We start from the raw sequence: 126368 nt of genomic DNA on the forward strand, positions 1-126368 counted from the left end.
CCTTTGTGGGAAAGTGGGTGTGGTTTATTTTAAAGGGGGAGTGGCTTTAATACAATGCCGTGTGCTGAAATTGCACCAAAATTTTGTTTTACAATGTTGGACCTGATGTTAAAAAATGATGTTCACATTAAAGTAGCCCATCTAACACAAGACAGCGAACCCTGAGATAAAACACCACGAAAATCAGTCTTTACAAAATCTCCAAACAGTAATTTATTTCAATTCGTTGTCTCAGTGAGTCCTGAAATATCCTACAACAAATTAACAAATGTGCATCTTTTATTGTTGTGAAACATGAATCTTTGCAGATATGCTGAAATAAATATATTGAGTATAAAGAGGATAAAAGCAAGCAATGACCAAATAGCAAGAAAAAGAATCAAAATACGTTTGTTGCCTAAACAGGATGGAAGCAAACATTTTGTGGGCCGCAGCAAAGTTACCCAAGAATGTAGTTTCATCGAGTACACAACAAGGAGTGCAGCCTGCTCATTTAGGAGTAGAGACATGACCAAGTGAAGAACGAGAGGGGAACCTGACCTTTACTATTATAGTGCAGCCCATGTATCCTCCAGTAACCAAGAGAATCATTGTGGGTGCAGCCTAACTATTCTCCAGTAACCAAGAGAATCATTGTGAGTGCAGCCTAACTATTCTCCAGTAACCAAGAGAATCATTGTGGGTGCAGCCTATCAGTTCTCCAGCAACCAAGAGAATCATTGTGGGTGCAACCTATCTGTTCTCCAGCAGCCAAGGGAATCATTGTGGGTACAGCCTATCTGTTCTCCAGCAACCACGAGAATCATTGTGGGTGCAACCTATCTGTTCTCCAGCACCCAAGGGAATCATTGTGGGTGCAGCCTATCTGCTCTCCAGCAATCAAGGGAATCACTGAGAGTGCAGCCTATCTGTTCTCCAGCAACCACGAGAATCATTGTGGGTGCAACCTATGTGTTCTCCAGCAGCCAAGGGAATCATTGTGGGTGCAGCCTATCTGCTCTCCAGCAATCAAGGGAATCATTGAGAGTGCAGCCTATCTGTTCCCTAGCAACAAAGAGAATCAGTGATAGAGTAGCCTATCTATTCTGCAACAGCTAAGGGGAATCATTGTGGGTGCAGACTATCCTCCAGCAACCAAGCAAATTATTGACAGAGCAGACTATTTGTTCCCCAGCAACCAAGAGAATTATTGAGCGAGCAACTTATCTATTCCCCAACAACTAAGGTAATCACTGAGAGAGCAGCCTATCTATTCTTCTGCAACCATGAGAATAATTGAGAGTGCAGCCTATCTGTTCTCCAGCATTCAAGGGAATCACTGAGAGCGCAGCCTATCTATTCTCCAGCAGCTAAAGGAATCACTGAGAGTGCAGCCTATATATTGTCCAGCAGCTAAAGGAATCACTGAGAGTGCAGCCTATCTATTCTCCAGCAGCTAATGGAATCACTGAGAGTGTAGCCTATCTATTCTCCAACAAGCAAGGCAATCACTGACAGAGCAGCAAATCTGTTCTCCGCAACCATGAGAACAACTGAGAGTGCAAGCTATGCATTCTCCAGCGATCATGAGAATCATTGAGAGTGCAGCCTATCTGTTCTCCAGCATCGATAGGAATAATTGAGTATGCAGCCTATCTATTCTGTAGCAACCCGGAAAATCATCAAGACTGCACCATATCTATTCCCCACTGATGTGTTTGAGAGTGCAGCTTATCTATTCTCAAGTCTGCATTAGAAATCAGCAACATAACCTACAGTGATACCTACCAATTCACTAGATGCTCCGCTGGAGGTACAACATCATTAGCTACAGTGAATCCCTGCTCTAGAAACTAGATAAAGTCTCTAGGTGCCATATATATATATAATTGAGAGAGCAGCTTATCTTGTAGAGCTCAGAGATAAGTCTATACTGAGATCCAAAGACCTTACAGGGAAGCATGAGCTGTCAGAAGCAGCGACATCCCTTAATGTACCGATGCAGAAGGAGAGCTACCACTAGAGCCGTCGTTGAGTTTAGCCTATACTTCTAATCAATGAGTAGGCTGCATTCTCACACGTATCACTTCAGCCCCCAAAATATCAACCGCCACCTTGTAGAGGCAACAGATACATCTTAAAAAAGCCACAGAGCTCTTCATAAAGCTTGCACAAATGATTAGTCTGCCAAAGTAGAAAATGCACAATTCACGTTCCTGAGCAAACAGTGAGACTGCGAGCAAGTCACACACCCTGAACACGACCTCCACCGACATGAATGAAAGATGCATGAAAGACCATATCAGTTCCTTCGTCACATGAGACGGTGACTGTAGCAGAACACGACCCATTGCAAGGCGTTAACCATGATACGGTGAAGTGATTCGGCAGTCCGGTAAATTATACATGGGCTTTTCATCTGCTCAGATCAGTTGCCAATAGCTTCAATGTTTCCGGCTCACGATGGACTACTAAAAGTGAGGAACCGAAGGGTAAAAGTCCAAGTACCGGCACTGCAGTCACTGTAGAGTTCGGATCCATATCTTTGTACAAGTCCCATACCATATTCCAAACACCTTCCAGACACATTCGACCCCATGAGGTCTGTCTGCTGAATAGGTATTATTTTTTATCATTTTCCCCAAAAAATATCCCTAAGAGGTTCCATATTATTGCTAAGGTTGTCACTCCTGTGACGTCGCATCTGAAAAATAGCAAGCGTCGGTACAAAAGTTGCTCCGGACTGTTGGGTGATGGTATGTAGAACATGAAATGTCTGTGATCGACCTCGGGTTAACAATATACCACTGGGACCGGTTTCAGTGTGATGGACCTTAATGTTTTAACGAGCTTACAAACTGATACTAGCTTACATCATTAGCCATCAGCTATAACCCAAAGAGACCTACAGATGGAGTGTACTTAAGTGTGAACTCAGAATTTGTACTAGCCCATATTTCGAAATAATCGGGATCATCGAGATACCTCCAAAGGAGCGACTCCAGAAAACAAAAATTGCTTCTCCATCTTTTTAACTTTTTTAGCAATTAATAAAGGGGTTGGCCAGTTTTAAATTATTAATGTCCTATCTGCAGGATGGGTCATCAGTAGTAGATCAGTATGAGTCTATACCAAGTGGAAGTCCTACTGATCAGCTGTTCGTCAGGCCAGTGTGCTCTTGTAATCTGAGCTGATTTCTGTAGGAAGCAGACAGCTCTGTTCTCACTGCAGTGGCCAGGTGTGGTATTACAGGCAAAGTTCTCATTGAAGTGAATGGGGCACAGCGTGTAATACCAGGGCTGGCCACTACAGTAGGAACACAGCTGTCTGCTTCCTGCAAAAATCAGCTCCATGTAGGAGCATGCCAGCCCGGCGAAGAGATGATCTGTGGGAATCCTCGGCAGTAGACCCTCACCGATCTTCTGTTGATAGTATATCCTAAATCTAGGCCATGAATAGTTTACAACTGGACAACCCCTTTAATATTCATTTCCAATAGCTTCATGTTTAGGGAAATCCCACTTATAGGGTAATCTTACAATGAGCCTGTCGGATGGCACTCATTAATAATGAACACACTGGTGGATTATAGCCAGTAAGGGAATGAACAATCATTACCATTGTTTGTCCCTATACAGAATTCATTCGTCAGCAGCACATCTTCCAGTTTAAAGGCCTTTTACGTAACTCGATGGTTGGGCAAGTAAGTTCATAGAAACATTAATCTACTCAATCACCGAAGCATATGAAGCTGCATCCGATCAGCTGACGAAAGAGCGAATGCTTGTTCACTGGCGGACCACATCTTCATCGTTATCAGCAGCATATCTCCCAATGTGAATGAGGGGTGTGCTGCCGATAATGATAAAACGGAATGGGGAAAGCCCCATCGTATGTTTGATCATGCTTCCACATTCTGATTCAGCCTATGTGAAGACCAGGTAAGCAAGCACTGATCTCGCAGATCAGAACTTGTCATCAGGATTATATCGGACAGTGTAAAAGGACCTTTAGGGTGTCACCTGGTATGGGAAAACCCCTTTCAAGACAGTGGCTGACTTTCATCAGATGATCACCCGTGGACGGATCCAAAAAGAAGGCAAATCATGGAATGCAAAGTATCTTCATACTGTTGACTGCTCACCATAGATGACCTTAAAGAACACCAATGCCCACCAATGCCAAGAAGGTTTATTGGGCTTCTGAATGAATTCCCTTTCCATCCAACTTTTAAAAAGGCCAATTCAAAAAGTTTGCTTCAGGCTTGGTTTGTGTTATCTCCATATACATACAATATCTTGTCGAAACTAGAGAAGATCCCAACTTTTCTATTTGGAACTAAATCTTTCTTTGCCCTTTTTGGCAAAAAAATAAAGGCACCCTTCATTTTTTTTTTCACCTCGACATCAGCTGATATTTTATGGTTGCGTTCCCTCGTACTTTCCTACTCTATGGTCTACTTGAGGAGCCATTTAGGGTTGTGGCCCGATGAAGGTGTCAATTCGACACCGAAATGCATTGCCCCGATAAATCTTATACCTCTTACAGCAGCACCGAAATCCTCTGTTTTCTTCCTTCATTGCTAAAATCTTCAGAAGGTCTCAACTTTTTCTTTCAGAACTAAATCCTTCTGTGCCCTTCTTGGCAGAAAAATTCCCCCTTGATTTTTTTTCAACCGAACGTCAGCCAATATCTCACACGAATGACCTTATAAAATGTGGCGGTGTTCTCTCATACTTTGCTAAGGTCTAAGACTAAGGTCTACTAGACACCAGAGGTTCTTGAGATCCACAAAGCTGATGACATAATAGAAAAATGTGTCAGGTTGTCACAGGCCCACCAAACATGACCAAAGACTTCCCATCTTCCATCACATGAAGGGACATAAGACTATAGGGAAGACATGGGCTGTCCACTTCACTTTGCTATGGGCTACTTGACCTTCTTTACTACAATGGAGGGTGGTGCAGTCCGTGGAGATCATTACAAGAGGTGACCCAAATCGAACTAGTCCTATTGCCCTATACAGGAACATAGAGGAGAAGAAAAATATGGTGAGTCACCCCAAGGAGGTCGACTAGCTCTAAACCCTATGATTGCATGAATCTGCACCAGCAGGGGGCACAATTTTGGTTTGGCTCTATTTGTTTCCTGGTGAGTAAATGGAAAGTTTCCTCCATAGGGTGCAGTAAGCCTGCATCGCCTTTCACCTGACGTACGTCATCATGGTCTGGACCTCATGTACTAGGGTTTTCTTATATTATGGATGAGGCTGGTAATTCTGCTCCACAAAGTTGTACTGAAGTGTAACTAGAGATTAACGTGCAAGAAAGGATGACTGACTGACAACAACATGGATTCTGTATAATCAGATTTGCCAAGATGAACCAAGTCAGAGCAGATACAGCAGGATACTTCTACGGAGATAGGAATGAGATAAGCGGCACATGAACGCTACAGACGCCGCTTATCTCATGGAAATTATAAAAAAAAAACCACAATGGCCGACTATTTAAGAAAGATGGGTGACAATGACAAGCAATAGATTTGACATTGAAGTCACCTAGATTTACAGGCTGCCCACCTACCATGATGTATGACCAGGCCTTGTTTATACCTTGAGGCCAGTGTCTTAAAGAGTAAATCCACCCAAAAAGCCAAGAACTAGCATATACGCATGATGTCACGTTGTACTGAGATTAGTGCACTCACATGACAGCCCATAGGCACCCTAAGAGTTAGTAACTAGAGATGAGCGAGCATACTCGCTAAGGACAATTACTCGATCGAGCATTGCCCTTAGCGAGTACCTGCCCGCTCGGAAGAAAAGGTTCGGCTGCTGGTGCGGGTGACAGGTGAGTTGCGGCCATGAGCAGGGGGGAGCGGTGGGGAGAGAGGGAGAGAGAGATCTCCCCTCCGTTCCTCCCCGCTCTCCCCCACCGCTCCCCGCCCCTCTCCCCCCCCCCCCCCCCCGCCGGCACCTGAATCTTTGCTTCCGAGTGGGCAGGTACTCGCTAAGGGCAATGCTTGATCGAGCAATTCCCTTAGCGAGTATGCTCGCTCATCTCTATTAGTAACGCGAACACTTCCACTTAACATCTCTGTTCATTTCAAGACGGCATTTGTCAGACAGAAAAAAGGCTAAAATACAAAAATATAAGACAATTACAAAAAAATACTCTTTTAATCGTGCCCACAACCCACCCCTCCCCTCTTCCAAAGGGACAAACACCGATGGGCTGCGTCCACCAGAGCACAAGCCACTTTCGGTTATGGCTCAGGGTCCCCCCTCTACAACACCTGCATCCTCTAATAGGGCATAAGATCAGGGGGTTGTCTCCTTTAAAAGGGTTATTTCCTTACTTTTATCACCTATCCATAGGATAGATAATGAAAGTCTGATTGGTGAGACCCCCACTGATCCCCCTCCTCACTATAGGTTCACTAAACCCTCCGAAGTGACTTGGAGATTGAATGCAGCGGTGGCCGACCATACGCAGCTACTACTCCATTTGTTTTAATGGGGCTGACGGAAATGCGGAGTACAAGCACTTGGCCATCTTTAGCAGTCCCATTGAAGATTAATGGAGTGGGGCCGTTCATACTCGGGCGCCGCTTCATTCAGTCTCCTCCTCGCTGTGAGGGGTGCAGCAAGCCCCGACAGCAAGACACGGGACCCGCCATTCTCAGCGGTGAAACCCCCACGGATCAGATTTTTATCACCTGTCCTGTGGATAGGTGATAAAAGTCAATTTTGGGAATACCCCTTTAGTTCAAGTTAAAAGGCCACTAACCCTATAATCCACCTCTTACATTAGTGCAGCTGATGATGATCAGACACAGCGATACACGTAAGGGCTTATTCACACGGATGATTTCAGTGTTCCAGTTCTATCCAAGTCTGAAACTGGCAGAACTTGAACCCATTAAGGTCGCTGTGTTACATTTACCTGCGCAATTTTTTTTTTACTGACAGATCGTCCATATAAAAAAACCGCAGCATGTCCCATTCTGGTGAGATTCCCGACCAAAATCCCTCATTCAAGTCAATTCGGTGTGTTAAAAAAAGGAATGCGCTTGCGTAGCATGTAAGTGCGTTCCGTTTTTTTTAACGTACCCATTGATGTGAATGGAGTTTTAAATCACATCATTCAGGCCACCTTCCGATTTTTTAATGTGCATGAAAAAAAAGATTGAACTCAGTTGACATTCGTGCGTTAAACGTAAAAACGGAACAAAAACTGATAAAAGCCGCACAAACGTGGAATTTAGTTTTACACTGACCCTCATCAGACTCGCCTGCATGAATAAGACCTAAATGTAAAGAGACTTTTACACGGGCGCAAATGTTCACCCAGATGTTACTTTGTCCTCTCATCGGGCCACTTAAAGGGTTTACCGATCTATAAACTACTGATGGCCTATTCTTGGGATAGGTCATCAATGATAGATCAGCAGGGGGTGTGCCTCTCGGGACCCCCACCAACCAGTTGTTCTCTAGTGCACTAAGCAGATTTCTACGGGAAGCAAACAGCTCCCTTCCCACTGCAGTGGCCAGGTTTGGTACTAGAGATAAAGTTCCCATTGAAATGAATGAAAACATGGCCTGCAATACCAAGCTTGGCCACTGAAGTAGGAATGGAGCTGTCTGCTTCCTGTAGAATTGCACCAATTCCTGTACAAATGCACCAGCCCAAACAGTTGATCGGCGGGAGTCCTAAGAGACAGACCCCTGCTGATCTACTATTGGTGACCTATCCTGAGGATAGGCCATGAGTAGTTTACAGATGCACAACCCCTTTAAGTGTGCCAACAATCAGCCGATGAACTAGCCTAATGCTCGTTGACCCGTGTCGAAGGGCTCAAACTGGAGGAGCTCGGCATAGTGATCCTCGGGGGCGGGGACTTTTTTTTTTTTTACTCCCTACCATTCATCCCATTGAGTTGTCAGATAGCAGAGAATAATAGAATGAAGTATCAGGTTATGATGACCACGAAGACAGCCGTAGATATTAATGACTTTTACAATTAGTACTGGTCCCGCTTACTAACTCACCCACTGTCAACCGGTTATATAGCAGACTATATTGCACAAGCTGTTCTTCAGCAGCTGAGGCCTCTTTATATGTCATGCTTATGAATGCTAATTAACCTTGTGTATACCACAACACAGAATCACACCTTACATGGCTCATAGAAATGTTCTTCCCATCATCCTTCAGAGTTTCTGACTCCCTCAACATCCTATTACAGTGTGGAATTCGTAATTAAGTATATACAGGGAATTCCTTCAATCCGACATCTGATAATCCGGAATCTGACAAAACCAGGAAAGCACAGGTAAAATGATAGCAGCATATTTTATGTTTTTGGCTGTCTCTACCCCTAGGGGTCATTTTATATTATTTTCTATGACCATCTGATAATCCAGAACATTTGATCATTCAGACTGCGGTCATTCCAGATTAAAGGAATTTCACTGTTTTTTTAAATTTGGAAAGATTATAAAAACACTCCAGTGTATAAATACTGTATAAGCTGAGTTGCATGTTATGGCTGGGAGGAGCCTTACGAAAATTTTTGTGCCGCCTCCCCTTTCTGTGCAAATATTCTTACGGTAATTCTACCTCTGCCCATTGCGTCCTCCCTACAGCTGGAGACTATTGCTCTTGAACCTTATCAAAAAAAATCATCTCCTTTTCCCCTGCCCATTGCATAAATATCCAATCACCAGTTTCCTTCTGGCGACCGCGTCTCAGTTGCGCCAAAAAAAAAACATCGTGAAAAAAATGTATTTAATACCAAGTCCCTTTTTGACGTGTAAAAAGTACAACACACAGCATGTCAATGGTTATAGGGTACAAATAAAGTTTCATCGAAAAAAAAAATTCAATAATCAACTGCGGCGGGAACCGCTATTTGTGCCGCCATTTTGTTTTTTTTTGCTTTGCCGTGCTATATTCTATATTCATGTCTGGTTTATTGTCTATAAATACATTCATGGTTAAAAAAAAACACAATGCCGATGATTCTCATTGGTCAAGAGATAAAGCATGAACTGGAAGGACTTTTTTTTTTGCACAAAATTGACCACAAGGGGGCGATAAAGTTTTCAAAAATTTTTCAGATATCCGGTGGTTTCAGAAAGAAAGAAAAAAAAAGGAAACAGATGGCGGTGATGATGACGTAAAGAGAGGTGGTACAGAGCAAAACCAAACATGCCGAGGACAGAAGAGGCGGCGGTAGCGCCACACCAGGAGATGGTGCGCCGCCGTTACACATCTGTGCTGATGCTGCGGCTTCGGGAAAAAGCCTCCCTCATGGCAGACAGGCGGTTGGGATTGAGCACCTGCAGATTGCTCAGATTAACCGGCAGTTCGATCTCTTCCTGGCTGATCGTCTTGTAGGTGATGCGTTCTCCGCCGTTTCGGATCTCGTCCGGTGGGTGGAGGAGGAAAGCTGGCGGTTCATTGTGCGAGCAGCCCTGGCACACGCTCCTGCAGTGCTGATGCTTCTTGTTGTAGGGGGAGGTGTAGATGGACGGGCCATTGGCTAGTACTACATTCCGGTTGCAATGTACCGGTGGGAAGCGGGAATGGACGGCAAAATCTGGTTCTTCCTCATCCTCTTCCGAGTCCTCCTTCTTGCAGCAGTAATACTGAGAGAATCAAATACAACATCATGAATAAATGTGCTAAAAGTCACCCTTATCTGTGTAATAACGGAACACTCCGGGCAAAACTGATGCGCTGTCCGGGCCTGAGAGGGCGGAGCATAACACAGCGATATAGCCAGAAACGGTATGGGAGAAATACTCTCTATAGTCTTCAATGAATCGCTGTGATACGCTCCGCACCCTCAGACCCCCACGAGACATCACACACGGAAGCAGCTTTACCTGGAGTGCTTCCTGAAAGGGGTCGTCTGTTCTAAACTACAACCCCAATTCCCCAAAAAGTTGTGTAAATGTAACAAAAAGGTAAAGAAACAAATTGGAAATCTCATATAACCATATTTTATCCACAACAGAACACTGAACACAAAACAGAAGGGGGAGGGGAGACATTTGTCCATTTGATTAAAAAAAAATGAAGTCATTTAGGAATTGATGGCAGCAACACATCTCACAAAAGTTGGGACAGGAGAAACAAAAGGCTGGTTACTAGCAGTACTAATGAAACACAGCTGGAGGGTCAATGTTCTACTAAGTCACATGACTGTGTATATGCTGAGCAGGTTAGAGAGGCCGAGTCTCTCAGAAGCAATGAGGTTCACCAATCTGTGAAAAACTGCATCTAAAATTTGTGGAACAATTTCCGAAAAAAGTTGTAAAATTGCAAAGACTTTGAATATTCCACCATTTATAGTATGTAATATCATCAAAAGATCCAGAGAGTCTGGAGAAATTCATGTGTACAAGGGACGAGGCTGATGGTCAATACTGGATGCTCGAGGTCTACAGGCCCTCAGGCGGCGCAACAAAAGATTCTGAGAATCTAAAGACATTCACATGCACAAGCGCAGCACGGTATTTACAGTTCATGCTGCCCTAGGCACTAAATTGAGGATTACGCCCCAATTAAAGGCACATTTACACATATCCACGTATCACACATACAAGCTGCGTAAGGGCTCATTCACATCAATAATCCCGTTATGGTGGAGGAAAACGGTACTCATTGCCTGAACGGAACGGTCATACGACAGAACCAATGGCCAGTAAACAGACCCCACTGACTATAATGAGGTCTATTTGATTTTGTCCGTCCATCCGGCATTTTACAGGATGGAGTAGCGCCGCGCGCCGCGGTATTTTGTCCTGTTTTTTTTAACGAAAATCAGTGATGAAAGTCTCAAAAGGAACCTCTGATGCACACGAGCCCTTACACCATCATACTTTGCCTTTTTCACACGCGCGACACCGATATTGGCGCTACACAATAGTGGCGATATCGCAGCTTTGTACACGCAATTTTGTAGTGTCAGTGATGCGTTTTTCGTGATGCGTCGATTCGCCTCAGCCAATTCATAAATCCCACCTCCACAATGTGATTGGTTCTTCAAACTCTGCTCAGCCAATCAATGCAGAGCTGGATGAACCAACCACTGCTCTCACATTGTCTCATTGAGCGCTGTATTGATTAGCTGAATAGCGCTGGATGAACCAATCAGAGCAATCGCTTCCTGGAAGCAGGAAGTGGTCTTCTGTGGGCAAACAAGGACTGCAGTATGCCCAGCGGAGCTCCAGAGAGCAGCGGGGGGGGGGGACCCGGGACGAGACTTTTAGGTAAGTATTTCCTTTTTTTTTCTCCAGTGAATTCAGCCAGGGCTTATTTTAGGGGGAGGGCTTAAATTTTTATCACTGGCAGCAGTGAACCAATGCGTGATTTTTCACAAGAAAAGCGCATCACTGACGCTACAGAATCGCGGGGACACAGCTGCGACATCACCGTGATTTTGTGGCGCCGATATCACTGTCGCCCGGTCTAACTACAGTAATTACAGATGACCCCCCGATGTGACCCCTCATAACTCACGTATAATGACACTCAGATACACAAATTTGACATCAGAAATGGAAGAAAATCAGACATGGAAACAGTAACTCAAAAAGTTTCAATTCTGACAATAAGACGTCCTTGTTGCCCCTAGCAACCAATCACAGCGCAGCTTTTATTTCTCAAGCTGCTGAGGTAAGATGAAAGCTGCGCTGTGACTGGTTGCTAGGGGCAACAAAGACGTCTTACAGTCAGACAGTTTTGTTAAAAGAAGCCCAAAAAATTTTTATTCTGCGTAGTTGTTGGTAGGGGGATATGAGACAAAATGGCTGCCAGCGAAGACAGGGGAGGGTTTTGTGCCCTTGACTTTCACGTCTACCAGTCTGTTATTAGTGTGCAACGCCATTTTCGCACAACGTTTGGTGAAGACCGCCCCCCAGTGGGCGCACCGACCGAAAGATATAGCACAGAAGCGCGGTATTTCAGCGAAATATAGAGGTCTTGCCCTATCCTTGGACTGAACAACGCTGGAGGCTCCATAGACTCCTATGGGAGCCGTCAGAAAAGGGAGGGAGTTCAGCAAATTCCCTGCAGCCGGCTGTGTAAATAATAGTCACGGCTATTCTTCGTTCACGCGTTTTTATGGTGCGAGCTGCGGAGCATAAAATCACAACGTGCGTGTGAAGGAGGCCTCAGTGTGGAAACAGTAGAGCGTGACCGCGCAAGTTTCACACAAAGTCCTCAGAAAGCCACCAGGCAAAGAACTGGACGTCCCGCGGCCAACTGTGGGGAAGGTTTGGCGCAAACATTGCGATTTTATCCCTATCTATTACCAACTCTGAAACCGGATGTGAAGGCGCCGAGATGTTCTTTTTGAGAGAGTCCGCAAATTGTAATGGAAACCTTCATGGAGTCTCTAGTGTTTAGTGATGAAGCCGCCTTCCACCTTTTGGGCAACAAGCGTAACGTCAGAATCTGGAGGAGGGAAACCCGCCCATCGATGTGAAGCGTACGAGAGCCGCCCCCGCGGGGAATGTGTTTTGCGCTACAACCTGCAGGGAAGTGTCCGACCGCTTCTTATTCCATGAGGAAACAATCCCGGGGATATCGTACCTGGACGCTACAGATATGGCTTCTGCTGCAGCGGGAACAGAAAATCCCAAGTTTCATCTTCCAACCGGATGGAGGCACCCCCCCCCCCCCCACCCCTGGGGGCACCCCACACACCCCCATTGTCACAATGATATCAGAAGTGACCCCAATAGGCCACTAGCAACAGATGGATGGGCCGTGCAGTTGTGACAACGGTGAACCTCCTCCTTCCCCCATGTTCACCGGACCTCATGCCTTGTTTTCCTTTGGGGGTGTTAGTCTAACCAGCCACGTGCCATTTATAGTACTGGTGTTTTGAGCCCCCTACTGCTCCAGGGTCCGGTAGTCACTGCTACCCCTGCAGCCCCTGGGTCTTAGGGTCATGCAGAAAGAATAGCCCTTTTGGATTAAACAGATGTTTTCTTGTAATGAAGCGACGGAGCGTAAGTAGGGACAGTCTCGGACCCGGAGAAGAAATCCCTGTAGAACAGAGCTGACACACCGCACTGAAAGACAATTCTGCATATGACATTTGTTACTGGTCCCTGTAGAGACTCAAGCCTGTAAATACCACAATACCAAAACCAAATCAAGGTAATATGGCGACAGGGTCCTACCAGCAAATTCCATCATTAATACAGGAAAATATAGCGCAAAATGATACATTCCGAGACGGAAACCCGACTGAACGCAGTCAATGGTTGGCGTTTACTGTTTCAGTGTTGGAATAGAATAACAGAAACAGTGATGGAGGTGTGGCCAGAACCGCTCGCAAATATAGCGAAATATATATAAATAGTATCATACAATATAGCATGCACACAACCCTGTATATCCAGCTTGCACACATGTCCACTTCATGCACGTAAGGCTCTATTCACGTCTGTGTTCGCGGCTCCGTTCAGAGCCTCTGAATGCCGGACAGTTTCAGGAACCGAACGGACCCCCTTATACTCAAAGGGGTCCGTGTGGCAACAGATTGGTTCTGTTATGAGATGGATCCGTTCATCCAGGGGATTCCGTTTTAGGGCTCCTAAATACGGGTGCATTTGCGTGCATATTTGCGCCCGTAAAATCTGCGCGTGAAATATGCAGCAAATAGAGCCCATTGATGTATATGGCTTCCTTCACACCGAGTTTTCCTCCACGCACATTTTGAGTGCGAGAAAAAAAAAACGTGCCATGCTCTATTTTGGTGCGCAATTGCACCTAAACCCCTGGGACTAAATAGGCGGGCCCGTCTACCTAGTCGGTGGGCTTGCTTACTCAAACGTGGCGCGGCTGGGACCGCGCCGATGTGAGCAGTCCTGGCAGTGCAAGAAAATACAGTAAAAAGCGACAATACAGGCGCAATAGTACATGGCTGCGGGTCCTGCATAGCGCATATACGTCACACTATCGCTAGTGTATATGCACTTACGCCTGTGTGCGGCTGACCCTACTGCTCCCATAACGGAGCAGGATAATGGAATCCCTAGTGCAGATGTGAATGTAGCCTAACACACATATACATATATACATGGTATGCACACATATTGTACACATATATATACATAGTATGCACACATATTGTACACATATATATACATATACATGGTATGCACACATATTGTACACATATATATACATATACATGTTATGCACACATATTGTACACATATATATACATAGTATGCACACATATTGTACACATATATATACATATACATAGTATGCACACATATTGTACACATATATATACATATACATGTTATGCACACATATTGTACACATATATATACATATACATAGTATGCACACATATTGTACACATATATATACATATACATGTTATGCACACATATTGTACACATATATATACATATACATAGTATGCACACATATTGTACACATATATATACATTTACATGGTATGCACACATATATTGTACACATCACACACATATAATCAAATACATTACACTCATTGTATGCAAATCCATAAAAACATATACCCATATACAAAATATATACATATATACTGAGTATATGAAGCTACTGTACGTTACACACTTATCATACCCGTTGCACATACTTACCTCTCCTGCAGATAGTTGGACATACCTCACCTGTCCCAATGTATGGGATCCATAACCTGGGGGGAGGGGGAGCATTGGACAGAGCCTTCTGGACTTCACTGTCCTGTTCTCTTCTGTATTTGGAGGCTCCCTTCCCCTCCGGTGGCAATCAGAGCGGACAGCAGGGTAGGGAGGGGAGGAATGGCCACCAGGGACACACAGGGTGAGGAAAGACAGCAGGGAGCCGGCATGGGCACTCTGGGTACTCACAGGAGACGTCATGGTGCAGTCCTTGCGGTTTGGCCACTGGTGGTTCAGAGTCTGAGGATCCAAAGAGGAGGAGCAGTCAGGAGCATCTACTAGTGAAAAGGCAGCACTAATTAGTGGAGTGAGCGGACTGCTGCTCCACCAAGTAGGACAGGAACTGGGGAATGTAGCTTGTTAAAAACATATAGAATTTTTTATTAACATCGGATGGGCTGTTCCCTTAGTAATGTGCTGCCCTAGGCACGTGCTATGCAGTGCCTAATGAGAAATATGGCCCTGCACAAGGGATGAGGCCGACGGTCAATACTGGATGCTCGAGGTCTACAGGCCCTCAGGCGGCGCTGCATTAAAAACAGGCGTGAGTCTGTAATGTTAATCACTGCAAACAAAAAGCCATATATCAACATAATCCAGAAACGCCAGCGTCTTCTCTGGGCCAAAGCTCATTTATAATGGGCAGGGGCAAAATGAAAAACTGTTCTGTGGCCAGATCAATCAAACTGTGAAATTATTTGTGAAGACCATGACCGCCTGCGGACTCAAGAGGAGAGGGACCATCCAGCTTGTTATCAGCGCACAGTCCTGCATCTCTGATGGTATGGGGTGGCATTAGTGCCTATGGCACGGGCAGCTTATACATTATGAAAGGCATCATCAATGCTGACAGTATTTAGAGATTGTAGAACAGCATACGCTCCATCCAGCATAGGGAAAGACCTTGTATATTACAGTAAGACAATGCTAAACCGCAATCTGCATCCATCACAACAGCATGGATTCACAGAAGAAGAGTCCGGGGTGAACCGTCCGCCGGCAGTCCGGGCCGTCCACCAATAGGAAACATTTGGCACATTATGAAATAAAAGATTCCGCAATGAGGACGGAGGACTGCGGAGCAGCGAGAGTCCTCCATCAGACAAGAAGGGACAACAATCCTGTCCACAAACTGCAGCAATCGGTCTCCTCACTCCCCAGAGGTTGTGCTGTAAAAAGTAGAGGGGGTGCTGCACAGCGGTGGACATGGCCCCCCCCAACTCTGGAAGATGTTCTGCCATCAATTTCTAAATAAGACTTTTTGTAATGTCATGGAATGTCTTCCCCCCTTCTGATGTGTTCTCTGTTCTGTTGTGAATGATATATGGTTAGATCAGTTTACCAAATCATCGCACTCTTTATTCATTTACATCACACAACGTCTCAACTTTTTTGGCATTGGGGTTGTATTAAGAAACATCAATACCTAAGAACAATCTACAGAGATACCCCAGAAAAATTCCCCACCTTTGGACCAATGCCCACGGACGGAATCACAGCGCAATTCCCACTGCGGGAAAACGCGTGTGAATTCCACCGAGGCAAAGTCTGATAGGAAGTAATAGCTTTCAATCTTTTATCAATGTCCAACTGCAGTTATCTACCACGGATTTCTGCAGCAAGAAATAAATTGTGGCATGTTGTATTTGCCGTGGATTTACGCTGCGGGAGGTCTCCATTAATATAATGTATGTACACAGTGACTCCACCAGCAGAATAGTGAGTGCAGCTCTGGAGTATAATACTGGATGTAACTCAGAATCAGTACAGGATAAGTAATGTATGCACACAGCGACTCCACCAGCAGAATAGTGAGTGCAGCTCTGGAGTATAATACAGGATGTAACTCAGGATTAGTACAGGATAAGTAATGTATGTACACAGTGACTCCAGAAGCAGAATAGTGAGTGCAGCTTCGGAGTATAATGCAGGATGTAACTCAGGATCAGTACAGGATAAGTAATGTATGTACACAGTGACTCCACTAGCAGAATAGTGAGTGCAGCTCTGGAGTATAATACAGGATGTAACTCAGGTGCAGTACAGGATAAGTAATGTATGTACACGGTGACTCCACCAGCTGAATAGTGAGTACAGCTCTGGAGTATAATACAGGATGTAACTCAGGATCAGTGCAGGATAAGTAATGTATGTACACAGTGACTCCACCAGCAGAATAGTGAGTGCAGCTCTGGGGTATAATCCAGGATGTAACTCAGGTGCAGTACCGGATAAGTAATGTATGTACACAGTGACTCCACCAGCTGAATAGTGAGTGCAGCTCTGGGGTATAATACAAGATGTAACTCAGGAGCAGTACAGGATAAGTAATGTATGTACACAGTGACTCTACCAGCAGAATAGTGAGCGCAGCTCTGGAGTATAATGCAGGATGTAACTCAGGATCAGTACAGGATAAGTAATGTATGTACACAGTGACTCCACCAGCAGAATAGTGAGTGCAGCTCTGGAGTATAATGCAGGATGTAACTCAGGATCAGTACAGGATAAGTAATATATGCACACAGTGACTCCAGAAGCAGAATAGTGAGTGCAGCTCTGGAGTATAATACAGGATGTAACTCAGGATCAGTACTGGATAAATAATGTATGCACACACTGGTGTAACTATAGGGTATGAAGGAGATGCGGTTGCACCCGGGCCCAGGGGCCCATAAGGCCTCTTTTCTCCATATATGGAGCCCAGTACTATGAATAAAGCATTATAGTTGGGTTACAGGTTTCGCATTGGGGCCCAGAAGCGTCAGGTTACGCCTCTGTATGTACACAGTGACTCCACTAGCAGAATAGTGGTGTAGAGTTCAAAAATAGGCATTTCTTTCTCTCTTTTGAACTTCGGCCTTCTCTACTCTTGTTCTCCATCTTGTTCTGTCTTCCACTATCTTACCTGTAGCCGGCAATAGCAGAGAACTGCGATAATACAGAGAAGGATAACAGTTGCTAATATTCCACCGGTGATGACCACAGTCCCGGCTGTCATTCGACCGTCTCTCCATTAACCACCTAAAAGATGGATAGAGACTGTTAAAATGGGTAAATCATGTGACACAAGTCTACACAGTATCCTGACATCATGTGAACATCGTGATGACATCATCATTTCTTGACCAAGTTAACTCTCTTTCTTCAGTTATTACTTCCAATGTCACAAGTTACTATTTGGTCATGGTGTTTGCCATTACTACCTCTTATAGTAGGCCTCTATGACATGTGCCAAGATCGCTATGCATGGTGAGAGGGGAAGGGGAGGAGCTTGTTAAGCTCAAAAAGTTGATGGATCACTGTTGATATGTTTCCTTTAAGAAGAGGCAATGAACATAATGTGAAGAGTCGAAAATAGGCTGAACTGGATGAACACAAATCTTTTTACAGCCTAAAATACTATGTTAAACAAATCTATCTATCTATCTATGTATCTCATATCTATCTATCTATCTATCTATCTATCTATCTATCTATCTATGTATCTCATATCTATCTATCTATCTATCTCATATCTATCTATCTATCTATCTCATATCTATCTATCTATCTATCCCATATCTATCTATCTATCTCATATCTATCTATCTATCTATCTATCTATCTATCTATCTATCTATCTATCTATCTATCTATCTATCTATCTATCTATCTATCTCATATCTATCTATCAATCTCATATCTATCTATCTATCTATCTCATATCTATCTATATATCTATCTATTGCATATAATATCTATCTATCTCATATCTATCTATTGCATATAATATCTATCTATTTCATATCTATCTATTGCATATAATATCTATCTATTTCATATCTATCTAGTTCATATCTATCTATCTATCTCTATCTATCTATCGATCTCATATCTATCTATCTGATATCCATCCCATATCTATCTATTGCATATCATATCTATCTGATATCTATTTCATATCTATCTATTTATCTCTCTATCTGTCTCATATATATTTCATATCTATCTATCCATCTCATATCTATCTATTGCATATCATATCTATCTAGTTCATATCTATCTATTTATCTATCTATCTCATATCTATCTATTTATCTATCTATCTATCGATCTCATATCTATCTATCTAATACCCATCCCATATCATATCTATCTATTTCATATCTTTTTGATATCTATTTCAAATCTATCTATCTATCTCATATCAATCTATTTCATATCATATCTATCTATCTATCTATCTATCTATCGATCTCATATCTATCTATCTAATATCCATCCCATATCTATCTATTGCATATCATATCTATTTCATATCTATTTATATATCCATCTATCTCATATCAATCTATTTCATATCATATCTATCTATCTATCTCATATCTATCTCATATCTATCTATCTATATCATATCTATCTATCTATCTATCTATCTATCTCACATCTATCTATCTATCTATCAATCTATCTCACTTCTATCTATCTATCTATCTATCTATCTATCTATCTATCTATCTATCTATCTATCTATCCCCATGGCCCCATCTCGTACCATAGCAGAGAGGGGCACCCCATACCCCCTTACATAGATGGGGATATTCCTTTATGATATGAACTCAGGGTCAGACCAGCCCACTAGGCATCCAGAGGGCCCAGGGTCTGACACAAAAGTGGACTTCAAAGATCCAGTAAACTATAGCTGCACTCGGAGGTGACTTTGGAGCTAATCACTTGTCACTAAGGTCTTTTTCTTACAGGTTGATGCACAAATATGATGGGTGGGCCTTCAGAATATATCTCCGGTGGGCCCCTACCGGGACAACCCATTGAATAATAGCCACATGCTAACAAAGTCTTAAGAAGAGACCCGGAGATATAGATATATAGATGATTTATCCGACTTCTCTTGATTATTTATGCCTTAGCACGAAGCACCGAGTTGGAGGCATCTCCTTGTACGAATTCGCAGGCAGATCTCTTCTGCACAATCCTTCACCGTAACGTCTTTAGCTTAAAACAAGACATCATCTCATCTGCCAGAAGAACATCCCCCGGGGGAAGCAACTGGATGATTCTCCTTATGATGAATGCTTTCCTGAGCGTCCGCTGTCTCCATCCATGCGTGATCTATAGACTCTCCTGCGTCATGGTGGTCCAAACCTGTTTACTTCTCTCCGTAACTCTCAGCTCCCACTTGCCAGGGCGCCTTCAGCTTGTAATATTGGCATCGCGTACGGAGAGAAAGACAAGATTAACCAAGCAGTCCTTGGCAAACGTAAGGGAAGGTCCACATCTGCTATTATGGGAGCAGACAATGGTCCCTGTGTGCAGCTTGACGTCCGCAGACCGTCTATAATTTCTCGACGCTATTTTTAATATTGGGTTTCTGTCTCTAACCTAAAAATGGATGAGAGTCTCCTGTTTGCAGCGGTTCCTTCATCTCGGGGCCGTCAAGAACACGGACTCAGAGTCGCACAGTCCAGGCCATGTAATGCTCAATTACTATCAAACTGCAGATAATTAAAGAAGACCTCCGATGGGAGGAGTGTCCTTTATACTCTGTGTAGACCACCAATGACTACTCCATTCAAAAGGCCTAATATGGGGTGCAGCCGTGGCCGGCCTCAGCCATGCACGAATCGCGCTGTCACACAGGGTGCTGGCTGCCAGTTTGTAGGGGGGCATCAATGGATTTATGATGGGGATGATCGCTTTCCCCCTTAGGTCCAACTGATGATCTTCCATGTAGCGTGCAGGAGCGTGTGGTGGAGCTACACAAATCATCCTCCTCCCTGCTCCATTTCCATCACTTCTGTGGCTTGGCACATCAGAGAGGAGGAGACAGAGACGGGAGGAGGATGATCCATGTAGCTCTACAAGACACTGCTACAAGGAGCATGTGTGTATATTTGATGTACTAACCACCACATTAATGTGGGACTTTTTGGGTGCATAGAGGGCACTACTGTATTGTGGGGGGAAGAAAGGGGGCACAATCACACTGTGGAGTCACAAAATGTTATGAGCTTGGTTTTGGTTTTGTATTTATGAACTTTTCTCTTCTGCTATATTTATGTTCTGAGCTTAGTTCTAACTTGGTTCTGGTGCTGTATTTATGTACAGAGCTTGGTTCTAGTCCTGTATTTATGTTATGAGACTGGCTCTGGTGCTGCATTTATGTACTGAGCTTGGTTCTGGATTTATATTATGAGCTTGGTTTTGGTGCTGTGTATATGTACTAAATTTGCTTCTGGTGCTGTATTTGTTGAGACTCCTTCTATACTTATGTGTTGAGCTTGGTTCTGCTGCTGTAATTGAGGTATGAGCTTGTTTCTGATTCTTTATTTATGTTAGAAGATTAGTTCTGGTGCTGTATGTATGTACTGGACTTGGTTCTGGTACTGTATTCTTGTTCTAAGCATTTTCTGGTGCTATATTTATATACCAAGCTTGGTTCTGGTGCTGTATTTATGTTATAAGCTTGGTTTTAGTGCTATACTTATGTAATCCGTTCGGTTCTGGTGCTGTATTTATGTATTGAGCTTGGTTCTGGTCCTGTATATATTTTACAAGCTTGGTTCAGGTGCTACATTCATGTTTTGAGCTTGATGTGGTACAATATTTATTTACTGAGCTGTTCTGGTGTGGGTTTGCTAATATCTAGCAGCTTTCTGCCGTGCTATATATGTACTGTATATATGTGTGTGTATATATATATATATATATATATATATATATATATATATATATATATATATATAAAAAATTTCCTATGACTGGAAGGGAAGGGGGCACCAAAAAATTCTGTATAGGGTGCCATCTAACTTAAGGCCACCACTAGGTGCAGCGGTGACAGTCGCACCCAGGACTTGGTACCTCAGAAAGGTTGAGGCGCTGCCAACTTGCAGCCCGCAAGCTACAAGTTCTATTTCTGCCCTGTTTGGTGTAGAGTTGGCCCCTGTCTTCTCCGGCCCATGGACAGATAAGGCTCCCCCCCATGGGTTTGAGAGAACTAAATGTATTTCATGTCTGGAGATGACCTGGAGATGTAATTGCTGCCTGTTGTGTGTCCAGTGAGAGAAGACATTGTCATGTAGCTACAACCAAGCAGCGGCTCTGAACGGCTCATCCTTCCCCGGAGCCCTGACTTCTTCTACTGCTGATGAACTCATTTTGTCAGACGCGGTGCTGAGAGGGTGACATATCCACCTGCCGGGACCCGCTGCAGTGACCTAATAGTGATACCACCCGTCAGCCTAATGCAAAGTGACAGCGGTGCTGCCGGGAAGCCTCTGAAAGCTGTTAGAGCTCTCCTCGCTCCCTGGTGACACCAGATCCCCGCTGCTCTTACTGGAAATTACCCTGGAGTCTACACAGGAATTACGCCTAGTCGGTGCCTGCTGGTGGAGCTCTAAAGGGTTGTATGAGATAAGATTAAAAAGGCTTTTTTTTACAGAAACAAACAGCGCCACTCCTGTCTGCAGGTTGCATCTGGTATTGCAGCTCAGCCTCATTCACTTGAATGAAGCTGAGCTGCAATCAATATCAGACACAGGCAAGGGATAAAGCCGGAGAACCCAGTTTGCTAATCCGTTACAACCCTGACACAATGAACAGTGAGAAAGGCTGGCAAATATATTGAGCAACTTTCCCTTTAAATCTGCGGCACTCATAATATGGAAATGGATGGAAAATTACACCAAATCATTTAATGATCTCATTTAATTTCTATTATGTCTTTCTAGTAAAATCTGTCTCTGAAATAAAAGTAGTAATTCACGGTTGGCGTTTAATTTACTAATTTAGGAGAAACAGAGCTCTGCCTCCCTCTAGTGTTCGGTATTGAGAATGCATGTCACATATGATGTGTGAAGTATTGGATGTATATACATTCAGCGTCTTGGGCCCTTCATTATCAATCACATAGTAATATCCTGCAGTGTTGGGGTTCAGTCTGTGATGTGCGGACGCATGAGAGCTAAGAAACTGAGAGAAGTACCATCCAGATGTGACGATCGCATCTAACATGCAGCTCGGGGTTTTGTAGATTCACTGCTGCAGTTTTTCACTTGCCATCTTTTCACACAGAGATACAATACTAACCACAGTGCCCCCATAGTTGTGAAAGCAGACATAGTGCTCCCATTAGAGGAACAAGAGCCACGGTATCCCCGCAACAGTAATAACAGCCACAGTGTCCCTATATCTGTGATAGCAGCACCGTGCCCCCATAATAATAGCCACAGTGCCCCCATAATAATAGTTACAGCCACACTGCCCCCATAATAATAGTTACAGCCACAGTGCCCCCATAATAATAGCCACAGTGCCCCATAATAATAGTTACAGCCACAGTGCCCCCATAATAATAGTTACAGCCACACTGCCCCCATAATAATAGTTACAGCCACAGTGCCCCCATAATAATAGTTACAGCCACAGTGCCCCCATAATAATAGTTACAGCCACAGTGCCCCCATAATAAAAGTTACAGCCACAGTGCCCCCATAATAACAGCCACAGTGCCCCCATAATAATAGTTACAGCCACAGTGCCCCCATAATAATAGTTACAGCCACAGTGCCCCCATAATAACAGCCACAGTGCCCCCATAATAATAGTTACAGCCACAGTGCCCCCATAATAATAGTTACAGCCACACTGCCCCCATAATAACAGCCACAGTGCCCCCATAATAATAGTAACAGCCACAGTGCCCCCATAATAATAGTTACAGCCACAGTGCCCCCATAATAATAGTTACAGCCACACTGCCCCCATAATAACAGCCACAGTGCCCCCATAATAATAGTAACAGCCACAGTGCCCCCATAATAATAGTAACAGCCACAGTGCCCCCATAATAAAAGTTACAGCCACAGTGCCCCCATAATAATAGTTACAGCCACAGTGCCCCCATAATAATAGTTACAGCCACAGTGCCCCCATAATAATAGTTACAGCCACAGTGCCCCCATAATAATAGTTACAGCCACACTGCCCCCATAATAACAGCCACAGTGCCCCCATAATAATAGTTACAGCCACAGTGCCCCCATAATAATAGTTACAGCCACAGTGCCCCCATAATAATATTTACAGCCACAGTGCCCCCATAATAATAGTAACAGCCACACTGCCCCCATAATAACAGCCACAGTGCCCCCATAATAATAGTTACAGCCACAGTGCCCCCATAATAATAACAGCCACAGTGCCCCCATAATAATAGTTACAGCCACAGTGCCCCCATAATAATAGTAACAGCCACAGTGCCCCCATAATAATAGTTACAGCCACAGTGCCCCCATAATAATAGTTACAGCCACAGTGCCCCCATAATAATAATAATAATCTTTATTTGTATAGCGCCAACTTATTCCGCAGCGCTTTCAGGCATGGATAAATGCAAAACAATACAACAATTACAATATAAGGTACATTGGGTTAGACACAAATGGGTTGGGAGTGGTACAGGAGGTGCAGGGGGTGGGGAACACAGGCAGTAGGAAATTTTATGTAATAATAGTTACAGCCACAGTGCCCCATAATAATAGTTACAGCCACAGTGCCCCCATAATAATAGTAACAGCCACAGTGCCCCCATAATAACAGCCACAGTGCCCCATAATAATAGTTACAGCCACAGTGCCCCCATAATAATAGTAACAGCCACAGTGCCCCCATAATAACAGCCACAGTGCCCCCATAATAATAGTTACAGCCACAGTGCCCCCATAATAACAGCCACAGTGCCCCCATAATAATAGTTACAGCCACAGTGCCCCCATAATAACAGCCACAGTGCCCCCATAATAATAGTAACAGCCACAGTGCCCCCATAATAATAGTTACAGCCACACTGCCCCCATAATAATAGTAACAGCCACAGTGCCCCCATAATAATAGTAACAGCCACAGTGCCCCCATAATAATAGTTACAGCCACAGTGCCCCCATAATAATAGTAACAGCCACAGTGCCCCCATAATAATAGTTACAGCCACAGTGCCCCCATAATAATAGTTACAGCCACAGTGCCCCCATAATAATAGTTACAGCCACACTGCCCCCATAATAATAGTTACAGCCACAGTGCCCCCATAATAATAGCCACAGTGCCCCCATAATAATAATAATAACAACAGCCACAGTGCCCCCATAATAATAGTTACAGCCACAGTGCCCCCATAATAACAGCCACAGTGCCCCCATAATAATAGTAACAGCCACAGTGCCCCCATAATAATAGTTACAGCCACACTGCCCCCATAATAATAGTAACAGCCACAGTGCCCCCATAATAATAGTTACAGCCACACTGCCCCCATAATAATAGTAACAGCCACAGTGCCCCCATAATAATAGTAACAGCCACAGTGCCCCCATAATAATAGTTACAGCCACAGTGCCCCCATAATAATAGTAACAGCCACACTGCCCCCATAATAATAGTTACAGCCACAGTGCCCCCATAATAATAGTTACAGCCACAGTGCCCCCATAATAACAGCAGCACTGTTCACCTATTATAATAATTGCGGACACAGTGCCCCCATAATAATAGCAGCCACAGTACCCCAATACCAAAAGTCACAGTATCCCCATGAAAATAGCAGCAGTCCCAGTGCCAGCATTATGTCCACCTCCTCTCTGTGCCAGGGTGCATCCAGTGAGTGCCCGAGACCTGTGCCAGCCAAGAGCATTGGTCAGGACTCTGAATCCATCACCCATGAAACGGGACCTGCTAGATGACCCCAGAGCGCCCCCTTCTGCTCAGCACAGATTAGAAGGCCTAGTGTGGACCCTGCCAGGATATATATATATATATAGAGGGCTTAGGGCAAAAGGGATGTGTTTCTCCCCTTACACAGCCGTGTAATGAGGCACAACGACCGCCCTGATCCCTACGGATTTCATTGTTTTTTTTTTACTATTGTGATTTCTCGTCCGTGAATCCTGCGGCTGATAACAGATGGCAGTTGCGGCTGCGTACCGGTGAGCGCAGTCACGCCTGCGGCAATGTGTTTTCACCCTTAGGGCTTATTGGCATTGCCGTAGGAGCAGCATGGGGCGTAGTTGAACCTGAATGAGGGGATGATCTTCCCCTTCACCGGCGTCTCTCATCCACCCCTCTTACTATACGCAGGGCCCTCGTTTGTGGCCCCCCACATCCCTGCAGGAGCGCGCTCCCCCCTATAGAGAGAGCAGGAGGCTGCAGTCTATAGCAGAACAGCTGGAGAAGATGCAGCTGAATTCTTAATTCCTCCCTCCGGACCCCGAACAGTTTAAAAGCTTTATTACAAGCGGAGAGGGTCCTGGGAGAGAACTTCACACCCTCCTCCCCGCGCCATCCTGCAACCTGAGCGCGGTCCAGCACGTCCCGGCCCCCTCTCCCCACGATTCGCCATGCATCAGCGCGCAGCTTTCCACATTTCCCGCACTGTAATTCCGTTCTGAGAGCCCATATATCGACTCCCCAAGGCTACCTGCAATGCTAATGCCGCGCTGACCTGAAACACACACACGCATCCATCAATAGCATCTGCTCAGGCGCTGCCATCCGCGTCTTCATCACATCCGTACCTACAGACACAGGACCCTCGCAATGGGACCCCCAAGACGATCAAACATGACAGCTTATCCAAAGGACACAAAGTCGGCGGAGCTGTCAGCTGGATTCATTGATCGAGAGGTCTATGGTTATGGATATCATATTGGGCAGGAGAGGGGGGAAGGAAAAAGAGTCTTAGCCCCCGCTTCCTCCAAAATCAGATTCCTTACCCCCCGGGCCGTGGGATTCGTGCGGCATGAAGATTTCCAGTTTTGTATAAAGCTTACAAATGTATCTCTATGTTCTCAAGGTGTCTGCCTGGTGTCATTGGAGGAAAACCCGCCAGCATCATGTATCCATTGAATGAGTTGTGTAGGTGTTTTTAATCACTGACAACAAGCAGAGATCTTGAAAGTGCTGAGCAATGGAAGCATTGAATGGCCACATCTAGTAGCGCGCTGAACTCATTTCATCGTGGTATCGATTCTACTTCGTGGTAAAATTGTTCTGTAGGAATATCGGCCCCTGTGGACAGGAAGTGTCTTGTAGTCGCTACATAACAGATGGAAGTGCCGACCTGCTTTGATCAGGAAGGGGTCAATGATTCCTGCTGCTTCCACCAAGTTCTGACCTCCCATCGGCACAGTGCAATAGAAATCTGGATTCCTCTGACCAGGGGATGTTTTTCCGCTGCTCAGTGATTTTTGCACCCTTTTGCTACCTGGAGTCTCAACTTTCTGTTTCTCTTATGGTGGTCTGCCGTCATAGCCCATCCGTGCTAAGGAATGGCAAGCTGTGTGTTCGGACGTATTAGCTGGAGCCCCAGCGTTGTATTCAGCTGCTCCTGACTGTGCAGCGCCTGTTCATCAGAACGATTCCTGACGTCCTCCTCCGACCCCTTTTGGCAATGACTTGTTTAAATCCACAGGATTCCATTTTGCTGAATGCTTTTCCTCGATCGCGCCACTATATTCTCCATAAGGTTGGCAGTGAAGTCTGCTGCTTAGGTGGTGTGCCCTTGGACTGGTCACACGGTCCCCATACTTCCTGCGCTGCTTGGCACCTGGGCCATAAGGGTTAAGCCTCGCCTTCTCCTTCCTAGCTCAAAGGGTTTTTTTCCAGAAACAGCCCCATTCTTGTGCACTGGCACGTCTGGTGTTGCAGCAGTACCAGTCACGGCCATGGACAAGAGCGGCGCTCTTTCTAGAAAATAAATTGTGACCATTTCTTATAATCCCGGACATTTGCTTGTACGTTTCTCGATGCAACACCCCATTCAGGCTAATCTGATATATAGACTTCTGCTCATGAAGAGACGGGTGAGTCTACGAGTGCCTTCCCGCCTCGTGTCCTGACCCACTTTTGCTGTGCTACTGCTGATCTTCCATATGGTCTGCTCTCTGCATATTATATAACGCTGCGGCCCTCAGGCCCCTCCACTTTTTACATTTCCTCTCCGACTTATAAAAATGTTGCCTACAATTATGTAATAAGCAGCTCCAATCTGTTATCCTCTTCATCGCCGTGACAACCTCGGGAAAAGTGACCCCCGAAACGTCAGACAGTGAGAGAAATGAGAAAATTAAAGGGTAACTCTACCCAAAGTGCCCAGTTCTTCTATTGCTGTACGGCAATATTCTGGTGTGGTAGTGGCTCCCCTCCAGAATGTTCTATGTCTGTCTCGTGTCACTGTCTTGTCTTGTTTGTGGAGTGCATCAGGTTATGTGTATTGGATGTTTGCAGGACTGAAAGGGTTAATGCCTGGTATGTTCTGTCCTGTCTGGAAAATGTATCATTTTGTGTGTATTGTTTGTAAGCATGTGATGATGCTTGATATATGTGTTTGCAAGGAGTCAGTCCTTAAGGGCTCATGCCCACGAGCGTTGCGGATTTCCGCTGTCTCCATTATTACTACTAATGGAGACCTCCGGCTATGGAAATCCGCGGTGAAATAGAACATGTCGCGATTTTTTCCCACAGTGGAAATCCGCGGCAGAATTCCGTGGCATGTGAGCATTGGCAGCAGGAAAGCTATTAGGCTCAATAGAACCCAATAGCTGCAGAATTCCGCTACGGGAAATGCAGCAGAAATCCGTCCGTGGGCATTAGCCCTAACAGAGAGAGAGTCAACGGAGAGACACTACAAAGGGCCTGTCAGGTCGGTCCGTGCCTGGAGTGTGGAGGAGGCTGAACGATTGCCTGATGCTCAGCCTGGGCCCGCTCAACTCAGAGATCCTCTGTACCACTGCTGAGTACTGAGAGAAAGATACCGCTTATTAGCGAGAAGAGAAGAAAGCAGGAGTGAGTGTTGTAGCCGGTGGAGAAAGTGATTGCCAGGAGTTAAAGGGGTTGTCACGCGCCGAAACGTTTTTTTTTTTTTTCAATAGCCCCCCCGTTCGGCGCGAGACAAACCCGATGCAGGGGCTTAAAAAAAAACGCACAGTACTTACCCGAATCCCCACGCTCCTGTGACTTCATACTTACCTTGTGAAGATGGCCGCCGGGATCTTCACCCTCGGTGGACCGCAGGTCTTCTGTGCGGTCCATTGCCGATTCCAGCCTCCTGACTGGCTGGAATCGGCACGTGACGGGGCGGAGCTACAAGGAGTCGCTCTCCGGCACGAGCGGCCCCATTCAGAAAAGAAGAAGACCGGACTGCGCAAGCGCGTCTAATCCAGCGATTAGACGCTGAAAATTAGACGGCACCATGGAGACGGGGACGCTAGCAACGGAGCAGGTAAGTGAATAACTTCTGATAACTTCTGTATGGCTCATAATTAATGCACAATGTACATTACAAAGTGCATTAATATGGCCATACAGAAGTGTATAACCCCACTTGCTTTCGCGGGACAACCCCTTTAAAGGATCTACAGATAACTTGGCCTATGGAGTGTTCCAATACCCCGTGAGCTCCACCACGAAGTAATCCTGTATGCTGTTGTATGGAGACTGTTATATTACTTTAGGAAAAAGTTTAAGCAAATGGACAAGATCGACCGTTGCCGGTTTTGTTCCAAAATATACTCTTCTGGTGTTGGACTAGTTTATTCTTCTACAAGATCCATTCCAGAAGAAGGAACGGTGGCGTCACGAGTGACAATTGGACTTAAGATAACCCCCGGTTACTACCTCTGTGATCTCCTACAGCAGTAATGAGGTCGGGTCCCAAGCTACCCTTAGGGAGGAGATGGTAGAGCCCCATGACAAGGTTAATATCTCTATCCGCTGTCTCCTCGGCTGAGGGCCTGCTCTATGGACGCTGCAATGTGCTTGTGTCACTCTAATCAGCAAAGGTGACCATAAACTCTCTCCGGACGTCCCCATGTCTCCCAAATACTCTCCTCTCTTCTGCAATACCCTTTCAGTCACCGTCCGACAACCTCCTGACAATGGGCCAATGGTAGGACATTGTCTGCTGTGGTGCCTGGAGCGAAGAGGATTGCAGAAAGGAGGCGAGTATCTGCTAAATCTGGTCTAGGGTCTGTATTTCAGGGGTCTGGACTTTGTATTACTTTAAGAGGGTCTGGTACTTATTCTAGATTTGTATTAGTTTAGGGGGTCTGATATCTGTATTTAGATGGTCTAGTCTGGGTCTGGTCTGTATCTGCTTAGGGGGTTTGGTTTGTGATCTGTATTTAGCAAGGCTGGTGTGGGGTCTGTATGAGTATAGGGGATCTGGTTAAGGGATTGTATTTAGACGGTCCACTTTGAAATCTGTAGCTTTTTAGGGGATCTGGTCTCGGTTCTTTATTTCTGGGGTCTGGTTTGGGTGTCTGTATTATTTCAGGAGGTCTAGTCTGGGGTTTGGATATGTTTAAGGGGTCTGGTCTGCGGATCTGCATTTAGGAGGCTTGCTATGAGGTCTGTATCTTCTTACAGGGTCTGTTCTTGTGCCTGTATTTAGTTTAAGGTCTGTATATCTTTATGGGGTCTGGAGTCTATGTCTGCTTAGTGGGTCTGACCTGTATGACTTTAGGGGGTTTGGGATGTGTACCTAGTTAGGAGTTTGGTCTGCATTTATGGGCTCTGGTTGGGGTGATTATTACTTAAGGGGGCCTGTAATTAGAGGGTCTGGTCTGGGGTCTGTGTCCTCTCAGGGTGTATGTTCTTGGGTCTCTATTAGCTTAGGGGGCTTTTCAGTGTCCTGTAGGGTGACCCCAGACACAGGGCATACGTTGAGGAGCTGGGAGGGTAAGATGTGCGCTTGTCACTGCGGCACTTAGCAGGCTCCCTCCCGGAGGGACGCACGTAGCATCGGCCAGGGCAGCGCTGGGCCTCTTACAGACACCCCTAGGAGAGGGATGCCCAATAAACGTGCAAACAGGGATAGGGGTTGTTACAGGTGATGCCACCATTCCGTAACCCACCAGAATGACCCTTGGTGGTAAATAAAGGGAGCCGCAGACAAACGTAATGTACCTCATGTCCCTGGGAATGGTCAGGGCCTGGCAAAACTTTACTTAAACAAGTCTTAGACGTAAAGTACAATATATACAGGATTTGGCAGTGCAGGTAACGCCCCTTTTTTTCCCGAGCGCCGCGATTTCGAGTGCTTCCGTACTCGGGTGAAAAGATTCGGGGGGCGCCGTGGGTGAGTGGGGAGTTGCAGCGGGGAGTGGGGAGGAGAGGGAGAGAGGGCTCCCCCCTGTTCCCCGCTGCTACCCCCCGCTCTGCCACGCCTCCCCCCGGCCCGAATCTTTTCACCCGAGTACGGAAGTACTCGAAAATCGCGGTGCTCGATCGAGTATTTACTCAAAACGAGTATACTCGCTCATCTCTAGTTCCGACCTAACAGATGGTCTAGTGATCTGATGCTTTGGGTTTGGGTCAGTAGATCAGCGATCAGGCTGGAACACTCATCCATATTACAGATGCATACATGTAAAAGAGCCTCATGTTAGCCAGTGCTAAGGCAGCTCAAATGCAGTCACAACCTAAAGGTTGCGAGTTCAATCCCCACTTGGTTCAGGTAGCCAGCTAAAGGTTGACTGACTCATCCTTCTGTGGTCGGTAAAATGAGTACCCAGCTTGGTGGGGGGTAATAAGTAAAATACCTGAAAGTGCCACAGAATAAGTTGGCGCTATACAAATAACAAGAATTTTTTTTTGTACTTGTGATATGCTCATGTGAAATGTGACCTTAGGGTCACTTTGAATGATCCCCCTCTGGTCAATCACATGGTGGCGAGTCATCTTATGATGCAGCCAAGAGGCCTTCTGCCCCTACAACAATATACTATGGTTAAGAGGCACGACCAGACCTTCCTGGGCCGCAAACAAAAATTGGCAACCCAATGCCCACCTACCATGTACCATTTATAATACCCATGTTTCCCTGAAATTAAGATCTACCCTGAAAGTAAGCCCTAGCATGCTTTTTCAGGATCTTTGAGGATGCTTGAAGTATAAACCCTACTCCAAAATTAAGCCCTAGTTACAGTTAATTTTAAAAAGTCAATTTAAAGAGGTTGTCCCGCGCCGAAACGTTTTTTTTTTTTTCCAATAGGCCCCCCGTTCGGCGCGAGATAAACACAATGGATGGGTTAAAAAAAAAAACAGTTTAGTACTTACCCGAATCCCCGCTCTGCGGCGACTTCTTTCTTACCTTAGCAAGATGGCCACCGGGATCTTCACCCACGATGCACCGCGGGTCTTCTCCCATGGTGCACCGTGGGCTCTGTGCGGTCCATTGCCGATTCCAGCCTCCTGATTGGCTGGAATTGGCACACGTGACGGGGCGGAGCTATGAGGTCCAGCTCTCCGGCACGAGCGGCCCCATTCACCAGGGAGAAGACCGGACTGCGCAAGCGCGTCTAATCGGGCGATTAGACGCTGAAATTAGACGGCACCATGGCGACGGGGACGCTAGTAACGGAGCAGGTAAGTGAATAACTTCTGTATGGCTCATATTTAATGCACGATGTATATTACAAAGTGCATTAATATGGCCATACAGAAGTGTATACCCCCACTTGCTTTCGCGGGACAACCCCTTTAAATGGTGTTCAAGCAGCTATACATGTAAAAAAGTAAAATATTTTGGAGCAAAACTTAAGACCCTTTCTTATTTTTGTGGAAACAGGGTATGTACTCGTGCCTCCTTGGGCATTAGAGGGGGTTTTGGGCTTCCTCGGGCACAAGGGCTTGGTAGCCACTGCTCTGTGTACCTCCCGGCCCTCGTTCCTCCCGATGTCCCATTGTCTTTTCATTCAGTCGATGGAGGACTCGGCGGTCCTAGCATTTCAGATGTCAGTGCAGAGCAGGTGTCAGCCGGCAGACGTTCACCAGCCAAGCCGTACAGATTTAAAGAGATTATCACTAGTAACTAGACGGCTAAAATCAGGGTTTAGATTAGATTTTTCCCTGACACTGGACAGCTGCTGTATAAAGACATGGCCGCGGACCAGCAAACATCCTAATCTGATCAGCTGACAAGGTGCGGTATCTGGGAGGCAGAAGATCTCACCATGGCGCTTACACTGCTCTTGTCTAACAGACTGGGGCAAGAATGTTGGAGAGGCGCTCCTCATCCCTAACCCACCTGAGATAGAAGGTCCAGGCACTTCTTGTCTCAGCTCCCCGTCACTAGTTTGCAAACTCTGCATCAGGCACTGCAGTTGTGCCACCAAGGGCTTGTACAAGATTAGGAACAGCGCTCCTCTGGTGCACAGGCTGTGTCTGGTACTGCAATGTAGTGACCTGGACTGGCACTACAGGATAGAAGTACTTTACCTGCAAGTTAGGAGCAATGGTTCTAACTACCAGTGCATTTAACAAAGGGTAGTTATGCTGGACTTCATTTAATCTCTTAAGGACCAGGCTGTTTTGTACTTTAAGGACCAGACACTTTTTAGGGATTTTTAGGATTTGTGGTGGTTTAACTGCCGTATTTTTTTTCCTTCAGCTACCAAAATTATTTTTGCTGTGTTTTTTTCCCTGTGACTTATAGGGCTAATTTATTAATATTTTTTCAGTTTTTTAGTTTTATTAGGGGTAAAAAGCTAAAAAAATGTTTTTTTAACATTTATAGTTTATTTTTTAATTATAAAGTATGATAACGGGTTCCTTATTTTGTTTCGGATGTTTTGATATATAATCTGTATGGTTTTGGATTACAGGGCGCATATAGCGACAGTTTTGGTTGGCGTCGGCTTTGGGTTATTTTCTTTTTTATGTATATATTTTTATTTTATTCTGTAGTTTTGTTTTACTTATTTATGCAATTATTTTTTTTACTATCTATGATCCCCATGACATTATATAGGACCTTGGGGTGGGGGGGGGGACATTCACATTTTTTTTTTTATTTGACACTTTTCCACTGTAGCTGGAGCATCCATAGGAACCTCAGTTACAGGGGAAAACATCCCCTGTAGTGACAATAGTCACTGACAGAGCTGATTGGGGTCTGCTACAACCCTGCAGCTCTGCTATCCCAGGGAATCGTGGCGGTCACACGACTGTCGTCTCTTGTAGTGGAAGTTATACTTCCTCTTTCATTTCTTAGTACATAGCGCGCATTGAGTGCTTTGTACTAGGGAAAGGAGAAGGCACTCCTTCCTTCTCCTTCGGGGTCTCAGCCGTGATTAACAGCTGGCAACCCGTCCTGCTTCTGATTGATTGCAGAAGCAGCGGCTTTAATCTCCGCCGTAATTTTACTGAGCAGGTGCAGCTGAATTCAACGGGAGATGCACTGCAGTACCAATGTGGGTCGCTGCGCTGTAGTCAGTTTTTTCTGCTTCCTGTGCTAACCGAAGTGGCCGTGGCCCTGGGAATCAGCTGATCAGCGGCGATCCAAGCAGCGAGTTCCCTCCAATCATCTATTGAGGACCTATTGCTCATCAATAGCAAAAAAAAGTTTTGTAATACTCCTTTAAAAGAGACCGGACCGCGCCAATAGTGAGGATGGCTCAGTAAACATCATGGTCACCATGGTAGGCTGTGATCCCTATGCTCCAGCAGGCTGGCAGTACCAGAACGGCGCTTAAAAAGCTCTAGGGCTGAGGTTGCCCGTCAAGTGGACTGGGGATTGGAGACCGGAGTAAGCAAAGTAGGCGCAGTACAGCCAGGAATGGATATATCAGACATTATGCTCCTGGCTGTATTGTGCGTGTTGCGTCTTCTGCTTTGGCTGTGCAGATGCCTAAGGGGGAATATTTCCACCACCCCCTTAAATCCGCAGTGGTTGTATTTAATGTCTACACTAATGTAATTTAATGAGTGTCACCAAGATTAGAAAAACATAGTTGCTTTCTTACAAAAACAGCGCCACTCCTGTTCACCGCTCTTGCAGCTCAGCTCCATTCACTTCAATGGATCTGAGCTGCAATATCACAAATGACCTGTGAACAGGTATGGCGTTGTTCTTGGTTGAAAGTATCCATGTTTTTCTAATCCTGGACAACCCCACTTTTAAGTGAGACCTGGTATTGGGTCTAGTAAGGTAAAGACCCATCCTAGACCCTTGGTTACACCATAGGTTTCTCACTTGAGTTGCTGGTAAGTGCTTCTTCTTAGGTTTGATTTTTCCACTTTCTCAGATATCTCCATGGGTGATGACTTTTTGTAAGACATAAAATGCATTCCTCGACTGTCCTCAAATGCTTTTTACTCCTGATCTTCACATTCAAATCACGGAGGAAGAGAAAACAATATTTCAGGACCTTCACGGGACGCCTCATTCCATCTATTAGCGACACTACTTCCATCGCTTAGGCGGTAAATCTCAGCTTCTTCCATTTAACTTAATCAATGAGACACTGCTTAAAAGACAGAGAAGTGGCAGCACAGACGGGCACCCCGCCGGGCCACTTTATCATAACATAATTCTTAAGACCTTTCACTGCCGATGAATTCAATCCTATAGATCTAAGACTGAGGGAGTAAGAACAGCAGAAGCCGGCAGAATGCAGAAGCGTAAGACAAGACAGACTTTACCTCCTCCCGAATGTCACATGAGGTCAAGACAACCGAGGCTGGAGAGCCGCTATCACCTAATATACTTGTATCGGGTATAGGTGCCGCTGTAATCCTGGAAATCACCCGATGACGGATTGAGCGACTCTCTTTGACCTGTGAAAGTTGATCCAGTTTAGGAACAGTCTCTAGAAAGATTAGGGCAGACGGCCAAAGTAGGAGCTTTTTATAACCAGAGGACAGAAAAAGCAAAAGTCCATTTGAGAATCCCCAGTGGAGAAAAGGAAAATGGCATCATGGCAGGATAGATGGATTTCCGTCTGCTCAGTCATAGCAAACATGCGGCACTTGTGAGCTGGGAAAGCCCAATGTTCAAATATGGATTTTCTTTGAGGCAGAGGAAGAAAACGTAGAATATAAATTCTGGCTATTGTTTTTTAGGAAATGTCAGAAAACGCGGCCCAAAGCCCTCAGTATGACAAATTAGTTTCCTGGTCCTCAAGCCTTTGGTACGGCTCCTGAGTACCTGTTGTGTCGTTTGGATAATTCCCAATTAATGAGGTTGGTAGGAGGAAAAAAAAATGAAGAAAAGAAAGAACAAAAAGAAGAAAAGAAAGAACACAAAGAAGAAAAGAAAGAACACAAAGAAGAAAAGAAAGAACACAAAGAAGAAAAAATGAAAGAACAAAGAAGAAAAGAGATACGAGAAAGAAAGAAAGGAAGGAAGGAAAAGAAAGAAAGAAAGGAAAAGGAAGGAAGGAAGGAAGAGAAAGAAAGAAAGGAAGGAAGGAAAAGAAAGGAAAGAAGAGAAAGAAAGAGGAAGGAAGGAAATGAAAGAAAGAGGAAGGAAGGAAATGAAAGAAAGAAAAGAAAGAAAGAAAGAAAGAAGGGAAGGAAGGAAAAGAAAGAAAGGAAGGAAGGAAAAGAAAAAAGAAGAAGGAAGGAAAGAAAGGAAAGAAAGAAGGAAAGGAAGGAAGAGAAAGAAAAAAAGAAAGAAAAGGTTGAGAAAGCTTGATTATCTGGCAGCATAACTAGAACTTGCTATCATCTTTCTATTTCTGATTCTTCCCAGTGACTGGACATGAAGTGAACACTGATGCAGTGATGTGCATTGTGCTGGGCGCTCAGGCCTGGGATGATCTGACAATCCTTGCAGGGCGCTGCGCCCTCATCACACTAGACCCCACATTACCATGGTCCTGCCAGGCACTCAGATCATCTTAGTCATGCTTCTGGATCCTGGAAGGGTCGGCCCCTCATGCACAGTGACATGTGAGCTAGGAATTATCTTTAAAGGAGAAGCGACTGCTCCAGCGACTCTATTTTATAGCTTCATTAACTCTCCTCCATCCTCCAGAGCTTTCTCTGCCCATTATTATATCCTTCTGAAAGTACAAACCTCGGCTTACTAATCACTTTCAGACACAGTCCACACAAGACAGGCCTGTCCTTTTAATGTCACCTCATTATTTTTGCCTGGTGCCTATCTGTACTGGCATCCAGTAGCTGATTAACTGGTTCCTAGGGCCCCAGTGACCCAAGGTGGCCGCACCACTTCTTAGCCTAGCGATGCACACTGAACTCTGCATCGGTAGTCTAAGACATTACACCTTACTCTAATTGGCCAGTGCTGTTCATGTGAACACCCCTGGCCAATCAGAAGGCAGTATGCAGTGGCTAGTTATCGATGCATGGTGTGCACCAATTAGCAACAGGATTGCAGTAGTCATCTCGGATCGCCCAGGAACCAGTAGGTTGGTGGCTGTAGGAGATTAAAGAAGGGCAGCAAGCAAAATAACAACCCTCCCTTCGATCCCAGGATGGCTGGAGGGTCGCTTTAAAGAATTTCCAAAAATGTACCTTAAGGGGGTTGTTCGAGTTGTAATATCCCGGTACAACCTCTTCCCCATAACAAACGTGCATATAATGACCTCTCGCCATTGGTCCTCCGCTCTGGTCTGCGTTTACACCTGCAGTCCCACCCAGTTTATGGGCCGTAACAGGGACTGCAGCCAATAGCAGAGCTCAATAACCGATCACTCATCTCTATCATTAGCTGCAGCCCCTGCGACGAGCACTGGCGCGGGACACAGCGGGAGTGGGGAGAGGTGAGCAGACCGTTCCCCATGTACTAACATAGTACCAAGATATTACAACTCCTGTGGCAGCTATGGGGCAATAGAGGGGATTCCCTTCTTTCCAAATAGTAAACCTAAATTAGGCTCTACCCTTTCCAAAGGCATTGCACACTGGCCGATGACTCAATTCCTTCTCTTGTCCTTCCAGAGATGGGGATAACATCAAACCGTCCAACAGGCCCTCCTATTCCAGCATGGGAGGGCAATTTTTGTCCAATGGGTCATGTCATCCTTCTATTCGGGGAAGCGGGAGAGCTAGAACCAGTCCTTCCTGTTCCAAGATGAAGGGGTGCGTTGGCACCCCCATTTTGACTTTGGCTATATTGCCCCTCGTAACTATACAAATCTATAATTGGTGGTGAAAACTAGAAGGCTGACGGATCCATTGGTGTAAAGCAGAGTCCCTATGTTTTTTTGTGGCAACCCTTTTCTTATTCCCCACCCCAAATTCCTGCCTGGTGATAAAACCCATTCCGGGGTAAGTGCTCGTTACTGTAGTCTGTCCAGATTTTGTACACGGTAACGAGTAGTATTCCTCGGGCCTGCAGACCAAGATGCAGACTATCACTGGAGAGAAAAAAAATAATTAGAGCAAGGAAATGTAATTACGAGGGAGAGTAATATTTTCTCTCGCTGCGCTGCAGCTGTTATCAGGCATCCTAGCTCTTGATTACGTCTAATTCCTCCCAAATGGTCTGGATTCAAAGTACAAAGCGCTCGCCTGTGAAAGGAGCAGACATACAGCAGATTCGAGAGAGAAAGGAAGGTACCCGTCCTCACGGGGCTCAGACATTAAATCTTAGAAGGATTTCAGAAGACCCGTTCCAAATGTCTTTAGACGTCTCAACATCTTCTGTCCACCACCACTGGACACAACTGGTCTGGGTAAGGAGGTTTTTACACAAATCAAGAAATCGTTCACCCGAGCGAAGGAGCAAACGATGACACAGTTTGTTCGGGCGGTCAGTTTAAACACACAGATAAATTGTTTATTTTTTTTTAACAGGATCATTCAGTTTGCCGAACCAGTGAATGAGAACAACTGAACGAACAATTAGCAAACAAGCCAAGGAGGATTTTCATGCTTGCATAAAGTGAATGATGAACGATAGACGAATGAATTCAATCGTTGGCCGTGTTTACTCTGAATGATTATCGTTCAAATAATTGAGCGATGTTCCATGTAAAAGACCAATTCTAAATGTATTTAGACATCTCAAAATCTTCTGTCCACGAATGGACACAAGTAGTCCAGAGAAATCTTAGAAGGATTTTCAGAAGGCCAATTCCAAATTTCTCTAGACATCTCTAGGTCTTCTGTCTACTACTGGACACAAGTAGTCCAGGTAAGTCTTAAAAGAATTTCAGAAGACGAATTCCAAATGTCTTTAGACATCTCTATGTCTTCTGTCTACTACTGGACACAAGTAGTCCAGGTAAGTCTTAGAAGGATTTTCAGAAGGCCAATTCCAAATTTCTCTAGACATCTCTATGTCTTCTGTCTACTACTGGACACAAGTAGTCCAGGTAAGTCTTAAAAGAATTTCAGAAGACGAATTCCAAATGTCTTTAGACATTTCAACATCTTCCATCCACCACTGGGCAGAACTAGTTCTAAAGCTGGAGTTAAACGCTGAGACACTGGAACAATGCCCGAGTCCTATAGTGCAAAGTGAATGCATATTAGAATAAAGGGAGTGCTGTTGACCTTTAATGGGAGAGGCCACAACTACCGGGTAATCTCAGCTATGAGATCCAGGATGGTTGGGTCGTGAAACATGAATTGTATGATGCAGGAGTAATTTTAATTGTCAGTCAAGAAAAGTGAGGAGATCGACAGTCATGATTCCCATAGACTGTTCCAAGGTCGCAAACTCTAACCCGATGTTGCAGTTCTGGCATCATCGGCTACCACTGCCTAGACACGGGTAGAAAGAGTGAGAAGGCTGATGGAAATGATGAGACAGAAAGTTATTTAAAAGGAGTTCTTCAGTTGTTAACTATTGATGGCCTATCTTTATTTTACTATATAATGAGGAGGTCTGTAGGCACCTCAGGTACCTGGGCAAGGCTTAACGCCACCTTCCTCAACTAACACTCTTAAACACAAAACAATGCTCACAGAGGAGCTATATATGCTATAATGCACAGATATATGCAGATGATGACCACTTTGCTACCCGTGCGCCTTAATTTACATTTTAAAAATTATTGTAAAGCAACAGAATTTTTGAGTCTATGGGGAAGGTTGTGATGAGCTTTGTAGCCACGCTCCCTGGTGGGTGGTCTTCACCTGGTGCTGTCACTTTTATACATTATAATAAATGTCTGTGTTCATCTGGGGATGCAATAACCTGCAGTGGAGGGATTGGGGGTGAATGTTCATTACTGGAGCATGCACTTTATGGATGTTCCCTGAAGAAAGTCAGCTTTACCAGTAGCATTATATAAAATATGATGGTAAACAATTACGAAATTTGAGCAAAATAACCCGCCAAATGTTCATGAGGACACTGCCTTTGACTTCACTATGAACCAGTGACATCACTAAGACATCATAATCATGAAAAAGCAGTCTCAACCTGCATCCAGTGACATCACTCAGGAAGTGGTCTACCACGCAGATCCAATGACATCACTGAAAAAGAAGCCTACCACCAGGATCTGGTGAGGTGATTGAAACATTTCATATTCAGGAGGAGGCAACCTATCACTTGGATCTTATGACATCACTGAGACACTTCATATCCATGACGAAGCAGCCTACCACCTGGATCTAGTGACATCATTGAGACACTTCATATTTATGACAAAGCAACCTACCTCCACGGATCTGGTGACAACACTGAGACACTTCATATTCATGAGGAAGTAGCTTGCCAGTTGAATCTGGTGACCTCACTAAGATAGCAGTCTACTACCTGAATGTGGTGACATCACTGAGGAAGTAGCCTATCACATAGACCTGGTGACATCTCTGAAGAAGCAGTCTACCACCTGGATCCGGTGATATCACTGAGGAAACAACCTACCATGTGAATCTGGTGACATCACTAAGGAAGCAGTCTACTACCTAAATCCAGTGACATCTCTAAGGAAGCAGTCTACTACCTAAATCCAGTGACATCACTGGAACACTTCATATTCACAAGAAAGCAGCCTTCTACCTGAATCCGGTGGCATCACTGAAGAAGTAGCCTATCACATAGAGCTGGTGACATCTCTGAAGAAGCAATCTATCGCCTGGATCCGGTGATATCACTGAGAAAATGTACTACCACATGGATCCAGTGACATCACTAAGGAAGCAGTCTACTACCTGAATCCGGTGACATCACTGAAACATTTCATATTCATAACGAAGCAGCCTACTGGAACTACCTGGATCCAGTGTCATCACTGAGCAAATAGCCTACCACACAGACCTGGTGACATCTCTGAAGAAGCAGTCTACCACCTGGATCCGGTGATATCACTGAAGAAACAACCTACCATGTGGATCTGGTGACATCACTAAAGATGCAGTCTACTACCTGAATCCGGTGACATCACTGAAACAATTCATATTCATAAGGAAGCAGCCTACTGGAAATGCCTGGATCCAGTGGCATCACTAAGAAAGTAGCCTACCACACAGACCTGGTGACATCTCTGAAGAAGTAGTCTACCACCTGTATCCGTTGATATCACTGAGGAAACAGCCTGCCACGCGGATCCAGTGACGTCACTGAGGAAGCGGCCTACCACCTGGTTCCAGTGACATCACTGAGACACTTCTTATTAATTAGGAGACATTTTATCACCTAGATCTAATGACATTACTAAAAGACTTCATGTTCATGAGGACACATCCTTCCACTTGGCACCACATGCATCACCCACTCACTAAGAAACCTCTGAAGAAAAACATTGATAAAAAGACAAAATTTTCATTCCAAAGGATGTTTTTGATCCTCTATTTCTCAGCATTTACATCCTGGGTCTACGGAGGGGTTTAGCGCATGGTGGGGGCAAGAACAATGTTCACATCAATAGCAACTCACATCTTCACATCACCATTCTTAGGGCTGAATAGACTTATAATCCACAAGGCGCACATGAATACTACGCAGATCTCTTTCTGACTTATTTTTAGAAATTCCTAAGAAAAAAAATGTATGTAGGAGAATATAAAAAATGTACAAAAGAGAATATAAAAAAATAGGAGAACTTGGTTTGAAGGCTCAGAATAAAGATAAGAAAAACGTCAGCTTTCATAAAGGCATTGAGGAAACAAAGATTTATTTTAGTCCTGGTCAAGACGGTGGTGTACCCAGAGGGGGATCGGACGTGATGTACCGAAGGAATAGACCGTAAGAAGAGCTCCTGTAGACACCTTATATATTCATTGGAGGGATCCTGGTGGTTGGGTGGTCAGCCCCGTAGCCTTGCAGACCCAGTGTCCTCAAGGTGAATCCAACTGAGTTAAATGCATGGAGTTAGTATGTTCTCACCATGATTTAGATACAGAGTCTCAGCTGCAGAATCCCCACCAGGTCGTTAATTGTCAAACGAGGAGAAACCCATTAAATTTGGCCTAAGCTGGTTTACTAAAACATGGCACCCTTAGGCCTTCTTCACACGACCGTATGCATTTTTAAGCCAAGCGTGGCTAAAAATTGCATGAATGAAGAATAGCTGCAATCAAGTCCTTAGCTTTAGCTACGTTTTCTTGTCCATTCACACGGGCGGCTGCGGTGTACGGTGAAGAAATACGCCGCTGTGCGGAAATCCCTCGGTTGTCAGAAATCCTCGGAATGACTATTAATGCTAAAATAGAGCCAGCTGTCTTCTTTTCCCAGCGTTGGACACAGGTAAAGTCCCTCCTCTCCCTTTTTTGAGCTCCCATAGAAGCCTATGGGAGCCTGCAGGGTATCTGAGCAAAAGATAGGGCAAGACCTATCTTTTCACGCACCGTACAAAATCAGTCGCCGATGTACTATTACCCCCGATGCAATGTTTTTACGCAACTACAAATCACTTATCTGAATGAATACATTGGAATCCAATGCTTCAGATGGTCATGATATCTTAACGCGGTTAAATTGGCTGCGTATATACAGTCGTGTGAATAATGCCTTACCCTATGCTTGCTATTTTTAGACAAAGTTTTTAATTGCAATATCAGCTGACATGATACCGTTATATAGTGCTAGGATTATACTGCCATCTGCAGCCCACAAAATACTGCCATGTATTGCCAGGATTATACTGCCATCTGCAGCCCACAAAATACTGCCATATAGTGCTAGGATTATACTGCCATCTGCAGCCCACAAAATACTGCCATGTATTGCCAGGATTATACTGCCATCTACAGCCCACAAAATACTGCCATGTATTGCCAGGATTATACTGCCATCTGCAGCCCACAAAATACTGCCATATAGTGCTAGGATTATACTACCATCTGCAGCCCACAAAATACTGCCATGTATTGCCAGGATTATACTGCCATCTACAGCCCACAAAATACTGCCATATTGTGCCAGGATTATACTGCCATCTACAGCCCACAAAATACTGCCATGTAGTGCCAGGATTATACTGCCATCTACAGCCCACAAAATACTGCCATGTAGTGCCAGGATTATACTGCCATCTATAGCCCACAAAATACTGCCATGTAGTGCCAGGATTATACTGCCATCTATAGCCCACAAAATACTGCTATGCAGTGGCAGGATTATACTGCCATCTGCAGCCCACAAAATACTGCCATGTATTGCCAGGATTATACTGCCATCTGCAGCCCACAAAATACTGCCATATAGTGCTAGGATTATACTGCCATCTACAGCCCACAAAATACTGCCATGTATTGCCAGGATTATACTGCCATCTACAGCCCACAAAATACTACCATGTAGTGCCAGGATTATACTGCCATCTACAGCCCACAAAATACTGCTATGTATTGCCAGGATTATACTGCCATCTACAGCCAATAAAATACTGCCATGTAGTGCAAGGATATTACTTCTGTCATATACTGTCAAGATAATATTGCCATAAAGTTCACACATAATACTGCCATATAGTGCCAGGATAATACTGCTATATTGTTCCTACATAATAAAATATAATCAATTCTCAAATAATACAGTGACGTAATATGACAATCTCAAAGTCACTTCCTCCATTCTGGCACTGTCCTTCCATGTCTTTGCGGAGGTTGTGCAGTACCACTAGGCCTTCTGTGCCCATCACTGGGGTCTCAGCCAGAACGACACCATGTAATCCTGTAGGCATACTTTGCTAGTGCGCTATGGTCCACTATGGCTGTTCAATAGTTAACGCTTCCTGGTCTTTGAACTTTATTGCCACTGTGGTTCCTAATTGGCTCGTTAGCCTTCCTATTTAGCCTCTGGGACTTCATTTATGCCTTGCCTGAGAATAAATGCAGGTTGCTCCTAGTTGTGGTCCTGTGAACTGCCAAACTAGGTCAACCTTGTGATATTCAGCCCTGGCAAGCCATATTCTGCTCAGCTCTCTACGCCACTGCCAGTACCCAGCTCTGCTACACTATTGCCAAACCTTGCCTGCTTGTCGGTGTTGCCAAGTCATCTCATGATTGCCAGTCAGATTGTGGCTTTAAGGACCCACAAAACAGCACTTATGGTAGGTGTTTCAATCTAGGGGGCCTCCCAGTAAGCGTGGCCCTGGGCAATTTCTCAGTTGACTATCGCGTAAAACCAAACTGGAAAATGGCAACAGATGACCAGATCTGGCTATTTGCTCCGAGCTCTGATAGGGTTGAATACCTTTTTGGATCATTGAAGACTCCAGTAGTCCACCTTAGGGACCAACCTGTAGTCATCACCTAAAACCAATGTCAAGGAAGAGAATACTAGGTCGGCTGCCTGAAGTAGCGTTCACTGTTGTCTGTGAGTAAAGAACCAGAGACGAAACCTATAGAGGTTATCTGCTGAATGGCAAGTGGGGCAGGGGATCATTTGCCTTGAGAGGATTGGTCTGGTCTAGAGATGAGCGAACACCAAAATGTTCGGGTGTTCGTTATTCGGAACGAACTTCCCGTGATGCTCGAGGGTTCGTTTCGAACAACGAACCCCATTGAAGTCAATGGGCGACCAGAACATTTTTGTATTTCGCCGATGCTCGCTAAGGTTTTCATGTGTGAAAATCTGGGCAATTCAAGAAAGTGATGGGAATGACACAGAAACGGATAGGGCAGGCGAGGGGCTACGTGTTGGGCTGCATCTCAAGTTCACAGGTCCCACTATTAAGCCACAATACCGGCAAGAGTGGGCCCCCCCCCTCCCAACAACTTTTACTTCTGAAAAGCCCTCATTAGCATGGCATACCTTTGCTAAGCACCACACTACCTCCAACAAAGCACAATCACTGCCTGCATGACACTCCACTGACACTTCTCCTGGGTTACATGCTGCCCAACCGCCCCCCCTCCCCCCCCACAGCGCACACCAAAGTGTCCCTGGGCAGCCTTCAGCTGCCCTCATGCCACACCACGCTCATGTCTATTTAGAATTGCGTCTGCCATGACGAGGGACCGCAGGCACACACTGCAGAGGTTGGCACGGCTAGGCAGCGACCCTCTTTAAAAGTGGCGGAGCGATAGCCCACAATGCTGTACAGAAGCAATGAGAAATAGAATCCTGTGCCACCGCCATCAGGAGCTGCACACGTGGGCATAGCAATGGGGAACCTATGTGCCACACACTATTCATTCTGTCAAGGTGTCTGCATGCCCCAGTCAGACCGGGCTTTTTAATTCATAGACACAGGCAGGTACAACTCCCTATTGTGAAGTCCCTGTCGACCCACAGCATGGGTGGCTCCCTGGAACCCACCGGCGGTACACAGAAATATCCCATTGCATTGCCCATCACAGCTGAGGTAGTAATGTCGTGCTTAATGCAGGTGGGCTTCGGCCCACACTGCATGCCCCAGTCTGACTGGGGTTCTTTATAAGTGTACAGATGTAGTAAAAAGTCCGTGTGCACCTACAGCATGGGTGGGTGCCAGGAAGCCACCGGCGGTACATAGAAATATCCCATTGCATTGCCCAACACAGCTGAGGTAGTAATGTTGTGCTTAACCCTTTCCAATCCAATTTGTATATGGTTTTCCTAGGGGGCTTACTCTTTTTCTGCTGTTATACAACGGCGCTATATGCTGGATAAAGCCAGTACTGCATGAGCTGACACGTAGGATAGGCTCCGACAGCAGAGAGGCTGGCAATATACAGTAAGAGAACCCCGACGGACGTCTACCAACAACGGAGCTGTACAGCCTTAAACCCTAATGTCTTCACAGGTCACACAGTGGACTGGAAAGGGTTAATGCAGGTGGGTTTCGGCCCACACTTCATGCCCCAGTCAGACTGGGGTTCTTTACAAGTGGACACATGTAGGTTAAACTCCCTGTGGACCCACTGCCTGGGTGGGTGCCAGGAAGCCACCGGCGGTACATAGAAATATCCCATTGCATTGCCCAACACAGCTGAGGTAGTAATGTCGTGCGTAATACAGGTGGGCTTCGGCCCACACTGCATGGCCCAGTCAGACGGGTTCTTTAGAAGTGTACAGATGTATTAAAAACTCAGTGTGCACCTACAGCATGGGTGGCTCCCTGGAACCCACCGGCGGTACATAAAAATATCCCATTGCATTGCCCAACACAGCTGAGGTAGTAATGTCGTGCTTAATGCAGGTGGGCTTCGGCCCACACTGCATGCCCCAGTCTGACTGGGGTTCTTTACAAGTGGACACATGTAGGTTAAACTCCCTGTGGACCCACTGCCTGGGTGGGTGCCAGGAAGCCACCGGCGGTACATAGAAATATCCCATTGCATTGCCCAACACAGCTGAGGTAGTAATGTCGTGCGTAATACAGGTGGGCTTCGGCCCACACTGCATGCCCCAGTCAGACGGGTTCTTTAGAAGTGTACAGATGTATTAAAAACTCAGTGTGCACCTACAGCATGGGTGGCTCCCTGGAACCCACCGGCGGTACATAAAAATATCCCATTGCATTGCCCAACACAGCTGAGGTAACGTCAGCTGTAATGCAGGTGGGCTAAAAATTAATTTGATTACACTGTAGGCGAGGGCCCACAAAAATTGCTGTATCAACAGTACTAATGTACATCCCAAAAATTGGCCATGGCCAGCCAAGAGGGCAGGTGAAACCCATTAATCGCTTTGGTTAATGTGGCTTAAGTGGTAACTAGGCCTGGAGGCAGCCCAGTGTAACGAAAAATTGGTTCAAGTTAAAGTTCCAACGCTTTTAAGCGCATTGAAACTTATAAAAATTGTTCTGAAAAATTATTTGAGTGAGCCTTGTGGCCCTAAGAAAAATTGCCCGTTCAGCGTGATTACGTGAGGTTTCAGGAAGAGGAGCAGGAGGAGGAGGAGGAATATTAGACACAGATTGATGAAGCAGAAATGTCCCCGTTTTGGATGGTGAGAGAGAACGTAGCTTCCATCCGCGGGTGCAGCCTACGTATTGCTTACGTATCGCTGCTGTCCGCTGGTGGAGAACAGAAGTCTGGGGAAATCCAGCCTTTGTTCATCTTGATGAGTGTTAGCCTGTCGGCACTGTCGGTTGACAAGCGGCTACGCTTATCTGTGATGATTCCCCCAGCCGCACTAAACACCCTCTCCGACAAGACGCTAGCCGCAGGACAAGCAAGCACCTCCAGGGCATACAGCGCTAGTTCAGGCCACATGTCCAGCTTCGACACCCAGTAGTTGTAGGGGGCAGAGGCGTCACCAAGGATGGTCGTGCGATCCGCTACGTACTCCCTCACCATCCTTTTACAGTGCTCCCGCCGACTCAGCCGTGACTGGGGAGCGGTGACACAGTCTTGGTGGGGAGCCATAAAGCTGGCCAGGCCCTTAAAGACTGTTGCACTACCTGGGATGTACATGCTGCTCGATCTACGCACATCCCCTGCTACCTGGCCCTCGGTACTGCGCCTTCTGCCACTAGCGCTGTCGGCTGGGAATTTTACCATCAGCTTGTCCGCAAGGGTCCTGTGGTATAGCAACACTCTCGAACCCCTTTCCTCTTCGGGAATCAGAGTGGGCAGGTTCTCCTTATACCGTGGATCGAGCAGTGTGTACACCCAGTAATCCGTCGTGGCCAGAATGCGTGCAACGCGAGGGTCACGAGAAAGGCATCCTAACATGAAGTCAGCCATGTGTGCCAGGGTACCTGTACGCAACACATGGCTGTCTTCACTAGGAAGATCACTATCAGGATCCTCCTCCTCCTCCTCAGGCCATACACGCTGAAAGGATGACAGGCAATCAGCCGGTGTACCGTCAGCAGCGGCCCAAGCTGTCTCTTCCCCCTCCTCCTCATCCTCCTCATGCTCCTCCTCCTCCTCCTGTATGCGCTGAGAAATAGACAGGAGGGTGCCCTGACTATCCAGCGGCATACTGTCTTCCCCCGCCCCCGTTTCCGAGCGCAAAGCAGCTGCCTTTATGGTTTGCAGGGAATTTCTCAAGATGCATAGCAGAGGAATGGTGACGCTAATGATTGTAGCATCGCCGCTCACCACCTGGGTAGACTCCTCAAAATTACCAAGGACATGGCAGATGTCTGCCAACCAGGCCCACTCTTCTGTAAAGAATTGAGGAGGCTGACTCCCACTGCGCCGCCCATGTTGGAGTTGGTATTCGACTATAGCTCTACGTTGTTCATAGAGCCTGGCCAACATGTGGAGCGTAGAGTTCCACCGTGTGGGCACGTCGCACAGCAGTCGGTGCACTGGCAGCTTAAAGTGATGTTGCAGGGTGCGCAGGGTGGCAGCGTCCGTGTGGGACTTGCGGAAATGTGCGCAGAGCCGGCGCGCCTTTACGAGCAGGTCTGACAAGCGTGGGTAGCTTTTCAGAAAGCGCTGAACCACCAAATTAAAGACATGGGCCAGGCATGGCACGTGCGTGAGGCTGCCGAGCTGCAGAGCCGCCACCAGGTTACGGCCGTTGTCACACACGACCATGCCCGGTTGGAGGCTCAGCGGCGCAAGCCAGCGGTCGGTCTGCTGTGTCAGACCCTGCAGCAGTTCGTGGGCCGTGTGCCTCTTATCTCCTAAGCTGAGTAGTTTCAGCACGGCCTGCTGACGCTTGCCCACCGCTGTGCTGCCACACCGCGCGACACCGACTGCTGGCGACATGCTGCTGCTAACACATCTTGATTGCGAGACAGAGGAGGAGGAGGAGGAGGGTGCTTTAGTGGAGGAAGCATACACCTCCGCAGATACCAGCACCGAGCTGGGGCCCGCAATTCTGGGGGTGGGTAGGACGTGAGCGGTCCCAGGCTCTGACTCTGTCCCAGCCTCCACTAAATTCACCCAATGTGCCGTCAGGGAGATGTAGTGGCCCTGCCCGCCTGTGCTTGTCCACGTGTCCGTAGTTAAGTGGACCGTGGCAGTAACCGCGTTGGTGAGGGCGCGCACAATGTTGCGGGAGACGTGGTCGTGCAGGGCTGGGACGGCACATCGGGAAAAGTAGTGGCGACTGGGAACTGAGTAGCGCGGGGCCGCCGCCTCCATGATACTTTTGAAGGACTCAGTTTCCACAACCCTAAACGGCAGCATCTCAAGGCTGATGAATTTTGCTATGCGGACGGTTAACGTTTGAGCGTGCGGGTGCGTGGCGGCGTACTTGCGCTTGCGCTCGAACACTTGCGCAAGCGACGGCTGGACGGTGCGCTGAACTACACTGCTGGATGGGGCCGAGGACAGCGGAGATGAGGGTGTGGGTGCAGGCCATGAGGCGGTAGTGCCTGTGTCCTGAGAGGGGGGTTGCATCTCAGTGGCAGGTTGGGGCACAGGGGGAGAGGCAGGGGTGCAAACCGGAGGCGGTGAACGGCCTTCGTCCCACCTTGCGGGGTGCTTGGCCATCATATGTCTGCGCATGGTGGTGGTGGTGAGGCTGTTGGTGTTGGCTCCCCGGCTGAGCTTTGCGCGACAAAGGTTGCACACCACTGTTCGTCGGTCGTCAGGCGTCTCTGTGAAAAACTGCCAGACCTTAGAGCACCTCGGCCTCCGCAGGGTGGCATGGCGCGAGGGGGCGCTTTGGGAAACACTTGGTGGATTATTCGGTCTGGCCCTGCCTCTACCCCTGGCCACTGCACTGCCTCTTGCAACCTGCCCTGCTGATGCCCTTGACTCCCCCTCTGAAGACCTGTCCTCCTGAGTAAGCGTTGCACACCAGGTGGGGTCAGTCACCTCATCGTCCTGCTGCTCTTCCTCCGAATCCTCTGTGCGCTGCTCCCTTGGACTTACTGCCCTTACTACTACCTCACTGCAAGACAACTGTGTCTGATCGTCATCGTCCTCCTCACCCACAGAAAGTTGTTGAGACAGTTGGCGGAAGTCCCCAGCCTCTTCCCCCGGACCCCGGGAACTTTCGAATGGTTGGGCATCAGTGACGATAAACTCCTCTGGTGGGAGAGGAACCGCTGCTGCCCAATCTAAGCAGGGGCCCGAGAACAGTTCCTGGGAGTGTTCCCGCTCCTGAGCAGGTGTTATTGTAGTGGAGTGAGGAGGCTGGGAGGAAGGAGGAGCAGCAGACAGAGGATTCGGATTGGCAGCAGTGGACGGCGCAGAACTGCGGGTAGACGATAGGTTGCTCGAAGCACTTTCTGCCATCCAGGACAGGACCTGCTCACACTGCTCATTTTCTAATAACCGTCTCCCGCGTGGACCCATTAATTGGGCGATGAATGTGGGGACGCCAGAAACGTGCCTCTCTCCTAATCGCGCAGCAGTCGGCTGCGACACACCGGGATCAGGAGCTCGGGCTGTGCCCACACCCTGACTTGGCCCTCCGCGTCCTCGGCCGCGTCCACGTCCTCTAGGCCTACCCCTACCCCTCAGCATGCTGTATTACCAGTGATTTGATTTCACAGGCAGGAAATAAATTGGCGCAAGACTGCAGGCCAAATATAATTTTTGCCCTTTTTGGAAAACGAAAGGCCCCACTGCCTCTAGTGAATGAATTATCTAAGTTTAATAACTGTGCTGTGTCCCTGCTTATGTGTCACAGAACGTGAGGGTAGCAGAGTTATTATAACTCTTGGAGAGCAGGTATTTTTTTCCCAATTAAGGAAAGCAAATGGCGAAGCCAGCAGTAAAGCGTAGCTGGGTGCGTCTGATTTAGCAATGTTGTTCAAGCAGCTCACACGTGTCCACCGCCCTTAGGACGGACAGAGGCTGGACAAATAGATTTGTTTTCAGTTTTTTTCCACCAAAAGGCAGCACTGCGTATATTCTATGAATAATAACTGTGTTGTGGCCCTGCCTATACAATTCTTTCCCTGCAGTATCAATGGAGGGTGCAATGGTCTGCAGAGGCGATTTTGAGAAGCAAAAAAAAATGCAGCACAGCTAACAGCAGCCTGGACAGTACTGCACACGGATAAATATGGCCCTAGAAAGGACCGTTGAGGTTCTTGAAGGCTACACTCACTCCTAACACTCTCCCTGCCTATGCAGCACTTCTGTCCCTAATGCCAGGTGCAACGGTCTGCAGAGGCGATTTTGAGAAAAAAAAATTTGCCACTGCTAACAGCAGCCAACACACAGCTATCAGTGGCCCTAATAAGGACCTTTGGGGGGTCTTGAAGCCTACACTAACTACCAATTCTTTCCCTACAGCAGCTCCGGTACAAACAGCACTGTCCCTCATCTAACTCACACCGCATCTGAGGCGAACCGCGGGAGGGGCCGACTTTTATGTTCGGGTGACACCTGATCTCCCCAGCCACTCACTGCAGGGGGGTGGTATAGGGCTTGAATGTCACAGGGGGAAGTTGTAATGCCTTCCCTGTCTTTCAATTGGCCAGAAAAGCGCGCTAACGTCTCAGGGAAGGAAGTGAAAGTAACCAGAACACCGCATGGTGTTCGTTACAAATAACGAACATCCCGAACACCCTAATATTCGCACGAATATCAAGCTCGGACGAACGCGTTCGCTCATCTCTAGTCTGGTCCTATTGGCATCGGTAACCGTCACAATGGAAGAGGACTTAAAGGGGCACTACCTTTTCAGACAACTTCCTCTCATCTACTAGCTTGTGTTAGTCTCATCATTTCTGTAATATACTTGCACTAAAAAGTTTGTTGCTTTACCACTACAAATTATGCTTGAAGTGGCTGCTACTAGGGGTCTTCCTTCCAGCTTCTCTGCAGTCCACTGTCTGTCATAAGGTACAGAGCTTCCATAGTAACAAGGATGTTTCCATAGAAACAGGGGGTGGGGCCATCTTCACAGATGGTTCCTGTGGACTGCAGACTGAAGGATCTGCAGATACTGTGATAAGGATCTCCACAGTATCTGCTTCTCCTGCTGTTATAGCATGTACGTGTGTGAACACATTACACACACATTAAAGCGTGATCAGTCAATTGGCCAGAATGTCTCTAAATGCCTGATCGTCCTGGGAAAGTAGAAGAAGGGGCACCCAGATACTGCCTGCCTGCTGATTTGCCCACAGACAGTGCAATGTAGCATGGGAAGTATGGGCAAGGAAGTGCAGGACAGTGAACTACTGGCAGAATGCTTGGCCTGCAACACGCCCCACCCCTGAAAGTGGATTGCAAGCAGAAGAGCAACAGAAAAATTGGGAAGACCAGCTGAAAATCAGAACTTACAGACATGAAACGGTGCAAACAGCAGCAGATGAGAGGGAAATCTGGTGTAATATAGAAAATGTCTTGGGAATTCAGGTATGCCTTAACATGCTAGTTTAGTAGTTTTAAGTAGGTAAATTGATGGTCACTCAAGGATACTTCTGTCTCTCTACTACCTGTGAAAAGTGGATTGACCACTTTTGTTCTCTGAGGTTCCAGAAATGCCCACAAGGAGATAACAATTGTTTGGATCAGCTAAACGGCACATCGATGGAGGATGATGATGGTCTAATGAACAATCTTTGGCCAGCAGTTATGGCTTTGGCCAGCTCTAGAGTAAACAGTAAGCAGAAAAGATAAGTAAGGCTGGCATGGTAATTGATATGAGCTGCATCTTAAAATATTGAAGAAGGAGTAAAGTGTATGAGAAGATGGATGAGGTAGGCAGCATATTGACTCCGTTTGCCTCGGGATGAATATCTCATCCAAAATCTCTTTTAAGCAACATGGGATTTTGTGCTGATTACACAAGGCACCAGAAGCTGAAGGGTTTGTTGGGAGTCACTGCTATCTGGTCAGATCTACTTATTGATGCCTCGCACTGTCGGTCTATCACATCGTACAGATATTAGAACATAGGAGGTCTGTTTCGGGCCAGTCAACAGGGGGGCTTTCGTTAAGTACTATTTTAACCCTTTCCAATCCACTGTCTAACCTCTGAAGACATTATGATTTAAGGCTGTACAGCTCCGATGTTGGAAGACGCCCGTCGGGGTTCTCTTACTGTGTATTGCCAGCCTCTCTGCTGTTGAAGCCTATCCAACGTGTCACCTCATGCAGTACTGGCTTTAGCCAGCATATAGCGCCGTTGTATAACCGCAGAAAAAGAGTAAGCCCCCTAGGAAAACCAGGATACAAATGGGATTGGAAGGGGTAATGCTGTATGTAGAGATAATAAAAGATAGGGCTGTAGCTGAGGGGATGTGGGCCCACTTTAAGTGGAAGCCATCGTAACACGGGGAAGATAGACTTTTTGGATTTTTCTGGAAGGAGGGAGGGGACAGAAGGAGGTGTGAGGGTAATTTAAGGAGGGGGCTGTGGTCAGCGCATCTTTATAGAAAGAAGACAAGCGAGTCCCACCCTCCCGCCCGATCGTTGGTTAGGTGACAGAGAGGTTTTTTTTGTCATGACAGCTTGGCAAGTGGGGGATCCTTGGAGTCGTTGGAAATTGGGGGGGGGGGGGGAGTTGGGTGGGCACGGTCTCACCTGCTAAGTCTCCCTCCTTAGTGTTAATTTCATGGTATCTGGTACGGTGAACTGGCCGTGGGGGGGTAATAGACTCCCTCCGGCTGTAAGTTACGGTAGTAGTAGCCACCTCATGGGCGGCTTGTGGTCATGTTTTGATATGCTTTCACCAGATTTGGTGTTAATGATTACTGATGTTTTTATGTACAGTTTGTTAATAAATTGGCTGATGTGGCCACTTTATCCAAAGAAGAAGGTGTTTGTCTTTATTGGGTGGGGTGGCTGCAGCTGAGGTTATTCTGGCCTCCGCGGGTCAAGATAAAATTGATTATTTTTCTATTATATTGTCATCAATTTATGGGGGGGTTTTTGGGTTTTTTTTTAGTGTGTGTGGCATAAGAATAAATCGGTTATCACTTGAAAACCATCAACAATTGGACTAACTATTGCTGATGAATCAAAAAGTAGGCTTTTGCTGCATCAAGGAGTTTTGTTAACTATGTTACCCAAAGTTGTCCCCCGGACTATCTCCTACAATGTTAAAAGCCACTAACTTCCCCTAGGCATGCTGATTGGAGGTCAGAATCTATGGCATGCTCTGTGCAGTCAGTGTATATTGCCCTTCACTGAGCACTCTCGAATTGGAGGGGTAGAGATGGCTTACAAGTAGGGTTGCGCAGAGAAGGCAATTGTAACAGATTCATAATCCAATAGGGCCTGTAGTAAATTGGGTGACAATTCCTATGGTAATTGTCACCCAAACCTCAAATATGGAATACGGCCAAGAAGAATATAAGACTTCCCACAAGAAGACAACTTTTAGCAAAGCCAGATTATAGAGAAGGAACGTAGGGCCTCTATTGTCTTGGGAACGTCAGGGGTCTCCACCACCCACCATACCTTATGGCTATTGAGTGAAAATATCCAGCCATGAAAAAATGAAGTGGTGGCCACAAATGACCTTTGAAGAGGGCCAAGCAAATGTAATGGCCCTCTTGGAGAGCCAACCTTCCATAAATATGATACAGTTCAGGTAGGTTCTGGGTCCAAGAGGTGGGACTGGGGCAACACACTACATTTTATGCCTCAGGAGCCTTCATGAACCTCTGTCTGGACCAGCTCTTTAATAAATACTGAAGGACAAGTGTGAAGCTGATAAATTAGACGCCAATATGAAAAGTCACAGGTTCCTCATGCATCTCTGGGTTTCTAATCTCCTGTAATATGTCTTAGCTGCAGAAATGCTGCGCAACCAACACTTTCTCTTGGAGAGATTTATCTCTTTCTGCCACTGGATCAGCTGTAAATTTCTCTAGCTGGGAGTACAGAGTTATTTAGTGTATTTTGCCTACTCGGCACTGAAGTTTTATCTTTACGGAGCACAGGAATCAATAGTGAGCGATGAACTGCAACCCAAACTCTTTGATGCCATGTACTAGGAGATCAAGTCCGGAGCTGACTGCGGGGTGGTTGGGGATCATATATGGTCACCTATGTCTTTTTAGTAGAGGAGTCATCTACTTCATCTGGGATATGGATATAGTTTGCTAAACTGTTCATGTATCTAAGTGTCATGGCTGTTATGGCCGCCAGCGGTGCTTCTTCTCGCCTCTTTTCTGCCCACTACAGCTGTTGGCATTCTCCAGCTTGGTGTCTTCTGTGCGGCACACACCGCTTTGTGCCCCAGTCTTTAAGCCGCATGTGGCCTGCCTGTTAAATGGCCAGCACATGCTCACAGCTTTCTAGTCCCCAGTCCATCCTGCATTTCCTGGGTTATTTAAGGATCCTTTCCCCACTGGCATGTGCCTGAGCAATCCGGTTCCTAGTGTTTCAATCAAAGGTGTTCTGAATCATGCCTGCCTGCTGGTTGTGTCCCTCAGTTGTAAACCCAGCTTTACCAAACTCTGCTTGTCCTGACCTCAGCATGTTTTCCAATTTACATCTTGCTTGATTCTTGCCTGCTCTGACCTCCAGCCTGATTTACCATATTGCACGAACTCTGCCTGTCCCAACCTAGGCCTGGTATTTAACTACAGATGCAGAATCGAAAAAAGGGGTGGAGCAAAATTCGTATGGTACGAGTGGCCCAAAGAGGAGGCAAGGGCCACATCATTTTAATGTGTGCAAAATATTCTGGAGGTGCTACCAACCAGATACTGCTCCACGCTCTGCTACTTTTTGACCTGCCCGGGTCAGCTGTTACTCTACTGGGACTGCTCCTGGGTAAATGACCTCCCTGCAGCTAAGACCAGATTCCACAAAATGGGTTTAAGGGTGAAAACCAGTGGACCCCTTAGGAGTAACCCAAAGCCAAATCAATCAGTGACATGGTGGGTTCACAGTCGCTGCATTACAGTGGCCAAGCAAAGTTGCTTGTTGGCACTCTGCCCCCTACCCAGCACTCTGGCCACCCACCCCCAGCTACGCCCCTGCGTGAACACAGGACAGGCACACAGGGATCTAAGCTTTGGTTACTCAAATCAGTACTTAGGAACTGACAAAAACTAGCATACTCTGTAGGTGGAGTTCCCCTTTAAGAAGGCTGAGAGTGCCTCAGGTATTATAATATTAAGGTGGCAGGAGCCTGTAGGCAACATTCCCCCCATGTAGCAAAAATTGATTGGTACATGGATTATATTCACCCTCCAATTGGCCCTTTCCGTCCTTTCTACATTATTCTATACAATATAACTGCTCATATCTCCGCAGTCACAAAAACAGCGTGGAATAAATATTCCTTTGTATACCCTGAAAGGTCTCCTCCGAAATTAAATGACTCCCGTGGCTCCGCTTAGCATCATGCAGATCCTATAATTCCTTTCTCTGCAGTGACAACACATAACTCACATCACAACAGCCTATGCCAAACATGGAAGAAATGACAACTGCGCAAATGCAGACGATTCTTCTTCACGCACCACAAGAGGAGAATGTTTCAATCTCCTATCCTGACTGTGACATTTTCCTACGCAATTAGGCAGGACCTTGGCCTTTACAATAAAATGCCTGGCCGCTCTATCCATGCCGTATTAACAGGACGTAAGTAATCATACCAGCGTGCCGGCAATTATAAACCAGCCAGCTGTAAACCTGACGACTGCTGCATATAACCCAGAGAATGTCCCGTTAATCTGTATCATGGCAGGAGTGTCAGCTCAGCAATACTAGGCGAAGAAATGGAGACAAGGAGGGCAACGGTCTGCATCTCGGCTAAATACTGCAATCACCAATGGTATCCTTATTACTAGTGTTGGTCTTCATGATCGGCTGGGTGATAAAATTGGGCCGATTTTCGCAAAATTGGATCGGGTCGGTCTGACTCGGTTTTTAACGAACAACACTGGAAAATCAGGGTGATGGTCCTACCTCTTCAATAAATGTGGCTCAGTGGTTGCCCTGCAGTGCTGGGGTCTTAGGTTAAGAACAACATCTGAATGTATTAAAACTACAACCCAGAACTCCAGCACTGCAAGGCAGCAGCGCTAACAACTGAGCCACCATACTTGTTTTTTTTCCTAGAGAACATAAAAATTTCATATAGATGCTGCCCTTGCATTGATCTGAACCTAGTACTGGTGGCTCACTTGTTAGCACTGCTCCCTTGTAGTGCTGGAGTTCTAGGTTCAAATCTCACCAAAAGCAACATTTGTATGGAGTTTTTATGTTCTTTTATGTTTTTTCTTCTCCGTCTCCTCTGGAGAAGAAAGAACAAGCATGGTGGTTCAGTTGTTGGTGCTGCAGCCTTGCAGAGATGGAGTTCTGTGTTCAAATCTGACCAAGGGCAAAAGCTGTTTTTTTTAAATAATTTGTTAATTAGTCTCCCTCTCCTTTTGGAGTAGAAAGAACAAGGATGGTGGCTCAGTTGGTAGCATTGTTGCCTTACAGTGCTTGAGTTCTAGGTTCAAATCTGTCTAACCACACCTCTTCCTCTCCCCCTTGGTTGCATTAGGGACCATCTGGAGGTCAAAAAAGTGGACTTGCTTTTTACTCCCATTGGCTTTCATTGGGCTCAGGTCGTCACGATCACTTTTGGAAAATTGGACTGATCACTCAAGACTCAAATATCGCAATAAGAACTCGTCACTATCTCTTGCAAGCACACTTGGACCCAATGCTGCTATGGAATGCTATAGTCATGGAGCAGCTAGTCAAGACCCAATAGCTGGGCAGAAATTCATAGGTTCCTTTTGGTGCCTTGAACCAGTGGGCACCTATTTGGCCAAGTCAACAAACTATAAAATTACCTGGCAGTAATCATTACACAGTGGGTTGGGAGGATGGAAAGAGATCCCACAGATTGACAGATACTGAGCCGCTGCAGACTGAACACACACAGTTAGGTCATCGAATCAGGTTGGCACAGACAAAACTATAGGCCCAGGGAGAGCTGACTGTGCCAACAGTGCCACCAGAAGGCCTGGAAGAAGACACCCACATCCTGCTGTGATGTCCCAAATGCTCAGCAGTGATGTACACCCACTTCAGTAGACTTTCTGATCTTTTCTCGGACTTCAGCTCCATGGAGGATGAAGAGAAACTCTACATCCTGCTGGGGAAAGAAGAAAACCCAACAGCCATAGCAGCACAATACGTTAATGCATGCCATAGAATGAGTGGAGTGTGATATGCAATGGACTTCTATAGCCACTACTTTGGATGTGTCCCTATCTCTGAATCCCTATTTCAGGCTTGGGCAGTGCTAATGTCTATCTAGAGCTTCTTTGAATTTGATATCACATGACCACCACGTTCATAAAGCCGTAGTAGTTCCATTAGAATAAGAGATGATGACAGGGAGCATCTGGATAAGACAACCCCTTTAATCTATTGGATCATCCATGGAGGTTTGCCACCTGCCCAGCTGTTAAATGGTCAATAAAAAAAATAACTAGCTGGTATGAGTCCCTCCGGCCAGGTAACAACCATATCATCAAGCACTATAACTCACTTTGAAGTTCTGGTAGGGATGCAGCTACGGTGCTCACAGAAGATCCTCACTCCCCACCCCCACCCCCCCACCATCTGCGCTGATTACAGTACATGCAGGAACACAGACACCGGGGGAGTAGTAAGGATTTTCTGTGAGCAGCATCCCAAATGGAACTTCAGAGTGAGTTATAGAACTTGATGAATTGTTTGCTTCTCAGTCAGAGGTTCAAGGGAGGGAACTTAGAGAGGACACTCTTCCTACTGAGGTCACTAAGGGGCACTATTACTAATGGGGCCCCTAAAGATGACACTAATGGGGGTAATATTACTACTGGGGCCATTAAAGGGGGCATTATTACTACTAGGAGCACTAAAGGGGGCAGTATTACTACTGTGTCCAGTAATTGGGGACCTATTACTACGGGGGCCACTAAAGGAGGCACTATTACTACTGTGTCCAGTAAACAGGGACCTATTACTACTGGCACCACTAAAGGGGGCAGTATTACAACTGGGACCAGTAAATTGGGACCAATTACTACCTGGGCCACTAAAGGGGGCACTATTACAGCTGGGACCAGTAAATGGGGACCAAATACTACTGGAGCCGCTAAAGGGGGCACTATTACTACTGGGACCAGTAAATGATGACCTATTACTACCGGGGCCACTAAAAGGGGCACTGTTATTACTGAGAACAGTAAATGGGGACCAATTACTACTGGGGCCACTAAAAGGGGCACTGTTACTACTGGGAACAGTAAACAGGGAGTAGTTACTACTGGAGCCACTAAGGGGGCACTATTACAACTGGGACCAGTAAATGGGGACCAAATACTACTGGGGTCACTAAAGGGGGCACTATTACTACTGGAACCAGTAAATAGGGACACATTACTACTGGGGCCACTAAAGGGGGCACTGTTACTACTGGGACCAGTAAACAGGGACTAGTTACTACTGGAGCCACTAAAGGGGGCACTATTACTACTGGGACCAGTAAACGGGGACCTACTACTACTGGAACCAGTAAATGATGACCTATTACTACCGGGGCCACTAAAAGGGGCACTGTTATTACTGAGAACAGTAAATGGGGACCAATTACTACTGCGGCCACTAAAGGGGGCACTATTACTACTGGGGCCAGTAAATAGGGACCTATTACTACTGGGGCCACTAAAGGGGGCACTGTTACTACTGGGACCAGTAAACAGGGACTAGTTACTACTGGAGCCACTAAAGGGGGCACTATTACTACTGGGACCAGTAAACAGGGTCCAACTACTACTGGGGCTACTAAAGAGCATCTTAGAACAAGAGGCCTTAGTACATATCGCCATAACATAAGAATGGCAGCAGTCAGTTGTCAGTTTGTTCATACATTTCAAGGTGGAATAACAGAGGTAAGATCATGATACGCCACGCCCATAACCACACCCTAAACCCTGCAACCAGGGCTAGTAACCTGATTGGCTGCTGTAGGCGACTCCATGCTTTTATTAGTGTATAGACAGCAGGTGAATGGTGTATATACATCCCTGGATGACGCCCAACATAACAGTCATGGTTATCCTATAGTCAGTGTATGGCCCTTTAAAATAATAGGGCAGCATTTCACCGACAAGTCGGTTTAATGCGAGCAAATAAATGCGCTTGATCATCAAATGTGCAAATCTCGTCAGGTTGACCCCGGTGTTATAAGCCGCGGCCGTCTAGATGGCTATCGGGCTATGCCCTCTTAAACGTTCCTAATGAAATAATGAGTGTTTTGCCTCTGATAACAGAATCCTTCCATCTCTCTGGTTTCCTTCGGGAGTTTTCCTGGCTGGCCGTAGGAGGAAAAAAAATAATAAGCAGCCGCCCGTGGCCAAGGAAACTGGACACTGAAGCTCTTGTCTGATCAATTATGCTGACCATAATTTAACATACGCAATGCTTGTACCGTAGGGAGAGCGCTACATCTACAGAATATATTACAGGGTCACTGCGTGGCGGAAACAGACAGCAAGCAGTCAGCGGAGATTGCCTGCAGCCACTGCTGGGGTCTTACACTGAAGATGAGAGACACTTTTGACCAGTTTTCACGATTTTCGCATTATTAAAAGGGGTCTTCCCAGAACAGATATTGGTGGCACATCAGTAGGATAAACCAACAATGGCCAATCGGTGGTGGCCGCCTGCTATGTATCGCCATCTCACTCAACTTCTCCCAACCTTTTTGGTAGGACGCATGGTCGCCCATCATAATAAGGACCGTGCTTTGTAGGATCGTCATCCCCATACGATATAGCTGTGGTCAAACAACTGTTCTGCTCAGACCCAGGTTCCTCTGCTTTTTCATTAACATACAGATTTTAATTGAGGATAGGCAGTCTCCTGAAACATGTGATGCCATTGATGGGCAGATGAACATCCAACCTTACCAACTGGGATAATTGGGCTGTTCCCATATAAATCGGATTGTCTGCAGCTTTATGCCACATGATACTTAATTGCTTAACTATTATAGGCGGCTCAACTATTGCTCAGCTGGCATGGGGGGCTTATCCGATGCTGCCATATAGGTGACCCAACCTGCACCATGGCCTTCAGGCAGAGTTGAAGCTTCATTGCATTGTGTCATCAATAGTTGATCGGTCGGGGTCCCGAGATCCCAACTGATCAGCTGAGCGGGCGCATGCTGCCAGCGCTGCAAATACATAGAGGCTGGAGCGGAAGTCTCCGCGCCGACCTCTGTGTAGTGGCTGTCACTTGTAATTGCAGGCACAGCTCTGTGTATTTACGGTGCTGGCAGCATGTGTCCACTCAGCTGATCGGTCGGGGTCCCGAGTGACGGACCCCAGCCGATCAACTATTTATGACCTGTCCCGAGGATAGGTCATCAGTAGTATTTTCCCTGAAAAAGCTCTTTAAAGGAGATGTCTCGAGGAAGCAGTTAAATTTTTTTTTTGCCCAGTCCCCCCCATTAAGTACACATTACTAAGCCCCCCTGTAAATGACATTTCTAGCTGGTTCGTACTTACCGTTCCAGCGTTTCAGCAACTTATAAAAGTTTCCTCAAGATGGCCGCCGGCTCTTTCCCCGTCGCTCGCTGCAGCCCGACGTGCGCGCTCCCGAGACGCCGCCAGCTGTGTCTCCATGGCAACCGGACGCATCGCAGCCGCCGACCAGACGCCCCGCAGCCGCCGACCAGACGCCCACCGCCAGGCAGCAGGTAACCGGCGCTAGCCCCCGGCTCCCCAGCGCTAGACCCTCAGCCCAGGTGAAGGCCCCGGAGCCCAGCGCTAGGTTCCGGAGCCCAGCGCTAGTTCCCCCGGCCTAGCGGCAGCCCCCCCCGGCCTAGCGACAGCCCCCCCATCGCAGCGACAGCCCCCCCCGGCCTAGCGACAGCCCCCCCATCGCAGCGGCAGCCCCCCCCCGGCCTAGCGGCAGCCCCCCCATCGCAGCGACAGCCCCCCCCGGCCTAGCGACAGCCCCCCCATCGCAGCGGCAGCCCCCCCCCGGCGCAGCCCGGCGCAGCGGCAGCCCCCCCCCGACAAATCACTTACCTGGGAGGCTTCTCGGGGCTGCTGGGCTGGGCTGGGCTTCTCCGCTGGGCAGCTCCAGTTTCTGCACCTTCCTCTAACAGAGGAAGGTACAGAATGGCCGCTGCAGCGCGCTCCCGAGCAGTGACAGCTCGTCTGCGCATGCGCAGAAGAGCTGTAGCGGGGAGCACACTGAAGCGGCTCGTGCTGAATGGAGAAGACCGGACTGCGCAAGCGCGTCTAAAAAAGCAAGCTGCCGGCGAATTTAGACGGAACCATGGAGACGAGGACGCTAGCAACGGAGCAGGTAAGTGAATAACTTCTGTATGGCTCATATTTAATGCACAATGTACATTACAAAGTGCATTAATATGGCCATACGGAAGTGTATAACCCCACTTGGTTTCGCGAGACCACCCCTTTAAGGCCAATTCTGCACACCCATTAAGCCCAGGCATGGGCCGTTGGGCAATGAAGCTTGTGGTATAGTCTTACAATGCCAATCTCAGTCACCCTAGGCATAGCCAGCTTTAGCTCTCTGCCATTCATGTGGTTACACAGGGCATCGGCCACCAGGCAGATATAGGCTGGGGGTGATCAGCCTCCTGAGATTGGCCCATTCAGATGATCTTCCTCCAGTGACAGCGTCTTGTGGAGCTACATGAATACACCTCCACCTCCTGCCTCTGTCTCTTCCCCTCTCATGTTTGGAGGCGCCGCTGTCAGCCCATCGGTACCCTTGAACACCTTTGCTTAGTTCTGCTACTGTATTTGTCATAGGTTTGATTCTGGTATTGTATCTATGTATTGAGCTTGGTTCTGCTGCTGTATTAGTTATGAGCTTGGTTCTGGTATTGTATTTATGTACGGAGGTTGGTTCTGTCACAGTATTTATTCACTGAGCTGTTCTGGTGTGGGTATGCTGCTATCTCGGATCCAAGGAACCTGAGTGTCGTATGGCGCAGCAGAAATGCAGTTCTAAGCTCTCACTCATGACCTGAAGGTTGTGAGTTCAATCCTTGCCTGGTTCAGGTAGCCAGCTCAAGGTTGGTTCAGCCTTCCATCCTTTTGAGGTCGGTAAAATGAGTACCCAACCTGCTGGGGGGGTAATAAATAAATTACGTGAAAGCGCTGCAGAATAAGTTGGCGCCATACAAATAACAAGATTTATTTTAATTCTTCCTCTTCTCTCAAAAATGGGCACAATCCTACAAACATCTGTCTAAGGTCACCTTAAGCTTCCACGGAAATTAACCAACCACGGAGCGTTCCCTCTTGTCAGTGCACATATGATCCCAGCTGGCCGCAGATGATAGTGGTGGTGTTCTTGCGGCAGCTGAAGATTGCTGGGTGCCCACCCCTGGCTGGCAGCACCTCAGCCTTGCTGCCAATGAATCATGGGTCTAACAGCATCTGTAGATATGTGCCATTGAATATGCATCAGACAGCTTACATTCTGTTAGCTAACGCCGCACTCGCCAGCACGCACAGTCGGCGGTGAGAACTCTCCATTTCAGCTCAGTAATAGACTCCTATGTAAGGCCGGGCTCACACAGGCGTAGGCGCATTTCAGCCGGGCAAATACGTGTTTTTGCAACCAAAATGCACTTTCGCCCATGTACATCACCTGCATGTATTTGTGTGCGCAAATGTACCGCCTGCTTGTGCACACGAAAAATAATCCCAGGCCAAAGTGGCATACGGTGTTCTTCCTAATGCAGGGCTGGAGGGCTGAGCATGACCAAAAGGAGAAATCACACACCGCCTCTCACAGGAACTGTGCTAGCTTAACAAAGCCTACCCATGTGTCCCGGGTCCAGAGGCACAGTCCTGGATTTCGGATGCTGTCCCACTGTCCTGAGAAGCTTGTGATTTGACCTTATTTCAACTATATCTGTGTCCTCAAAGCAAAGACGTAGTTGAATATAACGGTGGAGCAAGGAGCCGCCAGCTCCCTTTCCACCATTTACTATGTGATTCCCGCTGTTGGCAGCTTGGCATGGGCAATGCAATGACCTCAAAGTGCCTACTGCAGCAAGCTGCAAACTGCAAACGGCACAGATGGGATAAGCCCTGCAAAGTGACCTCCTCATAGAAACCGGGCTAGGTGGGCATTCATTTTATTTTTAGGGGTTCTATTTGCATGTGATGCGGCACTAAGAAGGCATCATACTGTGCGGGGAAGGGGGGGGGGGGGCACCAAGGGCGCTTCAATACTGAGAGGGGGCACTAAGGGGGCATCCTTACTATGAGGGGAGACATTGAGGAGACATCACTATCATGAGGGTGGTACTAGGTAGGCATTACTACTGTGCAGAAGGCAATATGAGGACATTCTTACAGTGCGGGGCACAAAAGGGGGTCCTTACTGTGAGGGGGCATTAAAGCGGCATTATTACTGTGCAGCGGGACTAAGGGGACATTGTTACTGTGTGGGTCACAAAGGAGACATCATTACCACGATGGTAGCACTAAGGAGGCATCACTACTGTGCAGAGGGAACTAAGAGGGCATCCTTACTGCATAAAGGGGCATTAACTAGGAATTACTACTGTATGAGGGCCACTAATGGGACATTCTTACTGTGTAGGGCACAAAGGAAGTATCCTTACTGTGAGGGGGCACTAGTGGGGCATTATTACTGTGAGGGAGCACTAGTGGGGCATTATTACCGTGAGGGGGCACTAGTGGGGCATTATTACTGTGAGGGGGCACTAGTGGGGCATTATTACTGTGAGGGGACACTAATGAGGCATTATTACTGTGAGGGGGCACTAGTGGGGCATTATTACCATGAGGAGGCACTAGTGGGGCATTATTACCGTGAGGGGGCACTAGTGGGGCATTATTACTGGGAGGGAGCACTAGTGGGGCATTACTACCATGAGGGGGCACTAGTGGGGCATTATTACTGGGAGGGGGCACTAGTGGGGCACTATTACTGGGAGGGACAATAAGGAGACATTGTTGCTGTGTGGTAAACAAAGGAGTCATCCTTACTGTATAAGGAGCACTAACAGAGCATTCTTACTGTGAGGGGGACACTAAAGTGACATTGCTCCTGTGTGGGGCACAAAGGGGGGTATCCTTACTGTGAGAGGGCATTTACACTGACAGATGATCGCTTAAAAGTCACTCAAACGACAGTTTAAGTGACAGTTTTGAGCGATCATATTTGCATACCTTATAGTAGCTAAAAAGCCACTATGCAGCTATGCAGGCAGAGCGGGGCATAGCCGCAGCCGCTAATAGAACAATACAGCTGTTTTGCATAAGCAAACAGCTGTATTGTTCTGCACGCTTACAGCCCATGCCCTGCTGTGAATTCACAGCAGAACACAGGCACAGAGAATCTTATCAGCGCAGAAAACTTAAAGTGAGCAATCAACGACTCGTGCATGAAAACTGCACTATGTCAGGGCATTTAGACACAACGAGAATCGCTCAAAAGACGGCTTTGAGCGTTTTTTTTTTTTTTGGGTTAAGCGAGTCTCGTGCCTAAATGGGCCATTAGGAAGCATCATCATTGTGTGAGAACACTATTACCGTGTGCCACACCAAGAGGGCACTATAAAAGTGTCTGGAGCACAAATGGGGCACTATTACTATGTGAGGGGATTGGCTAGGATTGGGAATGTACAGACATAAATTGTACAAGGTTAGAGGAAGTTTCCTTCTTTCCATTTTGTGAACGTTGAGAAATATAGTATATCAGTATATGGAGTATTGCAGCGCCACTCCTGTCCTTAGGCAGTGCCTAGTACTGCAGCTCAGGTCTGTTCATGTGAATGGGGCTGAGGTACAATACCTGACACAGAAATCAGCCATGTTTTTCTTACTGCATACAACCCATGCAAAAGCCCTTATAGTGGTTCGATGAGAGTAGATAAAACATGGCTTCTTGCTTGCTGAAACAGCGCCACTGTAGTTTATGGGCAAAGAGTGAAACTGCAGCGCAGTACCATTCATGTGTCAGGCACAATCAGAATGGTCCCCAGTTTGTAGTCCTGGTTCATACCAAGATCCCCACACTAGCCGAGCACATGCTCTTATTACAGATGGGACCTATTGCCCTATTTTTCATTGCAGAGGGGCTAACCTATGGGTGCACAATGCCCGTCAGATACGGCGATCATACGCAGCTGAGTACCCAACCTCACAGCAGGCAATGGGCAGATGTACCGAGCATTTACTAAATATTCATCTGAAACCTGCTTAAATGAATAGAATGCAAGACCAACAGTGAAGACCGACACAAAGTAAGATAGTAGGAGTACAGTAGTAAGGAGGGGGATTCTAGTCAGTTCTTGGTAATGCCCTCTAGGGACTTATTCTGTTTCAGCGAGGAGTGTTCATTTGGTATTTTATATGCATTTAGCATTAATTTTCATGCAGCTTCTGATGTGCAGCGGCGGGACACTGATAGAATTCAGCATAAATGCTGCATCATGTGGGCAGTGATTAAAGAGCTTTTCCTGGCCCCCGGGGGCACGTGCCGGGCATGAAGAGCTAACAGTCCCATCAGAGCAGAAATACACAGATTAAGACCGGCAGCGACAGAGTAGTCCTGTACGCTGCTACGTGTGCAGTCACCAGTAAAGAGGAGACGGATATTCAGGCGGGCCGCACGTTCCACTGTAGTGGCCCGGTACATACATTCCTGGCCCCCTCCATAATGTCATACATGTAATGTATGTTGGTGCCCTGTGCAAACCTGTCTAGTCATTTGGTTATATGTATTGCACAGCTGCAGCGTGTGATGGGTTAAGTGTTGGGTGATGCTTGCAATGTATCAATTTGTCTTGTCACATGGTAGGAGTGAAAATATAAATAGGAGTGTCTGAGAGCGGGAAAGGGGTCCATTCTTCAGAGTTCTTAGAGATTCTTTGGGGTTCCTAAGAGTGCCAGCCACATGGGGGTACCTTCCACCCTCATGTGGAGAAGAATGGAGGAAGAAGAGAGGTTCCCTGAGAGTGTATGTTCCAGAGATGAGAGAGGGGTGAGCCCCAATTAAAGAGAGAGAGAGCGTGAGCAAGAAGTAGGTGCCACTTCCAAGGCCTAGTGCAGAGGTACTCTTTATGCATTCTTTCCTACGCGTCCGTCCTGAAGTCTGGGATCACCGAGTAGAGGTACACCCATTTGCTTTTCACCTTCGACCGTCCTGAAGTCTGGGATCACCGGATGGAGGTACTCTCAAGTCAATCTAATACTTGCACTGCAAATCTTTGTAATTTGTGCTTTGTATATAAGAAGTTGTTCCAGTAAATTTTTGCCAGGCCCTGACTGTTCCCAGGGACCTGAGCTACGTTACTTCTGTCTGCGGCTCCATTTATTTACTGCCGAGGGTCATACCGGTGAGTAACGGAACGGTGGCGTCACCCGTGACATCCGCAATCCCTGTTCTCCAGTCTATTGGGCATCCCTATCCTAGGAGTGTCCGGAAGGACCCCAGCGCTGCTCCGGCCGAGGCTACGTGTGTGCCTGTGGGAGGGAGCCTGGTAAGTGCCACCGTGACAAGTGACCACTCTACTCTCTCAGCTCCCCAATGTGTGCCTTGTGTCTGGGGTCACCTTACGGGATGCTGCACCATCACATAGCTTTTCAGCCGGAGTTTGGATCTTCCCATTTTCTGCGTCTAATTGTAATTTTTGTGACTAAACTCCCCCCCCCCCCACACACCCACCCTCCAATAAAGAAATAACCAGAGACCCCCATATAGTGCTAAACACAGGTACTGATATACAGAGATAACCAGAGACTCCCATATAGTGTCAGACACAGGTACCCTCATACGCAGATAACCAGAGACCCCCATGCAGTGTCAGTTGTAGGTACTCCTATACAGAGATAACCAGAGACCTCCATAAACAGCGACTCCCTCCCCCCCATAGAGCCGTACCGCTGACCTTCCCCTATAATTGAGGCATTCCTTGCAAGTCAAAAGCCACAGCAGCACAGAAAAGCTACATGTTGTAAGAGAAGCCATCATGGCAGCAGTGCCCCCCGATGTCTCTCCTGGGTTGGGGTACACAGGGTGGGATCCACTGCTAGCTTCCCCCAAGCGTTCTGTTCCTGCTTTCTCCTGTTGCTCTACCTGTGTAACAGTGTCAGTCTTCACTGTAGCTCCGGGATTCTATTAAAAAGATTAATACTGTGAGAAGGAACAATATTTCTAGCGGAGTCCTGCAGGAAGAATCTATCTAGAATATATATGGCAGTTATTGTATGCTTTACATGCAGTAAGTCACCTGAAGCTGCAGTCTATAGGGTCATCACTAACTACTTTGAGGCTACAGTCTATAGGGTCATTACTTAGTACATTGCATCTGCAGTCTATGGGGTCACTGTTAAGCACATTGCGTGTCCAGTCTATATGGTTATCACTAGTTCCACTACAGCTGTGGTCTATAGGGTCATTATTACTAAACACATTCAGGCTGCAATTTATAGGTTTAATATTCAGTACATAGTGTCTCTGGTCTATAGGCTCATTAATACTAAGTGCATTACAGCTGCAGTCTATAGGGTCTATAGGGTCATTATAACTAAGGGTGACCAGACTTCCCAATTTAGGCAGAACAGTCCCAATTTGGGATCCTGTTTCCTGCTTTTCCCCACGTCCTAAGTGGGACAGCTTTTTGTCCCGCTTTTGGGACATGGGGTCACCATAAGGGTGATTACCAGCTGGGGTGCCACAGCTCCCCAGATGGGAATCACTTACTGCCGCTGCTGTGGGATGCACATACTGATGGCAGTGTGTGTGTGTCTGGGATCTTCCTTCCCTGACCTCTTATCCTTGGTTCTTCAGGAACAGAGGAGAAGAGATGAGGAGGCGCTGCTGTGGGTCCACACACTTCCGCCCACAGGAGCGCTGAGCAGGGGAGCAGCGGCGCTCTGAAGACCAGGAAAAGGGTGAGTTTATGGGTTTCAGGGGGACTCTATTACTACTGGGGCTACTTCGGGGGTCATTGTTACTACTGTTAGTAGTTGGGGTAAATAATAGTGCCCCTTATACCCACAGCTGATTTCATACTGTGCAGCAGTCCCCCTCACCTCCTCCGAAGGTTTCCCGCTGTCAGCGTTCCCCGGCTTCCGGTCTTTTTTTACACAACCCTGACAAACAACTAACGACCACTTGACCGTGAGTATGTATGTTTGTGTGTGGGTGCTTCTCATGCTCCGCCCCTGGTGATGTCATCGCAGATCCTACAATATATATATAACACAGAGCCTGACCGACAGAAGAACAACAAAGTTACAAAAATAACAAAATGAGAATACAACTAAGCCGTTATTATCTCAGACACAACTCAGCGGTCCTGAGAGAAAACACCGATCTACCGCCACCACAGAGATCCGGTGGGCTGAAGGACCTGCGATGACATCACTGCTGTGGGAGGAGCCATTGTGCAGTTTAGTAGAAAGCAGTGTATACTGGATAAACCCACAACAGCTACACTCACCTGTGTGAGTGGAGTCAGGGATCACATGACCAGGGGGTCATTATTGTATCCAGGAGTCTGCTGAGTAGATAATGTCTAGAAATCAGCCCCCAGAAGCAATGGTACTATAATTTCCTAATAATTACTAGTCAAACTACTAACGACCACTTGTCTGTATGTATGTGTGGGAGTGCTTCTGATGCTCCGCCCCTGGTAATGTCATCACTCTGCCCCCTGGTGACACCATCGCAGGTCCTACAACATATATAAAACACAGAGTCTGACCGACAGAAGAACAACACACTTAGGGCACTTGGAAGGGGAGGGCAAAAATAACAAAATGAGATTACAACTGAGCCGTTATTATCTTAGAAGACACAACTCAGCGGTCCTGACAGAAGACAACAACCTTCCACCACCACAGAGATCCAGTAGGCTGAAGGACCTGTGGTGATGTCACTGCTGTGGGAGGAGCCAAGCTGTGTGTGTGATGTGTGGGGTGTGGTAGAGCTGTGTGTGTGTGCATGTACCATGTAGCAGAGCTGTGTGGTGCATTGCGCCACCAGAAACACTGGTACTATAATTTCCTACACAACTCAGCAGTCCTGACAGAACACATTGACCTACCACCACCACAGAGATCTAGTGGGCTGAAGGACCTGTGGTGATGTCACTGCTGTGGGAGGAGCCAAGCTGTGTGTGTGATGTGTGGGGTGTAGTAGAGCTGTGTGTGTGTGTGTGTGCATGTACCATGTAGCAGAGCTGTGTGGTGCATTGCGCCACCAGAAACACTGGTACTATAATTTCCTACACAACTCAGCAGTCCTGACAGAACACATTGACCTACCACCACCACAGAGATCCAGTGGGCTGAAGGACGTGTGGTGATGTCACTACTGTGGGAGGAGCCAAGCTGTGTTTGTCTTTTGTGGTAATCAAGCTGCTGTGAGTGTGTGTGCCACCAGAAACACTGCTACTATAATGTCCTAATAATTACTAGTACTTTTTATACTGATGAAGGTAAAATTGTACGTTGTGATAAGCCACGCCCATCTGACCACACCCCTTTGTCCTGCTATGACCCAAGGAAAATCTGGTCACCTTATTATAACTTTTATTGCGTCTGCAGTCTGTAGGGTTATTACTAAGTACATTGAGGCTGTAATCTTAGGGTTAATAAACACATCGCAGCTGCAGCCTATGGAGTCATTATTACGTAGATTGTGGCTGCAGTCTATAGGGTCATTACTAAGTACATTGCGGTTAAAGACTCATTACTTAGTGCATCGCAACTGCAGTCTGTAGAATTATTATTATGTACATTGCGGCTGTCTACAGGGTCATTACTAAGCACATTGTTGCTGCAGTATATGAGATCAATATGTGGTACATTTTGGCTGTAGTCTATAGGGTCATTACTTAGTACATCGCAGCCGCAGTCCTTGGGATTATTACTATGCACATTGCAGCTATAGTCTATAGGGTCAGTACTAAGTACATTAGGGTTCTAGCCTATAGGGTCATTACTAAGTACATTTTGGCTGTAGTCTATAGGGTCATTACTTAGTACATTGCGGCTGCAGTCTTTGGGTATTATTACTAAGCACATTGCAGCTATAGTCTATAGGGTCAGTACTAAGTACATTAGGGTTCTAGCCTATAGGGTCATTACTAAGTACATTGGGGCTGCAGTCTATAGGGTCATTACTAAGTACATTCCGGCTGTAGCTTATAGGGTCATTACTAAGTACCTTGCAGCTGTAGTCTATAGGGTCATTACTAAGTACATTTTGGCTGTAGTCTATAGGGCCATTACTTAGTACATCGCAGCCGCAGTCCTTGGGATTATTACTAAGCACATTGCAGCTATAGTCTATAGGGTCATTACTAAGTACATCAGGGTTCTAGCCCATAGGGTCATTACTAAGTACATTGGGCTGCAGTCTATAGGGTCATTACTAAGTACATTCCGGCTGTAGTTTATAGGGTCATAACTAAGTATGTTGCAGCTGTAGTTTATGGGGTCATTACTAAGTACATTGCAGCTGTAGTCTATAGGGTCATTACTAAGTAAATTGTGTCTGTAGTCTATAGGGTCATTACTAAGTACATTACAGCTGTAGTCTATAGGGTCATTACTAAGTAAATTGTGTCTGTAGTCTATAGGGTCATTACTAAGTACATTACAGCTGTAGTCTATAGGGTCATTACTAAGTACATTGTGGCTGTAGTCTATAGGGTCATTACTAAGTACATTGCGGCTGTAGTCTATAGGGTCATCACTAAGTACATTACGGCTGTAGTCCAAAAGGTCATTACTAAGTACATTGCGGCTGTAGTCTATAGGGTAATTACTAAGTGCATTGTGGCTGTAGTCCATAGGGTCATTACTAAGTACATTGCAGCTGTAGTCTATAGGGTCATTACTAAATACATTGCGGCTGTAGTCCATAGGGTCATTACTAAATACCTTGCAGCTGTAGTCTATAGGGTCATTACTAAGTGCATTGTGGCTGTAGTCCATAGAGTCATTACTAAGTACATCGGAGCTGTAGTCTATAGGGTAATTACTAAGCACATTGCGGTTGTAGTCTATAGGGTCATCACTAAGTACATTGCGGCTGTAGTCTATAGGGTTATTACTAAGTACTTCGGGGTTCTAGCCTATAGGGCAGGGGTGTCAAACTCATTTTCACCGAGGGCCACATCAGGCTTATGGGGACCTTCAAAGGGCCGATGGTAAGACAGTACAGTAAGGGTCCGTTCACACCAGCGTATTTGCGTACATAATATGCAGTGAATAGAAACCATTGATCTCAGTAATTTCATTCATATGATGCATATTTTCACACAGCAGGACCTACTACGCACCCCAATAGGCCATTGAAGTGAATATGTGGCGAATGCACAGGAAACCGATGTATTCACTGCATATTTGCGCACCATTTCAGTGGGCCCATCTGCGTTCTTTTCTGCATGCCCAAATACGTAAGCATAAGCGGTTTTTGATTGCACAAATACATAGCGTATTTGTGCGACCAAAATGCAATTACACCCGTGTGAACGAGCCCTAATAGTGACCCTTATAGTGGTCGCAGTAGTCATAGTGACCCCTATAGTGGTCGCAGTAATAATAGTGACTCTCATAGTGGCCCCAGTAAAAATATTGCCCCCCACAGTGGTCCAATTAGTAATAGCGATCCCCACAGTGGCCCCAGTAGTAACACGGTACCCCACAGTAATATTAACCTCCTCCCAGCAGCAATATAACCCCCCCCCCCCCCCAGCAGCAATATTAACCCCTTCCCCCGCACCAATATTAAAGGGGTTGTCCCGCGGCAGCAAGTGGGTCTATACACTTCTGCATGGCCATAATAATGCACTTTGTAATGTACATTGTGCATTAATTATGAGCCATACAGAAGTTATCAGAAGTTTTTCACTTACCTGCTCCGTTGCTGGCGTCCTCGTCTCCATGGTTGCCGTCTAATTTTCGCCGTCTAATGGCCAAATTAGACGCGCTTGCGCAGTCCGGGTCTTCTGCTTTTCTCAATGGGGCTCCGTGTAGCTCCGTGTAGCTCCGCCCCGTCACGTGCCGATTCCAGCCAATCAGGAGGCTGGAATCGGCAATGGACCGCACAGAAGCCCTGCGGTCCACGGAGGGAGAAGATGCCGGTGGCCATCTTCACCGGGTAAGTAAGAAGTCACCGGAGCGCGGGGATTCAGGTAAGCGCTGTCCGGTGATCTTTTTTAACCCCTGCATCGGGGTTGTCTCGCGCCGAACGGGGGGGGGGCTTGAAAAAAAAACAAAAAACGTTTCGGCGCGGGACAACCCCTTTAACCCCCTCCCAGCAACAGTATTAACCCCCACCCACCCAGCAGCAATATTAACCCCCTCCCAGCAATATTAACCCCCACCAGCAATATTACCACCCCACCCCCGCAGCAATATTAACCCTCTCCCAGCAGCAATATTAACCCCCCCATCCCCTTCCCAACCCGGCAGCAATATTAACCCCCTGCCAGCAGCAATATTAACCCCCCACCGAGCAACAATATTATTCCCCCACACCCAGCAACAATAATAACCCTCCCAGCAATATTAACCCCTCCCCCCCGCAGAAATATTAACCCCCTCCCAGCAACAGTATTAACCCCCTGCCAGCAGCAATATTAACCCCCCCCCCCCCCCCCCAACACATCAGCTATATTTACCCCCTCACCCCCGGCAGCAATCAGCAATATTAACCTCATCCCAGCAACAACAATATTAACCCCCCACCCCCCAGCAGCAATATTAACTTCCCCCTTCCCCAGCCATATGCTTACCTCCTCCTTGCTGTCAGCGCTGCTCCTCCTCGGATCGTGCTGAGCCCGGGTGGCATATTATCTTTTTCCACAAGACTTCTGCACTATTGAGCAATTCCAGCAACCTGATTGGTTGCTTGGTGAATCAGCGAACCCAAACAACCAATCACTGTGAATCAGCCAACCCAGACAACCAATCAGGTTGCTGGAATTGCTCAATAGTGCAAAAGCCTGGTGGAAAAAGTTCATATGCGCCCGGGTGCACAGTGTGCAGCACGGCACGCTTCCTCCCTGAGTCCTCTCCTGCGGAACTGAAGAGCAGGGAACTCAGGGGAGAAGGATTCTGATGTCAGAGTGTGCGCTGGGATCAGCGCTGTCAGTGTGATTACAAGTGGGGAGCTGTGGCACCCCAGCTGGTAATCACTACAGTGGGGAGCGGCCGTCGGCATGCCGCGGGCCACATAGCATAAGGCAGCGGGCCGGATTCGGCCCGCGGGCCTTGTGTTTGACACATGTGCTATAGGGTCATTACTAAGTACATCAGGGCTGTAATCTATAGGGTCATTATTAAGTACATTGTGGTTGTAGTCTATAGGGTCCTTACTAAGCACATTGCGGCTCTAGTCTGTAGGGTCATTACTAAGTACTTCGGGGTTCTAGCCTATATGGTCATTACTAAGTACATCAGGGCTGTAATCTATAGGGTCATTATTAAGTGCATTGTGGTTGTAGTCTATAGCACATGTGTCAAACACAAGGCCCGCGGGCCGAATCCGGCCCGCTGCCTTATGCTATGTGGCCCGCGGCATGCCGACGGCCGCTCCCCACTGTAGTGATTACCAGCTGGGGTGCCGCAGCTCCCCACTTGTAATCACACTGACAGCGCTGATCCCAGCGCACACTCTGACATCAGAATCCTTCTCCCCAGTCCCCTGCTCTTCAGTTCCGCAGGAGAGGACTCAGGGAGGAAGCGTGCCGTGCTGCACACTGTGCACCCGGGCGCATATGAACTTTTTCCACCAGGCTTTTGCACTATTGAGCAATTCCAGCAACCTGATTGGTTGTCTGGGTTGGCTGATTCACAGTGATTGGTTGTTTGGGTTCGCTGATTCACCAAGCAACCAATCAGGTTGCTGGAATTGCTCAATAGTGCAGAAGTCTTGTGGAAAAAGATAATATGCCACCCGGGCTCAGCACGATCCGAGGAGGAGCAGCGCTGACAGCAAGGAGGAGGTAAGCATATGGCTGGGGAAGGGGGAAGTTAATATTGCTGCTGGGGGGTGGGGGGTTAATATTGTTGTTGCTGGGATGAGGTTAATATTGCTGATTGCTGCCGGGGGTGAGGGGGTTAATATTGCTGGTGTGTTGGGGGGGGGGGGGGTTAATATTGCTGCTGGGAGGGGTTAATATTGCTGCTGGCAGGGGGTTAATACTGTTGCTGGGAGGGGGTTAATATTTCTGCGGGGGGGAGGGGTTAATATTGCTGGGAGGGTTATTATTGTTGCTGGGTGTGGGGGAATAATATTGTTGCTCGGTGGGGGGTTAATATTGCTGCTGGCAGGGGGTTAATATTGCTGCCGGGTTGGGAAGGGGATGGGGGGGTTAATATTGCTGCTGGGAGAGGGTTAGTATTGCTGCGGGGGTGGGGTGGTAATATTGCTGGTGGGGGTTAATATTGCTGGGAGGGGGTTAATATTGCTGCTGGGTGGGTGGGGGTTAATACTGTTGCTGGGAGGGGGTTAAAGGGGTTGTCCCGCGCCGAAACGTTTTTTGTTTTTTTTTCAAGCCCCCCCCCCCGTTCGGCGCGAGACAACCCCGATGCAGGGGTTAAAAAAGATCACCGGACAGCGCTTACCTGAATCCCCGCGCTCCGGTGACTTCTTACTTACCTGCTGAAGATGGCCGCCGGCATCTTCTCCCTCCGTGGACCTCAGGGCTTCTGTGCGGTCCATTGCCGATTCCAGCCTCCTGATTGGCTGGAATCGGCACGTGACGGGGCGGAGCTACACGGAGCCCCATTGAGAAGAGCAGAAGACCCGGACTGCGCAAGCGCGTCTAATTTGGCCATTAGACGGCGAAAATTAGACGGCAACCATGGAGACGAGGACGCTAGCAACGGAGCAGGTAAGTGAATAACTTTTGATAACTTCTGTATGGCTCATAATTAATGCACAATGTACATTACAAAGTGCATTAATATGGCCATACAGAAGTGTATACCCCCACTTGCTGCCGCGGGACAACCCCTTTAATATTGGTGCGGGGGAAGGGGTTAATATTGCTGCTGGGGGGGGGGGGGGGTTATATTGCTGCTGGGAGGAGGTTAATATTACTGTGGGGTACCGTGTTACTACTGGGGCCACTGTGGGGATCGCTATTACTAATTGGACCACTGTGGGGGGCAATATTTTTACTGGGGCCACTATGAGAGTCACTATTATTACTGCGACCACTATAGGGGTCACTATGACTACTGCGACCACTATAAGGGTCACTATTAGGGCTCGTTCACACGGGTGTAATTGCATTTTGGTCGCACAAATACGCTATGTATTTGTGCAATCAAAAACCGCTTATGCTTACGTATTTGGGCATGCAGAAAAGAACGCAGATGGGCCCACTGAAATGGTGCGCAAATATGCAGTGAATACATCGGTTTCCTGTGCATTCGCCACATATTCACTTCAATGGCCTATTGGGGTGCGTAGTAGGTCCTGCTGTGTGAAAATATGCATCATATGAATGAAATTACTGAGATCAATGGTTTCTATTCACTGCATATTATGTACGCAAATACGCTGGTGTGAACGGACCCTTACTATACTGTCTTACCATCGGCCCTTTGAAGGTCCCCATAAGCCTGATGTGGCCCTCGGTGAAAATGAGTTTGACACCCCTGGTCTATAGGGTCCTTACCAAGCACATTGCGGCTGTAGTCTGTAGGGTCATTAATAAGCACAGTGCAGCAGTACAGAAGATGTAGATGTCAGCAGCGTGTTATAAGACCTCAGCTTATACACCAGGAACAATAGAGTTTCAGAGCGATGATGGATTACTCCAATCTTTCATTGTGCCTGCCATCACTCTGCCATCCCTCTACCCAGACACCCATCATCCCTCAGCTCAAACACAGAAATCAAACTAATGTGAGGATTTCCTAGCAGACTTCTTCATCTTATTTTTCTCCTAATATCAAGTCTCTGATTTTGATGGCGGCTTAAATCAAAATAGGACTCTGATCCACATTCAGATCATGAAAGGTGGCGCCGCTCATGTTGATGTATCTAGAATGTGTGCCAAGTGCAGCCCAAGAAAAATGCCTAATCCTGAGAGGGTACGATGAAGGAAAGCAGAAACTAAGAAAGAACAGGAAGATCCATTCATCTCCACAGCAAAAGGTACAAGTTTTATGTGAGTCTTTCATCTAAACCTTCTAGATATCCGAGCTGAGGAGTCATTGTCACCGCTGGAAAGGGCACATTGTGTCATCTTTAAAGGGACCCCAATCCTGGCCCTAGAGATCTGTTATTAAAGAGACACTCCTGACAAAACTGATACATTATGTTCTACCTAGTGCCGAGTCTGAGGAGGCCAAGCCCCGAAGAACATCAGATCCTTGTGTCATTCACCATCCTGCCCACCACTGCACTTGGCATACATAATACAATGTATCAGTCTTGCATGGTGTATATACCTTTAAATATAGAGATGTTTCTAGCTATATGGATTCCTGTAAAATGCCACTACACATGGGTCCTATATAAGTTCTGTAGCACTCTATAGGTGACCTTACACCTTAGCTAGCCGTCAGCCTAATGCTTGCTCGGCTAACAGCTATTGCTCTAGCTGAGTGTACTGTACTTGTGTTTTCTATGTGGAATTAAATGATGCCAGACACATCTGATGGCGGTTTATCTCCCGCGGGAACAAAAGTCTGGGCACGTTAAACTCCAACATGCCTGATCCTTCCTTCCTTCCTGCCAGCCTGCCTGCCTGTTTGTCTTGGCAGAGTTGGGACACCTCCATACACATTGGATGGTCAACTAGACCCACCAAGATTGGCAGGCTTGGCCAACTTTCCCCTACTGTGTATGGGCACCTGCGGAGTTGTCAACCATCCAGTAATTCCTGGACGGTCCATAAAAATGTGGCGCTTTTTTCCAGCGTGCGTGAAAAAAATGTAGATGGGTTTGAGATTTTTTTGAGGCTGGCGGCACTTGATCGGGTTATTATGTCTGTAGTTATTGCTGGCATTTTACCGCTCACCGTACATGCTGGTAAGGAGTTTAATATCTGACGTCTAAACGTGTAGTATGCATAATGTTACCATTTGTTATGGTTTTCTGATATGTCCGTTAAAAATGGTGGCTGTCTGAATTTTGAATAAGTAGTCCAGAAAATTCAGGTTGGCAACCCTTGTCCTTTGGGGGTTGTGTCACAGATAATCTATGGGGAGGGTCTTTTGGCTGTGACTCTCTGAGGGTGGGTCCTGTGGTAGACTCTTTCTAAAGTGCTTCGGTGGTGATTGTTTAGGGGTCCTGTTGCACTCTATTGGGGGGGGGGGTCGTTGGGCTGTAATTAATTGGGGGGTCCTGTAGCAGGCATTCCTATGGTCCAGTGATGATGTCATGAGGGGCGGAGCTCAACAGTGGAGACTGAAGGTTCTGTAATGATGTCACGAGGGGCAGAGCTCAGCAGTGAAGACTGAAGGTTTTGTATTGATGACACAAGGGGCAGAGCTCAACAGTGGAAACTGAAGTTTCTGTAATGATGTCACAAGGGGTGGAGCTCAGCAGTGGAGACTGAAGGTTCTGTAATGATGTCACGAGGGGTGGAGCTCAGCAGTGGAGACTGAAGGTTCTGTAATGATGACACGAGGGGCAGAGCTCAGCAGTGGAGACTGAAGGTTCTGTAGTGATGTCATGAGGGGTGGAGCTCAGCAGTGGAGACTGAAGGTTCTGTAATGATGTCATGAGGGCCAGAGCTCAGCAGTGGAGACTGAAGGTTCTGTAATGATGTCACGAGGGGTGGAGCTCAGCAGTGGAGACTGAAGGTTCTGTAATGATGTCACGAGGGGTGGAGCTCAGCAGTGGAGACTGAAGGTTCTGTAATGATGACACGAGGGGCAGAGCTCAGCAGTGGAGACTGAAGGTTCTGTAGTGATGTCATGAGGGGTGGAGCTCAGCAGTGGAGACTGAAGGTTCTGTAATGATGTCATGAGGGCCAGAGCTCAGCAGTGGAGACTGAAGGTTCTGTAATGATGTCACGAGGGGTGGAGCTCAGCAGTGGAGACTGAAGGTTCTGTAATGATGTCACGAGGGGTGGAGCTCAGCAGTGGAGACTGAAGGTTCTGTAATGATGTCACGAGGGATGGAGCTCAGCAGTGGAGACTTAAGGTTCTGTAATGATGTCACGAGGGGCAGAGCTCAGCAGTGGAAACTGAAGATTCTGTAATGATGTCACGAGGGGTGGAGCTGAGCAGTGGGGACTGAAGGTTCTGTAATGATGTCACGAGGGGCAGAGCTCAGCAGTGGAAACTGAAGATTCTGTAATGATGTCACGAGCGGCGGAGCTGAGCAGTGGGGACTGGAGCTTCTGTAATGATGTCAGGAGGGGAAATCTGTATCAACACCCGTGATGAAATCTGTGTGCTACATGTGGATTTTGATGTGGATACCCAACAAAATCTGCCAAGTAACCCTCAGGAGTTACAAAAATAAAACAGAAAATGTCTCAGAATAAAAAACTAAATAAAACAATCCTCAGTCTCCCTCCGAACCAGCGCAGATGTTCCTTTCACTACCCGTTGGTTTTTGTTGATAGACGGCCAGCGCAGTTTAACAGCACGTGACTAATGCAGCCAATCACTAGCTTCAGTGGTCACATGACATTCTATCTGCCATCACAGCGCAGCAGCCAATCACTAGCCTCAGCGTTCTTACCGCCATCGCTGCGCAACAGGGGGCTTTTTTTTCTTCAAAGTCTGCGCCCAGATGCCAAGCTGCACTGTATAGTTGGCATATACACTACGATGCTCCCTGGGCATTGTTCTGGGAGTATAGCGCCATCCTTCTTCATTGCCCACGAAGCAAGGAACCGTCAGGAGGTCAAGAACATGGCTCTTACTGTCAGCAGTCTTTATAAATGAGACGTAATGCGATTGCTTTTATGCCTCGTCTGCTATTTTGCATACATTAAACTCTGGACGTGCTGCTGCAGAGTCACCGTCATGTTACACCGTCCTCCCCAGCAGTATGTGATGAGGGTGATGATGAGGAGGGTGATGATGATGAAGCTGCTCTGTGCTCTGAGCCTGTTGCGCGGCTCCCCGTGATGTGAATAGGCGGACAGGCGAGGTCACTTGTTGTTTTCCCGAGACATTTAACAAACAAAGCAAGGATGAGCGTCCGTCATGTCGCAGCTCGTTAGCAGGGGCACAGCAGGGCACAGCATCAGACTGGCAGCGAACGTGGACTTTTAGCATTCCCTCTGCCATGGGAAGACAACACAGAGCAGCGCTACCTCTTTTCCTGATGGTACTTGCACAACGCTTACTGAGGGCTCATTTACACGGGGAGCTGGGCGCAAAAATCACACGCTTACAAAACACGCGGCTCTTGGAACCAATGGTTTCCTATCAGATTCCTTCATCTGAACGTTCCCATCGGAAACCATTGGTTCTAACAGCAGTGTGTTTTTTTAAGCGTGTGATTTTTGCGCACTTAGCTCCCCGTTTGACAGAGGCCTAAGGGTGTACTCACACGGGCGAGAAAATCGTGCGACTTTTGTGCAATAATTACAATGCGCGGATCCATACGGGCGATTATTCTCTTATGGAAAAAATGGCGGCATGCTCTATAAGTTTCCCACAAGAATAGAACATGCAGATGCGCGGTTTCCCACACATGGACGGAGTGTCCGTATGTTGTGCGATGGGACAATGTCAGGCATGACTCGCTCTCGCTTGTGTGCATGCGCTTGCAAACCTGCAATTTTTGTTCTACGCGCGATCGCATCTCTGCAACATGCGATATTCACATGCATGAAAAATCGTGTGCTGTTTCATTAGAAAAAATTTAAGAAATACAATTTTTTGTCCTTACCGCTGAGGGAAATAATGCAGAATTCTGAAACAGAATCACCCAAATTAGGACCTGCAGTGATTTGTCAAGACCATCAATCCAAAAAAAAAAATGGCGCATGTGAATAAATAGATTCAAAGTAAAGTGTTCTTCTTTATATGCACGATATCTGTCCACATCGCAATCGGTCATCTATCGCACCTGTTAATGCACCCTAAGGCCGCCTTCACACTGCAAAGAAAATCGCGCAAGATTTGTGCGTTGCAAGACGCACAAATCTGTGCCCCATTCTTTTGAATGTCATCATACACATGAGCGATGTTTTCCTGCATGGCACTGCGATGCGATGCAGTAAACAAATCACCGCAATGCCCGTGGACAGGGGGCCTAAAGGGTTAATGCATGGAAATGTATCTTTTGTTAGTCATGTGACCGTGCTATATATATGTGTTTGCACAGTGTATGTAAGTGGAAGAAAAAGTTAGGAAAGGGGAAGAAAGAGTCAGGGAGGGGGAGAAAGAGTTTAGCCCCTGTCCACGGCCGTGACCGAATATCGCTAGTGATATTCCGCCGCGGGGGAAGAGGGGGGAGCGCTATCAGGTCTCTGCTGTGAGCCTACCTAATAGATAGGCTTACCGCAGAGAATCGTGGAAAATCACGGCATGCCGTGATTTAGATCGCGCTAGCGGAGAATCATTATGATTCTCCGCTTGTGGACGCCGGCGCTGCGCTTTCCATAGTAACGCTATGCGGATCATCGCCTGTGGACATCTGTGAGAGTGGATCATCGCCTGTGAGAGTCTGCCTGCACACAGACACCATCAGTCTGTGTGTAGAGAAGATGGAGGAGGCCGAGAGATTGCCGTATGTTCTGCCTCCGCGGATAATCTAAAGTGTCCTCTGTGCTGATGTCAGGTACTGAGAGAGAAGGAGTTGTTCGTATACAAGTGGTCAGTGAGTTCTCGTACGCAAGCCAGTGTTAAGAGCATTGATTCCGGGAGAGAAAGCAAGAAACAGATAACTGGGACTGTGTACTTTGTATGTATGCCCTGTGTACCTCCACTGCTGCTTTGCTTATTCTACCGTTGGATTGTATTTATGTTGGATTTACTACGTTCAGTAAAGCGGACATCATTGACCATTCCCGGTATGTCAAGAAAAGTACTACTTTGTGTGGGCTCTATTTATTCCAAGGAGGAGCCGCATGAAAGGTGTCAGGACCGGCGGCTCGCGGGGTCCTCGTGCCCTCACCGCCGGTCCTGTCACATGGGCAGCTGCCGTGTGGCGCAGGGGAGCCCTGGTCCTCGTCACCTCCCCTGGGCGCCGGGCTCCTCCTCGCCGCCGGGTTGCTAGGTACGCGGCGGGTGTTGCCCCACGTCATGTCCTCAGTACCATGGCAACCCGGCGTCTCCTTCCCTGCCTCCTGCAGAGCTGGGGGCGGGTTCCCCGATGCTGTTGGGTGTACTCAGCTGCTGTCAGACTCCCCCCCCCCCCCCCCCAGCAGCTGCAGATTCCCTGTTTTTGGACCTGACGTTGCCTTTTGCCTGACCCTCTTGTACCGCGTACCCTTTTGTTGCCGACCCGGATAGTCTGACTCTCCTTGCTGTTGCTTGTTCCAGTGTCTGTCTGTTTGTTAGTCCCGCTGTTCCCCTTCCCTAGCGAGTGTAGGGACCGTCGCCCAGTTGTCGCCCTGGGGCTTAGCCCAGGGGGGCAAGTAGGTAGGGACAGGGGTTGCGGGTATTTCAGGGACCTCCTGTTTCCCGGACCCCGAGTTCTGACAAAAGGAAAGGAACGGTGGCGTCACCCACAACAACTAACGACTTTTAGGTAACTTTGCCCGCTTACCATCACCTTTCATTTCCCATGACCTCCCGCTGTGGCGATGTGGACAGGTCCCGTGCTACCCGAAACTGGGGAGGGGATGGTAGAGCCACCGTGACAAGTGATCGTCTCTACCCTTGCTGTTTCCTTAGTGTGGGCCTGCTCTGCGGACGCTGTACATTCACATTAAAAAATATGCGGCATGTCCTATTTTGCTGCGTATTACACACCGCAATAGGACGCTGCAGTGAATGAGCCAGCGCAAATACCGGTATGTACTGAATATGCAGGAAACCTAGTCAGTGAATGGAACATGGATCCCCTTCTACATGGGTTCCTCTTCCCCCTTTCTCAGGGATTGACAAAGGAAGTTACAACCATTTGCGCATCATACCATCATACCACAGGAGTTTGAAAAAAAAAAAAACGTGGGAAGATAGGTGGCGCCAGATCTTCCCCGCAGTATTCACTCTGTGCGGTAAAGATTGCGGTATTCACTCTGTGCGGTAAAGATTGGGTTTACGATTAACAGGCGAGAATTCCGATAGTAAAGATGAAGCCACTGAAATCCATTGATATGCGACCGTGATTATCATGGCTGCATAAAGGGAGAAAACAATGTCCGTCTGAATTCGCCCTCGCTGTGTACTTGCAAAGCAAAATCAATAACCCCTCCCGTAAAATATGCAGGCCTGCTTTTTCAGAAACAGCGCCAATCTTGTCTATAGGATGTGTGTGGTATTGTGGCTCAGCCCCTTTAACTTGAATAAAGCTAAACTGCAATACCAGACACAGCCTATCGATCAGTGTGGTGCTGTTTTAGGAAAAAAGGAGTACTTAGGCAGCCGCTAATACCCACAGAGTTATCCTGCCCAGTAGGGGGCGGTATACTGCAAGCAGTTCAACTTTATAAGTCCTCTGAGGTCCACTAGGCTTGTGGAGTCCATAACCATCAGGGTAAACCTACATGGTAGCTGACAATGCCGGAAAGGAGCGGAAATCTGCTCAAAGACAGGTCAAAGCTTGCAGCTTTGGTCTCCCTTTTAGTAATGGAAGTCTACGGTTCCGTCAAGGATTCAGTCTGGGTGCCATTTTTGACAATCCAGATGGAATTCTGTAAAGACGGGCCACACAATGAAAACTCAAAGGAGCTTTCCCATTAAAGAAATGTATCCACTTTCCACAAAATAGGGGATAACTCTCTGACCAATGGGGCCCAACCACGGGGACCCGACACGGGTACACCCGAATGCCCTGAATAAAGTTGCAGTGGGCATACTGAACCATCGCTCCATTCACTTCTGTGGGACAGGCAGAGATCGATGTACCCACCATACGGTAGAAGCAGTTGGTCAGGCACAGTGCTGGCTTTACGTTAGATGGCACCCTGTGTGGAATTTTTTGGCACCTATATATATTGCACTCATAGGTAATTGCATGTATTCTGCTTGGACAGAAAGTAGCAACACAACACCAGAATAGCTAAGTGAATAAATACAGTCCCAGAGCCAAGCTCATAGCATAAATACAGTCCCGGAACCAAGCTCATAGCATAAATACAGCCTCCGAACCAAACTCATAGCATAAATACAGCACCAGAACCAAGCTCTATACATAAGTTTAACAACAGAGCCAAGCTCTGCACATAAATAGAGCAACTGAACCAAGCTCAGTACATTACAGTACCAGAGCCAAGCTTAATACATAGACACAATATTAGAACCAAGCTCACAACATAAATACAGAACCAAAACAAAGCTCAATACATAAATACAGTAGCAGAACTGGGGGTTCTGATGGGCTGACAACAGCACCTTGAAACATCAGAGCCAGGAGGAGGATGAATTATGGAGCACACAAGACACTGCTGCATGGAGGGAGAAGATCATATTGGCCCGGATGGAACTAAAAGAGGAGATCGCCCTAAGCCTTCATCCACCTGGTGCAGACCCCCAGCAATTAGACATTTATGCTGTGGATAGGAGATAAATATCTTTAATGAGAAAACCCCTTTAAACTAAAGGTGGGAGGAGTCAAGCAGACCACCAGATTATGCATAAAATTATCTATCTTCTTTCAACAAACGGACCTAAAAAGATAAAACACGACTTCAAAAGACCAAATTTACGGAGCTTCCAGACACATCATAATATTTTGTTGCACAAAATCCTGTTCAGTGATGTTTGATGGTCCAGATGATGTCATCAAAGGTTCTGCACACTTTTTATGGAGTTACGTGCAATAAAAACGCATCACAATAGGATCACATGGGTGCAATCCGATGATACAATGGCACCTATAGAACGGAATGGGAGATTTTTATACGAAAATTGCACTAAAATAGGACATGTTGTGATGTCCAAAGAGGCTTAATACAGAATCCAGAAGAGCAGGATCCCTGGTCCTTGGGGAGAACGTCTGGGGGAGAGCCCGCAGGTGGGAGGACCTCGGTCAAGAACACAGTAGACAAAGTAGACAAGCACCCCGCAGTCCTCTGCACTTAGGATAATGAGAACCATACAGGTCTAGTGATGGGTATAGCTTACTTCGTAGAGGAGCCCTATCTACATATACGACTCCTCTCCATCCAGGAACGACCTTAGTAGGCCAAAGGGGGAGTCCTGGCAGATTTCAATTTCAACTGTTTTATTGATAGGAAAACAAAGATATGTAGACACAGGCAACAATAGAGGGGAAAACCAATGGATCCCAACGCGTTTCAGAGCAAAACAGGCTCCTTCTTCAAGCACGAATTTGGTGATCTAAGTTGCTAGTAATGCAGGCTGCCAAATGTAAGTGACCCCCTCAGTGGCCTCCATAGTAATAGTTACCCAACACAGTGGCCTCAGGAGTAATGGTGAACCCCTATATCAGCTCCGGTAGTAATAGTGACTCTCACAGTGGCCCCAGTACTGGGGCTGATATAAGGGACACTAATAATCCCCTATATTGACCCTAGTAGTAACAGTGACCCCCACAGTAGCCCCAGTAGTAACAGAGCCCCTCTGAGACCCATATACTTACCTCCTTCTTGTCTTCAGAGCGCCGCTGCTCTTTCGCTCAGTGCTGCTGCTCCTTCGCCCAGAATAATCCTCCCCTCTCCTCCTGAGGAACCAACAAAGAGAGGTCAGGGGAGGATTATCCTGGGGGCACACACTGACGTCAGTGTGTGCTTCCCACAACAGCGGCACTGAGTGATTAGCAGCCGGGGAGCCGCGGCACCCTTCATGGTGACCCCGCGTCCCGAAAGCGGGACAAAAGCAGGACAGACTTCCCAAAAGCAAATGGCTATCCTGCTTGGGATCCTGGGGAAATCGGGACGTCTGGTCACCTTACACTTAATTAACCTACAGTATGGCGATTTTAGGGCAATGAAACAAAGGGTATCCTTGGTCTTTGGCAGCTGAATGCTGATGGCAGCTGTTAACCCTTTAAAGGCCTCAATCCCTTTTTGGAAGTCCCGTGATGAGATCGTGTGGTGCTATTCAGTTGCCATAGCAACATGGTAGCCCCAGGGCTGCCATGACTAATTGCCAGAGGCTTTCTAAAGGTCCCCAGGGCTGCCATGACTGATTGCCTGTGGCATGCCTTGATAGACTACCTGTCAAAATGCAGGATAATGCAATATGATGGTATTGCATTATACTGTATGAGCGATCAAACAATCATAAGTTCAAGTCCTCTATGGGGATTTAAAAAAGTTTTATTAATTAATTTTAAAAAATGAAAAGGTAATAACAGTTAAAATGAAACCTATATCAAAGCAAAAATAAAACAAGTTATAGTGGTCAGAAGATGGCGGCACAAAAAAATATATTTTTTTCAATTTTTTTTTTTTTTTTTAAAGTAGTACAAAAAAAATATATATTTTTTTAAAATTTGGTATGGAGGAATGGCAGGATTGCTTCTGATTCACACCACTTAGAAATCCCTATGTTTTTCAGTACATTACGTAGTACCAGGGACAAATACAAGTCATTCCACAAAAAACAACCGCTACAGCGATGACCTATGAAGGGTGATGGAAAACTCAAAAAAGGGTCCGCGTCATTAAGGCATTTAGCACATTAATATTCTGAGACACAGAATTTTCGTTTGCCTTGTTTTGAGTGAATTATGTGCTTAAAACCCCTTTTGTGCCATAAAGCATAAAAATAAAGTGTTCATAAAATCAACAAAATGCATTATTTACCCACCACATGGGTCCCAATATGTGTCTGCAGAGGCCGTAACTCAGCTTCCATCACTCCACACTGTACCCGAACGTCAGGCATAATTACCGGGCCGGCCATATATCACTGTCACTAATTTTCCCTTTTTATTGCTGAATGTAATTATTTTCTGTCGGTCTCCGGATCCCCTCGCTGGGCATAAGCAAAGGGGACAAGAGATTTAAGACTAATTACTCCCATACAGAGACCTGCTTCTTCTCACTTATGACTCCTGCTGATCCTCGGCTTGGATCCTAATGAGATCCTACACGCGGAGTGCGGACATATGTCATATGGGGCGGCCACTTATTTTATCAAATTTAGCGGTTTTTGCCATTTTTCACCAAAAAATCAGCAACAAACAACAACTGAGCAATGAAATACCGTCCTAGAGAGAAGATACGTATACCAAGCTGATATTTCACCTCTATGCCTCTGGCTAAAACGATAGGAAGTTCTTAAAGGGAACCTGTCATCACCTTTGAGTTCTATGTATTACTTTATGGGGCTAGTAGATGAGGGAATATATTCTATACTCACCAGGTGCTCCGTTCCTCCGGTGTCTCCGCACACCACTTGACTCTTTTCAGACGGCTCCCATAGAGATGAATGGGAGTCCGTGCACAGAGCCATCTGACAAGAGTCAAGCTATGTGATCGCGCCAAGCTGGCAGGGACACTGCAGGAACGGGGCACCCAGTGATTATGACCACTCCTCGGACTCCCCGTTCCCTCAGCTTTGAACCACGTAATGTAGTTGATGGGGTTCAAAGGTGATGACAGGTTAGCCAAAGGCAAAAAAACTCCTTTAGGCCCCCTGTCCATGGACGTGATTTCGCCGGCGACGGTGAATCACGCCGTCGGAAGCTTTCCATAGCATTGCTATGGAAAACGCCGGCCCCTGTCCACGAGCGGAGAATCATTGAAATTCTCCTCTTGCCGTGAATTGCGCGGTTCTCTGCGGTCAGCCTTTCTGTTTAATAGGCTGACCGGTGGAGATTCGTCTGCGGCTCCTGCTCTCGCGGCGGCATATTTGTGCACGCAAAAAAGAATGTGCAAAATTTGCTATGATTTCAATGGGCATCTACGGTGCGTAATACACACCAAGGTAGGACATGCCAGGGATCTTTTTAGGCGATCACGCATTGCAAAAAAAATACGCTCATGTGAACAAACCTATTGAAATCAGTCTATAATAAGCGGCACAAATACACTCGTGTGAACGGGCCTTTAAGTAACAGAATGTCATTGTTATCAGTCATCAATTTGTTATGTCTGGTTCTGGAAAATCTGGGTGACCATCAAAATGGCCACCATTACAACTCCCACAGGATTATTCATAAATTGATTAGAAATCTGCAGTGATCACCTGTGATTTACCAGTGGAACCTTCTGCTAGCCATACATTATCCCTGCAGTGACCACTACAGGGGAAATGTAGTATTACACGCAATTCAAAAGATTAGCCGACAATGTTTACAAGGACAGGCTGGATCTACCAGATTAAGAGGCACTCTTTTGTGAAGCTCTTTGTTAGTAATAGAGGACATAAGAAATGGAACTGTCCTGGTTAGATATTCCCTTTGATAGTTTCCTTAAAGGGAATGTTCCACTTCTAACCATTTTGCTGCAGGAAGCAGACAGCTCCGTACATTGCTCAGTGGCCTGGGTTGGTCCTCCATATGAGTCCCATTTACTTCAGTAGGACTTAGCCTGCAGTATCAACTTAGGCCACTACACATTGTACAGAGCAGTCTCCTTTCTACAACAAAACACCTAGAAGTGGGACGACCCCTTTGCATCCATATGTTTATATATATATATATATATATATATAAATATATATATATATATATATATATATATATATAAATGTTTCTTCTTGTATTCCAGTGCCATTTTGTATCTGGAGCTGCTGCAGGGGAATGGACCACTTGTTTCCAGATCTCACCACAAATTATAGCTGATCACTAAGGATCAAAGCAGCAGGAGGTACTCTTGTATCTTGTCTCCACCAGAAGAATGTGTGGAGGCAAGCTGTAAGCCCACAAGCAACGCCAACAACTTGATTGGCGGGGACAGAGAATGGGTTTCCATTATGTCCCCTCCCGCCTCCTCGTGCCACTGACCCCATGGTCGATCTCCCTTGTGCCCTTACCGGCTTCTGCACTAGACTGCGCCGGAGCAGGTGACAGAGCACTGAGGGCAATGACACTTCCCCACTCTCCCTTGTCTCCTTCCCAGCTCCTGCGCTGTCAATCTCCTTGGTGCCGTGAAATATTGCAAGCATTATGGAATGCCGGCGAGGAGACTAACAGCGGGTGACCGACTTTGCTCCAGCAGGGATGGGAGAAGGAATAGCGCCGGGGGCAGTGAAGGCGGGGGAATGCAGCGGAGAGGGGGGGGGAATTACAGCGCCGACGCCGGCAGGGAAGGTCGCCGGGGGAAGTATCACTGCAGACCTATGAGCCCACAGCGGTACCGGCTTGAGGGGTTGCCAGCTGGGGATATTAACAGCCGGGGAATGCAATGGATGAGGAGGAGGGGGGGGGGGACTTACGCTGCCAAAGCTGGAAGGGAAGAAGAGAACCAGGGGAATTACGACAGCGGAGCTAGGAGCACAGACCAGCGGATTCTCTGGCTCAGCCAACCAAGTTGCGGACGTTGGTTGTGGTCGTGCAGCTTGTCTCCACCCATTCTTCTGGTGGAGACAAGATACAACAGAACCGCAGCAGGACACCCCGTGATCAACGTATCGTGGATGGACCCTTCTTATAAAAATTACAACTGTCCAAAATTGACAACTCCTTTAAGCCTTTACAGACTTTGTCAAACATTAGCATATAGCAGCTGGATCAGGATGTCACAGGGACCGTACACAATGTAATAACGTGACACGTTCTTTGCATTAAAGGGGGCAGAAGAGATTCTGAGAGGACATACTCTACACACTGATGGCTGATAGTCCTGATCTAATGGCCAGTAAGTTTAGCAGTGATCTGGTAAGACGCAAGAGAGACGCAGAGAAAGTTTTTCTTGCATAACAAAGTTCAAATGTAATTTTTTTTTTTAAGTCCATAACTAAGTAGGTTTGGGGTTTCTTAGTGTAAGAATAGATTACAAAGCCACCAAATCATGTGATTATGCTGCGTTATCTGATTAGTAAGCCATCTTTAACCCCTTCCTGCTGCAGCCCTTTTAGTTTTTTTGATTTTTCCCCACTTTTAAAAAAATCATAACTTTTTTTTATTTTTCAAGTGACAGCTTCCTGAGGGCTTGTTTTTTGGAGGATTTTTTTCAGTGGTTCTATATAACATACCATATAATATATTGGAAAATAAAATAAAATTGAGTGGGGAAAATGAAAAAAAAACAACAATTGCACCTTTTTGCGGGGGATGGGGGGTTGCTTTAATAGGATTCATGGTGCAGTAAAAATTACATTATGTGTGTTCTGTGAGTCAGTTGGATTACAGCGATGCCAAACGTAGGCCTCGTTCAGACAAAGAGACGCGCATCTATCAGAGCCGATGATTTCCTATTGAAGCGTTCACATGAATGATTGTTAGACGCGCAAAATGCTCGCACCTTCAAAAGATAGGACATGCGTAGCTGCAATGGCCGCCTCTAAGGGCGCCTACCCACTTGCGTTGCCAATTTTCGTGCGTGAAAAACGTGGCGTTTTCGCGCGTTGTTTGCGGCGTTTTTTGCAGCCCTCCATTGACAATCATGGGTGCATTAAGAGAAAAATAAGGAGACATATGCAACTGACAGTTCCTATGTGAAAAAACTCCACGAAACGGAAAAAAAAAACCAGATGGACAAGAACACATTCTATACTAATTGCTCTTGAGAAAAAACGCAAAACATCACAGGAAAAAAAATCGCAAGTGGGTAGGCACCCTAAGGGGCGTGCTGCATGAAAAGATAGGACCTGACCTATCTTTGGTGCGTGTCGCTCAGGAGTTCCCATTGAATCCTATAGGAGCTGGATTAAACACGCAGCACGCGCCACGGATGATGTGAACGAGCAAATTATGAGGGAATGTAGATCGCTCCTTTAGCTTCATTCACGCGATTTTTTATACACATGAGCGGCGATCTTTTTGCGCTCCAAAAACACTTGTATGAATGAGGACTTATTTTTTTTTTTTTTTTGCCTTCTGTTGCCGTGTTTTGACCCCCATAACTTTTCTATTTTTCCATCAGTGCTGCTGTTTTTTTTTTATTCATATTTTCTTGGAGACAGGGTGACCAAAACAGCGCAATTCTGGCATTGAGTATAAAAAATGTGATATTTTAACAAATTGGATTTTTACGGATGTAGTAATACCGGTTTTTATGGTTTTTTTTTCTTTCTTTTTTTTATATTTAATGCAATGATTGCGAAAAGTTTTTTGTCTTTAACTTTTAATACTATAGATTTTTTAATTTCTTTAATAACTAAAAAATGTTTATTTTACTTAATCCTACCTGTTTTAGTCCCCTCAGGGGACTTGAATTTGCGACTGTTTGATCGCTTATACAGTATACTGTAATACTATAGTACTGCATTATACTGTAGGCTGATCCCTGTTCTATTCTTTAGTAGGCCCGAGGCTGCCATGACTCCTGGACAGCTTATCCAAACGTCATCATGGGGCAGTGGGCTGTTTAGGATTTTTCTATCCCGACTGCCACATTTTAATGCTGCTGTCAGAATTGACAATGGCATTTAAAGGGGTAACAGATGTGATCAGAGTTATTAGCAATCATGGCTGTTGCAGGCAAAGACAGCCAGCACCCTCCATGTATGGGTTGGGCTCATTTTCTGAGCAGGCTCCATACAGTGACACCTGAAGTGCGCCATTTGTGTACGGTATATATTACTGGGTTTCCCCCAAAATAAGACACTGTCTTATATTAATTTTTGCCTCAAAAGAGGCACAGTGTCCTATTTTTGGGGAGTGTGGGGGGGGGGTCTTAAAATTTATCTAGCAGGCGCAATCACGGTCCCACTCGCTGCTCTTCAGGCGCTCCGGCAGTCTTCCATGTCATTCACAGCAGTGACAGAGCATTCTCTTCCTGGTAACATGGGTTGAATACCCCGCCTCCAGTAAGAGATTGCTGTGATTGGCTCAGGACCGCGGCCTCAGCCAATCACAGCTAGCGCTTGATGAGCTAATAACAGCCATTTAATGAATGACATCATTGAATGGCTGTGATTGGCTCATCGAGGAAGAGAATGCTCTGTCACCGGTTAGGACAACACGGAAAAATGCCGGAGCGCCTGGAGAGCTGCAAGAGGGAACGGCACGGTGCCTGTGATGTGAGCATTTTTTTTCACATAGTGTAGCTAGGGCTTATTTTTGTGGGAGGCCTGAAAATCAGAGTAGGGCTTATTATTGGGGGGAAAACACGGTAGGAAGCGGTTAAAGAGATTATCCCACTAAAAGCATTTATCACCTATCCGCTTGTATGATCACTGGAAGTTTGAAAACTAAATCCCAGAGATCAAGACAATGGTGCACTCCGAGTCCCCCTGAGTGAATGGAATGACGGTGCTCTCGACTGACCACCACTTCAGCCACTTCTATGGGAAATACTCATACCCAGCTATCTCCATAGAGATTGAAGGGAGCAGTGTTCACACATGCACACAACCGCTCCATTTACTAGGGTGTGCTGCCTTCATAATCCCTGGGGGTCCCAGCAGTCAGACCTCCAGCATTTATCATCACCTCCACTGTGGATGGGCAATAAAGTTTTTGGGTGGGATCACCAATTTAAAAGTCATCCTAGAAGTTGTCACAGACAGTAGAGATGAATGACTGATCAAGTAATGAAGGGTCGGTGGGCCTGATCCACCAGAGCAAGAACCTCTAATGGGTTCACCAGACCAGAACAATCCCTTTAACCTCTTAGTGACATGACCTTTTTGGACCTAAGGACAGAATTTTTTTTTTGGGGGGGGGGTTTCATCTCCACTCTTCAAAACTCATAGCTTTTTTATTTTCCCATCGACACGGCCATATGAGGGCTTGTTTTTTGCGCGGCAAGTTGTAGTTCTTATTGGCACCACTTTTTGGGCACATCTAATGCCTTGCAATACTTCATTTATTTTGGAGGGCGGTGAGAAAACCCCTACAAATTCTGCTATTGTTTTTTTGTTGCTTTTTTCACAGTGTTAGGCCTCCGTCAGACAGCAGCGCTGCAAAGCACCGCGATTTCTCCTTTCGTTTTCACTGCGGCCGACAGGGGGGTTTAGCGCACCTCACCATTGATGAGGTGCACTAAACGCAAAAAATAGGACAGACTCCACGATCAAACGAATGTCTGCTAGGCTCCATTGAAAACAATGGGCGCGTTATACCGCGATTAGTGCAGCGCTCAGAACACCGCGGTAAAAAGCGCTTGTGTGAGGGAGGCCTTAGCAGAAATTACATAATAAAGTGTTTCAGTTGGTGCAATTATGACAATGCCAGAATTATAAATAAAATAATAAATAAATCATGGTATTTGTATAGCGCCAACCTATTCCGCAGCGCTTTCAGGTAATTATTACCCCCCCCTCCAAGCAAGGTTCTCATTTTACCGACCTCGGAAGGATGGAAGGCTGAGTCAACTACCTGAATCATGTGGGGATCAAACTTGCAACCCTCCAGGTCGTAGGTGAGAGCTTACACTCTGCGCCACATGAGGTTCATTATATATTTTTTTTTAGGTTTTTCAACTTCTGCCCTTTTTTAGGGAGAATATTTTATTTTATTTTTTTTTTGCATTGATGCATTAAAAGTCCCATAACTTTTTTTCCCCCCTTCCATTGAGAGAGCTCCGTGAGGGATGGCTTGTTGCATGGCAAACTGTAGTTTCTATCGGAACTGCAATAATATGATCGCACTTATAATACACTGCAGTACTTCTGTACTGCAGTGCATTAATGCTTATCATAGCGATCACAGGCTATTGCAGACCTGGACACCATTGACTGGCATATGCTTGCCATGCAAACCATTAGCCCTCCGTGATTACATGGCGGAGGGACTATGAAGTCACAGAGGGAGCACCCTCCCTCTGTAACCCTTCTACATGCCGCGATGAACATTGATCGCGGCATGTAAAAGGGTCACAGAGGGAGGGTTTAACAGTAGTGATTAGTCTTCTCACTGATCTCTGCCGGTGGTTGCAGCCAGAGGCCAACTGTTAGTCACAAACGATTTCTGCCGTGGATGTCGCGGGCCTAATTTCTGAGCACATGCCATCCAAAGGATGTAACTGTATGCCCATTCACGGGAACCCCTTCTTACCAAGGGCATACATATACACCCTGGGGCAGGAAGAGGTTAATACTATAACCATCTCAGTAACCAGTCATTGATGCTCTGGACATTTCCTTCTGCCGCCAGCCTGAGAGAGTAGCCATTCTTAGCTACTATGAAGCTACAATGTTGTCACAGAGTCACTTAGGCTTCCTAGTAAGGCAAAGCCCCTGCTCCAGCCTACTGCAGTGCCTGATCTATGGCCGCCTGGGGAAGGAAAATCAGGCAGGTCATTTGTCTGTTGCACATAATAGTCCTCAGGGACATCTCCACATGAAGAGCTCTACCTGAACATCCTTGTTATGTCCTATGGCATTGCACACCTATGGCATTCTTCTCCATACCGCAGTATAACCAAACTATATTGCACTAGAATACTGAAAACTACATGTAAGGTAGTAGATAGTAAAATGTTCCATTATTAGAGTTCCCAAACTATATTTTTGCTAATTGACTGGCGGCATTTACCTGTCAGGTTACTGAGCAAAATGTAACCTTATAATCCCCGCATCCTATCTGATTCCTGAAAGCGGAATAATTCATGGGGGGCGTAAATAATCTGAAGAGATGCATTTTATTGCAGTATGTGCTGACCTTTGCCGATATACATGATACCGCTGCTCTGTTACTATTCGAGATTTAATGGCTTTGCAGCCAAATTGGGGGCTTCTCATTAAACCTTAACGATATAGAGCGAATCTACAGAATAAAGGAAAAGGTAGCAGCGAAAATAGGGGATGAAAAACAAGAGAAGGAAAAAATAACAAAATGTAGAATAACTAATGATAGATAGATAGATAGATAGATAGATAGATAGATATGGGATAGATATGGGATAGATATGAGATAGATAGATAGATAGATAGATAGATAGATAGATAGATAGATAGATAGATAGATAGATAGATAGATAGATAGATAGGAGATAGATAGATAGGAGATAGATAGGAGATAGATATGGGATAGATATGAGATAGATAGATAGATAGATAGATAGATAGATAGATAGATATGAGATAGATAGATAGATAGATAGATAGATAGATAGATAGATAGATAGATAGATAGGAGATAGATAGATAGATAGATAGATAGATAGATAGATAGATAGATAGATAGATAGATAGATATGGGATAGAGAGATTGATATGAGATAGATAGATATGGGATAGAGAGATTGATATGAGATAGATAAATAGATAGATAGATAGATAGATATGGGATAGATATGAGATAGATAGATAGATAGATAGATAGATAGATAGATAGATAGATAGATATGGGATAGATAGATAGATAGATAGATAGATAGATAGATAGATAGATAGATAGATAGATAGATAGATAGATATGAGATAGATAGATAGATAGATAGATAGATAGATAGATATGGGATAGATAGATAGATAGATAGATATGAGATAGATAGATAGATAGATAGATAGATATGGGATAGATAGATAGATAGATATGAAATAGATAGATAGATAGATAGATAGATAGATAGATAGATAGATAGATAGATAGATAGATAGATAGGAGATAGACAGCTAGGAGATAGATAGATATGAGATAGATAGATAGATAGATAGATAGATAGATAGATAGATATGGGATAGAGAGATTGATATGAGATAGATACATAGATAGATAGATATGGGATAGATAGATAGATAGATAGATAGATAGATAGATAGATAGATATGAGATAGATAGATAGATAGATAGATAGATAGATAGATAGATATGGGATATAGAGATTGATATGAGATAGATACATAGATAGATAGATAGAATAAAGGTGTAATATTGCATGATAAAAGAATAGTAAATCACATCCTCTCCATACAGGCCGTATATTCTAGACCGGTACATAGGACCAAATACTTGACTCTGCGCAGAAGACGATGCCAGAAACACTAATCAGACTTTTCATTTGAATGCTTGACACAGACCATTCATTCCTTGCAGAGTAGAAAGGACCGTTGTGTTGAAGCTCATGACAAGAGATTTGAAGGGCACTTCAACGCAATCCAAATATTAACAGACCCACTCAGGTATTATGCTGACAGTATGTAACGGCGCGCAGCGGCTCCACAACTTCATGAAATGACTGGATACCAGCTTTAGAAATGGAGCAATAATAATTAGAGGCAGCAGAGTAATCATTACTGTTATTTAATATTAATGCTGGTCGGTGTCATGATATTAAATGGGTGCCTTATTAATTACCTATCCTTATTAGCAGGAGTCATTTCATTATTTTATTGCTATACTTTGTACCAATAGTGGTGATTGTATCATTTTTTATCATTATTGCTTCATGATCTGTGGCGGTTGTATCATTATTTTGTTACTATTTGTATTATTATTGGTGGTGGTCATATATATATATTATTATTGTGATGATTTCGTAAAACAGAACATGAAATTAGGAGGACAAGGCTATAGAGAAATACTGCAGATCATTCATAAGAGTTCAATCCTGTGGCACATGACTCGTGTAGCAACCCTAATGTTTCAGGGAGATGGCAATGAAGTTTTATTTTCACCCCCAGTGGGTATTTAAAAAAGAAGAAGTCATTAAGGCGAGAGTTTGGTCATAGGAATATCATTTTGTATACATATTACACATATAGATATGCAGCATAAAGTCCCTCACCAGCAATATAAGGACACTTAGCAGGTCACCTTCTACGGGGGAAATCCCAAATTGCAGGTAACCCCATCCTTGTTACACATTGAGAGTCTCACCTTTAAACATTGGCTGTTATGTGAGGTCCAGCATCCAGACCATGAGGCTGAAGCTTTGTGTCCTTGGTTGGTCTTTTAGGATGTAGACTTCAACGCTGGAAGAATGTCGCAGAGATGATTAGTGTGTCCCCGCAAAGGAACAGTTCAGATTTGAGGAACAGGGTCCATCCTGGTGCTGGGCACATGGAAGGAAGAGTGAAGTTTTCTTCGCAATTACAAGGAACAGTGTCCAGATCTCATTGGAGTGTTGGGTGGAGTGCTGAGCTTCTTGGAGTCAAGTGTTCCGATTCTGTACTCATGTGGTGGCTGTTATAGAGTAGATCAGCTGTGTGATTGGGTCATGTCTTGTTGACGGTTGGCTTTTGGGGTGAAGTCTTGCATACAGCGTTCTATATCCAATGAAATGATGGGAGTTGTGCACTAGCTGCAATTACTACTACCGAGTCCATGATGAGCAGAGGACATGCCCTCAGTAGAAAGGTGAAGCCAATGAGTAGTTTCAGTGGACTGTTGGGTTCCTTACTTCGAGAGTTCTCAGTGATAATGCAGTAGTAACCTACAAATAGATGGTCGTGAGGGTCTACCCTGACTTATAAGGAAGTACTGAAGGGATGCCCTGTCCTTGTAATGGATAGTGGGTTGAGGTCTTGGAAGATATGGTGTCTTCAACGAGTGATGTCCGTCTTCATGAAAATCTTGAGGACCCAAGCCTACCTGCCATAAAAGATTGGAGATCCTCCTAGTCCACGTTACATGAATGATGCCTTCTCTTCATAGGAGTTGATGTCTTCTCTACACCAATATTTATGAGGTCATGTATGATCTTCAGTAAAGAACTGGGTCCACGGTCTGCCGGCAAGAAGGCATTCGAGTCTTATGCTTTCTGCACTGAAGCACTAGAATCCTTTGCTCCTTGTAAGAAAAAAAAAAGGTCCTTAAGTGATATTATCTTCTCAGAGTGGGTACTGAGATGATGTATGGCCCTCAGGAGGAGTATTGGAGTGACCTCCAATTTTCAGGAAAGGGTTGAGGTTTTCTATAGCAAAGTGCAAGACTCCAGACCTTGATGCACTGGAGTGATGTTCTCTGTCCTCAGAGTGGATGCTGATGTCTTGTCTTCAATGAAGTCTTAAGATGCTCTGCTGTTTTCAGCCAATGAGGTCTTATAGAGAAGGGGGCTACCCTGATATTGGGGTCCTTCTCCTCCTTCCAGCAGTAGGGGTCTTTGCTTGCACTGATACTAGCTCAGTGACTGCTGCTCCTCTCGCCGCTGATGTTATTGTCGGGGCACGCGCATCTCATCGCGCCCGCGAATTGATCGCAGGATTGAAGTGATGGGCGCTTCACCAACGAGCTGGCTCTATGAGCTGAACGATGGATCTGCTGCCTTCTGAGAGCCGGAAACGGCTCCTGTAAGTTACAGGCTGTAACCCTTCCACTGCTGGAGAGCTGACCTGTGCTCCTCAGCCAGCAGTGAGGACCATTCGGTAGGAGTTTAAGGGTTATTCAATGTAAACATTCCACTGAGCCCTGTAGCATGTATAGCACATATATAGCAGGGCTCTGAGGGGGGCATTACGCACTGAGCCCACTGAGGGATTTCCGACAGACGACCGCTCAGGGGCCTTCTGCAGTGACAGGAAGAAGGCAGCACCTTGTCCGTCATTTGTAGATTCGTAATGATGGATGAAGAAAAGAGTAGAGCGAACCCGAATGATAAAGGAATGTAGTAAGGCTGGGGTTTCGGGAAATGAGGAGAGGAAAGGAATCTCTAATGAGGTAGCTAGTTAGGGGATTCGGGGGCTGCCAATACAGGTGGACGCCGTACCTGCAAGGGTGAGAGCGTCAATCGCAGGAGTGTAGAATTGGAAACGATATCGGGAGTAAGATGCGATCTAATATTATATTACAATCAACTATAGCACAAATGTACAGAAGAATTAGCCTGATTTATTAGTAATATGGTACCAGCAGGAAAAGACACGTTTCGAGGCAAAAATGCCCCTTCCTCAGCATTTCTTGGGACACGCTGCACTATGTGGTGCAAATAGAACAATTAGTGTGGAAATTATACAGAACCAAAAGTACAAAAGGTAATAAAAGTGAAAGCAGAGAATAAAAGTCTGAGCAAAAGGAAGGAAAGCAAGAGAGAACAAGGATAAAATACGAGATGAGGCATGTGAATGGGCGGAGAAGAAACGGCATGATGCCAAAGTATATTACCAGATAAATAATATCATAATTAGAGATGAGCGAGCGTACTCGGTTCGGGTGTTTTTGCACTCGAGCACCGCTTTTTCCGAGTAACTGACTACTTGGACGAAAAGATCCTGGGGGCGGCGTGGTGGAGCCGGGGAGTAGTCAGTTACTCGGAAAAAGCGGTGCTCGAGTGCAAAAACACCCGAACCGAGTATGTTCGCTCATCTCTAATCATAATGTATATCCCGCTTGTAGGGGGAGAATGTTACATAACTGCAACGCGTAGTCTAGGGTAAATTATATAGATGATACTAAAATTAAAACCCCAATTTAATGAATCCATACATATAAAACACGCTAAAAAATAGTAGAATTAAAGGCAGACTACAAAGAAGCATTATAATGATAAAAATAATTATAAAAACGAATTAAGGAAAAAAATGGGTAAAATTAACAGAATGGGATAAAACGCCATGTGGCATCATATAACATAAGTAAAGGAATTAATTTAGCATATGAGGCTCATCGTAGTGACTTCAAGGTGTTTTCCAGGCAGCGCCAGCTGTCAGTGCCGGCGCTACATCAGGGCCGGCACTCATAATTGCAAACGCCGCTCTCATTAAAATCAATGGGACCCCAGCCTGCAATTACAAGCACAGCAGCTCCCATTGATTTCAATGAGAGCTGCACCTGCAATTACGAGTGCCAGCCACTACATGGGTCGGAGCAGCGGCTTAGGCTGTGACCTTGGCGCAGCCCGGCACTGCCAGCTGGCGCAGCCTGGAAAACCCCTTTTAGGTACGTACCTTTACTTGGTAGGACTGTCAGACACATACGCACCCAACAGCTACAGAGGAGCGATAATAATTATTTGGCTAATGGCGGCAGAGCGGGCCGGAGATCTCTTTTGGCCACCCACCTCCATTCACTGCAAATATGCAGTTGTTTACACTGAAATGGAACGACTAGCGACTACTGAGCGACTCCTCGTCCTGATGGGGGGCGGGGGCGCACCGGCTGACAGTCACTCATAATCGCTCGATTAAGTGATAAGTAAGGGGACCAGGTAAAGGTACCTATATTAATGTCAGACAGACATAAAGGATTACATGTTCACGACATTCATATAGATTAATAATAAATCTGTTTAGATCAAAAGTAAATAGATGAATGGAATAATCAGATAAATAACTAATCCGACTCGATGTATGAACTCATGAATAAGTCAGCAAGTACTGAGCAGATATGGAATAATAAAACTAATGATGAATATACACCGAGCGATCGCTGCATTAGGAACAGCTGGCGCATGATATCTTCTGATCAAATGAGGGAGATGGAATAATAACTCCACAGCGCCACCTATTGGAAGGCAGCATTCCTTCAAGCCAAAGTTAGACTCTTTATACAAGCCTTGTATCAATGACTGGGAATTAAAAGCAAAGCCAGACTCCATGCACAGACAGCTGTTTATCAGTGTACAGCCCTTCATCAGTGTACAGTAGGAGTCTGGCTTTGCTAAAGAGAGGCTTGGGATGCGGGTCAGACATGCTATCTTTTCTCCTTAGGGAGAGCACCTAGACCAGTGTTTCTCAACTCCAGTCCTCAGGACCCCCAACAGGTCATGTTTTCAAGATGGCCTATAGTAAGAACACTGGTAGCAATGTCTGAGGCACTGACAATAATTACATCATCTGTGCAATACTAAGGAAATCCTGAAGACGTGGCCTGTTTTGGGGTCCTGAGGACTGGAGTTGAGAAACACTGACCTAGACGGTGAGTGATGAGACCCAAAAGGCCATTCATGCTCCTCTGGTTAATATGCAAATAAGGGAGATGGAATAATAGTAATTCTGAAACAGGCGCACTTGTTGGCTATTCCCGTACCATGGTATTAAGACTGGACTAAGACTGGTTGAACCATGGACAAACATTCCACAGAAGATCACACAGTGGACCAACCGACCTAACAGTGGGGAAGTTAGACAAATTTCCACAATGACCATGACACGTATTTTGCATCGATCCTGAGTATCCTGCGTCATTGCTAACGCCTTGCATAGGTCCAGTAAAGTTATTTTAATTGACCATGGAGCATGGTAGAAGGACGTCTGGAGTGATGAGTCCCATTTCCTGCTGAACCATATGGTAGGTTGAGTCCACATCTGGCATGAACACCATGAAGTCGTATTCCATAGGTGCACTGTTGGGGTTTCTCAGGCTGGTGATGGTAGTGTCATGGACTGGGGAGCATTTTCCTGGCATGACCTAGTATTGTTGATCATCATACCACAATCTTTGAGTGTTGAACATTACGGGACTTGTTAGCTGACCATCGGCACCCATATCTTCAGAAGTCTTCCCCACCCACAGTGCCGTCTTAATGGAGGTCGCATCATTAGGCAGTGGTTGGAGGAACATGATAATGAATTCTCTACATTGCTTTGGCCCCCAAACTCACAGAACTGTAACTCCATTGAACATGTTTGGGATATGCTAAAAAAAATGATTAACAATGCCACCCTGTGTACATCTTGTGCCATGTATGCAGTCCTTGAACACCTCTCGAAGGGTGCATACTGCTGTACGATATGTGAGTGAGTTGCACATTTAGAAGCCCAGATCCTGGATCTAATTGCGCATCTTGCAACACTGAGACCCCATTGGAAACCTGGAAAGGGGTTTACCGCTCACTGAGTAGGCACTCGCTGGGACAGATATGGGGGGGATGTAGTATGGGAGAGCAGGATGATCAGGCTGCTAGCTGGGTGACAGAAGGAGGGGTAGAGGGAAAGAACCAGGGAGGCTAGTCCTGAACTGGCACACCCCGACAAGTTTGCAAAGTTGGCAGATGAGAGGGATGCCATTACAGGGTTAGTACCGCTGCAGCACGACATGCCCTCTGACCGCCAGGGGGTTGTCTGCTCCAGTAAGAAGGGGAATAGGAGTGCGGGTGGGCTAGACAGGGCCTGGTAGTAAAAAGATTAAAAGTTTTTTTTTTTAAAACTTCTTTCAAATTTATAATAAAAAAAAACATATTTGGTATTGCTGCATCCAAAGAAGTCTGATATTTCAAAAAAAATGCATTATTTAACCTGCATGGTGAGCATCGACCAGAAAAAAAACAACGCCAGAATTGCACTTTTTTGGTCACCCCGTTTCCAAGAATAAATGTAATAAAAAGTGATCCAAAAAGTTAAATGTACTCCAAAATGGTACCAATATCAACTACAGGCCGTCCCGCAAAAAAATGAGCCCCCACACAGCTGGCAGTTGAAAAATCAAAAAGTTACAGCTGCCAGAAAATGGTGGCAGCAAGTAATTTTATGTTTTTTCAAAGATATTTTATTTTTTAACCCTTTCCAATCCAATTTGTATCCTGGTTTTCCTAGGGGCCTTACTCTTTTTCTGCCGTTATACAACGGCGCTATCTGCTGGCTAAAGCCAGTGCTGCATGAGGTGACACGTTGGAGAGGCTCCGACAGCAGAGAGGCTGGCAATATACAGTAAGAGAACCATGACAGATGTCTTCCAACATCAGAGCTGTACAGCCTTACATCATAATGTCTTCAGAGGTCAGATAGTGGATTGGAAAGGGTTAAAAGTAGTGCAGAAAAAAAAAATATATATTTAGGACAGAATAAAGCTATCATGTCATTCCTGCCACAGTATGTATGCCATATTATTAAGACCCCTCCAAAAAATGTCAGAATTTCGTTTTTTTCCATTTTACTCCACTTAGAAATTTTTGAACGTTTTCCAGTACATTATAAGGTACATTAAAAAGTATCATTGGAAAATACAACTCCCCCCGCAAAAAACAGGCTTTTATAGAGAGCCTAATCAAGAACCAGGTGGAGCTAGGACATGGTCTGGGTTAGCAGGAGCAAGACAACAGGTATGCAGAAAACTGCCCAAAGGGCTGATGGCTCAATAAGAAGGGCTACTGCTTTGAATGCAGGAGGTTCCCAATTTGAATCCTGGCGAACTCCTATACAGTGTAATGTGCCCCCTCATGGCTCTGCTATATGTGCTACACTTTCTATAGGGCTCAGTATTATGTACCCCCTCATGGCTCTGCTATACATGAGAGCCCAATGTACCCTACTATAGGGTTCAATGTGTAATGTACCCCCTCATGGCCCTGCTGTATGGGGTACACCTGCTATACAGCTTAGTGTTTAATGTTCCCCCTCATGGCTACATACGTACTACACTTGCTATATAGGCCATAGCTATATAGCTCCTTCACGGCTCTGAATACTTCAAAAAGAAAATCGATGACTTCCTGCAGGAAATAACCTCTCTATCCCAGACTAGCCCCGACCTTAGTCTCGTCAGTACCAGCTCCTGCTCAGTCTCTGTACAGCTTAGTGTTTAATGTTCCCCCTCATGGCTACATATGTACTACACTTGCTATATAGCCCATAGCTATATAGCTCCTTCACGGCTCTGAATACTTCAAAAAGAAAATCGACGACTTCCTGCAGGAAATAACCTCCCTATCCCAGACTAGCCCCGACCCTAGTCTCGTCAGTACCAGCTCCTGCTCGGTCTCTGTACTCGGACCGACAGAGGAAGAAGTCCCCAGATTGCTTTCCTCTGCTTGCTCGACCACCTGCGCTAGTGACCTTCTTCCCTCACACCTCCTCTGATCCCTCTCCCCCATGGTCATCTCCCATCTGACCACTATATTCAATCCTTCTCTGACCTCTTGCATTTTCCCCTCCTCATTCAAACACGCTATCATATCCCCACTGCTAAAGAAACTGACCCTTGATTCGACCGATGCTGCCAACTACCGACCCATCTCAAATCTCCCCTCCATCTCCAAACTATTAGAACGCCTGGTTTACTTCTGCCTCAAATGCTATTTATCAGAACACTCTCTTCTTGACCCCCTACAGTCCGGCTTCTGGCCTCTACACTCAACAGAAAGCGCCCTGACTAAAGTGTCAAATGACCTCCTGAAGGCTAAATTGGGGAGCGATTATTCTCTACTGATCCTCCTCGATCTCTCTGCAGCATTTGACGCTGTTGACCACAAACTCCTTCTTAGTATGCTTCCCTCTATTGGGCTAAAGGACACTGCCCTCTCCTGGTTCTCCTCCTACCTATCTGACCACTGCTTCAGTCTCTCCTTTGCACCTCCTTTCCACCTCCCCTCCTCTTCCCCTTGCTGGTGGGGTCCCCCAGGGATCAGTCCTCGGCCCCCTCCTCTCCTCTTCCCCTTGCTGTTGGGGTCCCCAAGGCTCGGTCCTCAGCCCCCTCCTCTTCCCATCTACACAGCCCCCATTGGACAAACCATCAGGAGATTTGGCTTTCAGTACCATCTCTATGCTAACGACACCCAGTTATACACCTCTTCCTGTGACATCACAGCACCATTCCTTCAGAACGCCACCAACTGGCTGTCCGCTGTCTCTAACACTATGTCCTCTCTCTACCTAAAACTGAACCTCTCAAAAACTGACCTACTGGTGTTTCCGCCCTCCACTAACCAACCTCACCCTGACATCTCCATCTCAGTATGTGGCACCATAACTCCCAGCATGCCCGCCGCCCTGGGGTTATATTCAACTCCGTTCTCTCTTTTACAACCCACATCCAATCTGTGGCCCGAACATGTCAGCCGCACCTCAAGAACATCGCAAGAATCCGCTCTTTTCTCACCGTGGACGCGCTAAAAACGCTCACTGCTGCCCTCATCCACTCTCTGCTCGATTATTGCGACTCGCTGCAGATTCTACCCCCTCCGATCCATCCTGAATGCGGCAGCCAGACTCATCTTCCTGTCTAGCTGCTACTCGGACACCTCTGCCCTGTGCCAGTCACTGCACTGGCTGCCCGTCAAATATAGACTTTAATTCAAATTCATTACCTTCTTCCCTAAAGCCCTCCATAACACCGCGCCGCCCTACATTGCCTCCCTCATCTCAATCCACCACCTAGTCCACGCCCTCCTCTCCGCTAATGAAATCAGACTGTGTCCCTTTAATTTGAACCTCTCATTCCTGCCTCCAAGACTTCTCCAGAGTAGCACCAGTCCTCTGGAACTTGCTACCCAAAACTATCCGGGCAATCCCTGACACACCGCTTCAGGCGTGCTCTAAAAACGCACCTCTTCATGGAGGCATACCATATTCCCCAAACCAAACCCCTCTGTACTCTGCCTGACAACATCAACCGCCCCCTGCAGACATACCGATTCAGGCATCACACGACTTTATTTTGATCATTGTCTATGTATATAGCATCCCTCAATCTCCACCTCGCCATACCATGCACATCTCCAGCCCCTTTACCTTCTGTATCACCCCCATTATCTGTAGTATGTAAGCTCGTTGGAGCAGAACCCTCACCCCTACTGTTTCCATCAATTGATTACTACATGTAACCGTGGTTTTTGCATTTTTGTCTCTGTTCCCCCTGTCTGGTAAGAGCTGCGGAATATGTTGGCGGTATATAAATAAAGATTATTATCCTTAAACTAACTGTCCTCACTGCTAGGCGCCCACGTCACCTTTCCAGCAGTGAAGGGGTTACAGCTTATAATTTACAGGAGCCATATCTGGAGATTCCCATCAGCTAAAACACAGAGAACTCTATAGATATAGGAGTTATATCACTGCACACCACAACATGCAATAATGCTAGTGTGTACATGACAAGGGTAAATTCCTGCCTGGAGGGTTCTGGTTTCGGTCATCAGCAGTGGAGAGGAGAGGGGGGCAGAACAGCAGAGAGGAGAGGGGGACAGAACAGCAGAGAGGAGAGGGGAGCAGAACAGCAGAGTGGAGAGGGGAGCAGAACAGCAGAGAGGAGAGGGGTGCAGAACAGCAGAGAGGAGAGGGGTGCAGAACAGCAGAGAGGAGAGGGGTGCAGAACAGCATAGGGGAGAGGGGTGCAGAACAGCAGAGAGGAGAGGGGTGCAGAACAGCAGAGAGGAGAGGGGTGCAGAACAGCATAGGGGAGAGGGGTGCAGAACAGCAGAGGGGAGAGGGGTGCAGAACAGCAGAGGGGAGAGGGGGACAGAACAGCAGAGAGGAGAGGAGAGCAGAACAGCGGAGAGGGGAGCAGAACAGCAGAGAGGAGAGGGGTGCAGAACAGCAGAGGGGAGAGGGGTGCAGAACAGCAGAGGGGAGAGGGGTGCAGAACAGCAGAGAGGAGAGGGGTGCAGAACAGCAGAGAGGAGAGGGGTGCAGAACAGCAGAGGGGAGAGGGGAGCAGAACAGCAGAGAGGAGAGGGGTGCAGAACAGCAGAGGGGAGAGGGGTGCAGAACAGCAGAGGGGAGAGGGGTGCAGAACAGCAGAGAGGAGAGGGGAGCAGAACAGCAGAGATGAGAGGGGTGCAGAACAGCAGAGAGGAGAGGGTGGCAGAACAGCATTAGTATTAAATGAAGAGACTCTTGGGATGATCAGCCAAATGATCTGACTCACCAAAAAGGAGTCAGAATTCTCATCACTACGGGATTGAGGATGCGCGGGAGCGTGCGATGGTCACACGAGTCCACAGAAAAGGAGACGACCGGTGACGTGATAATTAGTGCTGATTACTGGTGGCTGACGTCATGGGACTCTGCTCAGAGTGCAGAAAGAACATTCGGAGGCAAAGTCACCCCGTCCGAGTCGTTGTATGTCTGCATCAGCATCAGGACGTACATGCAAATGTGGTTTCTGACCTTCATGCATCTGTATTACACAACTGTACAGACAAAGGAGCAAAGATCTATCTAATCTATCTATCTATCTATCTATCTAATCTATCTATCTACGTATCTATCTGTCTCATATCTATCTACTTATCTTTCTGTAGTGGCCTGAAACATCTATTTCTGGCCCCTCCATAATTGTCATACATGTCATGTCTTCAATGTGGATGCACTGTGCAAACTGTCTAGTCTCTTGTTATGTGTATTGCACAGCTGCAGCAAGTGAAGGGTTAATATCTGAATGTGGCTGGGATATGTCTGTAAAAGTATCAATTTATGTCCTGTCACGTGGTATGCTAGACACTATAAACATGAGTGATTTAGGAGTGGTCTTAGGTTAGTAGGTCAGTCAGTGAGTGAGCAGCAGTGAATCCATCACCTTCAACGGTGGAGAGAGGAGTGGAGTGCCGGCCACATGGGGGTACCTTCAACCCTCATGTGGTGAAGAGTGATGGAGGAGAAAGAGCGGTATCCTCAGGTTCCCAATTCCAGGAAGAGAGAGAGAGCGAAGTGATGAGTCCACCATGCAGAGATTCAAGTCCTTATCAAGTGAGTGTCTGAGGCGAAATCCTACACCCTTCCAGGAGCGGTAGAGAGTTTCCCGTTCCAGGAGTGGTACCTCACAGATAACTTGCACTGCAGGACCCATATCATCGTGAGTTTCCTCCCTGACCCCAATTCTACTGTCTTGCCTGCACTGGTGCATAATTAAGCTGTAACCTGTTAAGTTATAAGTAAAGTTTTGCCAGGCCCTGACTGTTCCCAGGGACTGAGATACTAAAAGTTAACTGTGTGTGTGGATTTCCTTCATTTCTCTGCCGAGGGTCATTCCGATGAGTGAGGAATGGTGGCGTCACACATGACATAACTCCGGTCCACCGCACGTTTATAGGCTATCCCTGTCCCAGGGGTGTCCGGAAGAGGCCTAGTGGCACTTGGCCACTGTGACAAGTGACAACTCTACCCTCCCAACTCCTCAGTGCGGGCCTCATGTCCCGAGTGGCCATTTGGGGCACAAGTCCTACTTCCTTTTGGCGTCATGAACAGGATCATCTCCTCTGTGCCGCATCTGTTTGCCTGCGTTACAGTAGAAGTACTCAAGAAAAAGAAGAAGAAAATTTCTTGGTGAAGTCCAGAATCAAACAAATCTTCAAGGCAGGTTTTCCCACCATGTTTGTCCAAGATGGTGCCCTGTCGCCACCTCTCTTCTTTCTCCAAAAAGTTCCCGCCAAAACTCTACTGCCAGAAAATTCGCATCAGGAAGTCCCTACTCTGGCTGTGCTCAAAGTAGGGAGAAGGACTACCCCTACTCAAAAAGTCTGGTGCCAACCTCAAACCCACGCCCAAGGGGTGGAGTCATCAGTAGCTGAAAAGCCTCTGGACTTGTCTCGGCAGAACACATCCAGCTATCCTGTTGTCAAGATGTACCCTACACTCAGAGACCTGCAACTGCGCCCCGTCGGAGATGTGCCATCTGGAGTTCCTGCAAGTCCACGCCAGCGTGGACCTACTATATCTCCCATCTCTATCAGAAACACGTCATCTTCAGGGTAGAACTCTATGCTGACGTCGCTCTCTACATTCAGTTACACTGTGTCCGAGTTCCCTGATGAGTGTGATCAAGAAGTCAGGCGTCTGTATCAGGCCAGTTCTTCGGAGAGCTCGGTGATCGAGGTGCCTGCCCTAGTAACTGTACCAGCGCTCATCGTTATCACGGACATTGATACTGAAGAAGAGATCCTGGTTGTAAGTCTGGTCCGGCCGCACAACCAATTTTCATTCTAAAGACTTTTTCAGTAAGAAACATTTGTTTCCCCGTTAAGCCCCTTTTATTAAAAAAAAAAGGACTGAAAAGTTATTTATTCACCCTTTGCATAGTTTCATGCTGTTATAATTATATTTCAAATTGAAATAGTTTTTGTTATGCAACGCTTGTTCAAGTACTGTGCAAGAGGAAGTAGCTTAAGTAATGCTTCATTCTTTAAAGTAAAAATGTTTAGTTTCACAAATGCTCCCGTTTGATTGAGCCAGTATGAACAGTATGCATCATTTTATGTGCATGACTAGAGGTTTTTGTTCCCCATGTCGCGTGCCAGTGTCTGTCCACCATCCTAGTCTGTACCAGTAGGCAGGGCATCCCTTTCACCTTATCTTCAGTCCCGTGCGGGGGTATTGACTTACACTACCACCAGTTACAGAGTCTCTTGTGCTTTTTCAGAGAGAGTGATGGTCATTCCTCTCGTCTCTTATTTTTCCTGCCAGTCGCCCTTTTCTATTTTGAAGTTTAGCATCAGTGTAGTATTCTCTTTTGTCAGAGGAAGGGATGTTCATTCCACTTGCCTCATTTCTTTTGCCTGTGGGGAGAAGAGTCATGTATGTGCCCCATAGCTATACTAGTGCATTCTGAATTCTGTTCAACCTAGTAGAATCTTCTCAGAGTTAGGCCAAACCATTATCATACACGCTGTCATAAATAAGGCTTTACCCAGAGAGTGACATTCTCAAGGTAGTCGCAGAACACCAAGAATGGGTTAATGTTTTCACATAATAACCAGGTGGTAGGAGCTGTGAATATGGCTGGGATATGTCTGTAAAAGTATCAATTTACTGTATGTCCTGTCACGTGGTATGCTAGACACTATAAACACAAGTGATTTAGGTATGGTATTAGGTTAGTAGTTCAGTCAGTAAGTAAGCAGCAGTGAATCCATCACCTTCAACGGTTGAGTGTGCAGTGAAGTGCCGGTCACATAGGGGTACCTTCAACCCTCATGTGGTGAAGAGTGATGGAGGAGGAAGAGCGATATCCTGAGGTCCCCAATTCCAGGAACCATTTGTGAGAGAGAGAGAGAGCGAAGTGAAGAGTCCACTATGCAGAGATTCAAGTCCTTATCAAGTGAGTGTCTGTGGCAAGATCCTACCCCCTTCCAGGACCGGTAGAGAGTTTGCACTGCAGCACCGATATCATCCTGAGTTTCCTCCCCGACCTCAAGCCTACTGTCTTGCCTGCACTGGTGCATAATTAAGCTATAACCTGTCAAGTTACAAGTAAAGTTTTGCCAGGCCCTGACTGTTCCCAGAGGCTGAGATACTAAAAGCTAACTGTGTATGTGGATTTCCTGCATTTCTCCGCCAAGGGTCATTCCAGTGAGTGAGAAATGGTGGCATCACCTGTGACATATCTACGGTTCACTGCACGTTTATAGGCCATCCCTGTCCAAGGGGTGTCCGGAAGAGGCCTAGTGGCACGTGGGCCGAGGTGGTGTGTGTCCCTCTGGGAGGAGTCTGGTAAGAGCCACTGTGACAAGTGACAACTCTACTCTCTCAGCTCCTCAGTGCGGGCCTCATGTTCAGAGTGGCCATTTGGGACACCACATTTTTATCTCATATCTATCACAGTAGGGCACCTTGGGGTCCAATGATACAATTAGAGGGGACATACGCCTATTCTGGGTGGTCAGTCTCATGTCCTTTGGGGGGCAGCAGATAGTCTCTCCAATCTAAGGTTGTATCTACATGGATGATATTCCTGTGTGGGTTCCGTCTAGCAGTGATATTGATGGAACTCGCGGGGAAAAGGACTCAATCATTTGGTTGCGTTCCTGTAAAGGAGTGATTTTCCACTCAGACCAATGGTCCTATTTCTGTGAGTCTTACACAAAAATAGGACATGTAATGTGCAGTGTCCTGGAAGGACTAAGAGTGCTTAAACTGGGCCAGCTGTCTTCTTTTCCCAGCGTTGTACACAGGGTAACTCCCTCTCCTTCCCTTTTTTCAGCTTCCATAGAAGTCTATGGGAGCCTGCTGCCTATCATGAGAGCTATCTTTCCATGCGGCGTACAAAACTGGTGACTGAAAATGGTCGTGTATGTGCTACTTTTCCCGAAAACATTATTTTATGCGTCAAAAAATCGTTTATTTGAATGAACTCATCGGAATCCAATAATTGTCATGGTCGCGTTTTTTGCAGATTTTTTTCAAAATGCGGTTAAATACCTGCGTAAATACGGTTGTCTGAGTTACCCTTAGGTAGCATCTGTGGTGTGTAGCCTGTTGGGATGTACAGGGCGCCACAGAAGACCTGAGTGTGAAAAACAGACTGATTTTACTGTGTGTGTATACGAGCGTGTTGCATGCGCTTTTGTTGCATATGTGCATTCTTGCCATCCGTGTGTCATCAGTCTTTCACGCATGCAGAACAAAAAAACGGAAAAAGTCCCAAATGTCGTCATTTTTGTTTTCATCATTTCCTGGAAACATGCATAGAAAATTCAGCGCACACACGTGTAACATCTGTGTTCGCTGCTTTTTTTCCCTCTGCTTCCATAGACTTTCATGGGTGTTTTTGGTCTGTGAACACGGACAAGAATAGGATAGGCTGCGATTTTTTTCCCCCCTTTTTACGCACATCAGTCCGTATAGAAAACATGTAAGTATTCAGTCAGGATTGAAAACACGGCGTGTGGATGAGCCCCAAGACATTGTATAATATACATTTGATGTACAGAGCTGGTAGGGCTTATTCACACCACCGAGATTGTCGCACGAATTTTGAGCTTACATATGCACGCACGTGAAATCCATTCCATTTATTTACACGAGGGATCTTCTATTTTTGGGCGTTCCGTCGGAACGTATCGGCCATTGTTTTCAATAGGACCTTGAAAGATATTGCATGGCACTCGCATGCCGTGCGATGTGGATGCGAATGCGATGCGAGGTTTCCCATTAAAGGCTTTGGGAAACACTTGTGATCTGAACACGCACGTGACGATCCTCACTTCGCAGAAGTGATGCAATACGATAGCATCGTTTTGAAAATTGCGCGTTGGAAAGCACTATATTGGGCCGACTTTCTTGGCCTGACAACGCACTTCCCATGCGAATGTAGCCTAAGGTTGCGTTCATGTCAGCGTTCATAGCCTCCATCTCTGAATTCTAGTAGTCCCGGAAGATAAAGCATGGCGTGCCGCGCTATTTCACCTTGCCAGACAGTATGACGGAAACATTATTTATGATCAAGGAGATCCGTGCGGCGTTGTTCATTTCCATCATAAGTTCGGGGTCACACTAATGGTCGGATTCCGCATGCAGGAGGCCCCGCAAATTCTGGCTGTGAGCCTGGCCAGTGATCCTGCGTACCTCATTAAACTGTATTGCGGTTGACCGCGGGGGTTCGCAGGCGGTCATGCGCAGTGCAGTTTTACTTTTGTTTGTACTTCCCACGCTGTCGCTTAGCGATGACGCGGGTATCCGCTGCCCATACGCACTGTTAATTGCGGATGGGTTGCAGGTCGGAAGCCACCATTGACTTCAACGGAGGCTATCCATGCGGATTCTGCAGTAAAATAGAGCATGCTGCGATGTTTCTTCTGCTTGCGGAATACGCAATTCGTAGCTGCGAATACGAAGTACATGCCTTTCAATCCCCGCGTTTTACTGCGGATCCTCCTCGCGGATTGGTGAGCAGAGAATCCGCAATTCAAATCTGGTTGCGTGAGACCGGCCTAATAGGATCCATTTGGCGAAGGGATTCTGTTTTGCTGATCCCATAACGGTGCAGGAAAACAGAAACCGCGACGCTGGTGTCACTACAGGCCTCTAATAAGGGCTCATGTCCATGACCGTGTCTTCACCGCATCTCACGGGTGCGTTGCACGCACGCATTATACGCGGTGAATGGAGGCAATGAAAGTCAATGGACTGTCACTCTTCCCGCACCCCGGCAGGTGGACACTGCGTATCGTTGCACAAGAGTAATAAATCGCAGTGCGCTCTCTTTCTCTGCGTATGTACGCAGCCCGCGGGCACGAGCTCCGACACTCAGATACACCAATTTGATGTCATTTAGAAACTCAAAAATTTTGATTTAGTAATTTTGCGACAATTTCGACCTGTGTGAAACCAGCCTAAGACGTCCTTGTTGCCCATAGCAACCAATCACAGCGCTGCTTTCATTTCTCAGGCTGTTGAGGTAAAATGAAAGCTGTGCTGTGATTGGTTGCTATGGGCAACAAGGACGTCCTAGGCTGGGTTCACACAGGGCTGAGTTGCCTCGAAATTTCCATTCAGAAATTACGTACGGCAATTCCGCCCCGTGGCTCCTAATGCCGGGATTAGCCCGCAAAGTGGACAAGATTTTGCAAAAATCTCGCCCACACGCTTCAACCAAGCGGCACGAAAACTGACATGCGGCACGGAATTCAATTCCGCAGCATGGCAATTCTTTTCTCTTTTCCACAGCGGCCTCTCTACTCTATATGGGAAGAGAAAGCCGCAGCGGAATGGCAACGGCGAAACCGCTACAAAACCACCGGTTTTCCCACGGAATTCTCGCTGTTTTTCGGTGCGGCCATTCCGCAGCCCCAGCCTTAGGCCACCTGCAGACAGCCGGGTCGGATCCTGCTGCCAGAATTCTCGCAGCGGGACCCGACCCGAGTCCCTGCAGGGACCAGTGCGGCGCTCACCTCTTCCCGCGGCTCTGGCTCTGAGATGCCAGCGCATGCGCAGAGCAGAGCCAGGGTGTCGGGAGTGACATTTCTGTGTGGGCCTCTGCGAGACCTGCACAGAAATAGAGCATGCCGCGATTTGTTTTCCGCGGGTATTTTCACGCGGACAAATCGTGGCCGTCTGCATAGGATTGTGTTTTGCAGTGCAGTCTTATGCAGGCGTCCATGGGCGGAAATTCTGTGGGATATAAAGGTTTTGTGGGCAAAATCTGTCTGTTTGTGTTGCACAGCCCAGCTGCGCTTGTTATACTGCTGAGGTAAAATAAAGCTGTGCTGTGATTGGTTGTTATACTGCTGTGGTAAAATGAATGTTGCGCTATGATTGGTTGTTATACTGCTGAGGTAAAATAAAGCTGTGCTGTGATTGGTTGTTATACTGCTGAGGTAAAATAAAGCTGTGCTGTGATTGGTTGTTATACTGCTGAGGTAAAATAAAAGCTGCGCTGTGATTGGTTGCTGCGGGTAGTACAGATTTTCTTTAAAATCTCAATCCATGTTAATGTGTCTTTCGTTCATGTTTTAACCCTTTCCAGTCCACTGTCTGACCTCTGAAGACATTATGATTTAAGGCTGTACAGCTCTGATGTTGGAAGATGCCCGTCGGGGTTCTCTTACTATATATTGCCAGCCTCTCTGCTGACGGAGCCTATCCAACGTGTCACCTCATGCAGTACTGGCTTTAGCCAGCATATAGCGCCGTTGTATAACAGCAGAAAAAGAGTAAGCCCCCTAGGAAAACCAGGATACAAATTGGATTGGAAAGGGTTAACCCCCGCCAACGTCGGGTATCCCTGCTAGCTTAAAGGGGTTGTCCCGCGCCAAAACGGGGTTTTTTTTTTTTTCAATAGCCCCCCCGTTTGGCGCGAGACAAACCCGATGCATGTGTTGAAAAAAAAAAACGGATAGTACTTACCCGAATCCCCGCGCTCTGGTGACTTCTTACTTACCTTGCGAAGATGGCCGCCGGGATCTTCACCCTCGGTGGACCGCAGGTCTTCTGTGCGGTCCATTGCCGATTCCAGCCTCCTGATTGGCTGGAATCGGCACACGTGACGGGGCGGAGCTACGAGGAGCAGCTCTCCAGCACGAGCAGCCCCATTCAACACGGAGAAGACCAGACTGCGCAAGCGCGTCTAATCGGGCGATTAGACGCTGAAAATTAGACGGCACCATGGAGACGAGGACGCTAGCAACGGAACAGGTAAGTGAATAACTTCTGTATGGCTCATATTTAATACACGATGTACATTACAGAAGTGTATAACCCCACTTGATTTCACGAGACAACCCCTTTAATTTCTTCCAGGTAATCTGCATAAATCATTTCTCCCAAGACTGGTATTTCTTCAGAAGCCAACCCTACTCATGGGGCAATCAATCCAAAGTGGCTGGGAGGCAGCTGTAGACCGATGCCAGTGTCTAGCTCCAGTGCCTCCATGATTATGTTTGACTTCTTTCAAAGCATGTAGCTCTAGACTTGTTGCTTCTGGAGTAACTTGATGTGGTGATAGGGCATCTAGTTCTATTTGCCAATACATCACTGTTTGGGGAATTTACATATGTTCTTTTGGCTTCAACCTGCAAATCATCCTCATAATACGGTTTTCTCTGCAATAGGTCGTGTTTCAATATTTGCAGAGCTTCCTGGAGGTGATCTCTCCACTGACCAAAAGTACCCTCTCTTATCCCTAATCCGGAGTCACATTTTGCTCTTTCTTAAAAAACCCCAATCTGTGACCACTGTTGGAGTCCCCCACCTCACTAACTTGTAAATCGCTCCCAATATATAAACTGGCCTCTAATATATGGAGGCGATCTAAATCAATCATGAAGTGTACAGATATTGTAGCCGTCACTTCCGTATGGTATACCCTGGTCTGACAGATGCTTCCCATGCAGGACGCCTCTCGGTGGGAAAACTATGGAGTATGAACTCTGGCTGATCTGTACACATCTCACACTTTCTCATCCTTGGAACAACTACAAGCTAAATACGAATTACCTCGTACCCATTTCTTCAGGTTCCTACAAATCAGACATGCACTGCAGACACCATTCCCATCTCCTGGACCTGCTATATCACACTACCCCCTGATAGATCCACAGGGCCTCGTATCCACGTTGTACTCCCATCTCCTGGACCCGCTATATCACACTACCCCCTGATAGGTCCACAGAGCCTCATATCCACGTTGTACTCCCATCTCCTGGACCCGCTATATCACACTACCCCCTAATAGGTCCACAGGGCCTCGTATCCATGTTGTACTCCCATCTCCTGGACCCGCTATATCACACTACCCCCTGATAGGTCCACAGAGCCTCATATCCACGTTGTACTCCCATCTCCTGGACCTGTATCACACTACCCCCTGATAGGTCCACAGGGCCTCGTATCCACGTTGTACTCCCATCTCCTGGACCAGCTATATCACACTACCCCCTGATAGATCCACAGGGCCTCATATCCACGTTGTACTCCCATCTCCTGGACCCGCTATATCACACTACCCCCTGATAGGTCCACAGAGCCTCATATCCACGTTGTACTCCCATCTCCTGGACCTGCTATATCACACTACCCCCTGATCGGTCCACAGGGCCTCGTATCCACGTTGTACTCCCATCTCCTGGACCAGCTATATCACACTACCCCCTGATAGGTCCACAGGGCCTCATATCCACGTTGTACTCCCATCTCCTGTACCCGCTATATCACATTACCCCCTGACAGGTCCACAGGGCCTTATATCCACATTGTACTCCCATCTAATCACAGCAGAGACCTCTTACCATACTCCCCCGACTCTGCTGAAATTGAAAACGCTGATACCAGCTTTGACAGAGGAATCCTTCCAAGATCTACTAGCCTCCCCTCTATTTGTTTCCCCTCCGGATAACAAGCTAATACAGCTGTATATTATACATCAGTGCTACCTTACTCCAGTGAGGCTGCTGAGAATGGGCAGAACTCCATCATCTAAGTGTATTAGATGTCCATACGACTGCTGATTTTTGGCACATGATTTAGGAGTGTCCAGTTATTGGAGGCTTCTGGGGAGAGGTCACCGACCTCCTCTCGGAGGTTTTGGAGACCCCGGTCCCTACAAGCCCTGAAATATGCCTCTTCAGGATACTTGATGAGATTTAGCAGCACTATCCTCGAGTATTTTTGAGATAGGTACTTTTTTTAGCTTGGAAAGTAATAGATTTGCGTTGGATGGATCATAGGGAGCCCTCGGTGTCAATGTGGTGGAAATTGGTCAACTCCATTATTCCATATAACTATATACTTCATAAAGGGCGCAGATGACCAAAAGAGGTTGTAATGTATTTACTTTTCAATAAAATGAGTTTTAAAAAAGAAAAGTACTCTTAATTTTCTCAACCGTTGTTTCAAAAATCCATTCATAAAGGATAACTGAATAATAGGGAATATGGAATATCTATTATATAACATGTTGAACTACCTTATTTTTGAAATGAGATCCATTATCGCTCAGTATTTGTAAGGGCATTCCATAATGAAACCATAACATCTAGAGTTTCTACCATATTTCCCCAAGTCACTCTCTTGTCAGGATAAGCTATTAGATATCCCACATGTATGTCCGCAGCTATACAGATATATTGACAACCCCTGCTTTGTGGCAAAGGTCCAATATAATCAATTTGCTAGATTTGGCCAAGCAGTCGGCCTCAGCTCAATGTCCTTTGACTATGTGTGGAACTTTTTGGTGTTGACATACTGGACACTGGGCTATAATGGTATGAATAACATCAAGTGTACGGGGTATACCTCGACTCTGGGCCCACCTGTAAGTAGCCTTCACTCCGTTTCCACATTTTTGAAAAGACTGCTTTGCCAACCTTTTGCCAAGGTTTTTTGAATTAATGCCAGATTCATTTTGAGGGGCCCACTTTGCAAAAACTTTCACATTTTTGATAGGCCCACTTTACCAAATCTGTACGTTCTTGTTGAGCCTTTTCCACATCTACCTGTGAAGTGTTAGATTGTTCGCCTGTAATAGACTTATACCGTTCTTCTAGAATTTCCAAAGCACAAGGACCATCTATATGAAAGACTGTTTCTCTAATTGTTTGCACCAAACTCCAAATTTCTTTATATACTTTTCCTCACACTCCTTTTGCATGAATGTACCAATCATTTTTAGCCCACACAGGCATCCATGTAGTTGACCCATTCGCAACAGACCATGAATCAGTATATACATGACACTGACTGATAGCTTCCTGTCTCAATGCTTGGAACACTGCAGATAACTCTGCATACCGGCTGCTCTTTCTCTCTTCTGTAATGACTAATAATGTTAGCAGTGGAATTACAGGAAACCTCCGTCCGGTATCTTTGATTTCCCACATATTTCGCCGAACCATCGGTAAACCAGGCGCGTTTCCGCTCATCATCTGTCAATTGGTCAAATGCTTTTCCCAAGACTACTGGAGACTCTTGGAAGAGACTGGAAGGGATTGCTTGATCTATACAGCCGATACCTCTTCATGTAATTTCAGAGTTTGTGAGGGTCCTTGGACTTTGGTGGGATTAATCTCCCATCCTTGATCTCTCTGTTGGATCAGCCGTCCAACTGCTCATGTGGCTCTTGCTGAGTCTCTCCTTGAATCATGATATCATTCTGTAAAGCTTGCTGACATACATCTTTTTACTCCAAATTGATAACGTCCTTGAAATTGCAAAGTCATTCCTTGTAAGATATCTATCCTTGTTATATATTCAGCAACTGGCACAATCATTACACAATACATTTTCCGAGGTAAATGCCCAGTTTTCAATTCTGTCTGTGTCTGCACTGCCTTAATCTGTTTTCCTCCTAAAGCTGTCACTACTAGTTTTTGTCCTCTAAAGTCTTTTATATTCCCATAAATAAGAGTGGACTGAGCCTCAGCGTCTACTAATGCCTGAACTTGCTGACTAGATCCATTTTTCCAAACGATAGTTTAATCACCATGGGGTCAGATGTCTTGTCTGGCCATCCATCCACTGGAGCCTGACCCTCCCGTCAATCATTTTTTACTTCTTTCAAACTCATCTTCAAATTCCTCAACTCCTGATGGAGGTTCAGATCTTCGTACCCCTACCACTCCTTCTACCGGTCCCTCCGGAACCGGAGACCCATCCCCTGCCGGTATGTGGAGAATCCTATTGAGGGTCTGGGGTGGGTGAGGTAGAAGGATCCATGGGCACTTCTCTCTTTACTGTCTATTCACGTTTTTCGACCCTCAGCCTCCTATTTTTGTACATCTTCCACAATTCATCTGTAGTAACGCCATCAGTTTTATCATAAAACACCATCTTTCAGTAAAGCTATAAACCTTTCTCTTCGTGACACCCGACCAGGTATCTCCCTCTCTGCCTCCATTGCTCGAGGTTCCCAGTCTCCTAAGTCATTAAAGCTGATTCTACATTAGAACGTTAGATCTGTGATGGAACTTCCATCCGGAGATTCCAACGCAAATGGCAACCCAACCAAAGCTCCCCTTGTCCTATTTACCTTTCCTCTCCTCTTTCTGTATTTACATTGTGCCACCCGTATGGTGGCTTTTTCTGCCGCTGTCCTATAAGTTTCTAATTTGTCAACCCACCACTTATTCTGACACTGCACTCGTTAGCGTATGCTGCAAATCACAATTCTTTCGTTGCAAGTTCTGAATTAACTCTTTCTGCTTTTCTTTCAGTTCCTGCGTACATCTATAGGCACATAACAAGATTAATCCACGCCTCCCCACGCTGAGATCTTTCCTTTTACTATAACAACTCTCTGCAAATACCTTTCCACATCTACCGGCTCAACATTCTCTAAACATCTACCCCATGGGTCACATAAACCCACACAATGCGACCGTCCGGTGGCCAAGCTCCCATAGGGAGAGTTTTCCTGTCTGGGATCACTCACGCATAAAGCAGCACTACTAGTAGCATTAGAATCCTTTTTTTCTCAAAAAGAAACATTTTCTATCGTATCCTGTTCACAGCGCCAAAATATGTCTTACCAAGTCAGGATACAAATAGAAAAAATGTTTCGGGCACTGTTAGGCTGCCTTCACATTCGGGGAGCAGGGAAGGGGAATTCTCTGTCCGAACAGGTCCATTTTATGACTGAACCAAAAAGTGTTGAACGGACCCCATTGACTATAAGTGGGTTTGATCGGTTTCCACTCAGCTGCCCGGCACTTCACCAGAAGTAAAAGCGCCGAAAGTTTCAATGCAGGTGTGAAGGCAGCCTTATAATTAGGCAATTAGTCTACTAGGAGTCTACAATTAGTAAAGACTTAATAAAACATCACTGATTATTAGACGTAATCTCCTCTAAATCCTAGCGAGCACATCATACGGCAGAAGCCCTTGATTTCCGTTGAGGCAGAAGTCACATCAGGGTAAAAGGTCCCAGGCATCTCATCAGATTCATAGGTGAGCTTCCTGTTCACGTACTCGCAAGCCCATCTTATATACTATCTCCAAAAGTTGTCCACATGCCTACGTGCACATAGACATTCTATTGCTCATTTGTGCTGATTCATCGTAATATTTGTCTGTCTGTGTTGGCTCATCTCCAAATAGTGGCCAGATACCTGGAGAAGTTATAAGACAACCAAGGAAATATTAAGGGGGTTTTGTCATTAAAAAAAAATTATCTAAACTTACCTATTCCTTCCCTGTCTGTCTCATTATCACATCTTCTCCTGGTTGAGCTTCTCCAGTGCCCCAGGTCAGCTCACTGCAGGCTGTGACCAGCTTGTTATGAGGGCTGCTTATCACAAATTCCTTCCGGCTGGGTCAGTGAAGGTCACATCCCTGTGCTGTAGCTTCACTGCTTAGGAAGGAATTGTAATCTATTTCAGAGACAGCTCGCATGAGCAATCTCTGAAGAAGATAGGCAGTCCTCCTGCTGGCCTGTGAGCTGTGACATAAAGTACATAGGAAGACTGCCATCCAAATGTACGTAACCTCACAGGAAGGAGAAGAATCAGGCAGCTGGAGGTGAAGTGAAACCCCGGACTGCAGGAGACAGGAGAAGATAAGGGAGGTGAAGATCTGGTAAGTAGACTGATGGGGGAGGAATAGATAAGTATAGCATTTTTCTTTTTTAGTGACAGAACCCATTTAAGGCCCCTTTTACATGGGCTGAAAAATCGTACAGATATCCACGATCCATTATTGTTCAGTGTAAATGCATCCCCCGACTAAACGACCAACAATAATTCATTTGCTTCTCATTTGTCGTTCAGTTTCTGAATGCAGAAAAGTGAATGATGGATTGGCCCATTTATGAACGACTGCCTGCTTATTGTGAATGGAGGTGGGCGGGCTGCTACGATTGCCGGCCAGCTCCACCTTCATTCATTAAGCATTGTTCATTCGTACATTAAAGCACAGGAGCGATTCTCGCTTGGACGACCTGTTGTGCAACTGTACTTGACAGATCTTTGCATGTAAAAGGGCCCTAAGACCCACTGTTTTAGCTAGGCTCTATCTTAAGTACACTGTAAATAAACTAACCCATTGTTCTAGATAGGCCTCATCTCAAATACCCTAACCCTCAATAAACTGAGAATATGGTTTACAAACAGAAAAAAGTTACACTGAATGTCAATATGGAGGGCATAGAGAGTAAATCACCATTAAATCTGCATAGTACGACACTGAGGTATATCATTTCAACTTAAGGCCTCAATATGGACAAAGAGAAACTGTCTGCTGTTCTCAATTGGCCTAAATGAGTCTGAAGGCCATCCAGCGATTTCTAGGATTTGCAGACTATTACTGTCAGTTCATATCACATTTCTCATCTTTGACTGCTCCATTATCTGCCATGACTCGTTGAGGTGCGAACACTAAAAATTGTGTATCTGCGGCTAAAGAGGCCTTTGCCAAATGAAAGGCCCATTTACACCAGCCGATGATCGCTAAAAAAAAACCAAAACGCTAATCGGTGATCATTTTAGCGATAATCAGCGCGTCTAAACGCGTGCCCATCGTGCGCTTTTCGGGCACTGCTGGCTGATCGTTAAATTCAGTCTAACCTAAAAATCGTCATTCACTCTTATCAGCTGTTCTCCACAGGGAGTGCTGATAGCATTTTATGTTAAGTTTATGCAAAATGATCGCTCAAAGCTGTCACTCAAACTGTCCTTTGAGCGATCATCTGCTGGTGTAAATGGGCCCTAACACAAATGTTTGCCAGTGTTCCTATTCTTCATCAACCCAACACCTCATAACTTTTCTACCTTGATGTTTCCTCCTCTTTTGTATCAACAATTCCAAAGGAAAAAAGCATTACTTGTGGTTTCTTCCCAAAACTGTTTACCTCTGCTGAGAACAATTAGCCCATTAGTGATCATGAGTCACTGGCAATCAAGCTTGCATTAGAAGAATGGAGACATCTATTAGAAGGATCTGCTCCCCCGTTCCACATCCTTACAGGTCCTAAGAACCTGACTTATATTTAGTCTGCTCAGCACCTAAATCCTCATCAGGCCCGTTGGTCTGTTGGCCTATTTTTCTCCAGCTTAACCCTCTCCAGGTCCTTTTACACTTCTGATGACAGTCCTGAACCTCAATTCATCATCAAACCTGAAAAAATTGAACCTGTTTCTGTCGATGCCACACGTCTACGCGACATTCCTCCAGGAAAACCTTTGTTCTTGCTGCTCAAAGATCTTGCATTCTGCCCTGGGGGTATTACGCTAAACTGGCTGGACATCCAGGTTGGAGTCATGAACTTATTTCTCGTCATTATTGATGGCCTAAAAATGATTTTGTATCCGCTTGCCAAGTCTGGGCCAGAAACAAGCCATCCCTTCTACTTCCTGCCGGTCTACTCCATCCATTGCCCGTTCCACAGTCACCTTGGTCACACATTGCCATACATTTTATTACTGGTCTTGGTAATTGTGTTATCTGGGTGGTTGCAGATAGATTCTTTAAAATGGTCCATTTCATTGCTCCCCCTAGTCTGCCCTCTGCGGCTCGCCTGGCACATCTGTAGTACCCATTTTAAAACTTGTTATTTATGTAGTGCCAACTTATTCCGCAGTGCTTTCAGGGATTTTTTTTATTTATTACCAAGCTGGGTACTCATTTTACTCGGAACGATGGAAGGCTGAGTGAACCTTGAGCTGGCTACCTGAACCATGCGGGGATTGAACTCTCAACCTTCAGGTCGTGGGCGAGAGCTTAGGATTGCATTTCTGCCTTAGCACTCTGTGTCGCCCGATTTTCAGGTTAGATGGACTTCCATATTGTCTCTGATCATGGAGTCCAGTTCACTTCTCAGTTCTTGGGATTGTTATGTCGCCTGATGGCTGTCAGGTTAGACTTCTCTTCCTCTTACCATCCTCAGTCCAATGGCCAGATAGAGCGGACGAATCAATCTTTAGATTCATTAATTTGGGTCCTCCCAGCAGGACGATTGGGCATCTCTTCTCACTTGACCCGAGTTTTGCCATAATAACCATATTAACTAATCCACTACGTCTAGCCGTAGTTTTTTGAGAGACCTCACCAGGTGTTTGCAGGATGAATGGATGGAAATACCAGCTGAAGTGTATCAGACATTAGCAGAATGTATGCCATGGTAAGTATCCGATGTCATTAAGGCCAAAGGAGCCCCATTAGCAACATATGGAAATACATTACTTTTGGTAGGTCAGTGTATTTGTTTGCACACTTTGATAGTACACCTTATTGAATGAGGAGGGCACCAATGCGAGGTCCTGCACAGGGCACCATCCAACATATGGTGGACCCTGCAACAAGCCACATATTGATTTATTCAACCTTTATACCCCATATATGTTTGCAACCCAAAGCACCCATGACTTCTGTCAAAAGTTAGATTTGAAGTCAACGGAAATGATGCACACCATGCTTGCCCTACACTACACTGTAATACTGAATGCAGTGCCCGATGGGCCGCAGCATGAGGGGTGTCATGGTCGCCCCTGCACTGGGCATAAATATTGTATTTGTTCCTTTAAGAAGACTTCTGAGTGAGACCTTAAGTACTTCTATGATTTTACGTTTCACACGTCTCTCAGCCAGCGCCGGTAATGAGCTTAACATGTAGGGGATACGTATGAAACCAATTGCGTGCATTCAATAATTAAAGCTGTTAAACCGTACATGAACACACAATTGGAGGGGTTACCTATCAATAATTTACCGCTGTGCCATGTACTGTCGCAGGGTGGCATTCACAGGGTGACTTTTATAATATCCCTGTAATTAATAGCTTAGGATTCCTATAATGTAGTCATGTGAGCTGCAATACCATTCACAACCCATGGATTGGGGTGGCGCTGTTTCTGGAAGAAAGTCACCATGTTTTTATTACATTCTCCTAAGGGCCCGTTCACATGGGGGTAATTCCTGTTCATATTCAGTCGGTATATTTTACTGCCCGCCCGTGGTTGGCACGCGGACCGGAATTAAATTGATGCCTTCAGACGTGCTTTTTTACGCAAACTGATGTTGTGCATAAAAATGTCTGAACGTGTCATGTTTTAGTCTGTAATTACGGATCAAGATCGCCCATTAAAGCCTGTGGGTGTGAAAAAAAAACAGCAAACATGCATTAGCGCCTGTGATCACTGCAAGGGGGATTTGCGCACCCTGTTTTCTGTGGGTTGTGCCACAACTGGCATCGCTTGGGCGCATAAAAAACCAAAGACACTTAGATGCAACACGGACATAAAAGTAATCGCCAATAATAATCGGATTACCCTGCGTATGTGTTTCCACTGTATTGCGAATTAACACGGTGGCTCGCCGGCGTCATGCGCCGTACTGGGTTGTCATCAATGGAGGCTGTCTGTGCGCATTCCGTGGCAGAATAGAGCATGCTGCGTTTTTTCTTCCGCCCGCGTTTTACCGCAAATCACCCGCACGGACACTGAATCCGCAATCCATATCTGCCGTGTGACCTGGCCATAGTTGGATTCCAACAACCATCTGTGAGTTACGCCCGAGAAACTCGCATCAGACAGCGCACAGATTCGCCGTAGGCACCGCGCATTACATGTCCTGTTCCTCTCTGTAAGGGCAGACAAATGGGTAATGCAGTAGGTAATGCAGTGATTTTTTTTTTCGATCCGTGTGATAAACTGCATATGAATAGCCTCATTGGGTATAAGGCGGCCGGTGCTGCTGACTGAATACACGTACAGCGCACGGCCGAAGATTACTGCCGGTTGCATTGGCCATAAGCAGAACAGATATGTCAGGAGAGCTGGCGGGTCCCTTTACATGACAGTTTCAGCTCTGCTACATCTATATGTATATAAATTGCGCATGCAGACAATTTCGGCTCCTTTATGGCGCGGCCATATGTTTGCTTTATTCCCCTGATTGTCTGGCTGCGGCGCATACGGCAGAGTAATATTGTAAATTAGTCGTGGATGCTTTTTCTGCTTGCAGCAATGAGTCGACAGCTCTAGTAATGGCTGTTCCTCCAGAGAGCGGCGGACAGGTGTGCCGAGGAGAGGACGGTAAAATGGCTCAATACCCATCTCCTGCTTCACTCTAGATTCCCCCGGGGACCGGAATCTGCTGCTATCAATCTGCAGAGCTCCAACAGAACGCTGCCTTATATCCACGTGTCTCTCCAACAATCTTCTTGGCTGGATTAAAGGTCACTGACCTCGCTTGGTTCCGTAACAATGTATCAGAACTTTCCTTACCGTGAATTGTGCAAAATACAACGTAGAGTTTTATTTCTTTGGCCGTGTCTGGTTCTTAGAATCCTTAAAGGGAACCTGTCACGCCCACGCATTAACTAAGTTATGGGGCTGTTAGGGGATATGACAGGGAGTCGGGTGATGTTTTTTTTTACAGGCAAAGTTCCCATTTATTTCAATGATAACTATGCCTGCAATATCAAGCCTGACCACTGCAGTGCAAACGGAGCTGTCTGCTTCCTACAGAAATCAGCTCAGTGCACAAGTGCATTAGCCCAAGCAACAACTGATCAGCGGAGATCCTGACAGTAGAACCCCACTGATCTACCTTTGAAGGCCTAGCCTAAGGATAGACAATCAATATTTTACAAGGAGAAAGTGGTTGGGATCAGAGTTATCTCCGATCCTAGCCGTTTAACCGCGTAGATGTCACAATTTATGACTTTTCAGCCAAAGAATAGAATAAAAAAATGTTATCTGTGCCTCAAAATGCATACAGTTCCATCAAGAGACAATGTAAAGAGGTTTTGTGTATTCGCATTGCTCGTCAGAAAGCAATTTCTTTTTAAAGAGGCCCTGTTGTCAGTATGTGTGGGGCCCCCATGTGCAGGTGGATGACTAGAGCGGAACGGAGATCTCTCTCTCTCTTCCCCCCCCCCACCCCCCCACTCCCTGCTGACTGCTGCTACTCACCGCTCCCCCGCGCCGGCACCCGAACCTTTCGTCTCGAGCGGGCAGGTACTCGATAAAGGCAATGCTCGCTCGAGCAATTGCCTTTAGCGAGTATACTCGCTCATCTCTAATTAGGACCCTAAAGGCCCTTTTACACACAATGATTATTGCTCAAAATTCGCTCAAAAGCTATCTGTTGAGCGATAATCGATGTGTGTAATTGTGTGTCCATCGTGCACTTACCGTGCACTTTTCGTCCATCGCTGACTTCAGGTCCGCATGAAATCCTTTTTCCTCTGGACGATAAGATAAGATGAACCGCACGCTGTGTTCTCTGTGGGCAGCACTGATAACAGCTGATAACAGCCTTTAACAGCCACTGTGGAGAACAATAGTGATGTATTTAGAGAACAGACCACCCGCTGTTCTCTAAATACATGCAAATGAAGCTAGTTAGCTACTAATGGGCTGATTAGCCCATTAGCACTTAATGCAAAATGATCGCTCAAAGCTGACAATTTCTGATGAATTTTGAGCGATCCTCTAAAAAATGAGATATTTAGTAAATCCTTTTATCTGAAATCTCATTCCTGTGTAATCTGGGGATGACTATTGTATGTATGATGATATCAGTAGTGACCGGAGCTGATCTTTAAGTCCCAAACGATCCAGTTTGTCATTAGTCAGAGCGGCCGCCATCATTAATAGAGAAAATGTCATGGTATATCAGCGCGACGCTGCCGTACAAAGGAGAATAATTTTTTTTTCCCAATTTCCCATTAGCAAAGCACAAAATGAAATTCTGGCTCAGGCTTTATGCACACGATCGTCCAGGCACAAGCTGAGCTGCCAAACCGGGTAAACAAGTAATTTTTTTATTATTGCATGAGGCCTATGTACGCTAATTAACGAGACGAGGATCTTATGTATCGTTTCCAAGAACAGGAGTCGGACCTGCGTGGTGTTCTGGAGGTCGTA

At 46.3% G+C, this 126368-nt stretch overlaps 1 protein-coding gene across 2 annotated transcripts; it reads right to left on the minus strand.

The window, feature by feature from the left end:
• Positions 1-9076: 9076 nt before the first annotated feature.
• FAM163B (family with sequence similarity 163 member B) lies at positions 9077-97492 on the minus strand. Of its 2 annotated transcripts, XM_066579744.1 has the most exons (4): positions 68722-68762; positions 67763-67801; positions 17616-17731; positions 9077-9637 (listed from the first exon to the last, which is right to left on the minus strand). In XM_066579744.1, the coding sequence occupies exons 3-4, from the start codon at positions 17706-17708 to the stop codon at positions 9254-9256; spliced, it is 477 nt and encodes a 158-aa protein (XP_066435841.1). In that variant the 5' UTR covers positions 17709-17731; positions 67763-67801; positions 68722-68762; the 3' UTR covers positions 9077-9253. The 2 variants fall into 2 exon arrangements, with proteins under 2 accessions (XP_066435841.1, XP_066435840.1); XM_066579743.1 differs by lacking the exons at positions 67763-67801; positions 68722-68762 and adding an exon at positions 96584-97492.
• Positions 97493-126368: the final 28876 nt, after the last annotated feature.

Source organism: Eleutherodactylus coqui, chromosome 10 (assembly GCF_035609145.1).
Source record: "Eleutherodactylus coqui strain aEleCoq1 chromosome 10, aEleCoq1.hap1, whole genome shotgun sequence".
Lineage (NCBI taxonomy): Eukaryota > Metazoa > Chordata > Amphibia > Anura > Eleutherodactylidae > Eleutherodactylus > Eleutherodactylus coqui.

What these genes read in the sequence shown, in the direction of transcription:
- FAM163B (XM_066579743.1), bottom strand. Translation starts at nt 17,708, where the DNA reads ATGACAGCCGGGACTGTGGTCATCACCGGTGGAATATTAGCAACTGTT. An exon ending in TCTGCTATTGCCGGCTACAG is followed by an intron (nt 9,638 to 17,615) that starts GTAAGATAGTGG and finishes TGATTCTCTCAG; the next exon opens with TATTACTGCTGCAAGAAGGA.